Source organism: Tamandua tetradactyla, chromosome 2 (assembly GCF_023851605.1).
Source record: "Tamandua tetradactyla isolate mTamTet1 chromosome 2, mTamTet1.pri, whole genome shotgun sequence".
Lineage (NCBI taxonomy): Eukaryota > Metazoa > Chordata > Mammalia > Pilosa > Myrmecophagidae > Tamandua > Tamandua tetradactyla.
The window spans coordinates 43,300,565-43,444,743 of NC_135328.1; the positions used below are offsets into that span (position 1 = coordinate 43,300,565).

Here is a 144,179-nt window from a genome sequence, read left to right on the forward strand (position 1 = left end):
GCTGGGGGTTTCGGGTCTAGCAAAGGATCAGTGCACCTACTCGGTATGGCCACCAGGGGGAGCCCTCGGGGAGGGCCTTTGGGGGAATCACCTAAACCGTCCACCGGAAACTGTTGCATCCCCGGGGGCGCAGCAGCAGACGCTGGCGGGGCGGAAGGTTGCGTGGGCGAGACAGGGGGCCTCTCCCAATCGATTAACGGAGGCGCATCCGCACCTTCGGTCTCACCGCTATCTGACTCAGAATCAGAGGTGTCTGAACTGTTGTTTGGCTTGGACGGTTTATGAATTGACGGCTCACTTTTACAGGAGCCGTCTGCAGACGAGACCGACTGAGCTTCCTGAAGCGTGCGCCGTGCCTGCTGCAGGGCACGGGGCGGACCGAGGCCTGTAGCAACCTCTGCCTCAAGACAGGCGCGGACGGCCTCCCAGACAGGGACTAGGATCGGGTCCATGCACAAGCCTGTACGGCGCGCCCTGTCTATGTCTCTGCCAAGCTTTATCCAAGATGGCAAACTAAGACTCCCGGTCTGGGGGAACCAAGGGGCGAAAGTTGCCACATCATCAAGGAACCGCAGGAGGGAATTTTTCTTAATTGAGATACCCCGCTCCTTCAAGAGGGTCCTTAAAGGAGCTAACAGAGGTAAACTTTCAGACTGCCCCATGATTGCAGTCGGTACTGTCTTTTATTCACTCGGGGAGCTCTCCCGAGTCACCGGGGCTACCTGAAAGCCCGCGGCCCTTAACTCCCACTTAATAATAGGCACTCACCTCTCCGCGGTGATCAGGCACAGAAAGTCCACTGCGAACTCTGGAAGTTCGGAGAGAGAGGGTTCCCCGTACGGGCCACCACTTGTCCGTGACTTCTCACTCAGCTCAGGGTCTCCAGCCGGGAAGGGAGACAAAAAGAGAGAGAGATAGACGCAGACAAACTAACCTTGGTGATAGACGCGAGTCCGGAACACGCAGCGGTTGTGAGTACAGATCTTTACTGGGGTTAAGCGTGCTTTCTCAAATACAGGCTCCACGCGGGGGAAGACTCCCCACGGGGGAACAACCTCTATGCAGCCGTCAGGTACGGCTCCTTGTGGGTTATTCCCCCCACCTCATCCGGGTAACATCTTATATACATAATCGGGGTCCAATGGGCTGACGCCACGTATACAGTGGTGATAGGTGGGCACGGTTGGCGGATATGTACGTCATACACGGAAGCAGGATGTGAGCACCATCTTGGCTCACTCGATGGGCGGGGGGAACTCTGGAGCAGGCTGCAGCGCGTCCACTAGGCCTGACCCGGGTGGCGGCTCTCCACAGCCAGGGACATTGAGCATCTCTTCATGTGCCTCTTGGCCATCCGTATTTCTTCTTCTGGTAGGTGTCTGTTTAAGTCTTTTTCCCATTTTGTAATTGGGTTGGCTGTCTTTTTGTTGTTGAGTTGAACAATCTCTTTATAAATTCTGGATACTAGACCTTTATCTGATATGTCGTTTACAAATATTGTCTCCCATTGTGGAGGCTGTCTTTCTACTTTCTTGATGAAGTTCTTTGATGCACAAAAGTGTTTAATTTTGAGGAGCTCCCATTTATTTATTTCCTTCTTCAGTGTTCTTGCTTTAGGTTTAAGGTCCATAAAACCGCCTCCAGTTGTAAGATCCATAAGATATCTCCCAACATTTTCCTCTAACTGTTTTATGGTCTTAGACCTAATGTTTTGATCTTTGATCCATTTTGAGTTAACTTTTGTATAGGGTGTGAGAGATGGGTCTTCTTTCATTCTTTTGCATATGGATATCCAGTTCTCTAGGCACCATTTATTGAAGAGACTGTTCTGTCCCAGGTGAGTTGGCTTGACTGCCTTATCAAAGATCAAATGTCCATAGATGAGAGGGTCTATATCTGAGCATTTTATTCGATTCCATTGGTCGATATATCTATCTTTATGCCAATACCATGCTGTTTTGACCACTGTGGCTTCATAATATGCCTTAAAGTCAGGCAGCGCGAGACCTCCAGCTTCGTTTTTTTTCCTCAAGATGTTTTTAGCAATTCGGGGCACCCTGCCCTTCCAGATAAATTTGCTTATTGGTTTTTCTATTTCTGAAAAATAAGTTGTTGGGATTTTGATTGGTATTGCATTGAATCTGTAAATCAATTTAGGTAGGATTGACATCTTGACTATATTTAGTCTTCCAATCCATGAACACGGTATGCCCTTCCATCTATTTAGGTCTTCTGTGATTTCTTTTAACAGTTTTTTGTAGTTTTCTTTATATAGGTTTTTTGTCTCTTTGGTTAAATTTATTCCTAGGTATTTTATTCTTTTAGTTGCGATTGTAAATGGGATTCGTTTCTTGATTTCCGCCTCAGCTTGTTCATTACTAGTGTATAGAAAAGCTACAGATTTTTGAATGTTGATCTTGTAGCCTGCTACTTTGCTGTACTCATTTATTAACTCTAGTAATTTTGTTGTGGATTTTTCTGGGTTTTCTACATATAATATCATATCGTCTGCAAACAGTGATATTTTTACTTCTTCCTTTCCAATTTTGATGCCTTGTATTTCTTTTTCTTGCCTAATTGCTCTGGCTAGAACCTCCAACACAATGTTGAATGATAGTGGTGATAGTGGACATCCTTGTCTTGTTCCTGATCTTAGGGGGAAAGTTTTCAATTTTTCCCCATTGAGGATGATATTAGCTGTGGGTTTTTCATATATTCCCTCTATCATTTTAAGGAAGTTCCCTTGTATTCCTATCTTTTGAAGTGTTTTCAGCAGGAAAGGATGTTGAATCTTGTCAAATGCCTTCTCTGCATCAATTGAGATGATCATGTGATTTTTCTGCTTTGATTTGTTGATATGGTGTATTACATTAATTGATTTTCTTATGTTGAACCATCCTTGCATACCTGGGATGAATCCTACTTGGTCATGATGTATAATTCTTTTAATGTGTTGTTGGATACGATTTGCTAGAATTTTATTGAGAATTTTTGCATCTGTATTCATTAGCGAGATTGGTCTGTAGTTTTCTTTTTTTGTAATATCTTTGCCTGGTTTTGGTATGAGGGTGATGTTGGCTTCATAGAATGAATTAGGTAGTTTTCCCTCCACTTCGATTATGCTGAACAGTTTGCGGAGAGTTGGTACTAATTCTTTCTGGAATGTTTGATAGAATTCACATGTGAAGCCGTCTGGTCCTGGACTTTTCTTTTTAGCGAACTTTTGAATAACTAATTCAATCTCTTTACTTGTGATTGGTTTGTTGAGGTCGTCTATTTCTTCTTGAGTCAAAGTTGGTTGTTCATGTCTTTCCAGGAACCTGTCCATTTCTTCTAAATTGTTGTATTTATTAGCGTAAAGTTGTTCATAGTATCCTGTTATTACCTCCTTTATTTCTGTGAGGTCAGTAGTTATGTCTCCTCTTTCATGTCTAATCTTATTTATTTGCATCCTCTCTCTTCTTCTTTTTGTCAATCTTGCTAAGGGCCCATCAATCTTATTGATTTTCTCATAGAACCAACTTCTGGTCTTATTGATTTTCTCTATTGTTTCATGTTTTCAATTTCATTTATTTCTGCTCTGATCTTTGTTATTTCTTTCCTTTTGCTTGCTTTGGGATTAGTTTGCTGTTCTTTCTCCAGTTCTTCCAAGTGGACAGTTAATTCCTGCATTTTTGCCTTTTCTTCTTTTCTGATAAAGGCATTTAGGGCAATAAATTTCCCTCTTAGCACTGCCTTTGCTGTGTCCCATAAGTTTTGATATGTTGTGTCTTCATTTTCATTTGCCTCTAGGTATTTACTAATTTCTCTTGCAATTTCTTCTTTGACCCACTTGTTGTTTAAGAGTGTGTTGTTGAGCCTCCATGTATTTATGAATTTTCTGGCACTCCGCCTATTATTGATTTCCAACTTCATTCCTTTATGATCCGAGAAAGTGTTGTGTATGATTTCAATATTTTTAAATTTGTTAAGACTTGCTTTGTGACCCAACATATGGTCTATCTTTGAGAATGATCCATGAGCACTTGAAAAAAAGGTGTATCCTGCTGTTGTGGGATGTAATGTCCTATAAATGTCTGTTAAGTCAAGCTCATTTATAGTAATATTCAGGTTCTCTATTTCTTTATTGATCCTCTGTGTAGATGTTCTGTCCATTGATGAGAGTGGTGAATTGAAGTCTCCAACTATTATGGTATATGTGTCTATTTCCCTTTTCAGTGTTTGCAGTGTATTCCTCACGTATTTTGGGGCATTCTGGTTCGGTGCGTAAATATTTATGATTGTTATGTCTTCTTGCTTAATTGTTCCTTTTAATAGTATATAGTGTCCTTCTTTGTCTCTTTTAACTGTTTTACATTTGAAGTCTAACTTGTTGGATATTAGTATAGCCACTCCTGCTCTTTTCTGGTTGTTATTTGCATGAAATATCTTTTCCCAACCTTTCACTTTCAACCTATATTTATCTTTGGGTCTAAGATGTGTTTCCTGTAGACAGCATATAGAAGGATCCTGTTTTTTAATCCATTCTGCCAGTCTATGTCTTTTAATTGGGGAATTCAGTCCATTGACATTTAGAGTTATTACTGTTTGGATAATATTTTCCTCTACCATTTTGCCTTTTGTATTATATATATCATATCTGACTTTCCTTCTTTCTACACTCCTCTCCATACCTCTCTCTTCTGTCTTTTCGTATCTGACTCTAGTGCTTCCTTTATTATTTCTTGCAGAGCTGGTCTCTTGGTCACAAATTCTCTTAGTGACTTTTTGTCTGAGAATGTTTTAATTTGTCCCTCATTTTTGAAGGACAATTTTGCTGGATATAGGAGTCTTGGCTGGCAGTTTTTCTCTTTTAGTAACTTAAATATATCATCCCACTGTCTTCTAGCTTCCATGGTTTCTGCTGAGAAATCTACACATAATCTTATTGGGTTTCCCATGTATGTGATGGATTGTTTTTCTCTCGCTGCTTTCAAGATCCTCTCTTTCTCTTTGACCTCTGACATTCTAACTAGTAAGTGTCTTGGGGAATGCCTATTTGTGTCTAATCTCTTTGGGGTGTGCTGCACTTCTTGGATCTGTAATTTTAGGTCTTTCATAAGAGTTGGGAAATTTTCAGTGATAATTTCTTCCATTAGTTTTTCTCCTCCTTTTCCCTTCTCTTCTCCTTCTGGGATACCCACTACATGTATATTTGTACGGTTCACATTGTCCTTGAGTTCCCTGATACCTTGTTCAAATTTTTCCATTCTTTTCCGGATAGTTTCTGTTTCTTTTTGGAATTCAGATGTTTCATCCTCCAAATCACTAATTCTATCTTCTCTTTCTTTAAATCTGTCGTTGTAGGTATCCATTGTTTTTTCCATCTTTTCTACTTTATCTTTCACTTCCATAAGTTCTGTGATTTGTTTTTTCAGTTTTTCTATTTCTTCTTTATGTTCAGCCCATGTCTTCTTCATGTCCTCCCTCAATTTATCGATTTCATTTTTGAAGAGGTTTTCCATTTCTGTTCGTATATTCAGCATTAGTTGTTTCAGCTCCTGTATCTCATTTGAACTATTGGTTTCTTCGTTTGACTGGGCCATATGTTCAATTTTCTGAGCGTGATCCGTTATCTTCTGCTGGTGTCTGGGCATTTAGTCAGATTTTCCTGGGTGTTCGACCCCACAGGTTGAAAGATTTTTCTGTGCAATCTCTGGGTTCTGTTTTTCTTATCCTGCCCAGTAGGTGGCGCTCGTGGCACACGTTTGTCTACGGGTTCTACCAGTGAAAGTTGCTGAGGGTCCTTTAACTCTGGAAAATTCTCGCCGTAGGGGAGGTTCGGCAGCCGAAGCGCCTTGGAAGAATGCCAGCCGGCCTGGGGTTCCGAATGCGGGGACGGTCGCCGGCCGCCGCAGCACGGGAGAGCGTCCGGCCAGAATTAGCTAGTCGGCCCGGGGCACCAAGCGTGGCGGGAGGGCGCCAGCTGTCGCAGCCCGGGAGAGTGCACTATTCCCAGCCGACGGGGGAGTCACGTGTTTGGAAGGGATCCCCCGGTCACTGTTCTCCGCAGTCTGGGAATTTCCGACCCAACTATCTCAGTTGTTCCGGGGGGCCTCGTGTGGTGGGGGCACCAGCCGCCGCGGCCTAAGGGGACCGCCTGTCCAATTCTACCAGCTGGCCTGGGAAGGTGGAAGGGAGGGACTCCAGTCGCTTGCCGTCCCACCCAGGAAAGCCCGTGCCCCTTGGTGATCTCACCGGAGCTGGTTCTCCCAGATAGTCAGCCGTTCCAGGATGGGGTACGCCGTCCCTTTGCTCTCCCTCGTGGCTCCGGGAGCTGCTCTGTATTATCTCCACTCCCCCAGTAGCTGTTCTGGAGGAGGAAAGGTGAGGGTGGCAAGGCTGTAGAGGCTGGTGGTGAAGGAGCCAGTGAAGGCGGGGGAAGAGGGCACCGTGGTGGTTGGAGAGCGGCTGGAGGAGGAGGGGGAGGAGGGGGGAGAAGGAGGGCGGGCGGGTCGGCTGCTGCGGGGCATGGGCGCCGCGGCGGGCCCCAGCTCTGCTCTTATACAGCAAAGTCTCACATACTTCTCTGTCTCTCCCTCCTGACTGCCTCCAACTGGAACCCCATGAGTACAGGGATGGGTTGGGTTGCTGTTGATGCCTCGATGCTAGCACACAGCAGGAACTTCTTAAATATCTGACCCATGAGGGGACTGAGTCTGTCCTCCTCCCTCACTGTCCAGGGCCCTTATAGACCCTCAAATTTTACTTCATGCCCTGAGATGTTGCCTCCTGCTTGTGCCATGTGTGGGCCTCTTATTCCCACAGTCACTGTCCTCCCGAAGCGGAAGGGTGCAGCAGACCCCAAGCAGTCAGAAACTGGGCTAGGAGTGTAGATTTTGAAGAACATATCTGGTAGGTAGCTCACCAAATCCCCTAATCTGGGTCTGAAGCTGGGGTAGAGGAGAACACAGAGCTCAGATGAGGTCATGGTGGGGACTCATTCTCTATTGGGCTGGCTCTGAGCCCCCAGGGTCCCTTCTACATCCAGTGACCCAGCACCCCTGACAAAGCTGTTTTTTTCTCAAGCCCTCCAGCAGGGGAATGCTCTCTAGCCCTCTACTCCATTAGGCATGATAGGTGTGTGGGGCCCAGGGCTATGCCCAGCCGCTCATTGCCACATTGCCCACACTCCCTGAGCTGATCTGGGGAAAGAGATGGCCCTCTCCCTCACCCATTATCCATGGCATTTTGGCATGCTCCTGCATGCACCATGCAGGTCACAGTGAGAGAGGATAGGTCCCCATCTACAGGAGACCATGACAGAATTGCATCTCATTTATTGGGTGAACCACCCACTCAAAATGTCTACTGTTGCTATCGGATTCACTGACTACAATGGAAACCAAAGATGGAGAAGATCCATCTACTAGGTGACCTGAATAAGGGCTTAGGGAATAAGCCATTGGTACACTGTAGAGATTTTATATATGTTTGATGACTGAGCCCTGAGCTGAGTCTTCTTAGCTATGTGTGGTTTGGGGGCACCCTGCCCACCCCCAGCAATCCAGTCATTGCCTATACCCAGGAAGGAGTGCCCTAGTAGAATCTGAAACCTCTTTTATAAGTGGGAAAAGAGGTTTCCCAAAGGTCATGAGCTCAATGGCAGGTGAGGCAGAGCTTCTGCATGGGGGAGAGGAAAATCCTGCACATAGAACACACCCATCCCCCTGCCCACTCCTTAGCCAGACACCACTGATGCATCTTCCATAGCTTCTCCCACATACTCATACAATCACCTCCTATCACTCCACTTTTCAGAGGAGCAAACTGAAACTAGAAGCTGCAGTGAGCTTCCCCATACATGAGCTAGTGGTGGCAAAGTCTCACTATGCTATGGGGGGAAACAAGGGCTCACCTTTCAAAGAGCAGGGCCAGTACCCATCAGGTGGAGGTGCCCAGGATGATGATGATATTGGACAACGCTATTATGGAAGGCAGGCCCCTGACGCTCCTCAGGCCTCTTTCAAACACTTGCCTTGATGGGTTGTGCATTGCTGGTCACAGCCTTCCTCAGGGCCACTCAGATTCACACTGGGATGGGAGAAAGGAGGACATGCAGCCAGTGGGTGCACAGTCATGCCAGGGTTTCTCCCCAGGCCCACCAGTCCCCAGAGCTCCACCTCTCATGCGGGATCTGCCTCCTGGCTGTACCACACACTCAGATGTCAGCCTGTGGGGACTTCTCTGAGCAGTCGGGACCATGGCCGCACCTCTCCTGCACAGTGACCATGGGGAGCAGAGGAAGAAGAAATGCAGCAGCTCAGCATGGGGCTGGACAGACAGAGGTGCACAGAAAACTGGACCTGATGTGACACCTGTCATACACACGGCCCCCAGGAGCTCCTCACACACTGAAGGGGGAAAATCAAGTGGGAAACGTGGGAGACCTGCCAGAGCTCTGGGTACATGCCGGAGGGTTGCAGTCAGTAGAGGGTAAAGTTGTCCTGAACGGTGCTGGGTGGGGGACTGGAGCCAGCCCTATGCTTTCTGGCTTTTTAGGTCTTTGATAAAATCCAGATGGTAAAACATGAATAGAGAGGGCATCTGAGCCTCTTTCTGTTCCTGACTCCCAGATTAGAGTTTGAACCCTCCTGATTAAGATCAACAAAGACTCAGGCCCAAGGAAAGGCTCAGGCAGCAGGTGTCTCATATGAGCCAGGATCCTCAACTTCTAAGACAAACTCACGATTCTTCCCTTAGGTCATGAGAAAGAGCCAGCCCATCCCAACCACAGGTGAGATGTCACATCCTCAGCATTCCAGAACCTCCTGCTGGGCAGCATGGTCTTGCCTGGGGGTGACCTGTAACCCCTAACCCGAGGGCTGGACAGGAGCCCAAATGGGATGGGATGTCCAGTCGGGATGGTGGTGGGGCAATTCCAGCCCCTTGACACCATGGGCCACAGAGATGACTAGTGAATGGGTGACCCCAGGTACCGGAGTTGAGGGGAAAGGCTATACTGATTCTCCAAAGATTCTGATCCACTTCCGAGAAGACACACCAACCCTGCCCCTAAGCTCAGCTCCCTGCCTCTTCAGTATTCAAGAGAATAGCTCACATTGGGCAGAGACCCAGCCCCTCACGAGTGGCCCACCTGGTCTTCTCCACCTTCTAATGCCACCATCATGACCACATTCTGACTGTCAGGCACACAGGTCAGCACAGGGACCGTGCTTGGGAGAAGGAAGGGCTGCTGGTGGCTGAGGAGGATAGTGGTCTGGGCAATGGCCAGGTCTGGGGTGGAGACAGCAGGGTTCTCCAGAATCCCAGTGCTAAAGCAAATTCCACAGCAAGGTGGTGTTCTCTGGCCTAGGAAGCCCTAACCCCAACTTGCCCTCTGGTCTCTGCCCATTTCTGGACCTTGGGTCAATTCCTAATTATCCCTGGGTCTCAGTTTCTAGTTTTATATTGAGGGGCTACCCATGCAGCTGAGTAAGGGCTTGCCCAGAGAGAACTGGCTGCTCACCTTCTCCATAAGGATGCAGTGAGAGCTGGTGTCATGAAGTACCCCTACCACACTTTTTACTTCAACTTTTTAAAATTGTAAAATATAACATTTATACAAAGCAAAGAAGGAAGAATGCAATCATTTCAAACACTCTTCAACAGGTAGTTACAAGAGAGATCCCAGAGTTTGCCATAGGCTAACATGCCATCATCACAGATTTTTCCTTTTACTTCCTCCGGAACTTGGAGGCTACAAGGAATAAATATATTTTCATTATCACAATCAACCTTTTCTTTTTTGTGAAAAATAGCATATATACAAAAAAGCAATGCATTTCAAAGCACAGTGCAACAATTAATCATGCTATAGACATCAGGGTGTACTATAGGTCACAATTCCACAATTTTTGGTTGTCACTTCTAGCTGCTCCAAGATGCTGCAGAGTAAAAGAAATAACAATGTAATGATTCAGCAATCATATTCATTTGTTAAATCCTACCTTCTCTGTATAACTCCACAATCACCTTTGATCTTTCTCTTCCTCTCTTTAAGGGTACTTGGGCTCTGTCCACTCTAACTTTTACATATTGGAAGGTCCTGTCATTTTTATGGGGGTAATAAGATGAAACTAGCTCATGTTCTGGAGAGGATGGCCCTCTAGGTTTCAGGACTTATCTGGTCCAGGGACCCATCTGGAAGTTGTAGGTTTCTGGAAAGTTATCCTAGTGCATGGAACCACAATCCCTGAACCCCAGCCTCCATCTCAGATCCCCACAGATACTCCCAACCCCCAAACAGTGCAGCCCCCAACCTTGTCCCTCTCTGACAATCCAGTCTCCCACCACCATGGCATCGTAATCACTGACTCCCAAGCATCACACTCATGGACCACCACTGACCTCCCCAATCTCTTGACTGCCCACAAAGCCCCCATTCTTCCTTAACCCTGTCCTCTCAGTGACTGTCACAGACCTCCCAACATTGTCTCTGCAGAGCCCTCTAAATACTGATTTTCTAAACCTGGAGCACTCACCACCCCACAGATTAACCCTCCCCCCCCCACAATCTCACATAATCCTCAATCACTAAACTCAAAAACCCACAGCAGGGCTACACTGGCTCAGTAGGCAGAGTTCTTGCCTGCCATGCCAGAGACCCGGGTTCACTTCCCAGTGCCTGCCCATGTTAAAAAGAAAAAGGAAAAAAAACACACCAGGAGCAGATTGCTATGGCTTTCTGACTTCATCTTCCCATTGGCATGAGCTATGTAGCCACAGCAGTTAGAATGAAGCCCATTGGCATGATGGTGAAAAGGACAACAGAGATGGTTCTCTGCCACTCATTGCAGGAAGTGTCTCTGCAGGTGGAGAGCACAGGCACCTCACAGAGTCATCCACATGGTGGGGGACACAGAAGGGAAGCTGGAGGGTGATGGGGGATTGGACCAGTGATTCTACAAGGCCAGAGACCAGAGCATGAGTACAGGCTTCCCACAGAAAAGAGGGTGCATGATGACGATGCAGTATAGTGGCTGGCAGACAGCTACACAGCAGTCAGAGGCCATCACCACCAGCAAAACACCTTCTGTGTCACACAGACAGAGAAACACAGAGTTGGATAACACAGCCTTTGTAGATGTTGGTCTTCTGTGGCCACCACAAACCTGACAGCATCTGCAGCCTGGTGGTTGTGGTGAAACAGAGCTCCAAGAAGGAATGATCACTAAGGAAGAAGCACCTGGGAGCAGAGAGGTTCAGGTCTATGCAAGTAATATTCTGTAAACTGATTTTGTAGAAAGGATCTACCACAATTTGTTTAGAGAGGACAATATTATTTTCCAGGCACAGAACATGTGGGCATTTTCCCTTACATTAATCCAATGTGATATAATCTCCTTTTTGAAGGCTCTATGATTTACATCAAATAGACATTAGTAAGATACTAAGACTTGGATTCTATCTTAAAAATCTGTAATCACAACACACACAGTCACAGCCTCCTGATTACTTTAGGTCACTTGCATACTTTTCCTAGTTTGCTCTTTCAGTCACAAATCATACATCAATGTAAAATATGTATAAATAATGCTAAACTCAAGTTTCAATTTTCAAATATATAGTCCCCAGAGTAAAAGGGTATTATTTTGCAATTTTATTTGATGGTAATAGGAACATTGATGATGGAGATAATCTCACATGCAAGGCCTCCCGCTCTCAGTGGCTGATGACACAGCCTGAAGTCTGAAACCCTGCACTAATATCATTCATTGAGTGCCTGAAGAAGCACCCTGGCATAAGAGACATACTGACTTTTAAGGGATGCAATCCTGGGTTGGATCCTTGTTCTTTCTTCACACGACGTAAGTTAATTTAAATTGCTTTTTTCAATAACTTAAAAATTCTGAATTATTTTTCATCTGGAAAATGGTTATAATAATTCCCACTACTGTTAAGGCCATAACCATGTAATCAGGCCTACTACCTTTTATCACAGGACAGTAATCCCTACTGCAGCTAGTAGAACAGAAACATCATACTTCTTATTTAATTTGTGCCCTACAGATATCCATTATTGCTATCCTTGACAATCAATTGGGAATAATAAAAAATCAACCAATCACCATATTTTAAAATTTGAAATGAAAATGAAGTGTCAAAAACCTGAAATCTGTAATTATTTAAGCTTTTGCTTTATGAACAGGGACAAGATGTGACACGAAGGTGTTCGTTAAATATTTCATTGGGACATTGGTTTAAGGGAAAATTTTCATAGAATAGTAATTTTCTACCTTCAGGGATTGCCAAAAAGTTTAGAGAAAATAAGCAAAATGGTAGGCACAAATTATGCTGTAGGTAAAACAATTTAGATTCATAGAGTGTGAAAAATAAATTTGAAAGTACTAGAACAAGGCAAAATAGGAAGAACATTACTTGATAGTATCTCCAATCAATAGCAAATTCCTTCTTATTTATTCAGTGTCTTCTATAGGCCAAATGTTATGCTGTGATCTTGGCATTGACAGTCAACAAGAAAAATCAAATTTCTGCTAATATAGATCTCATGGGACCTAGAAGACAGAAAAAGTAATAAATAAATGAGCAAATAAAAAAGATGAGAATTCAACAATTTCAGATGAAAAGTTTTACAAAGGACAAAACCACAGGGTATTATAATTGAAGATAATACAGGATGCATGGACCAGAGGAGAATCATTTCATTTCTAATGAAGAGGAAGAAAAAAACATCTGTTGAAGTAAGCGTGTGTCAGTGATAACTTGCTGGTGTGACTGAGGAAAGCAAGTGCATCAGATAAATGTAGCTTCTTTGTTTGAACTTCCCAAGACTATGCTCCTGAAGTGATTTGATTATTTTCAATGCAAGGTATGCTGAATTAAGAAACAGTGTTTATTCTGACCCTGTCAGGCTATATCATGTGTTCCTTTTTCTCAGCTTCTACAGACACATTGACTTAATTCACTTACATAGCCTGTCTCATAATGCAATATTGGACTAAATTATAGAGTTTGGGCAAAAAGATTTAGGTTGTACAACTCTTTTTGTCTTAAAAGTACAATGTATTTTGGACACTACATATTAATAAAAGGAACAATTCAACAAGAAGACATAACAATCATAAATATTTGTGTACCAAGCCACAATGCTCCAAAATACATAAGGGAAACACTGGAAACACTGAGAAGAGAAATGCACACATCTACCATAATAAGAACATCTAGGCAGAGGATCAATAAAGAAACAGAGAATTTGAAAAATACAATAAATGAGCTAGACTTAATAGACATTTATAAAACATTACACCCCACAACAGCAGGATACATCATTTCCTCAGGTGCTCATGGATCATTCTCAAGGATAGACTATATGCTGGGTCACAAAGCAAGTCTCAATGAATTTAAAAAGATGGAAATCATACAAAACACTTTCTCAGATCATAGAGTAATGAAGTCGGAAATCAATAATAGGCAGATTGCCAGAAAATTCACAAATATGTGGAGGTTCAACAACACACTCTTCAACAACCAGTGGGTCATGAAAGAAATTACAACAGAAATCAAGTAAACATCTCAAGGAAAATTAAAATGAAAACACAATCTATCAAAACTTATGGGATGCAGCAAAGGCAATGCTAAGAGGGAAATTTATTGCCCTAAATGCCTATATCAAAAAACAAGAAAGGGCAAAAATCGAGGAATTCACTGTCCACTTGGAAGAAGTAGAGAAAGAACAGCAAACTAACCCCAAAGCAAGCAAAAGGAAACAACTAATGAAGATTAGAGCAGAAATAAATGAAATTGAGAATATGAAAACAGTTGAGAAAGTCAACAAAACCAGAAGCTGGTTCTATGAGAAAATCAATAAGATTGATGGACTCTTGGTAAGATTGACAAAAAGAAGAAGGGACAGGTTGCAAATAAATAAGATCAGAAATGGAAGAGGAGACATAACCACTGACCCCACAGAAATAAAGGAAGTCATGACAGGATACTAGGAACAACTTTATGCTTATAAACACAACAACTTTCTAGAAAGGCATGAACAACCAATTTTGACTCGAGAAGAAATAGACGAGCTCAACAAAACAATCCAAGTAAAGGCATAAAATCAGTCATTAAGAAGCTCTCCCCAAAGAAAAGTCCAGGAACAGATGGCTTCACAGATGAATTCCACCAAACATTCCAGAAGGAATTAGTACCAATCCTGGTCAAATGCTTCAAAAAAAAAAAAAAAAAAAATAGAAGAGGAGGGAAAGCTACCTAACTCGTTCTACAAAGCCAACATCACCCTCATACCAAAGCCAGACAAACATATTACAAAACAAGAAAACCACAGACCAATCTCGCTAATGAGTATGGATGTAAAAATCCTCAACAAAATTCCAGCAAATCGAATCCAGCAATACATTAAAAGAATTATACAACATGACCAAGTAGGATTCATCCCAGGTATGCAAGGATGGTTCAACATAAGAAAATCAATTCATGTAATACACCATATCAACAAATCAAAGCAGAAAAACCACATGATCATATCGATTGATGCAGAAAAGGCATTTAACAAAATTCAACATCCTTTCCTGTTGAAAACACTTCAAAGGATTGGAATACAAGGGAACTTCCATAAAATGATAAAGGGAATAGATGAAAAACAAACAGCTAACATCATCCTCAATGGGGAAAAACTGAAAACTTTCCCCCTAAGATCAGGAACAAGACAAGGATGTCCACTATCACCACTGTTATTCAACATTGTATTGGAAGTTCTAGCCAGAGCAATTAGAGAAGAAAAAGAAATGCAAGGCATCAAAATTGGAAAAGAAGTAAAACTCTCACTGTTTGCAGATGATAGGATACTATCTGTTGAAAACCCCAAAAAATCCACAGCACAACTACTAGAGCTAATAACTGAATACAGCAAAGTGGCAGGTTACAATATCAACACTCAAAAATCTGTAGTGTTTCTATACACTAGTAATGAACAATCTGAGGGGGAAATCAAGAAAAGAATTCCATTTACAATTGCAACCAAAAGAAGAAAATATTTAGGAATAAATTTATCTTAAGAGATGAAAGACCTATACAAGGAAAACTGCAAGAAATTGTTAAAAGAAATCTCAGAAGACCTAAATAGATGGAAGGGCATAACGTGTTCATGGATTGGTAGACTAAATATAGTTAAGATGTCAATTCTACCTAAACTGATTTACAGATTCAATGCAATACCCATTAAAATCCCAACAACTTACTTTTCAGAAATAGAAAAACCAATAATCAAATTTATCTGGAAGGGCAGAGTGTCCTGAATAGCTAAAAGTATCCTGAGAAAAGAAAATGAAGTTGGAGATATTACGCTACCTGACTTCAAGGCATATTATGAAGCTATGGTGGTCAAAACAGCATGGTATGGCATAAAGATAGATATACTGACAATGGAATAGAATAGAGTGCTCAGATATAGACCCTCTCATCTATGGACAACTGATCTTTTATAAGGCTGTCAAGCCAACTCACCTGGGACAGAACAGTCTCTTCAATGAATTGTGCCTACTCTGGGATCTATTCTGTAACTGCTTGTTGAAGTGTGCTTCAAAAATTACTGATTTTTTTCCTTTGCTTTGTACATATGTTACATTTTTAAATAAAAAACATTTTAAAAAATAAATTAATGTTGCCTAAAGAACTGGATATCCATATGCAAAAGAAAGAGGATCCATATCTCACACCTTATACAAAAATTAACTCAAAATGCATCAAAGACTTAAACATTAGATCTAAGACCACAAAACTGTTAGAAGAAAATGTAGGGAAATATCTTATAAATTGTATACTAGGAGGCAGTTTCTTTTTTTTTTTTATTAATTAAAAAAAATTAACTAACACAACATTAGAAATCAATCCATTCTACATATGCAATCAGTAATTCTTAATATCATCACATAGGTGTATGGTAATCATTTCTCAGTGCATATGCATCGATTTAGAGAAAGAAATAGCACGACAACAGAAAAAGAAATAAAGTGATAACACAGAGAAAACACAAATAAAAATAAAAAGTACAAAAATATATAAGAGAAAGAAAAAAAAACAAAAAAAAAACTATAGATCAGATGCAGCTTCATTCAGCGTTCCAACATAATTACATTACAGTTAGGCAGTATTGTGTTGACCATTTTTTTTTTAGACATCATACCATTCTACATATGCAATCAGTAATTCTTAACATCATCACATAGATGCATGATCATCGTTTCTTAGTACATTTGCATCGGTTTAGAAGAACTAGCAGTATAACAGAAAAAAATATAGAATGTTAATATAGAGAAAAAAAATAAAAGTAATAATAATAAGAACAAAACAAACAAAACAAAACAAAACAAGAACCTATCGCTCGGATGCAGCTTCGTTCAGTATTTTAACATGATTACTTTACAATTAGGTATTATTGTGCTGTCCATTTTTGAGTTTTTGTATCTAGTCCTATTGCACAGTCTGTATTCCATCAGCTCCAATTACCCATTGTCTTACCCTGTTTCTAACTCCTGCTGAACTCTGTTACCAATGACATATTCCAAGTTTATTCTCGAGTGTCGATTCACATCATTGGGACCATACAGTATTTGTCTTTTAGTTTTTGGCTAGACTCACTCAGCATAATGTTCTCTAGGTCCATCCATGTTATTACATGCTTCATAAGTTTATCCTGCCTTAAAGCTGCATAATATTCCATCATATGTATATACCACAGTTTGTTTAGCCACTCGTCTGTTGATGGACATTTTGGCTGTTTCCATCTCTTTGCAATTGTAAATAACGCTGCTATAAACACTGGTGTGCAAATGTCCGTTTGAGTTTTTGCCCTTAATTCCTTTGAGTAGATTCCCAGCAATGGTATTGCTGGGTCGTATGGCAATTCTATATTCAGCTTTTTGAGGAACCGCCAAACTGTTTTCCACAGCGGTTGCTCCATTTGGCATTCCCAACAACAGTGGATAAGTGTGCCTCTTTCACCGCATCCTCTCCAGCACTTGTCATTTTCTGTTTTGTTGATAATGGCCATTCTGGTGGGTGTGAGATGATATCTCATTGTGGTTTTGATTTGCATTTCTCTAATGGCCAGGGACATTGAGCATCTCTTCATGTGTCTTTTGGCCATTTGTATTTCCTCCTCTGAGAGGTGTCTATTCAAGTCTTTTTTCCATTTTGTAATTGGGTTGCTATCTTTTTGTTGTTGAGTTGAACAATCTCATTATAAATTCTGGATACTAGACCTTTATCTGATATGTCGTTTCCAAATATTGATTCCCATTGTGTAGGCTGTCTTTCTACTTTCTTGATGAAGTTCTTTGATGCACAAAAGTGTTTAATTTTGAGGAGTTCCCATTTATTTATTTCCTTTTTCAGTGCTCTTGCTTTAGGTGTAAGGTCCATAAAACCGCCTCCAATTGTAAGATTCATAAGATATCTCCCGACATTTTCCTCTAACTGTTCTATGGTCTTAGACCTAATGTTTAGATCTTTGATCCATTTTGAGTTAACTTTTGTGTAAGGTGTGAGATATGGGTCTTCTTTCATTCTTTTGCATATGGATATCCAGTTCTCTAGTCACCATTTATTGAAGAGACTGTTCTGTCCCAGGTGAGTTGGCTTGACTGCCTTATCAAAGATCAAATGTCCATAGATGAGAGGGTCTATATCTGAGCACTCTATTCGATTCCATTGGTCGATATATCTATCTTTATGCCAATACCATGCTGTTTTGACCACTGTGGCTTCATAATATGCCTTAAAGTCAGGCAGTGCAAGACCTCCAGCTTCGTTTTTTTTCCTCAAGATGTTTTTAGCAATTCGGGGCACCCTGTCCTTCCAGATAAATTTGCTTATCGGTTTTTCTATTTCTGAAAAATACGTTGTTGGGATTTTGATTGGTATTGCATTGAATCTGTAAATCAATTTAGGTAGGATTGACATCTTAACTATATTTAGTCTTCCAATCCATGAACACGGTATGCCCTTCCATCTGTTTAGGTCTTCTGTGATTTCTTTTAGCAGTTTTTTGTAGTTTTCTTTATATAGGTTTTTTGTCTCTTTAGTTAAATTTATTCCTAGGTATTTTATTCTTTTAGTTGCAATTGTAAATGGGATTCGTTTCTTGATTTCCCCCTCTGCTTGTTCATTGCTAGTGTATAGAAATGCTACAGATTTTTGAATGTTGATCTTGTAACTTTGCTGTACTCATTTATTAGCTCTAGCAGTTTTGTTGTGGATTTTTCCGGGTTTTCGACGTATAGTATCATATCATCTGCAAACAGTGATAGTTTTACTTCTTCCTTTCCAATTTTGATGCCTTGTATTTCTTTTTCTTGTCTAATTGCTCTGGCTAGAACCTCCAACACAATGTTGAATAATAGTGGTGATAGTGGACATCCTTGTCTTATTCCTGATCTTAGGGGGAACGTTTTCAATTTTTCCCCATTAAGGATGATATTAGCTGTGGGTTTTTCATATATTCCCTCTATCATTTTAAGGAAGTTCCCTTGTATTCCTATCCTTTGAAGTGTTTTCAACAGGAAAGGATGCTGAATCTTGTCAAATGCCTTCTCTGCATCAATTGAGATGATCATGTGATTTTTCTGCTTTGATTTGTTGATATGGTGTATTTCATTAATTGATTTTTTTATGTTGAACCATCCTTGCATACCTGGGATGAATCCTACTTGGTCATGATGAATAATTCTTTTAATGTGTTGTTGGATACGATTTGCTAGTATTTTATTGAGGATTTTTGCATCTATATTCATTAGAGAGATCGGCCTGTAGTTTTCTTTTCTTGTAATATCTTTGCCTGGTTTTGGTATGAGGGTAATGTTGGCGTCATAGAATGAATTAGGTAGTTTTCCCTCCACTTCGATTTTTTTGAAGAGTTTGAGGAGAGTTGGTACTAATTCTTTCTGGAATGTTTGATAGAATTCACATGTGAAGCCGTCTGGTCCTGGACTTTTCTTTTTAGGAAGCTTTTGAATGACTAATTCAATTTCTTTACTTGTGATTGGTTTGTTGAGGTCATCTATGTCTTCTTGAGTCAAAGTTGGTTGTTCATGTCTTTCCAGGAACCCGTCCATTTCCTCTAAATTGTTGTATTTATTAGCGTAAAGTTGTTCATAGTATCCTGTTATTACCTCCTTTATTTCTGTGAGGTCAGTAGTTATGTCTCCTCTTCCATTTCTGATCTTATTTATTTGCATCCTCTCTCTTCTTCTTTTTGTCAATCTTGCTAAGGGCCCATCAATCTTATTGATTTTCTCATAGAACCAACTTCTGGCCTTATTGATTTTCTCTATTGTTTTCATGTTTTCAATTTCATTTATTTGTGCTCTAATCTTTGTTATTTCTTTCCTTTTGCTTGCTTTGGGGTTAGCTTGCTGTTCTTTCTCCAGTTCTTCCAAATGGATAGTTAATTCCTGAATTTTTGCCTTTTCTTCTTTTCTGATATAGGCATTTAGAGCAATAAATTTCCCTCTTAGCACTGCCTTTGCTGCGTCCCATAAGTTTTGATATGTTGTGTTTTCATTTTCATTCGCCTCGAGGTATTTGCTAATTTCTCTAGCAATTTCTTCTTTGACCCAGTCGTTGTTTAGGAGTGTGTTGTTGAGCCTCCACGTATTTGTGAATTTTCTGGCACTCTGCCTATTATTGATTTCCAACATCATTCCTTTATGGTCCGAGAAAGAGTTGTGTAAGATTTCAATCTTTTAAAATTTGTTAAGACTTGCTTTGTGACCCAGCATATGATCTATCTTTGAGAATGATCCATGAGCACTTGAGAAAAAGGTGTATCCTGCTGTTGTGGGATGTAATGTCCTATAAATGTCTATTAAGTCTAGTTCATTTATAGTAATATTCAGATTCTCTATTTCTTTGTTGATCCTCTGTCTAGATGTTCTGTCCATTGATGAGAGTGGTGAGTTGAAGTCTCCAACTATTATGGTATATGAGTCTATTTCCCTTTTCAGTGTTTTCAGTATATTCCTCACGTATTTTGGGGCATTCTGATTCGGTGCGTAAATATTTATGATTGTTATGTCTTCTTGTTTAATTGTTCCTTTTATTAATATATAGTGTCCTTCTTTGTCTCTTTTAACTGTTTTACATTTGAAGTCTAATTTGTTGGATATTAGTATAGCCACTCCTGCTCTTTTCTAGTTGTTATTTGCATGCAATATCTTTTCCCAACCTTTCACTTTCAACCTATGTTTATCTTTGGGTCTAAGATGTGTTTCCTGTAGACAGCATATAGAAGGATCCTGTTTTTTAATCCATTCTGCCAATCTATGTCTTTTGATTGGGGAATTCAGTCCATTGACATTTAGTGTTATTACTGTTTGGATAATATTTTCCTCTAACATTTTGCCTTTTGTATTATATATATCATATCTGATTTTCCTTCTTTCTACACTCTTTTCCATATCTCTCTCCTCTGTCTTTTTGTATCTGACTCTAGTGCTCCTTTTAGTATTTCTTGCAGAGCTGGTCTCTTGGTCACAAATTCTTTCAGTGACTTTTTGTCTGAGAATGTTTTAATTTCTCCCTCATTTTTGAAGGATAATTTTGCTGGATATAGGAGTCTTGGTTGGCAGTTTTTCTCTTTTAGTATTTTAAATATATCATCCCACTGTCTTCTAGCTTCCATGGTTTCTGCTGAGAAATCTACACAAAGTCTTATTGGGTTTCCCTTGTATGTAATGGATTGTTTTTCTCTTGCTGCTTTCAAGATCTTCTCTTTCTCTTTGACCTCTGACATTCTAACTAGTAAGTGTCTTGGAGAACGCCTATTTGGGTCTAATCTCTTTGGGGTGCGCTGCACTTCTTGGATCTGTAATTTTAGGTCTTTCATAAGAGTTGGGAAATTTTCAGTGAAAATTTCTTCCATTAGTTTTTCTCCTCCTTTTCCCTTCTCTTCTCCTTCTGGGACACCCACAACACGTATATTTGTGCAGTTCATATTGTCCTTGAGTTCCCTGATACCCTGTTCAAATTTTTCCATTCTTTTCCCTATAGTTTCTGTTTCTTTTTGGAATTCAGATGTTCCATCCTCCAATTCACTAATTCTATCTTCTGTCTCTTTAAATCTATCATTGTAGCTATCCATTATTTTTTCTATGTTTGCTACTTTATCCTTCACTTCCATAAGTTCTGCGATTTGTTTTTTCAGTTTTTCTATTTCTTCTTTATGTTCAGCCCATGTCCTCTTCATGTCCTCCCTCAATTTATCGATTTCATTTTTGAAGAGGTTTTCCATTTCTGTTCGTATATTCAGCATTAGTTGTCTCAGCTCTTGTGTCTCATTTGAGCTATTGGTTTGTTCCTTTGACTGAGCCATATTCTCAATCTTTTGAGCGTGGACAGTTATCTTCTGCTGCTGGCGTCTGGGCATTTATTCAGATTTCTCTTGGTGTTGGACCCAGCAAGGTTGTAATATTTTTCTGTGAAATCTCTGGGATCTGTTTTTCTTATCTTGCTCAGTATGTGGCGCACGTGGCACACGTTTGTCTCAAGTGTTTGGAATGGGTCTCCCCCAGTCACCGATCTCCGTGGCCTGGGAATTTCGGATCCAATTCTCTCCGTTGGTTCAGTGGCCGCGCGTGGTGGGGGCGTCAGCAGCCGCGGCTTGAGGGGACCCTGTGGCTGGTTGCGGGCCACAGCGGGCCTGGGGGATTCCCCACCGGACCAGGAAGCCTCCCGTGGGGGGGGGGCTACCGCTGCTTGGATAGCCCTCCTATCCGAGACTCGTATCCGCGGACTCGAAGCAGAGACTCGAAGCCGCCCGCAAAAGAGGGGTGCCGCCTGCCTCGGCTTGGGAAACTTGCTTCTCCAATACTCTCAGCTGGCCCGGAAAGGAGGGAGGGAGTAGCTCGGACCACTGCAGCTGCCGCTGATCGGGAAATCACGCGCCGCTCGGGGGTCTCACCGCAGCCGAGTCTTGCAGTCAGTCTAGCCAGCCCAGACTTTGGATAGCCCTCTGATCTGAGATTCGTAGCCGCGGACTCAAAGCCGAGACTCGAAGCCGCCCGCAGAAGAAGGGCGCCGCCTGCCTCGGCTTGGGAAACTTGCTTCTCCGATACTCTCAGCCGGCCCAGGAAGGAGGGAGGGATTAGCTCGGACCGCCGCAGCTGCGGCTGCTCGGCAAATCACGCGCTGCTTGGGGGTCTCGCCGCAGCCAAAAGTCGCAGTCAGACTTGCCAGCCCAGACTTTGGATAGCCCTCTGATGTGAGACTCGTAGTCGCAGACTCGAAGCCGAGACTCGAAGCCGCCCGCAAAAGTGTGGCGCCGGCCGCCTTGGCTGGGAAGCTTGTCTCTCCGCGTCCCTCAGCCAGCCCGGGAAGGAGGGAGGGATTAGCTCGGACCGCCGCAGCTGCGGCTGCTAGGGAAATCGCCCGCCGCTCGGGGATCTCACTCACCGCAGCCGAGTTTTGCAGTCAGACTAACCAGCCCAGACTGGGTTACGCTGTGTGTCCATTCCCTGCTGTAGCCCCGGGAGCTGTTCTGTACTGTTTCTGTTCACCTATTAGTTGATTTGGAGTCGGAGGAACTAAGACGCATGTACCTTACTAAGACGCCATCTTGGACTCCTCAGGAGGCAGTTTCTTAGACCTTACACCCAAAGCAAGAGCATTGAAGAAAGAAAGAAAGAAATGGGAACTCCTTAAAATTAAACACTTTTGTGCATCGAAGAATTTTGTCAAGAAAGTAAAAAGACAGCCAGCACAATGGAAAACAATATTTGGAAACAGTTTATCAGATAAAGGCCTAGCATCCAGAATTTATAAAGAGATTGTTCAACTCAGCAACAAAAAGACAGACAACCCAATCACAAAATGGGCAAAAGAACTGAACAGACACTTCTCAGAAGAGGAAATACAAATGGCCAAAAGGCACATGAAGAGATGCTCAACTTCCCTGGCCATTAGGGAAATGCAAATCAAAACCACAATGAGATATCATCTCACATCCACCAGAATGGCCATTATCAGTAAAACAGAAAATGACAAATGCTGGAGAGGATGTGGAGAAAGAGGCACACTTATCCAATGTTAGTGGGAATGTCAAATGGTATAACCACTGTGAAAGGCAGTTTGGCAGTTCCTCAAAAAGCTAAATAGAGAATTGCCATATGACCCAGCAGTACCAGCGCTAGGTATCTACTCAGAGGACATGCAGGCAAGGACACAAACAGACATTTGCACACCAATATTTGTAGCAGCATTACTTACAATTGTGATGAGATGGAAACAGCCAAAATGTCCATCAACAGACGAATGGCTAAACAAACTGTGATATATACATATGATGGAACATTATGCAGCCATAAAACAGAATAAACTGAGGACATTATACTGAATGAAATTAGCCAGATACAAAAGGAGAAATACTGTATGGTCTCACTGATATGAACTGACATTAGTGAATAAACTTGGAGAATTTCATTGGTTACACAAGCCATCAGGAGGTAGAAATAGGGTAAGATATTGGTAATTGGGGCTGAATGGATACAGATTGTACAAAAGGACAGAATGTAAAAACTCAGAAATGGACAGCACAATACTACTTAACTGTAATACAATTATGTTAAAACAGTGAATGAAGCTGAATGTGAGAATGATAGAAGGAGGAGAGCTGGGGGCACAAATGAAATCAGAAAGAAAGATAGAAGATAAAGACTGAGATGTTATAATCTAGGAATGCCGAGAGTGTATAATGATAGTGACTAAATGTGTGAATTTAAAAAACGTTCTACATGAGGAAGAACAAAGGAATGTCATTATTGCAGGGTGCTGAAAATAGATGGTAATATTTTAAAATTTTACCTTATGTGTGAGACTAAAGCAAAAAATGTTTATGTGGTACAAAAAGAATAATAATAATAAAAAGTACAACGGGTTTTGGATATTTCTTATGTAAACAAAAATAAATTCAAGGCAGGGTAGCATGGTATTTTGGGGTTAAAATTAACCCTAACTTTGTTGAATTATGTTTCTAAAGATAGATCCTTTTCACTCCATAAATGCATTCTATGAGCACTGCAGATACCTTACGATATCTATGAAACAAAATTCAGAAACTAAAATCAACACACAATCCCATCATTGAATACATCTACTATGAATATTTAGTTTCTTACATTTCAATATATTTTGATTAATAAATAAGACATATTTCCATGTAGACATAGTATTTACTATACGGCATTTAAAACATCTAAGATTTACAATTTGAATCAGTCTGTACATGGCACAAAATTCACCGAAATATTATTAGTATGTATATGTTCTTACATGTTAAAATAGTTTGAGAAAGACATCTCTTCTGAATATACTTTCCTAACATTCCATCTTAAGAAAACATGTACAAATTTCCTTCCTAGTTTGTATTTAGGTTTCCAATCCTTTTGTGTTAATCTAAAGCAATATTGAAATGAACCGCACCTTGGAATATTTAGGGATGTATCTGTGAGGACATTTTTCATTAGAAGAGGTAGTAAACCTACTTGATTCATGCACTCAGCTGCTTTCCCTCAAGAGGCTACCACAAGCATATATCACAGACCTATGTACCTGGGAGCATCTTTTTTACTTTATTCACAACATCTCCAATGATCATTGATTTTTCTATACTTCAATTCAGTAAGTAAAATAATGTTATTTCATTTTGGCTTTCACTTGTAGTGGGATTGTTCATGCATTCTTTGGGATTTAGTGGTTAGGGCAAATTTTTCTTTATTGATAGGCTTCCTTCTGCCAAGTTTCTTTTTCTCATTGATATGTTCATCCTTTTCTGATAAATTTGTCAGAGACTGTTAGAAATGAGGAATGTTTAACCTTTGCATTTTAAAACAATGGGGCCCACAAAAACACCCCAATTAGAAAACACCTTCTAAACCCAAAAAGCCCACAGCAGGGACCCCACCAACCCCAAAGCACCACCCCCGGCCGACCACAGCCACCCCCAGCCCCTGAGCCCTGGGAGACCAGCTCTGACCCCCAAAACCACCCCTGGCCCGCTGTGGCCTCACCACGGCGCTGCCCCCAGGCTCCCGCCATGGCGCGGGGACCCCCGCCTCTCCGGTGCTTCCTGCCTCCTGCTCTGGTGCCTGGTCTCTGCTTTGTCAGGCCCCAGTGGGAGGTGCCCTTGGCAGCCGGAGGCCCCCTGGGCAGCCACAGGGAGCGCGGCCTCAGCGAGTCCCAAGGCTGAGATGGCAGCGCCTCTGCGGAGCCTCCTGGTCGCGCCCATCTTGACAATGGCACCGCTGTGCAAGGGAGAAGCGGGGGCTCTGGGGGCGCTGGGGAGGGGGCGGGTGGGAGGGGGAGCGAGCTGGGGTGGGCGCCCGGGATGTCCTGGGCTGGTGAGATGGCAGTTAACAGATGCGGGCTCAGTCAATCACTGCAGGAAGGCCCCGCGCCTGCACCCGGTCCCTGGTATCTGGAGCCAAGTGAGTTCCTGGTTCTTCCTGCAAGGTGCATGAGTATGGCAGCACCTCTTCTGCCAATCAAACCTCCTCTGTGATCAAAACTTTCCCTACCTTCTTGCCTAAATCTCCTTCAGACCTCACCTCCCTGGGGGTAGTATGTACGGTGTGTGTGTGTTGGTGTGTGGCTCAAAGGCCTCATATCTCTGAGGTTTCATAACCTGGATTTTTAAATTAAGGGTGAGGAGTAAATAGTGGGGAGTCACAATAATGAATGGAGGCTATTACCTGTAGGATGATTTGGTCAGGGCTGAAAGAAGAGCAAGGAGGTAGAAAGTCTAAAGAAAAAACTTCCCATCTCTTTTTAGATAAGGCATTAACTCCATGTCTCAGAATTTCGGGATTGGTGAGAAACCTTGGTGGTTTGTGAGACAGTCATTTAGTTTTGGAAAGAAGGAGGAGATACAAAGGAGAAGAACTGAGCTGGGCAGGGTTAGGTTTAGTTGAGTTGAATTATGTTGACTTGGGTTGAGTGCAATTGGTTTGGTTTGGGTGTAGTGGAGTTGCGTTGTGTCAGGATAGGCTGGATTGAATTAAGTTTGAATTTGGTTGAGTGGAAATGAGTTGAACTGGTTTGACTTGAATTGAATTTAGTATAGTTAAGCTGAGTTGAGTTGTGTTGAAGTGGGTTGAGTTTGATTGAGTTGGGTTAAATTGGATTTGGGTTGTGTTGAGTGGAAACAAGCACAATTGGGCTGACTTGCTTTGAATTTCTAAGAGAGTTGAGCTGGGTCAAATTGGGTTGAATTAGCCTGGATTATTCTGGATAAGAAAATTAAGTCTCCAACATTGTGAACATAATTAATGGCACTGGACTACATATTTGAATGTGGTTAAAAGGGGAAATTTTAGGTTGTATATATGTTACTAGAATAAAAATTAAAAAAAAATCATAGCACTGTACAGCACAATGAACCCTATTGTAAACCATGGACTATAGTTAATACTACAATTATAAAATGCTCTTTCATGAATTGTAACAAATGTACCACACTAATGCAAGGTCTTAATATTAGGGATGGTATATGGGAACTCCATATTTTTAGTATGATTTTTCTTTAAACATACAATTTACATAAGAAAAATCTCCAAGTAGATAATGAGGAGCCCAAATCTAGGAAAGCCATGTCTGAGGAAGACAGTGAAATTTCAGCAAGCAGTGGTCTGGTGAGGGGAGTTGCCCAATGCTGAGATTTAAGCAGATCCAGAGTCTGAGATTATGCATAAATGATCCATCTCAGCTCTTTTTCTCCTCCATGCTTCCACTGGTAACAGAGACTCACTACTGCTGTGATTTCCATCTTGGCTAGGTATTTCAGTTTTCTGGTTGCTAAAATACCATGCAATGGGCTGGCTTAAACAATGGGAATTTATTGGCTCAGTTTTGAAGCTATGAAAAGTCCAAATCCAGGGCACCATCAAGGTGATGCTTTCTTCCTGACGACTTGCATTCTGGGGCTGACGACTGGTGACCCTTGTTCCCTGGCTCCTCTGTCACATGGCAGTGCACATGGCAGCCTTTCCTGGCCTCTCCCTTTTCTTCCGGATGCCCTTCACTTTCAAATTCTTGCTTCCTATAGCTTTCTCTTTATCAGTATAAATTTCATTCTGCTTATAAAGCACTTCAGTGATAGGATTAAGACCCATCCTGATTGAGTTGGGCCTCACCTTAACCGAAGGAACCTCCTTTAGAGGTTAAAAGTCCTACTTAAAATGGGTTCATACCCATAGGAATGGATGAAGTCTAAGAACATGTTTTTCTGGGGTACATAGCTCCAAACCACCATGCCCAGGAGGAAGAGAATAGCAGAATCTCATTGTGTGTATGTGTGCATGTGTGTAATTTGAAAAATATATAAGAAATGATTCTCTAATATCATCCAAACTTGGGCATTCCCCCTTTGACAATCACTATCCTATAGAGCCTTCCCTTCTGCAGAAAAGGGGTTTCTGCTTGGGTTATTCCTGGCATGAATATTTTTAAATAAGAATGTGTGTGTGTGTGTGTGTGTGTGTCTGTGTGTGTATGTGTGTGTGTTGAGGTGGGGGTGGGGAGGGAGCAAAGGTCAGAAAGTCTTCTCATACAGTCTCTTAGCTCAAACCCTTGGGTGACAGCCTTTGAGGGAGAAGGAATATAGTATTTATTGAGCAACTACTATGTGCCAAGGATCTTCACATTCTTCATTCTTTTAAGCTGTCCCCAAATCCCTCTATTTTACAGTGGAGAAATTGTGGCCCAGGAAATTGAAGTAAACATGGCCAAGGTCACACAGCTAGTGTGATACAAACCCAGGAGAGTATTTCTTCAACATCCATGCTCTTTCCTTTATGCTAAGATAGTGATAAAAAACCTAAAGGGCTTGGATGGACAAAGGAGGTGAGAGGGAGTAAGAAGCTAGAACAGAATTCCAGAGAAATCCTGAGGAAGTGAGAGTGAGGTTGAGGGTGAGTGGAAATTGAGAGTTGGGAGTGGAGAGATGGGGAAGATTGAAGGGTTGGAGAGAAAGTAAGACTAGGCAGAGCACAGTGCTAATTGCTAATCAAGGCCTTATCATAGAAGGAATCTCCTCAGCTAAGCAGCAGGGCCAGGTCTTGGTTTACGGATCTTCCACACTTGGGAATTGGAATCTTTCTAAATATTGGGCAGGCGAAGCCTTGTGAGGAGGTTCTAAGCATCTCCTCCCCCTTCCTTCATCTTCTGTTCCTCTGAGGCTCACCTCTTTGTCTGGGACGTCTTGGGAACAGTGGTCTCCAGCAGCCCCTCTGGAGGTTGGCCAAGATGCCATCTCATGAGTGTCTGTAGAATGGGTGGAATGGAATTGGAAGGACTCACAAAGTAGTGAAATCACTCCTGTGTGCTGGGTGCTGTGCTCTAAAGAGACACCCAGTTCCTGTCCTGTGGGCAGCCTGGGGAAAGGTTCAGGTTTGGGGGCCCTGGGGTCCCCACAGAGCCAGCACACCTTTTGTTAAGAGTGAAGGCTATAGGCAGGCAGCTGACCACTTCTGCTCACCACTTAGTTCTCTCTTGTGATCCTGTGGTCTCGGCCAGATGGCTAGGCCTCCTCCCTCCCCAGTCCCCCCAGTGACTCACACACATGTGCCGCAGGGCCACTGAAAATGGGAGACTGACTCCTCCCCGCTGCGGGGTCCAGGGCAGCCTCTCCCTGTCCAGGTTTTCTAAGAGTTTGGGCTCTCTACAGTGCTTTCACTCATTCATTCATTCATTCACTCACTCTTTGCTTTAAAATGTGTATTTGCAAGGGATGGGAGGAGCAGAGAAGCTAGAGTCTGAACTTCTGGAGCTGCAGTTGAACAAACAGAAGACTCCAGTCAAATAACCTCACCTCTCTGAGCCTCTTTCCTCATCTGTAAAATGTGCATAATATTCCCTTAGAGGGTAATAGAGAGGATCAAATGAGACAGCAAATGTATTAGTTAGGGTTCTCTAGAGAAACAGAATCAACAGGGAACACTTGCAAATATAAAATTTATAAAAGTGTCTCACATGACCACAGGGACACAGAGTCCAAAATCCACAAGGCAGGCTGTGAAGTCGACGACTCTGATGGATGGTCTGGATGAACTCCACAAGAGAGGCTCACCAGCCAAAGCAGGAATGGGACCTGTCTCCTCTGAATCCTCCTTAAAAGGCTCCCGGTGATTAGATTTAGCATCACTAATTGTAGAAGACACTCCCCTTTGGCTGATTACAAATGGAATCAGCTGTGGATGCAGCTGACATGATCATGACCTAATCCTATGAAATGTCCTCATTGCAACAGACAGGCCAGCAGTTGCCCAATCAGATAAACAGGTACCACAACTTGGCCAAGTTGACACATGTCCCTAACTATGACAGCAAATATGAAAGTGTTTGTAAACTGCATGCTCCTGATTATATTTATACATATGTATATATATGAATATGCACATAGGTGTGTATGTATCATTTACATATATGTGATAGCCATTCATTCATTTGCTCATTTATTTAACAAACACTGATGCAGTGTTTTTTAAACATCTGGCAATGCTTAGGAAAGCATTTTACCAATGTCAACTAATTTAATCCTCATAACAATCCTATGAAGATGATACTGCTATCACCCCCACTTTGCAGATGGGGAAACTGAAGCACAGAGGTGTTAAGTAACTTGCTCAAGGTCATATAACTAGTAAATGGTAAAGCTGGGATTTTAACCTGGTCCTCTTTGATTCCAGAGTGTTTCATTCATCCATTCAAACATTTATTAAGTTCTTTCTTTATGTCAGGCCCTGGGGGGTAGGGGATGGGATTGGAAATGCAAGGGGACAGTTTTTGGTTGTTGTCATGACTGAATCCATTATTAGTCAACTAAATTTCCTGCCCTGTGTGGGGCAGTCTTACACAAAGTGTCAATAGCATCCCATGGAGAAATCATTCAAGGGAAGAGGGTTTGGAGTCATCCCAGATCTGGACTGAGTCTTGGCCCTGCTGTTCTTAGCTCATGTGACCTTGGACAAGCCACCTCACCCTCTACGCCCAGCTTCCCCCTCTGAAAAAAATGGCTGGAGAGATGATGAATGTGAAGTCCCAGCAGTGTCTGGCAGGCCTCGATGGCTCAAGAAACATGGGCATCATTTCTTGCCAAAGCAAATGACAGGAGATGCAAAGGGGAGGCAGTTTAGGCTTCCAGCAGCCCTCCAAGCCCTTTTCCCTGCAAACCCTCTCTCCCTCTCAGGGAGGTTTTGAGGAAAATTCCCTGGGAGGTTCTAATCAGGCTATACTCAAACATTGCTCTTCTCTCTTCTCTTCACCCAGGTCCAGGGCCAGAGACCAGAAAGGTTCCTTAACTTTCAGCTCTGAGGCTTCATGCAGCCACTTCCCATCTCTGAGCCCTGGCTTCCTCTTCTGTCAAATAGAAAAATGGAACTCTGGTAGATGCTGCTGCTTCTGCCAGCTCTCATCCCTTCCCTCTGCTTTAGATAACAGCACTTGGGTTTCTTTGGAGGAACATCCTCTGCCTCTCCTAGTTCATGTGAGCACGTGGCCTAGGACTGGCCAATCAGAACCAGGATATTCAATCTTCCTGGTCACGGAGGTTGGTTCAGGCCTGGGCACATGAGCTAAGGCAGAGAAGTCAGAAGTGTCCCAGGAACATGGATGCTCCAAGAAAGAGGCATTCCCTTTTTCCATAGTAGTGGGACGCTGGGACAGTGCGAGCCTGGAGCTGCCTGAGATCTTTGTAATGTCACTTAGGGAGAACATACCTAAGAATGGGGCCGAAAAGAGGAAGAGGGATCAGAGATTGAGATCAAGAGATTGAGATTGAGAGAGAAAGGAAGAGAGAAGGTGCAAGGGAAAGAGAGAGGAAGGGAGGGAGGGAGGGAGGGGGAAAGAGAGAAAGAGGGAGAGCTGGTGAGAGGAAAAGAAGGAGGGAGGGGGAGGAAGAGGGAGAGAAAGAATTAATCTGATGCCTGGATCCAGCCATACATGATCATGAATTTTCAGCTTAGGAACCAATACTTTTCCCTCGTTTTGCCAAAACCAGTTGTAATTGGATGTCTGACACTTGTAATGGAAAGAATCCTGACTTTTATTCTGGGGCTGAAAAAAACTGACATCAAGAAGTTGCTGTGTGGATCAGAGGAGAAGACAATGTAAGTGAAAATGTTTTTGTAAACTTATATGGCTGAATGACTGTGAGTTATTAGCAAGGTGTTAAAGCAGGAACACACATTCCATGTGAATGATGAGTCAGTCCAGTTCTCTTTGAAAGGCTCAGAAAAATGGACTTTGAAGGGCCCTTGCCTGAGAGCTGAAGAGTCATTTAGAAATGTGAATTCTTGCCCCCTTAATTTGTAGTTTGTCGCATGCAGATTTTCAAAGGCTGAAGTGCCCTTGCATTGAGGCACAACTGTTTCTTATGTGACTTTATTGCAAGGTTGGCTATTTTCCAAAAAGCCATGGGACACACAGAAAAGATCTTGGGCCTGAGCCTCAGAGTCTCCAGCTGCAGAACCTTGGGCAGCTCCTTGCCTTGCATTTAGTCTCAGATTCCATACCTGTCACCTGATGGGGGCCAGACTGGGCCATCTCTTGGTGAGCTCCTGGTTCTGATCCACTGTGGTCCTGTAATTCCCAGACTCTACCCAGGGACAGGAGTGTCTGCTCACTTTTGGAGTCTGCAGCACCTACTCATTTCTGGGTCCTCTGAGGCAGCTAAACCACAGTTCATACTAGAAAGACTCTATCTGGAGTCTGACAGATACTGGAGATGGATTGACCCACTCTCCATTTCAACTTCCAGTCCCTTGCCTGCCCATTCTGAAAACCAAAATTTCCAGCCTCCTTATAGCCAAGTGAGGTCACGTGATACAGGCGGGTGAAAGAAATGTAAGTCTGGTGTTGCCTCTTCACTTTCTTCTTTATTCCTGCCTGGGATGTGGGCACGAGGTGCTAAGCACAAGGATGCAACTCATTCTGAGGATGACTTAGCAGAAAGATGGAAAGAACCTGAGCTCCTGACGGCATTATGAAGCAGCTGCACCAGGCGTTCGCTGCTTACCTTTGGGCTTCTTGTTTCAGAAAAAGAATGTCCCTTCTCCCTCCGTTGTTTTGTTAAGCCTCTGTGTTTGGAGCTTTTTCTTAAATGCAGCCAAATGCATTCCTGATACACTAGACTAGTGCTTGCCTGTGCCTATTCTCCCTTAAAACTCTTTCCAGGTATCTTATACAAGAGGAATTTGCCAAAGGCCAATTCAGGTAAGTAATGTTGTCAGAAATTAAACCTTCTGGGTCCCCATTCCGGACCTCTTTCCATAACAACCCTCTGCTCAGCAAATGAAGGCCGTTGAAGGCTAGACAGCAGGCATATGAAGGGTTCTAAACAGAATTAGGAGGGAAATTCACACACAGAGAGGGGGAGGGGGGTGGACATTTAAGCCCTAGCGACGGCGTGAGTAACTATGGTTTTCCCCAGCTCCTCGGCCGCAGGCAGCTGTGCTCCCAGTCTCAGGAGCTCAGCAGATTATGCTGAAGGTGGGGAAGACCAGGAAGGAAGCCAGTGCTGTGATCGCCTGGCCGTCCTGTGCTGATCCGGTGGCGCCGGCTGCCTAGTGGAAAGCGTGTAGGCAGGGGACCCTGCAGTGGAAACTTCCGCGATGGGTTTGGAGACTCTCCACTTGCCAATGTCCTGCCTGTTTATCTGCCTTCTTGGTCCACTCCTGCCAGGATTTTGGTGTTTGTTTTAAAGATTCAGGATTTGGGACTCACATGAGTCAGGGATGGGATGTAGCAGGGAGTTTAAGCTTGTAGATGTTGAAATGAAACAGATTGGGGTTCAAATCTCAGCTCTGCCACCTACTAGCCTGTGACTTTTTTAGAAATCAGTCAGTTTTCCTGTTTGCAGAGATGGGGACAAGAAAAAAACATGTCTTGTGTGGCTGTTATAAGGTATAAAGGAGATGAATGCACCAAAAGCCCTTAGCATAATGCCTGCCACATGGTAAGTTCCCCAGAAGTGGTTATTGTTATTATTATTATTATTATCATCAGCACAACTACTACTTTCTGTATGATTAGGGAAATCTTTGAGCCTCAGTTTCCTCTTTTGCATAGTGGGAATGATGATACCTTCCTCTTGGAGCTATTGTAAGTATTTCACTGGGAAAGGGAAGTGAAAATATTTTGTGACTCAGTTTTTAGCTACTCAGCTGAATCAGATTGTATAAATTGGGCCCCCAGCTCCTCACAGTTGGCCACCAACCAACAGTGCATTTGTGTTCCCTCTTAACTCCAAACACCGGCTGGGCTGGGGCTTAGGTCTGTGGCCCCTGGCATTACTGAGCAAAGGTTGGGCCTCAAAACCTACCCCCTACTAGTTATGCAACTTTGGGCAAGTTACTTCAGCTTTCTGGGCCTCAGTTTCTTTCTCTGTGTGCTGGTTAGAAAGGAAGCATGCCCTAAGAAAAGCCATGCTTTAACATAAATTCCATTTCATAACAGTAGAATAATCTCTATTCAATACTGTATGTTTGAAACTAATGAGATCATCTCCCTGGATGATGTGATTTAGTCAAGAATGGTTGTTAAACTGGATTAGGGGATGACATGTCCTCACCCATTTGAGGTGGGTCTTGATTGGTTTATTGGAGTCCTATAAAAGAGGAAATATTTTGGAGAATGAGAGATTCAGAGAGAGCAGAACGATGTAGCCATTAGATGCAGAGAGTCCACGAGCCAGCAACCTTTGGAGATGAAGAAAGAAAACGCCTCCCAGGGAGCTTCATGAAACAGGAAGCCAGGAAACAAAGCTAGCAGATGATGCCATGTTTGCCATGTGCCCTTCCAGCCGAGAGAGAAGCCCTGACTGTGTTCACCATGTGCCTTCTCACTTGAGAGAGAAACCCTCAACTTCATCGACCTTCTTGAGCCAAGGTATCTTTCTCTGGATGCCTTTGATTGGACATTTCTATAGACTTGTTTTAATTGGGACATTTTCTCAGCCTTAGAACTGTAAACTAGCAACTCATTAAATACCCCTTGGTAAAAACCATTCCATTTCTGGTATATTGCATTCTGGCAGCTAGCAAACTAGAACATTCTGTAAATAGGAGGTGACAATACTGACTTCATAGGGTTGTGATAGTGCATGTAAAACAGCGCTCTGCCAGGCACATAGAAGGTATTTAAGAAATATTAGCAATTGTAAATATTACCTACAATGCCCAACACCAGCCTGGCACTGGGTAGGTAAAGAGGAGGGAAGCAGAATTTTGCATGAAACCTTGCTGCTTGAGTACGAGGTGGGAAGGAGGGCAGGTAAAGAAAACATTGAACTCCTACTAGATGTTGGGCATGCTTCCATAGACCATCTTATATCATTCTCAGAATAACTCTTGCAAGAATTTACCGATGGAGAAACTAAAAATTTTTCTTAGTAAATTGGGAAACTAAGGTCCAAGGAGAGCAGCTGGCTGCCTAAGTTCACAGTAAGACCTGGTAAGGGGACTGAGATCTGAAGAGATGTTGGGTTGATTCCAGAGTTTTCCTGTCAGGCCCTGAAGCTGCCCGAAAGGTGGGAATCATTCATGATTCAGGTGAGAGTTAGTTGTGGATTTCCAAAGAATGGGTGGGGTGAGTGAGATGTGTCAGCAGGGGTGAGATGTGTCCACAGGCATTAAAATCCAGGACTCGTCTGGGGCCTCAGAGAGAGTGGGCAGGAGGATATGCGATTGGTGTATGTAAAGTGGAGATTGGAGTGTGCAGAGAGAGACATCCCAGTCATGACATCAGTGGAGTATAGGGGAAGGGGGTCCTTGCCACATTATCTGGGAGAGGTTTGGGGCCTGGGATGGAGCTGGACCTGTTGGAGTATTGGGGGTGCTGGTCAATGGACCCAGTTGGAGGGCACTGACGTTCTTAGTGGTCGTCACAGCAGGTGGATGACTTGGCAGACACCTTGATGAGGTCGTCCCTGGACTGTCACTTCCTTACAGAAGGTTTAAGTTTTTTCCTCCATTGAATACTTCACATAGACCCATTCATTTCTTTATTCAACTGACTAACATTTGTTGAACATCTTCTATATTTCAAATCCTGTGCTCGGCCCTGGAGATACAAGACTGATCAAGATGCTCGCAGTACAATAAGGGAGAGAGAGCGACAACGCAACACAGTGTGCCACTTGCTATGAACTAGGTAGGGCACAGGGGTTTCCTTAGAGGAGGGAAGAATGGACAACATGTCACAGGAGACTTCCCAGGGGACATATGAGCTAGGCCTTGCCCCTTGAGTGGAATTCACCGTCCTGAGGATTAGCAAATCTCATAGACATTTAGACTGTAGACTTCAGAGAAGAGGGGCAGGGAAAAGTGACCTTTAGCTGTGTCCCTGTCCCAGGGATGGGGCAAAGCTAGCTTGGACCTCTCCCCTGCATACACAGTTGCATGTTGGACCCCTTCCCTGAGGTTGCCTGAACATGGCAAGTCCAAATCTGAACTCCACTAATCCACTTCTCTGATTACTAGGCAGCAACCTAGTGTCCTCTCAATATCTTTCTCTCACGGAAGCACAATCAGTGCCAATCAGTTGCCAAATACTGGTACTTCTACCAAGATTGATCTCATCTCTGCTTCCTCCCCCTCCCCTTACCCTGCCCTCTTGGGCCAAGCCCTGTCCCTTGGGGATTGTACTGGCATCCTTTCTGCTACCTTGACTTCTGGCCTCTCCTTCACTGCATCCATCTCAAGATCTCCAGTGCTGGTCACAGAGCCTGGCCACAGTGAGGGTCCAATCACTGCAGGCTGGAACGGACCTGTCCTCAAAGACCATCTGCCTTTAAGTTTTTATTGTTCCAATGGGGACACAGAGGCCCAGAGGAGTCGAGAGGTTTGTCTGAGGTCATACCATAGAACCTGAGATTTGAATTCAGTTCTCTTGACTCCCGGATTAAGGCTTCCTCCCTCTCTCGCTTCCCCCGACGTCAGCACTACACAGTGTTTTCTCTTCTGAGTATGGGTGTGTGGCCTGGTAGAAAGGAGCTGGTAGGAGGTACAGGCATGGTAACCGCTGGGCCCAGGGCCTGAAGGTAGGGAGAGCCTGGGAGTAGAACATGGAGCACAGTTCAAGCCCCTTTATATTTATGGCCTGAAAAACCCCTTTTCTCTGGGTGAATAGACCCCCAAATTCCCACCCTGACCCCATCTCTTTTGCTGATAACCCCAGACTCACGACTCTTTGTTCTATCAGGGTAGCTGCCAGAGGACTGTGGATCTGAGGTGGTGGGGAGGGCTGGACTCCATCTCAGCATCTCCAGGGCCCCAGGCCCTCTACCCACCCCACCCTTCCCCCGTTTCTGCCCTGGCTTGCTTCTGTCTCCTTGGGGAAGCTGACTTTTGCCCATTGGAGCATGAGGACAGCTCAGATGTGGAAGAAGGAGGGACCAGGTAGCAGGCCTCACTTTCCCCACGTGGGTTGGTTTCTGTCTCTTACCAGGGGATGCCTGGAGCTGCACAAGCACCTCTGAGCCTCCTGCCAGACCACAGGGTGGCTAGGTGTGGTGGGGCAACTGAGGGAGAGGGCCTCCGGGTGTGGGGACCAGGACAGTCTGTGTGACCTTGGGCCCATCCCTTCCTTGTTCTAGGCTCAATTTCCACAGTTTTAAAAGAGGAGCTAGATGCTGGGATTGTAAAAGTTGGCCTGCAAATGTGACTCCAGCTGGGTCACTGACACAACACCTGGAATCTTTGGGGGAAAAAAACCCTTCTGACCATTGAGTACTTTCTATGTGCGAGGTACTGCACCTAGAGTTTTGGGTGCATTATCCCATTGAATCTCACGACAACCCTTTGGGGTGGTTCTTATCATTATTCCCATTTGATAGATGACAATACTGAGGACAGGAGAGGGTGAGTACTTTGTCCAAGGTGACACAGCCAGAAAGTTGTGGAGTCTGGATCTGAATTCCTGTCTCCCTGACTTGGAGACCATGCTTTTAATTTCTGGCTGTAGAAGCTCACGAAGAGATCTGTGGCTTCAGAGGACCGGTCTAGCCCATGGAGGAAGTACGTTCTCCCTGTTGGAACTGTCTGTAGGAAACTACATACAGACCAGACTGGTCTGCCCCCTTTTCTAGCCCCTTTTCTTGGGACATAGGCAGAGGGGAGCAGCAAGGACTGTGGTTCAGACCAGCCAGTTCCGGCCTGGGGTACTCTCAGTTCTGACCCTAAGCCCTGGGAGACCTCAGCCTGTGCATCAATTCTCTGAGCTCAGTTTCCTATCTGCCAGATGGACACAATTACGGCCCCACCGGGCTTTTAAAAGATTAGGAGCCTCAAGGATTTCGGGAGAATAATCTCCTTAGCATTAATCAGGCAATAATTAATAAAATGTCTTGGCTGGGATGGGTACAAAGGAAGTGGGTGGTGGCCGAGGGGATAGCTGGAGGGAGGGATGGGGCTGGAGCATGCAGATGGGTGGAAAGGGGGCGGGCCGGCTGGGCCAAACATCCTAGGAAGTGCTAGAGACACAGCCCAGGAGTCTGCAGTCTGTGTGCACCACCCCAGCCGCCCCTGCACCACGAGCCTTGAGTCCGGCCCGGTGCCCTACAGCGCACCCAGGAATCCTTACCCCGCTTTGGCAGAGCCTTGAATGCCAGGCTCAGTCCCTCATCTTTTTTCCTTTGCAGGGCAGAGTCTCTAGCTCAGGTTCCCGCTGCTCCTGCTGCTGCCGCCACCAGTCCTGCTCGTGGCCCCGGGGGTGCCCATGCCAGGTAGGCGACCCCTCCCTGCCCTCAGGAAGCTCCTAACCCCATACCTCTTGGTTTCATTTTCCTTTCCCCACCAGCGAGCCCAGCCTCCCCTTTCTGCTGGAGACGCCTGGGGAGTGGAGTGTGGGGAGAAGGGGCTGAGTCTGTTGGAGGGATGGGGGTTCTCTGAAGACTGGAGGCGAGGCCTTGGGTAAGGTTCTACTGCGTTGCTTTTTGGGAGGGGGAAGGACAGATTAGGATCTCATGCCAGCTTGGAGAGAAGGCACAGCCCCTCTCCAGCCGTGTCACTTCTCCTGGGTGCCCAGCTGTCAAGCTGCCTCAGTCCCCAACACCTCCACTGTTTCCTTATGTGGACCTGAGAGGAAGTGGGAGGCGCAGGGGTAAAAGCTGTCTGAGTTCTCCTTCTCTGACCTCTCACTTTTTGTGGCCCCATTCTGATTCCCAGCTTCAGTGCAGGTCTTTGGTGAGTACCTCCAGTACAGCAGCCTTTCTGGGAAGAAGAGAGGTGGAAATACATTTAGAGCGCTAGACTGCTTCCCTGAAGTTTAATCCTTGCCCGTGAGTGCCCCATTGGGCAGATGAGGAAACTGAGGCTCAGATGAATAGGTGATGTCCATAAACCCACACAGTGCATGATAGGGGCAGGACTTGAATCAGGATCTATCTTACCCCGAACACTTTGCAAAATCTTTCCACTGGGAGCTCGGAGAGTTTGCTCCCTCCCCCCTCTATGGACCCTGGGCCCCTTTAGTTTTCATCATCTTCAGGATGATGGAGAAAGTCAGAATTGTGAAATCCCACCCATTCCCTCCCTGCCCATCCACATGTGTGAAATTCCAGGTGATGGGATTCAGCTCCTTGCTCAGTCTGCCTCCCTCCCCAGCTCGCTTCTGTGTGTGGGGTGGGATGGGGTGGGAGTGGTGGAGGGGGCAGTCTGGACAGAGCCTCTACCATCACCCAGCTGTGTGACCTGGGCCTCCATTTCCCATCTGTAAGATGAGGGTGAGGGTGCAGGAGTGGGGAGAGGGCATCTGAGCTTTCTGCTGTAATGTTCTAGGGGATTTGATGCTCTGGAGGAGAGAGGAAAGCTACCCATGTGAATTGCAAATCAAACCAGGCTTCCTGGAGGAGAGGGTTTGAACGGGTGGCAATTGGTGGAGGGAATAGAAGTTGTTCCAGGTATAGGTTTAGAAAGAAGATGAGGAAGACTTATACGGTCAGTATTTACCAGTTTTCAGAGCACAGCTATGGGCATCCACTTCTTTGGTACCCACCATATCCCTGCCAGGGAGATGTATTAGACCCATTCTGCAGAAGGTGTAGAGAGTTGAGCCCACTTGTCAAAGGCTCGACAGAGTGGGTGGCAGAGCTGGGGCTGTCCCAGTGATCCATCTTGTCAGCCTCCTGATCAGCCCAGCACTTCCTCTGAGGCTCCATCTGTCCCCATCCAGGCCCCAGGGTACAGAGGGCCCACCCGTCCGTGTTCCCATGACTGCTCACTAACAACCAATGAGCCACGATCTGTTCCATTTTGTTTGTTGCCTTTTCTACATGCTTGTGTATTGTAAATGTTTAAACAAAATTGTTTTCTCACTCCATAAACATTCCTGAGGGCTCGCTCGATGTCAGACTGACTGGACCCTGGAGATACGGAGTGGGGAGGAGCTCACAGTCTAATAGGGGGGAGAGAAATGCCACCAGAGTGTCATCCAAGGGGATCGGGACCATAGCTGAAGGAAGCAAGGGGGGTTGTGGCCTTCAGGGAAGGGAGCGACCACCTCTCTGTGTGAGGAGTGGGGGAGACTTTGCGGAGATGGGGATACAGGAACTGGATGCCGCAGGAGGTGGGGGCGCCGGGAGAAGGGTCTTTCTAGTAGAAGCAGTGGCATGAGCAGAGGCACAGAGTTCTGAACAACAGGAGGGAAACGAGCATAGAGAGCAGTAAGACCTGAGGCTGGTGCTGGGTAACAAGGGCCTTTGAATGCAGGGAGGGCTGCTTAGACACAGGCCTGAGAAGGGAAATTGTGAGCAGAAGTGTGGAGTTGGGTGGATGGCTTAGGGGGTGAGACTGAGGCCTGGAAACCAGTCATGAGGCTGCTGTAGGGGTCTAAGGAAGAGCAGATGGCAAGACAAATGGGGTACAGGGTCAAGATTTGGGTTTCTCTCTACTTCCAAGGCTATGAGTAAACTGGGGCCCAAGCTGCTTGGGTATCTGCCCCAGGAAGCCACAGCCTGTGTTTAGTCCCCAGCGGGGCAGTGAGGGGGGATCCCCAAGAGATGAGGGCGGCAGAGTCATCAGACTCTGCTTCTCTTGTTGGGGAGGAGATAGAGCCCAGCTTGGAGGGCAAGGCTGTGCAGGGGACTCTTGATGCCCAGGATCACCCCCTCCAGCCCTGGTAAATGGTTTAGCACCATCTCCTGGCTAGGGTAGAGCATGACCTGGAAATGACCTGGAGGCACACGGCTCCATGCCAAGTGGAGGGGCCCCAGGCCAGTTTACCCTGGCACATAGGGTGGGTGTAGAGAATTCAGCCTGTGCCAAGTCCTTTCTGCTCCTATCTCCAGCATCAGCTGGAACTGCAGGCTGGGAGGAGCCTTCCTTTTCAAGGGAGCTCTTTCAGCTGCTGGGCCTAGCTGTCCAGGCCTGGTGCGGCAGTGCCTGGCCTCTGGCTGCTGACCTGTAGGGGCTGGGGTCCCAGGCCTGGTTAGTTAGGGCCGTTTTTGTGCTTTCAAATGCCAGGCTCCTGGACTTTCTCTAAGTGTTATTCTTAGGGGATATCAGTCCAGCCTCTTTGATGCACCCGCTCACAGCCTGCCACCTCCGCATCCTGGAGGATTTGGTGTTCCCCCACTGCGCCCCACCCCTGGTCACGCTCAGCCCTGAGCGTGGAGCCATGATTCTTGGGCTGGGTGAGGGAGAAGTGGTCCAAATCCTTGGAAAGGGTTCTGGAGCCAGGCAGTCCAGGAGGGTCCTTGTCTGGGTGAACGTGGGCCAGCTGTTGGCCTCTGGGCCCATTCCCCTCATGTGGCCTGGGCATGCTGGTCACCCCCACCTCTGGGTTGTCAAGGGCTTAGTGAGAGAGAGTTGTACATTCTCTACTGATGTGGTGGGGGCAATCATATTGATGCGAATAGTGGAGAAGGATGGACTGGCTCCATCCTGAGTAGAGAACAAGTAGGGGGTACTTGTCAGAGCAGGGGGCCTCCTTAGAGTCCATCTGCTTTATTCACGGAGCCCTGGAGCCAGGAAGGGATTTGTCCAAGGACACACAGCCAGTCAGGAGCAGCGCTGATACATCTTTCCTGAGCACCTACTTAGTACTTAGCCCTGTGCTGGGTGCTGGGACTTAAGATGAATCGGACAATTCCTCTATCTCCCCAGTTCTCTCCCCTGGGGGTTTATTATACAGGGGTGTCCTCCATAGACCACAGAACTGGGCTGATGTGAAAGCATGCAGGATTTAGATTAGACTGAAGGAAGACCTCCCTGTGTGAATAGCTCACAGGGCTCTGGTTGTGGCAGGGGATGGGATCCCCCTGGAGTACTGACTTTATTCATTCAGGATTTTCAGGTTCACCTTTAAGGAAGGGTGATGGCGCTACCTCACCTTGGGTTGTTCCTAGCCTGTGAGCCAAGGCAACTTTCCCTTTCCTGAATCCAAGACAGGGTTTCAAAGAGAAGAGGCTCCAAATTTTGGCTCTGCAACTTTGAAGCAGTGGGGCTTGGGCAAGTCTCTTACCTTCTCTGAGCCACACAGTCTTCATCTGTGTGATGGGGATTCTAGCCCACTCACCCCTGCTTGGTGAGTGCTGGGAAGAGAAATGAGTGCTGGGTATGTGAGGTCATGGACTAGGCCAGTTAAAACCCTGGCTTCCTGGGTCCAGCTGTAGAATCCAGCCATGGTGGAGCTCATCCCACGGGAAGCGGACCTACTCTCCTCTCTGCCCACCTGGCACCCCTGGGGCCACAGTGGCAGCTGGCCTCTTGCTGGGGAGAACTCTTCCTGCCCTGGGGCAGCTGTTATTTATGGGAAAAATGTGAAGGAGGAAGGAGGGAAGGCTGGACAGCCAGTCTGGGAGGGAGGAGCATACATTACTCCTGCATACATTACTGTTTGTGGCAGGAGAAGGATGCGGGCAGGAGTTTCAGTGTCTGGACTGTCCACCTCTGCTCCTGCTAGGGCAGGACTCTAGACTTACAGCAGGAGGGCTTCAAGCTGGACTTCAGAGCAAGCTGCTGAGAGCTGAGAAGATGAGAGTCTCTTTAGCCAAGCTGGGATTGACCAGTTTCCTCACTTCATTTTATTAATTCAATATATTTGTTGACTTCTGGACACCACATCTGGAGCCCCTAGCAGCTGGATTTCTCCGGACCTGGGCTGAAACCCAGCTTTGTCAACAGCCCATGTTAGGGGGAGGAGAAGGATGGGGAAGGTGTGGCCCTTTGTCTCGGGAGTTGATGATGGAGAAGAGCAGGATGCTTTGGAACCCAGAGCCAGGGAGAGGAGGAGCGACAGGAGCAGGAGTGTGGATACTTAGGAGAGGTTTCCTGGTGGGGGCAAGGCATGGGTTCGATGGAGAGGGGCAGGTAGGTTTGGAGGAAATTGATTAGGGAGGTACAACAGCTGGGCAAAGGATGAAGCCCTTGCGGCTTTGGGACTAAGAGAGGGGGCTGCTATTGAATGCTTGAGCTGGAAGGACCTTTTGAGACCCCCTTCTGTGTAAGTTGTGAAACTGAGCCCAGAGAAAGGATGGGACCTTCGCCCCTGTGCCATTTGATTGGTGATAAAGGGCTTCATGTACCAAATTGGGAGCTCTAAGGTCTCCTGGGCAGGTGAATTAGGCAGGTGAGCAGAGTGCTGAGAGCAGGAGGAATCGAATGAGGAGAGCTTGGGCAGGGGTGAGGAATCACTCTGTTGAGGGACCAGATTCCTGCCGGCAGAGGGGTGGTGGGGGAATGACCCTGAGGCTCAGCGGGCATTTCTGGGCCTGTGGGAGAGTGAGCTTGGGGTCCTGCCAGGGCCCTTGCCTGCGTCCTGGCTGCCAGGTCCGCCTGTGTCAGCCTGATAAGGCCTCTATGTCCAGCTTTTTCCCGCTGACCCCTCCCTGTGTCGCCCCTGCCAGGGCCACAAACATGCCCATTGTGGGGCCATGGGGAGTCACCAGAGTTTAAGCAAAACTCTTTGCATTATTCGTGCTGTTTGTGTGCTGAGGTGTGGTGCTGGGGCCTTCTCTGAGGTGGGGGCCGGGGGCGCCCTTCTGCCCAGGCCGCGCCCAGACTGTAGCGTGAGGAGGCTGAGACCGGGGGTCAAGCCTTGCCTGAGCTCGTGTCCTCAGATCACAGGCCCCTGAGGTGGCGGAATGTTTTGCCCCTGCCTGCTGCCCCCTATCACTACCCTCTTGACTCCCATCAGCCGCACAGAGAGTAACATTCCCTGTAATATTGGCTCTGAGCCCAGGTAAGGAAATATGTGTGTTGGCAGAGGGGGCCTGGCGTTGGCTCTGTGCCAAGAGCCCGGTAGTCCTGGGGCTGCAGGGGCCTCTGCTCTGCTCCTCTGTTTCCCTAGCAGAGCAGTGTGCGAGGGCTCTGCCCTGGGAAGTGGACCTGAATGAGCTGTAAGAGTCTCTGACTTTAGTGTTGGGAGATTCACTGAAGCAGAGCAGATTTGAGCAAGATGGCTGTGGTCAGTGAGACCTGGGTTAGATGCAAAAAGGGACCTCCTGTTTGGAGGGGTATCTTCAGGAGGCAGGAGGGCTGATGCCAGAGCTTCCAGTACTCCTCTTTCCTTCATTCTTGACCTTCCTCAGGATCCAAGTCTGGGCCCCTTACGAGCTGAGGCAGTTCAGACTATGGAGCCACCCTACCCACCTCAAACCCGCACCTTGTCCTGAGGTTCTGGGAAACTTCTTTCCTTGGGCTTGATTGCTGAGTCTGTGGGGGTGGGGCGAAAGTGGAGAGACGGCACTTGCTGGGTGGCGTCTCTGGCTTTCCTCTTTTCTAGCCTTGGTGTCCCTCTCTGCATGGTGGGTGCATGGTGACGCCTACTGTTCTGTCCCTTTTGCAGAAGTGGGGGGATGGTGGGAAGCTTCCTTTCCCTGGTGTCGGGGTAGTCAGGGCTTGGGGGCTGGGCTGGGGGAACACCTTCTCGGCATCCTTGCCCCTTCTTGAACTGCCCAAACCCTGCCCTTGCTGCGGGTCCCTGACTTGGTAGGAAATGAATGATCTAGAAGCCTGTGGTTTCACTGTCTTATCAGCAGTTTCCCAGCCTTTGATGTCATAGCCTGGGGTCAGGACTGCTCCCCTGCCTGCTCTGGTGGCAGCAGGGAGGGAGGGGGACTTCCCCTGGGGGCCTCATCTGGGCAAAGCTGGAGATATAGAGCAGAGCCTGGAAACAGCAGGGTTTGGGGAATTTATGTTCATAGCAGGGGGAGCAGGGAGGGCCCTTGGGGCAACAGTGAAGTCCAAAGAGGGGATACTCAGTGATGAAGGACAGAGCTCAGACTTGAATCCACACCTCTGGTCCCCCATTTTCCTATCAGAGGTAGGATAGGGATCCGGGATCACCCAAGAGTGGTCTCTGATCCCCGTTTCTCACCCACCGTGAACCCCTGTTGTTACTACCCCTGCCAGCACCAGGGTATCTGTGTTCGCTACGGCCTTGACCGCTATCAGTGTGACTGCACCCGCCCAACTGCACCATCCGTGTCCTGGCCTCCAGCCCCCACTGCTCTCCTGGGCCCCTCCCACCCCCATGGGCTCCTCCTCTCAGACCCCCACTCCCTGTCCTTGTCTCTGGCCATGGCCCCATTGTCATTCCTTGCCTGATACTGACACTGTCAGACCTGGCTCCTCATGAGCCCTCCCTCCCAGGCACATCCTCTGTCCCTGGTCGTGGGCTGTGTGGCGAGTCTTCACTGCCCAGCCCTGATCTCATTTCTTGACCCTATTCCCTGTTCTCATTTTTGGTTCTGTCTGTGCTGTGTCATCCACCAGGACTCAGCCTTCTTCCCCATCCCATATGCATGACCCTGTTCCATTCTGACCCTCATCCCCAGTTCCCACCTTCCACTTTGGCTACCACTGGTCCTGTCTGCAGCACCCGACTGAGTGTCTGCCACTGCCCTTGCAGCTGAACTTTGGAACTGGCTCCAGATTTCACTGCAGCCCAGCCCCTCTTTCCTCCACTTCCTGCTGACGCATGGGCACTGGTTCTGGGAATTTGTCAATGCCACCTTCATCCGAGACATGCTTATGCACCTGGTACTGACAGGTGGGTGAGGAGCAGGGTCCCCCTAATCTGAGGAGCATCCGAACAAGATGGCCTGCCAGTGCTCAGGATTGTTGACATCTGATAAGGGTGGGAGGTGGGGAGACTCTGTGATGCCAAATAAGATAAGTCCCAACTCGAAGGGAGGGGGAAGGGGATGTAACTGGGGGAACTCTCTTGTTAACATTATTTTTACCCTCTTTAGCACGTTCCAACCTTATCCCCAGCCCTCCTACCTACAACTCTGCACATGACTACGTCAGCTGGGAGGCCTTCTCTAATGTGAGCTATTACACTCGTGTCCTGCCCTCTGTGCCCCAAGACTGCCCCACACCCATGGGAACCAAAGGTAATGGAGATGGGATGGGGCTGGGGGCTGGGCCTGGGGGTCACAAGAGAGTCACAGTTCTCCTTTCGGGGGGAAAAGCAGGTAGAAGAGCAATTATTGACCCAATTCACAGATGGAGGGGGGTGGGGCCAAGGCAAGGTATATGACATCTCCAGAACTAGATATATGACATAATCAGCATGAGGACAGGGAAGGGCAGAGAAGGTCTAGGGGCCATGGTCACCTAGAAAGTTAGTGGCAGAGTCAGATTAGCGCTTTCCTATTTCCAGGTGCTGCTTTGCCTGAACCTTGCCTTCTGAGTGGGTGGGACCCTGCTGGGGTGGGGTTGATTTGAAAGTTGAGAAGTGGGAAGAGAGGAAGAGCTTGCTATTTATTGGTGCTAACTCGGTGCCTATTTTTTTTTCTGACAAATGTGAATGGTTTCCCATGTTTCATCAGCATAGGGTGTAAATAAGGGCACATTTATATTTATGCCTATGTTTTCTTTAAGATGAAAAGTTTATTTTGCCTTTTGCCTAGAAGCAAAACTAGTGAAAATTAAAGTATAAAAATAAATACAGTTTACATTAATGGGCATTCCAAAGTAAAAATAAGAATAAAAATAATGTATATGAATTAAAATCCATCAAAAGCACAAAACAGTGTCTGACACTTTTACGAAATAAGATTGTGAACATTAAAAATGTGTAAAACACACAAACTTTTACCTTGAAATAGGAAAAACTCAAGTTTTCATCCTTAATCTAAAATTATTTGTAACTTTCTGTGGAGAGCCGCCTCCCGGGTCAGGCCTAGAGGACACGCTGCAGCCTGCTCTAGAGTTCCCCCCGCCCATCGAGTGAGCAAAGATGGCGCCCGCATCCTGTTTCCGCGTATGACGCACGCGCCCACCAACCCTATCTTCCAATCACCTCTGTATACGTGGCACTAACCTATTGGGTTTGGGCACAGTATATAAGAGGTTACCCGGACAGGGTGGGTGGAGACGACCCACAGGGAGCCGTACCTGACGGCCGCATAGAGGTTGTTCCCCCGCGGGGTATCTTGTCCCGCGTGGAACCTGTAACAGAGAATGCAAGCTTAACTCCAGTAAAGGTCTGTGCTTACAACTGCTGCGTGTCTTGGATCTGTGTTTCTCACCAGCGCGGATTTGTCTGCGTCTCTCTGTCTCTCCTCATTGTCTCACCCGCCGGCCGGGGGCTTGACGCTGAGCGAGAAGTCGCGGACAACTTTCTCCAAAACATACTGTCATTTTAGCTAATTTGTGTTGGTGTGCACAAAACTTTCGGTATCTATTTTTCTTACTGGAGAGATCCATAATGATATGAATAAGCTGTATCCTGGGTTTTCAGAATGATAAAGCATAGTTTATCACAGTAATAAGATAGTTTTATATACTTTGTCTATAAATGAAAATTGGTAATTCAGAACCTTTGACTGTCTTCTAATTTTCTTGTTTACCCATTTGATAAATGATACAGCTCAGTCAAGAAAATCAAGTTTATACCCAAAATAAATTATTATTTTCTGTCTATAGCTGAGTGCAAAAGTTACATTTTAAATGAACCAGAAACTTGGAAAACAGTCTTTATCTCCACATTCTTAATAGGATATTTAGACTATATATAGTCTACAGCTTCAAAATACCATTATCTGTTCAAAATTCAAGTTAGAAAAATAAAGTACACACAGTCCCAATTTTATGTGAAAAGCACAAAGCACTTTTTGGAAATGGTGTGATAAATTAACAGCATCATTCTCTTTCATAAAATCATGTTCCCTTGGTGTTCTAGTTTGCTAGCTGCCAGAATGCGATATACCAAAAATGGAATGGCTTTTTAAAAGGGAGAATTTATTAAGTTGCATGTTTATAGTTCTAAGGCCGTGAAAATGTCCCAATTAAAGCAAGTCTATAAAAATGTCCAAATTAAGGTACCAACAAGAGATACCTTCACTCAAGAAAGACCTATGAAGTTCAGGGTTTCTCTCTCAACTGGAAAGGCACATGGCAAACATGGTGACATCTGCTACCTTTCTCTCCAGGATTCTTGTTTCATGAAGTTTCTCCAGCGGTGTTTTCCTTCATCTGCAAAGGTCTCTGCATGGGTTCTGTGGTTCTCGTGGCTCTCTCATGGCTCTGCTGCTGTTTTCAAAAGATGTTTCTTCTCTTAAAAGATTCCAGTAAACTAATCAAAGCCGACCTGGAACGGGTGAAGTCACATCTGCCTCTAATCAAAGGTTAATATCCACAATCGGGTGAGTCACATCTCTGTGGAGATAAACTAATCAACTTTTGAACCTACTGTGCTGAATAGGAATTAAAAGAAGCCTCTACAAAATAGATCAGGGTTAAAACATGGCTTTTCTAGGGTACATAATCCTTTCAAACCGGCACACTTGGTAACATTTGTTGGTCAACATTTTTAATGAACACATTAGTGATGAAAAAAGTTAAACATCCCCACTTCTAAGTAGTGTAGACTTTCAACTCAGCATTATCGCTATCCCATTTGAAAATCTGCATTTATTATTATATTATATAGCCCTTTATTCTCTCCTAAATCAAGCATGCTAGAAAAAGCAGACTATGAAGAAACAAATATACAGACTAAATAGAAAATATAACTACATGCAACATGTCATTCTTATTTTACAAAAATGGATGTAACAATGCATTCAAGAAGATTGTGTTATCCCCCACAGAAGGAAATTTGTTATCCCCCACAGAAAGAAGGATCTAGTGGATATGCTTCTAAAAGTACTTTGGTGACATATTTGGAAATCAAACATTTCTGGAAGACAACTAGTCATTGACAGGAATATGTATTTCTAACCAAACCGGTGATCCACAGCTCCTTCTGTGGTTAATTTTAGGTGGGTCATAATCAGCAGGCAAGTGTTTTTATCCTATGTTGAGTATAGTGGGTTAAAAAATAGGCAGTTTGAGAGACTAACCAGTTTTTAAATTAAAACAAACAAATGAACAGGGGAAACCATTCTTCTGCAATAATTTCCCCTTGAATAGAAGAATATCTAATTTGTTTATCCAAATCAGCAATCAGAATGCAGATCAATGAAACTTATGTGTCAGAATTTATTTGTAATCTTTCACACCTTTTCAGTATTGCATAAAGATAAACCAAGGCACTTCCTGGAAGATGGCGGCTTAGTAAGATGCGCGGATCTTAGTTTCTTCTCCAGGACACCTACTAGGGGAGTAGAAACGATACAGAAAGCGCCCAAAGCCACAACAGAGATAAAAAAGACAGCGTACCCCATCCTGGAACGGCTGGCTGGCTGAGAGAAGCAGCTCGGGTGAGATCGCCGAGGCGCGCGGGCCTTACCGGGCGGGGTGGCAAGCGGCCAGAGTTACTCCCTTCCCCCTTCCCGGGCCGGCTGGGAGAATTGGAGAGGTGGTCCCCTGAAACCAAGGCGACTGGCGCCCACACCACGCGCAGCCCCCGGACCAACTGAGAGAATTGGATTGGAAACCCCCAGGCCGCGGAGAACGGCGACCCCGTGACTCCCGGGGAACGTGCACTCTCTCAGGCGGGCTGCTGCCGCTGGCGCCCTCCCGCCACGCTTGTTGCCCAGGGCCGACTAGGAAATTCGGACGGGCTCTTTCCCTGGCTGCGGCAACCAGCAACCCTCCCTGCGTTCGGACACCCTCCCTGCGTTCGGACCCCGGGCCGGCTCAAGCCGCTTCGGCTAGCGAACCCCCAGGACGGCGAGAGTTTTCCAAAGTTTAAGGTCCCACAGCACCTTTTACTGGTGGGACCCGCAGACAAACGTGTGCCACGAGCGCCACCTACTGGGCAGGATAAGAAAAACAGAACCCAGAGATTTCACAGAAAAATATTACAACCTTGCTGGGTCCAACACCAAGAGAAATCTGAATAAATGCCCAGACGCCAGCAGCAGAAGATAACTGTCCACGCTCAAAAGATTGAGAATATGGCTCAGTCAAAGGAACAAACCAATAGCTCAAATGAGACACAAGAGCTGAGACAACTAATGCTGAATATACGAACAGAAATGGAAAACCTCTTCAAAAATGAAATCGATAAATTGAGGGAGGACATGAAGAGGACATGGGCTGAACATAAAGAAGAAATAGAAAAACTGAAAAAACAAATCGCAGAACTTATGAAAGTGAAGGATAAAGTAGCAAACATAGAAAAAATAATGGATAGCTACAATGATAGATTTAAAGAGACAGAAGATAGAATTAGTGAATTGGAGGATGGAACATCTGAATTCCAAAAAGAAACAGAAACTATAGGGAAAAGAATGGAAAAATTTGAACAGGGTATCAGGGAACTCAAGGACAATATGAACCGCACAAATATACGTGTTGTGGGTGTCCCAGAAGGAGAAGAGAAGGGAAAAGGAGGAGAAAAACTAATGGAAGAAATTTTCACTGAAAATTTCCCAACTCTTATGAAAGACCTAAAATTACAGATCCAAGAAGTGCAGCGCACCCCAAAGAGATTAGACCCAAATAGGCGTTCTCCAAGACACTTACTAGTTAGAATGTCAGAGGTCAAAGAGAAAGAGAAGATCTTGAAAGCAGCAAGAGAAAAACAATCCATTACATACAAGGGAAACCCAATAAGACTTTGTGTAGATTTCTCAGCAGAAACCATGGAAGCTAGAAGACAGTGGGATGATATATTTAAAATACTAAAAGAGAAAAACTGCCAACCAAGACTCCTATATCCAGCAAAATTATCCTTCAAAAATGAGGGAGAAATTAAAACATTCTCAGACAAAAAGTCACTGAAAGAATTTGTGACCAAGAGACCAGCTCTGCAAGAAATACTAAAAGGAGCACTAGAGTCAGATACAAAAAGACAGAGGAGAGAGATATGGAAAAGAGTGTAGAAAGAAGGAAAATCAGATATGATATATATAATACAAAAGGCAAAATGTTAGAGGAAAATATTATCCAAACAGTAATAACACTAAATGTCAATGGACTGAATTCCCCAATCAAAAGACATAGATTGGCAGAATGGATTAAAAAACAGGATCCTTCTATATGCTGTCTACAGGAAACACATCTTAGACCCAAAGATAAACATAGGTTGAAAGTGAAAGGTTGGGAAAAGATATTGCATGCAAATAACAACTAGAAAAGAGCAGGAGTGGCTATACTAATATCCAACAAATTAGACTTCAAATGTAAAACAGTTAAAAGAGACAAAGAAGGACACTATATATTAATAAAAGGAACAATTAAACAAGAAGACATAACAATCATAAATATTTACGCACCGAATCAGAATGCCCCAAAATACGTGAGGAATATACTGCAAACACTGAAAAGGGAAATAGACTCATATACCATAATAGTTGGAGACTTCAACTCACCACTCTCATCAATGGACAGAACATCTAGACAGAGGATCAACAAAGAAATAGAGAATCTGAATATTACTATAAATGAACTAGACTTAATAGACATTTATAGGACATTACATCCCACAACAGCAGGATACACCTTTTTCTCAAGTGCTCATGGATCATTCTCAAAGATAGATCATATGCTGGGTCACAAAGCAAGTCTTAACAAATTTTAAAAGATTGAAATCTTACACAACACTTTCTCGGACCATAAAGGAATGATGTTGGAAATCAATAATAGGCAGAGTGCCAGAAAATTCACAAATACGTGGAGGCTCAACAACACACTCCTAAACAACGACTGGGTCAAAGAAGAAATTGCTAGAGAAATTAGCAAATACCTCGAGGCGAATGAAAATGAAAACACAACATATCAAAACTTATGGGACGCAGCAAAGGCAGTGCTAAGAGGGAAATTTATTGCTCTAAATGCCTATATCAGAAAAGAAGAAAAGGCAAAAATTCAGGAATTAACTATCCATTTGGAAGAACTGGAGAAAGAACAGCAAGCTAACCCCAAAGCAAGCAAAAGGAAAGAAATAACAAAGATTAGAGCACAAATAAATGAAATTGAAAACATGAAAACAATAGAGAAAATCAATAAGGCCAGAAGTTGGTTCTATGAGAAAATCAATAAGATTGATGGGCCCTTAGCAAGATTGACAAAAAGAAGAAGAGAGAGGATGCAAATAAATAAGATCAGAAATGGAAGAGGAGACATAACTACTGACCTCACAGAAATAAAGGAGGTAATAACAGGATACTATGAACAACTCTACGCTAATAAATACAACAATTTAGAGGAAATGGACGGGTTCCTGGAAAGACATGAACAACCAACTTTGACTCAAGAAGACATAGATGACCTCAACAAACCAATCACAAGTAAAGAAATTGAATTAGTCATTCAAAAGCTTCCTAAAAAGAAAAGTCCAGGACCAGATGGCTTCACATGTGAATTCTACCAAACGTTCCAGAAAGAATTAGTACCAATTCTCTTCAAACTCTTCAAAAAAATCGAAGTGGAGGGAAAACTACCTAATTCATTCTATGAAGCCAACATCACCCTCATACCAAAACCAGGCAAAGATATTACAAAAAAAGAAAACTACAGACCAATCTCTCTAATGAATACAGATGCAAAAATCCTCAACAAAATTCTAGCAAATCGTATCCAACAACACATTAAAAGAATTATACATCATGACCAAGTAGGATTCATCCCAGGTATGCAAGGATGGTTCAACATAAGAAAATCAATTAATGTAATACACCATATCAACAAATCAAAGCAGAAAAATCACATGATCATCTCAATTGATGCAGAGAAGGCATTCGACAAGATTCAACATCCTTTCCTGTTGAAAACACTTCAAAAGATAGGAATACAAGGGAACTTCCTTAAAATGATAGAGGGAATATATGAAAAACCCACAGCTAATATCATCCTCAATGGGGAAAAATTGAAAACTTTCCCCCTAAGATCAGGAACAAGACAAGGATGTCCACTATCACCACTATTATTCAACATTGTGTTGGAGGTTCTAGCCAGAGCAATTAGACAAGAAAAAGAAATACAAGGCATCAAAATTGGAAAGGAAGAAGTAAAACTATCACTGTTTGCAGACGATATGATACTATACGTCGAAAACCCGGAAAAATCCACAACAAAACTACTAGAGCTAATAAATGAGTACAGCAAAGTAGCAGGTTACAAGATCAACATTCAAAAATCTGTAGCATTTCTATACACTAGTAATGAACAAGCTGAGGGGGAAATCAAGAAACGAATCCCATTTACAATTGCAACTAAAAGAATAAAATACCTAGGAATAAATTTAACTAAAGAGACAAAAAACCTATATAAAGAAAACTACAAAAAACTGGTAAAAGAAATCACAGAAGACCTAAATAGATGGAAGGGCATACCGTGTTCATGGATTGGAAGACTAAATATAGTTAAGATGTCAATCCTACCTAAATTGATTTACAGATTCAATGCAATACCAATCAAAATCCCAACAACTTATTTTTCAGAAATAGAAAAACCAATAAGCAAATTTATCTGGAAGGGCAGGGTGCCCCGAATTGCTAAAAACATCTTGAGGAAAAAAAACGAAGCTGGAGGTCTCGCGCTGCCTGACTTTAAGGCATATTATGAAGCCACAGTGGTCAAAACAGCATGGTACTGGCATAAAGATAGATATATCGACCAATGGAATCGAATAGAGTGCTCAGATATAGACCCTCTCATCTATGGACATTTGATCTTTGATAAGGCAGTCAAGCCAACTCACCTGGGACAGAGCAGTCTCTTCAATAAATGGTGCCTAGAGAACTGGATATCCATATGCAAAAGAATGAAAGAAGACCCATCTCTCACACCCTATACAAAAGTTAACTCAAAATGGATCAAAGATCTAAACATTAGGTCTAAGACCATAAAACAGTTAGAGGAAAATGTTGGGAGATATCTTATGGATCTTACAACTGGAGGCGGTTTTATGGACCTTAAACCTAAAGCAAGAGCACTGAAGAAGGAAATAAATAAATGGGAACTCCTCAAAATTAAACACTTTTGTGCATCAAAGAACTTCATCAAGAAAGTAGAAAGACAGCCTTCACAATGGGAGACAATATTTGGAAATGATATATCAGATAAAGGTCTAGTATCCAGAATTTATAAAGAGATTGTTCATCTCAACAACAAAAAGACAGCCAACCCAATTACAAAATGGGAAAAAGACTTGAACAGACACCTCTCAGAAGAGGAAATACGGATGGCCAAGAGGCACATGAAGAGATGCTCAATGTCCCTGGCCATTAGAGAAATACAAATCAAAACCACAATGAGATATCATCTCACACCCACCAGAATGGCCATTATCAACAAAACAGAAAATGACAAGTGCTGGAGAGGATGCGGAGAAAGAGGCACACTTATCCACTGTTGGTGGGAATTTCAAAGGGTGCAACCACTGTGGAAGGCAGTTTGGCGGTTCCTCAAAAAGCTGAATATAGAATTGCCATACGACCCAGCAATACCATTGCTAGGTATCTACTCAAAGGACTTAAGGGCAAAGACACAAACGGACATTTGCTCACCAATGTTTATAGCAGCATTATTTACAATTGCAAAGAGATGGAAACAGCCAAAATCTCCATCAACAGAAGAGTGGCTAAACAAACTGTGGTATATACATACGATGGAATATTATGCAGCTTTAAGACAAGATAAACTTATGAACCATGTAATAACATGGATGGACCTAGAGAATATTATGCTGAGTGAATCCAGCCAAAAACTAAAGGACAAATACTGTATGGTCCCACTGATGTGAACGGACATTCGAGAATAAACTTGAAATATGTCATTGGTAACAGAGTTCAGCAGGAGTTAGAAACAGGGTAAGACAATGGGTAATTGAAGCTGAAGGGATACAGACTGTGCAACAGGACTAGATACAAAAACTCAAAAATGGACAGCACAATAATACCTAATTGTAAAGTAATCATGTTAAAACACTGAATGAAGCTGCATCTGAGCTATAGGTTTTTGTTTTGTTTTGTTTTGATTTTACTATTATTACTTTTATTTTTTTCTCTATATTAACATTCTATATCTTTTTCGGTTATGTTGCTAGTTCTTCTAAACCAATGCAAATGTACTAAGAAATGATGATCATGCATCTATGTGATGATGTTAAGAATTAATGATTGCATGTGTAGAATGGTATGATCTCTAAATGTTGGGTTAATTTCTTTTTTTCCGTTAATTAAAAAAAAAAAAAAAGAGAAGGGATAATTGGAGATGAAGGGATACAGACTGTACAACGGGACTTGATATAAAAACTCAGAAATGGACAGCACAATACTACCCAATTGTAATGCAATTATGTTAAAACACTGAATGAAGCTGCATGTGAGGTATAGGTTTTTTGTTTTTGTTTTTTTTTCTTTCTATTATTGTTTTAATTCTTATTCTGTTGTCTTTTTATTTCTTTTTCTGAATCGATGCAAATGTACTGAGAAATGATGAATATGCAACTATGTGATGTTATTAAGAATTAGTGATTGTACATGTAGATTGGAATGATTTCTAATTGTTTTGTTAATTCTTTTTTTAATTAATAAAAAAAAAAATCAAAAAAAAAAAAAAGATAAACCAAATGTCCTTTAAGTTTAAGTTTACAAAAACGGTTTTAGATATCTGGGCGTGTAAAACAAGTTATGTTTGTACAGGTTAAGCCAGGGATGAGGCAATTACTAAACATTATTTTGCCTTCACTTAAACCAAATATTAAAAGGAAAATGGGAGCCGGGACAGGAATTTGTCAGACTGGTCAAATATCCAGATAATTGCTCAGCCCTTTGACATCACTTGGCCTGTGTAATCTGAGTCCAGGGTTAAGTAAAGTATCTTGGGCAGGAAAGATAATGCAGATTATAATGCCCCACCCCTTGTTAATCCTAGTGAATGTTGTCTTAAATTTTCGCAACATTTGGCCACTTTCTTTGTTGGTTTTTTCCCCTGCATATACTCCCTTTGTCTACTAAGTAGCCTGCGAACAGGCGCATTCTGTCCTTGGTGTGGCTGAAGAACTCTTGTTTCAGAAGGATTTTATCTAAGGAGAATTTTCTTATTTGGCCTGCCCATTTTAGCTGCTTTCACCTACTTCTGTCTGTCAAGAGACTTCTGTGTTGCAGCTGAAAGAATCAATCGTGGGCTTTTCATTTTATCTCTCTGCCTGAGCATTTTCTCTTTGCGAACTTCTCAGTCATGATGCAGAATAGATATTCCTTCAGCTGCATCCATCACAAAGAATATGCCATGAATAACATATAGGGCAGCATGCAGCTGAGCTAACATAACTCTCTTCCCAGAAGAGAAGCATCTTGTGCTGAAACAAATCCTTGCTTTAATGGTGCTTCTGAGTGAAAACGTCTTATAAACTCTGTAGTGTCTTTTACAGTTTATCAAAGTTGTTTCAGTTTCTCTCTCTGCATAAGCTGATGATCTAGAAAGCCTTTTGCCACTACAGTTATTTTGTTAAATTTTGCTTGTACTTCTGGGCTGAAAACCTGAACCCTGTTTTGGCCCTTCCAGAGGCCTTGTTTCTGAGATTTTGGTCAGGCTACTAGTTGATTCAACCCAGAGGTAGAATGGTGCTTTGCAGGCGGAGCTGGAAAAGCCCGAGTTATTGAAGTATAGAGCGAGTCCATTTGAGACAGCATTGTTTCTAGTAAACCAGCGTCATTTATTTTTTCCCATACTAACTCTGCCACATTACAATGTCCAACTCAGAGTCTCCTGCTGTAATTGCCTTATTCTCTTAAGGCATTTTCTCCTGTTCTTCTATTTCCCTTTTGCAATCTTTCCTGTTCCGTTTCCTGCTCAGCTATGAGTAGTGACAACTGCTGGGCATGCTGTTCTTCTAGGCTTTTCCGCATTCCTTTAAAAGCTAACACCTTGCTTTTTAGTATCTTCTCGCCTTCTTTGGAGCTAATTTCTACGATTTTATTCTTGTTAATGAAGACAGGTGCCTTAGAGTATCTTTTGTTTTTTCTTTTTCTGGCAAATGCTGTCTTTCCTGTTTAGCTATTCCAGTTGTTTTGACATAAAGGGCAGCTTTCTTTTTGCAGACTATCAATATCTAAGTTAAGTCTCCATTTTACTTTCTTGAAACTATTTTCCAAAAACTGATCACTCTCACAGGACACCGTAGGTGTGCCCATCTGCTGTCTGTTATTCTGGTTCTGCATCATAAATAAAATACATAAAATCTTATTTTTACATCATAAGATTAATTTAGCTCCATCTGTAAATTGCAGGAGTTGTTCTCTAACACACTGACTGACTTGAGTACACCTACAGTTCCAAAGTTTTGGTTTGCTGTGCACTTACTGGTGACATATGGTTGATGCGCTGTGGTACAACCATTGCCATTTAGTGTGATCCTCTCCCATCAAATGTTAACTGACCTTGCATGATAGCAAGTCCTTGAATAACTTTGTATTCTAATTGATTTCCTAAAGATTGACATATTCAGTTTGATTTTCCTAAAACCATTTCCTCTGTGGCATCTGTTGCATTTTTACTGTCATAAACCTTGCATGAACAAACTCCTGCTAAATCAATTGGCAGTTTTGGCACAATTTCGAGTACATTTGTTTTTTTTTATCAGTTTCTATAACAGCTAAGTCCACTAGCTGTTCTTTTCCTTTAGGGCTTAATTCAGAGGCACTTATTGAGTTATTTATAAGTATATGACAAGCTGATGATGGTCTAGAACATTTTCAATGCATTTTAGGATTCTTGCTTGGCTCCAGACTAGGTAATTTGGCATGTGAACCAGTAAGACTTTTGATAACATTATTACCAGAAACAAAAATGGATATGCCTTTAAGGTCAGAATCAAAATCTAAAATGGTGGGATGGCCAGTTCGTATAGGTAAGTCCACTTTGGAAAAGCTAGCTAAAACTGATGTATTCATGATGCTTACTTGAATAGAAGCACCTTGGAGAATAGTCGAGTGTGTCAGGAATAACTGAGCCACAGTGTTTGCCTATCAACTGGGCCGTCTCCTTTTACACCATCAATCATCTGAACAGCATCATTTTCTCTGTCTGAATGACTCTCATTAACACTCCTTCTTGCTCTATTTCTCAGACTGCATCTAGATTTTTTCTCTTTCTGTAGGAAAAGTCCTTTGACTTTTTCATCAGGTTCTGAAGACTCATTGTGTAGGGGTCCAGGGTAAAAAAAGAAAAAGTAAAGCTTTCTTCCTACTAGCCTGCTTTCTTGGTTCTACATCAAGTGCTTTCTGCTTTTCTTGGTGCATTTCCTTTCTTCTCTCAATATTATCAGTGGAGAAATTATGGCCACTCTCTGGAAGTGAATAAGTAAGATACTTTCAGACTGCCTACCTCCCAGGACCAGCATCCTATATATTTTTTTAGTTTCTCAGAATCCCACATCTTCTCATTGGCAGGGATCTTCTCCTAGGTCTTTCTTCCTCCTCCATCCTTAACTGTCTAATAATCGGGTGATTTACTCAGTTCAGTCATCAGTTCAGCTTCAGTACAGAGAAGACAAGAGAGGCATATCAGCCCCCAGTTGCTGTAGTTTTAGTTGCTGCCACATGGTGTCACTACTGAATACTGGTCCGTGTAGTGCCGCAGATGTATGCTTTTGTAGATTCACAACACACTTGCATATGCATTGATGTCCATCCTTAGGCCACAAGGGTACCATTCTGATGGTTTGCATTCACATGTTTAGTTACTATTTCCAAAGCATGATCATTGTGTCAGGTCTAGCAGAGTTTCTGGACTCTGCCAACACTTTGCTGGAATCAGTCCTTACCCAAAGTCAACCTGAATGATGATTCAGTTGTGGAGACCAGCTATCTCCCCCAAATTCCCTTTCAGTGAGTTTTTTTTGGAGTGCTTAATACCTGTTTCTGCCAGTGAAATCCAATTTGCCACCCTAATCCAAGGAGATTCTATTAATCTTGAACCTTTAACATTGGTTATCACAAGAGGTATCGTGAGGAGATGGCTTTGCCAGAACACAAAAATTTATATTAATTCTTTTGGCTAGGGTATTGGGTGTGAACTCATCTGACATTTACATATTTAAGAAAGGCCTATCATGTGCTTATTCTCTTGGAGATACCTGCTTCCAGATGACTTCTTGTCTTTACCCCAGACATAGACTGGCATCATTTACAATGAGTCAGAAAACTACAGCCTACATGCCAAATCCAGCCTATCCTGTTTTTGTAAATAAAATTTTATTGGGAGACAGCCACACTTATTTGTTTACATCTTGCTGGTTGCTACTTTTGTGTTACAACAGCAAAGCTAAGCTGATGGGATAGAGACTGTATGATCAGCAAAGCCTAAAATATTTACTATCTGGCCTTTTACAGAAAAAGTTTGCAGACTCTTGATTTACAATAGTCTTCTGCACAATACCCTGCCATGCTTAATTATCACGTCATCCTCAAATCCACTGTGTAAAATAGGTATCGTTTGACCTCTTTTACAGATGAGAAGTTTAGGCTCCGAGAGACTAAATGACTTACCTGTGTTAACACAGATGGTAAATGGCACAGCTAGGTTCAAACACAGACCACCTTGCCTCAGAGGCAAGTATAATGAATACCAAGTAACTGTCTCCCAGCTTCCACACACGTCCTCAAGTTGCCAATCTTATTTCATCGATTGCCTTCTCACCTGATTTGTTATGGAGTATTTTAAAGCAAATTCCAGATCTCATGTCATTTCACCCATCCATACTTCTAGGGTCATTTGGTAAGGAAGAAGGCACAGGGGGCCACCAGGTGTTGAGGGTGGTCCTGCAAAGGTGCTCTTGGCTTCCTGCTTGGGTTAGTTGGCCCCCTGATGGGAGCATCCAGATGGAAGGCACCTCCTGCCCTTTCCTACCTCCTCCTCCCAGGGAAGAAGCAATTGCCAGATGCTCAGCTCCTGGTCCGTAGCTTCCTGCTCAGGAGGAAGTTCATACCCGACCCCCAGGGCACCAACATTATGTTTGCGTTCTTTGCACAACACTTCACCCATCAGTTCTTCAAAACTTCCGGCAAGATGGGTCCCAGCTTCCCCAAGGCCTTGGGCCATGGGGTGAGTATGTAGGAGTCCAGGACTTCTTTGGGACCTAACTTGGTGCAACACGACATTGCTTGTGGGCAAGACTGGGTAATCTGTGTGGTCCATCTCTCTGTCCTCAGGTAGACCTTGGCCATATTTATGGAGACAATTTGGAACGTCAGTATCAGCTGCGGCTCTTTAAGGATGGGAAACTCAAGTACCAGGTAGTACTGGGCCTGGGGGTGGGACAGTGGGAAGGACCTCCCAGGATCTTCCCTGGCAAAGGTTGCTAGGGTTCCTGGGTGGTGTCCTGAGGGGGCCAGCTGCAGGAGCTGGTGTGTGCTAGGAGGAGGAGGGACAGAGTTTGGGGCAACAGGAGACCTCTGGGAGAAGATGCCAGGCAAGAGAAGCAGACAGGAGCAGACATGGCTTCTCATGTCCTCTTGGGAGGTGGGTTTTGGGGCTCAATAGAAGATGGATGTTCCCAGGCTGCATTTATTCGTTTGATTATTCCACGAATATTAATTGGGCACTGTGATGTGCCTGGCATAGGTGACAGAACAATGAACATCACAGTTATGGGCCCTGCCCACAAGGAACTCACAGGCGCTACAAACTCAAATGCTAAATTCATGAGGGCTTTTTGTCTCAACCAGAGTTGTCCAATAGAAATACAATGTGAGCCACATGTCCAGTGGAAAGTTTTCTAATGGCCACCTTAAGAAAGTAAAAAAAGAAACAGGTGAAATTCATTTTAATATACATATTGTATTTAACCCAATATATCTAAAATATTACCATTTCAATACATAATCATGTGAAAATTATGACATTTCATATTCTTTTATATTCTAGTTATAGTTTACTTTTAAAATAGTGACAGAAAATCAAAAAACTGAATTTGCCCAACAATCTCAGTTTTTCAGCCACTTTTTTCCTTATATTGTTGGAAAGCTTTACTCAGCTCTTCAGCATTATATAGTGCTTCATTCCTTTGTTGTTCGGCTCTTCAGTCAAGAAAGCCCGATGGGTCAGGCACACCTCTGTCATCTGGGTAGTCACATGGCAGGCATCTGCTGGTCCTTTGCTCCTGGGCTCTGTTGATTTCAGCCTCTGTTCCTGTGGGGTTCCTCACTTTGCTTCTCCAGGGCTGGTTTTCATCTCTTGGCTTCCCTTGGCTCCTTCCAAGTTCTGGCTTGCTTAGCATCTTATGGCAATGTCTGCTGGGCTCCAAGCAAAACATCCGTGTCTCTGCTCTCCATCTGTCCACATCTGCATCAGTTCTGCTGTGAAGTTTCCATTGGCTCTGAGGCTTCTGTTGTTTCTCTAGGCTCTGTCATTTCTTCACATTTGTTTTAATGCTAAATCTTTGAAATCTTGTAAATATTTTATACTTATAGTATATCTCATTTTGCTGCTAAATTATCATTGGAAATGCCTGAACTGTATTTAAATTTCATGAAATTTAGAGTTGAAAAAGTAGATTCACCTACCCAATTGTTCTACACATAAAAGTTTTCCAGTAACTGAAGTATTCATTTTTAAATTCAAATTTAGTTGAGTTAAAATACAAAAAAAAATTCAGTTCTTCATTCAGAGTGACATGGCCACTTTGCAAGTGCTAGTACATGTTGCTAGTGGGTACCACACTAGACAGTACAGACCTAAACAAACACAAGTAAGAACAAACAATTCACTGTTGACTCCTTAGGGCTAAGCAAAGTTCTTGACATATAATAGGTACTCAGTGTGTATTTATCGATTGAATGAAGGAACTGCTGAATAATTAATTGCATAGGTGATAACTGTCGTCAAGGAGAATCTTTGGGGCCACAGAGTGTTTAGAGAATCAGGAAGCCTTCCCTAGGAAGTTCTGAGTAAACTGACACTTGCATGAAGAATGAGCAGTAAGTAGCCAGGCAAAGAGGGAGAAGGGATTTTCTAGGCAAAGGCATAGAATATGCAAAGGTTTGGAGTTGGAAACAGCCTGGGTGACTTAGGGGGGGTGAAGGAAGAAGAGTTCCTGCACCTGCCCATGGCTGACACACTCCACTCCTACTTACAGCTCCTAAGTCACTGTAGGACAGCTACTGTGTCATCTTCAACCATGACTTCTTGGCTGTTCCTCCTAAATCTCTTTTAAAATGGAACTCCCTTTCTCCATTCCCCACTACCACAAACTTTGTGCAAGCCACCCTCATCTCCCACCCTGAACCCCCTCTGTAAGTGGGCCCCCTACATCCACTCATGCCCCATGACAGTCCATCTCTGCACTGCAGCCAGAGAATCCGTTTAAAACACACACGCACACATAAATCTAGCGTCATGCCCTGGCTTAAAAACATTCGAGATCCTCCCTCTGCTCTTGGCAGAAATTCCAAATTCCTTAAACATGCTCCCACAGACGTCCCCACCCTTACCTGGATCGTTCTTATCCTCAATCACTCGGTTCAACAACACTCTTCTCCCTCTCAGCATTGCAGAGACTTCGACCAGAGAGGGAAAATCTATAACCAGTGGCTGCCCAGCACACTGAGTGACCAAAAGGCAGGACACCTAGAGCATTGTACATCCAGGTCTTCACCTAGCTCTCCCCAAGAACCCTATCAACCAGATATGAATATCTTTGTGGAAATTAAGATTCAGAGAAGTTTAGTGACTTCTCCAAGGCCCCTCAGCAGAGGGAGATTTGAACCCAGGTCTCAATAGATTGGTGTAACATCAGCAATTTATTAGCTCAGGGGTTCAGAGGTGAGAAGCCAAAAATGAAGGTGTTGGCAAGACCATGCCTTCTCCCTGCAGACTAGCATTCTGGCACTGGTTTGCGGTGGTCCTGGGGCTCCTCGGCTTGCATCACGGAGTTCCGTCCCATGGCAGCTCTTTCTTTACATTTGCTCTTCTTGTTTCCTCTGACTTCTGGGTGTTCCCCGTGGCCTTCTCCAACTACTGGCTTCTGGTTTCTTCTCTTTATAAAGCCTCCAGTAATGTGGATTAAGATCCACCCTCAATCCGTTGGGCCACACCATAAGGAAAAATAACATTTTCAAGGGTCCTATTTACAATGGGTTCACACCCACAGGAAAGCAGATTAAGACGGAGAATGTGTCTAAATTGGGGTACCTAATTTATTCTACCACAAGGGGTTGGGTTGAAAGCTTCTGATCTTTTGTGATGTGTACGTATGCAGAGGGTATGCATTCTTCCTTCACATTTACACTTACTACTCCTACTTCTAGCAGATGTATGTTGACATCTGCTATGTGCCAAACCCTCTGTCAAGCACATTAGATGCATTTGCTGTGGATTCTTCACAACTATTACTATGCTACTATTATTTATACCATTTTACACATGAGGAAGGTGAGGTTCAGAGACATTAAGTAACATGGTAATCTGTTAACAGTGGAGCCAGGATTTGGACTCCAGTTTGCTGAGTCCTAAACCATTGGCTCCAAATCACTTTGCAAAAATCCAGTGTGTGTGATGGTCAATTGGCCAAATATTAGTTTCTTTAATATCTAGTTGACCAGTTTTCATTGTGTTGTGGATTGTTCTATTTGCTTCTTTCCTAGCACTTTGCTGTTATAGATGGTTAATGAGAGGGCAGAGAAAGAAATCTACTTAAAATAATTCTTACATAGAAGAACATATAAGAAATATATTTTTCAAATATATTGGGGACTAGATTCTCCTTATGCTGTCAGTGTCTGCTTCAGCAGGTTACAGAGTGGTCACTTCAAAGCCCCCTCATACACGAAGAGGTTAGCATGCTGCAAGCCCTCAGTAAGCAAAGCTTCTACCTACCCATCTTATGTGGCCTCTCTAACTTCTTTTCATGGCTGGTGGAAGGCGGTCACCGTAACCAGTCCTCAGATAATCTTCTTTGCATATCCTGCTTGGCTGGGCTTTGAAAGCCTCCTTTAGAAATGTGGAAGTGAGACTTCCTGGAAGATGGCGGCTTAGTAAGACGCGCGGATCTTAGTTTCTTCTCCAGGACACCTACTAGGGGAGTAGAAACGATACAGAAAGCGCCCAAAGCCACAACAGAGATAAAAAAGACAGCGTACCCCATCCTGGAATGCCTGGCTGGCTGAGAGAAGCAGCTCGGGTGAGATCGCCGAGGCGCGCGGGCCTTACCGGGCGGGGTGGCAAGCGGCCGGAGTTACTCCCTTCCCCCTTCCCGGGCCGGCTGGGAGAATTGGAGAGGCGGTCCCCTGAAACAAAGACGGCTGGCGCCCACACCACGCGCAGCCCCCGGACCAACTGAGAGAATTGGATCGGAAACCCCCAGGCCGCAGAGAACGGTGACGGGTGGGGGAGGCCCCTTCCAAACCCGTGACTCCCGGGGAACGTGCACTCTCTCGGGCGGGCCGCTGCCGCTGGCGCCCTCCTGCCACGCTTGTTGCCCAGGGCCGACTAGGAAATTCGGATGGGCTCTTTCCCTGGCTGCGGCGACCAGCAACCCTCCCTGCGTTCGGACCCCGGCCGGCTCAAGCCGTTTCGGCTAGCGAACCCCCAGGACGGCGAGAGTTTTCCAAAGTTTAAGGTCCCACAGCACCTTTTACTGGTGGGACCCGCAGACAAACGGGTGCCACGAGCGCCACCTACTGGGCAGGATAAGAAAAACAGAACCCAGAGATTTCACAGAAAAATATTACAACCTTGCTGGGTCCAACACCAAGAGAAATCTGAATAAATGCCCAGACGTCAGCAGCAGAAGATAACTGTCCACGCTCAAAAGATTGAGAATATGGCTCAGTCAAAGGAACAAACCAATAGCTCAAATGAGACACAAGAGCTGAGACAACTAATGCTGAATATACGAACAGAAATGGAAAACCTCTTCAAAAATGAAATCGATAAATTGAGGGAGGACATGAAGAGGACATGGGCTGAACATAAAGAAGAAATAGAAAAACTGAAAAAACAAATCGCAGAACTTATGGAAGTGAAGGATAAAGTAGCAAACATAGAAAAAATAATGGATAGCTACAATGATAGATTTAAAGAGACAGAAGATAGAATTAGTGATTTGGAGGATGGAACATCTGAATTCCAAAAAGAAACAGAAACTATAGGGAAAAGAATGGAAAAATTTGAACAGGGTATCAGGGAACTCAAGGACAATATGAACCGCACAAATATACGCGTTGTGGGTGTCCCAGAAGGAGAAGAGAAGGGAAAAGGAGGAGAAAAACTAATGGAAGAAATTATCACTGAAAATTTCCCAACTCTTATGAAAGACCTAAAATTACAGATCCAAGAAGTGCAGCGCACCCCAAAGAGATTAGACCCAAATAGGCGTTCTCCAAGACACTTACTAGTTAGAATGTCAGAGGTCAAAGAGAAAGAGAAGATCTTGAAAGCAGCAAGAGAAAAACAATCCATTACATACAAGGGAAACCCAATAAGATTTTGTGTAGATTTCTCAGCAGAAACCATGGAAGCTAGAAGACAGTGGGATGATATATTTAAAATACTAAAAGAGAAAAACTGCCAACCAAGACTCCTATATCCAGCAAAATTATCCTTCAAAAATGAGGGAGAAATTAAAACATTCTCAGACAAAAAGTCACTGAAAGAATTTGTGACCAAGAGACCAGCTCTGCAAGAAATACTAAAGGGAGCACTAGAGTCAGATACAAAAAGACAGAAGAGAGAGATATGGAAAAGAGTGTAGAAAGAAGGAAAATCAGATATGATATATATAATACAAAAGGCAAAATGTTAGAGGAAAATATTATCCAAACAGTAATAACACTAAATGTCAATGGACTGAATTCCCCAATCAAAAGACATAGATTGGCAGAATGGATTAAAAAACAGGATCCTTCTATATGCTGTCTACAGGAAACACATCTTAGACCCAAAGATAAACATAGGTTGAAAGTGAAAGGTTGGGAAAAGATATTTCATGCAAATAACAACCAGAAAAGAGCAGGAGTGGCTATACTAATATCCAACAAATTAGACTTCAAATGTAAAACAGTTAAAAGAGACAAAGAAGGACACTATATACTAATAAAAGGAACAATTAAACAAGAAGACATAACAATCATAAATATTTATGCACCGAACTGGAATACCCCAAAATACGTGAGGAATATACTGCAAACATTGAAAAGGGAAATAGACTCATATACCATAATAGTTGGAGACTTCAACTCACCACTCTCATCAAGGGACAGAACATCTAGACAGAGGATCAACAAAGAAATAGAGAATCTGAATATTACTATAAATGAACTAGACTTAATAGACATTTATAGGACATTACATCCCACAACAGCAGGATACACCTTTTTCTCAAGTGCTCATGGATCATTCTCAAAGATAGACCATATGCTGGGTCACAAAGCAAGTCTTAACAAATTTAAAAAGATTGAAATCTTACACAACACTTTCTCGGACCATAAAGGAATGATGTTGGAAATCAATAATAGGCAGAGTGCCAGAAAATTCACAAATACGTGGAGGCTCAACAACACACTCCTAAACAACGACTGGGTCAAAGAAGAAATTGCAAGGGAAATTAGCAAATACCTCGAGGCGAATGAAAATGAAAACACAACATATCAAAACTTATGGGACGCAGCAAAGGCAGTGCTAAGAGGGAAATTTATTGCTCTAAATGCCTATATCAGAAAAGAAGAAAAGGCAAAAATTCAGGAATTAACTATCCATTTGGAAGAACTGGAGAAAGAACAGCAAGCTAACCCCAAAGCAAGCAAAAGGAAAGAAATAACAAAGATTAGAGCACAAATAAATGAAATTGAAAACATGAAAACAATAGAGAATATCAATAAGGCCAGAAGTTGGTTCTATGAGAAAATCAATAAGATTGATGGGCCCTTAGCAAGATTGACAAAAAGAAGAAGAGAGAGGATGCAAATAAATAAGATCAGAAATGGAAGAGGAGACATAACTACTGACCTCACAGAAATAAAGGAGGTAATAACAGGATACTATGAACAACTTTACGCTAATAAATACAACAATTTAGAGGAAATGGATGGGTTCCTGGAAAGACATGAACAACCAACTTTGACTCAAGAAGACATAGATGACCTCAACAAACCAATCACAAGTAAAGAAATTGAATTAGTCATTCAAAAGCTTCCTAAAAAGAAAAGTCCAGGACCAGATGGCTTCACATGTGAATTCTACCAAACGTTCCAGAAAGAATTAGTACCAATTCTCTTCAAACTCTTCAAAAAAATCGAAGTGGAGGGAAAACTACCTAATTCATTCTATGAAGCCAACATCACCCTCATACCAAAACCAGGCAAAGATATTACAAAAAAAGAAAACTACAGACCAATCTCTCTAATGAATATAGATGCAAAAATCCTCAATAAAATTCTAGCAAATCGTATCCAACAACACATTAAAAGAATTATACATCATGACCAAGTAGGATTCATCCCAGGTATGCAAGGATGGTTCAACATAAGAAAATCAATTAATGTAATACACCATATCAACAAATCAAAGCAGAAAAATCACATGATCATCTCAATTGATGCAGAGAAGGCATTCGACAAGATTCAACATCCTTTCCTGTTGAAAACACTTCAAAAGATAGGAATACAAGGGAACTTCCTTAAAATGATAGAGGGAATATATGAAAAACCCACAGCTAATATCATCCTCAATGGGGAAAAATTGAAAACTTTCCCCCTAAGATCAGGAACAAGACAAGGATGTCCACTATCACCACTATTATTCAACATTGTGTTGGAGGTTCTAGCCAGAGCAATTAGACAAGAAAAAGAAATACAAGGCATCAAAATTGGAAAGGAAGAAGTAAAACTATCACTGTTTGCAGACGATATGATACTATACGTCGAAAACCAGGAAAAATCCACAACAAAACTACTAGAGCTAATAAATGAGTACAGCAAAGTAGCAGGTTACAAGATCAACATTCAAAAATCTGTAGCATTTCTATACACTAGTAATGAACAAGCTGAGGGGGAAATCAAGAAACGAATCCCATTTACAATTGCAACTAAAAGAATAAAATACCTAGGAATAAATTTAACTAAAGAGACAAAAAACCTATATAAAGAAAACTACAAAAAACTGCTAAAAGAAATCACAGAAGACCTAAATAGATGGAAGGGCATACCGTGTTCATGGATTGGAAGACTAAATATAGTTAAGATGTCAATCCTACCTAAATTGATTTACAGATTCAATGCAATACCAATCAAAATCCCAACAACTTATTTTTCAGAAATAGAAAAACCAATAAGCAAATTTATCTGGAAGGGCAGGGTGCCCCGAATTGCTAAAAACATCTTGAGGAAAAAAAACGAAGCTGGAGGTCTCGCGCTGCCTGACTTTAAGGCATATTATGAAGCCACAGTGGTCAAAACAGCATGGTATTGGCATAAAGATAGATATATCGACCAATGGAATCGAATAGAGTGCTCAGATATAGACCCTCTCATCTATGGACATTTGATCTTTGATAAGGCAGTCAAGCCAACTCACCTGGGACAGAGCAGTCTCTTCAATAAATGGTGCCTAGAGAACTGGATATCCATATGCAAAAGAATGAAAGAAGACCCATCTCTCACACCCTATACAAAAGTTAACTCAAAATGGATCAAAGATCTAAACATTAGGTCTAAGACCATAAAACAGTTAGAGGAAAATGTTGGGAGATATCTTATGGATCTTACAACTGGAGGCGGTTTTATGGACCTTAAACCTAAAGCAAGAGCACTGAAGAAGGAAATAAATAAATGGGAACTCCTCAAAATTAAACACTTTTGTGCATCAAAGAACTTCATCAAGAAAGTAGAAAGACAGCCTTCACAATGGGAGACAATATTTGGAAATGATATATCAGATAAAGGTCTAGTATCCAGAATTTATAAAGAGATTGTTCATCTCAACAACAAAAAGACAGCCAACCCAATTACAAAATGGGAAAAAGACTTGAACAGACACCTATCAGAAGAGGAAATACAAATGGCCAAGAGGCACATGAAGAGATGCTCAATGTCCCTGGCCATTAGAGAAATGCAAATCAAAACCACAATGAGATATCATCTCACACCCACCAGAATGGCCATTATCAACAAAACAGAAAATGACAAGTGCTGGAGAGGATGCAGAGAAAGAGGCACACTTATCCACTGTTGGTGGGAATGTCAAAGGGTGCAACCACTGTGGAAGGCAGTTTGGCGGTTCCTCAAAAAGCTGAATATAGAATTGCCATACGACCCAGCAATACCATTGCTAGGTATCTACTCAAAGGACTTAAGGGCAAAGACACAAACGGACATTTGCACACCAATGTTTATAGCAGCATTATTTACAATTGCAAAGAGATGGAAACAGCCAAAATCTCCATCAACAGAAGAGTGGCTAAACAAACTGTGGTATATACATATGATGGAATATTATGCAGCTTTAAGACAAGATAAACTTATGAACCATGTAATAACATGGATGGACCTAGAGAATATTATGCTGAGTGAATCCAGCCAAAAACTAAAGGACAAATACTGTATGGTCCCACTGATGTGAACGGACATTCGAGAATAAACTTGAAATATGTCATTGGTAACAGAGTTCAGCAGGAGTTAGAAACAGGGTAAGACAATGGGTAATTGAAGCTGAAGGGATACAGACTGTGCAACAGGACTAGATACAAAAACTCAAAAATGGACAGCACAATAATACCTAATTGTAAAGTAATCATGTTAAAACACTGAATGAAGCTGCATCTGAGCTATAGGTTTTTGTTTTGTTTTGTGTTGTTTTGTTTTGATTTTACTATTATTACTTTTATTTTTTTCTCTATATTAACATTCTATATCTTTTTCGGTTATGTTGCTAGTTCTTCTAAACCAATGCAAATGTACTAAGAAATGATGATCATGCATCTATGTGAGGATGTTAAGAATTAATGATTGCATGTGTAGAATGGTATGATCTCTAAATGTTGGGTTAATTTCTTTTTTTCCGTTAATTAAAAAAAAAAAAAAAAGAGAAGGGATAATTGGAGATGAAGGGATACAGACTGTACAACGGGACTGGATATAAAAACTCAGAAATGGACAGCACAATACTACCCAATTGTAATGCAATTATGTTAAAACACTGAATGAAGCTGCATGTGAGGTATAGGTTTTTTGTTTTTGTTTTTTTTGTTTTTTTTCTTTCTATTATTGTTTTAATTCTTATTCTTTTGTCTTTTTATTTCTTTTTCTAAATCGATGCAAATGTACTAAGAAATGATGAATATGCAACTATGTGATGTTATTAAGAATTAGTGATTGTACATGTAGATTGGAATGATTTCTAATTGTTTTGTTAATTCTTTTTTTAATTAATAAAAAAAAAAAAAAAGAAATGTGGAAGTGGCTGGTGCCTCTCATCTTAGGACCTCGTTCGAAACAGAAAGTTCCATTTTGACATTTCATTGCAAAAAAACAAAGTTAAAAGTGGTCAACTGAAATTTAAAATAATAATAACAAGAAGAAAGAAGTGAAAAACAAGCGCTTTTTTTCATGAATTGGGGCCTACTTCCAAGCTTCTGTGCTCTGGTGACCATCTTCCATCCTCCCTTGCACAGGGGATACCATCAAGATTGTCATTGAGATTGAATCTGCACCATGCTTGATGATTTGTGAATTCCGGTCGGGCAGTCGGACAATGCTTTTCCTTTGGGTTCAACTTGAATCTTAACTGTTTCAGAACTCTAGGAGATCAAGAAGACAGCGTACCCCATTCTGGAACGGCTGACTGGCTGGGAGAACCCTCTCCGGTGAGATCGCCGAGGGGCGCAGGCTTCCCCAGGCCGGGGCGGCAAGAGGCCGGAGTCCCGCCCTTCCTCCTTCCTGGGCCAGCTGGGAGAATTGGACAGGCGGTCCCCTCAAGCCGCGGCGGCTGGTGCCAACCCCACGCGTGGCCCCCCAGACCAACTGGGAGAATTGGATCGGAGATCCCCATGCCACGGAGAACGGTGACCGGGGTCCCTTCCAAACACGTGGCTTCCCGGTCCAGTTGGGAACGGTGCATTCTCCCGGGCCGTGGCGGCTGGTGCCCTCCCGCCACACTTGGCGCCCCGGGCCAGCTAGGAGATTCGGACAGGTGCTCTCCCGGGCTGCGGCGGCCGGCGACACTCCCCGCGTTCAGATCCCCGGGCCGGCTGGCACCCTTCCAAGCCGCTTCAGCTGGCGAACCTCCCCCATGGCGAGAGTTTTCCAAAGTTAAAGGACCCACAGCAACTTTTACTGGTGGGACCCGCAGACAAACGAGTGTCACGAGCGCCACCTACTGGGCAGGATAAGAAAAACAGAACCCAGAGATTTCACAGAAAAATCTTTCAACCTGTTGGGTCCAACACCCAGGGAAATCTGACTAAATGCCCAGACGCCAGCAGAAGATAACGGATCATGATCAGAAACTTGAAAATATGGCCCAGTCAAAGGAACAAACCAATAGTTCAAATGAGATACAGGAGCTGAGACAACCAATGCTGAATATACGAACAGAAATGGAAAACCTCTTCAAAAACGAAATCGATAAATTGAGGGAGGACATGAAGAAGACATGGGCTGAGCAAAAAGAAGAAATAGAAAAACTGAAAAAACAAATCACAGAACTTATGGAACTGAAGGATAAAGTAGAAAAGATGGAAAAAACAATGGATACCTACAATGATAGATTTAAAGAGACAAGATAGAATTAGTGATTTGGAGGATGGAACATCTGAATTCCAAAAAGAAACAGAAACTATAGGGAAAAGAATGGAAAAATTCGAACAGGGGATCAGGGAACTGAAGGACAATATGAAGCGCACAAATATACGTGTTGTGGGTGTCCCAGAAGGAGAAGAGAAGGGAAAAGGAGGAGAAAAACTAATGGAAGAAATTATCACTGAAAATTTCCCAACTCTTATGAAAGACCTAAAATTACAAATCCAAGAAGTGCAGTGCACCCCAAAGAGAATAGACCCAAATAGGCGTTCTCTAAGACACTTACTAGTTAGAATGTCAGAGGTCAAAGAGAAAGAGAGGATTTTGAAAGCAGCAAGAGAAAAACAATCCATCACATACAAGGGAAACCCAATAAGACTATGTGTAGATTTCTCAGCAGAAACCATGGAAGCTAGAAGACAGTGGGATGATATATTTAAATTACTAAAAGAGAAAAACTGCCAACCAAGACTTCTATATCCAGCAAAATTTTCCTTCAAAAATGAGGGAGAAATTAAAACATTCTCAGACAAAAAATCACTGAGAGAATTTGTGACCAAGAGACCAGCTCTGCAAGAAATACTAAAGGGAGCACTAGAGTCAGATACGAAAACACAGAAGAGAGAGGTATGGAGAAGGGTGTAGAAAGAAGGAAAATCAGATATGATATATATAATACAAAAGGCAAAATGGTAGAGGAAAATATTATCCAAACAGTAATAACACTAAATGTTAATGGGCTGAATTCCCCAATCAAAAGACATAGATTGGCAGAATGGATTAAAAAACAGGATCCTTCTATATGCTGTCTACAGGAAACACATCTTAGACCCAAAGATAAACATAGGTTGAAAGTGAAATGTTGGGAAAAGATATTTCATGCAAATAACAACCAGAAAAGAGCAGGAGTAGCTGTACTAATATCCAACAAATTAGACTTCAAATTTAAAACAGTTAAAAGAGACAAAGAAGGACACTATCTACTAATAAAAGGAACAATTAAACAAGAAGACATAACAATCATAAATATTTATGCACCGAACTGGAATACCCCAAAATACGTGAGGAATACACTGCAAACACACATTACATCCCACAACAGCAGGATACACCTTTTTCTCAAGTGCTCATGGATCATTCTCAAAGATAGACCATATGCTGGGTCACAAAGCAAGTCTTAACAAATTTAAAAACATTGAAATCATACACAACACTTTCTCGGATCATAAAGGAATGAAGTTGGAAATCAATAATATGCGGAGTGCCAGAAAATTCATAAATACATGGAGGCTCAACAACACACTCTTAAACAACAAGTGGGTCAAAGAAGAAATTGCAAGAGAAATTAGTAAATACCTCGAGGTGAATGAAAACGAAAACACAACATATCAAAACTTATGGGACACAGCAAAGGCAGTGCTAAGAGGGAAATTTATTGCCCTAAATGCCTATATCAGAAAAGAAGAAAAGGCAAAAATGCAGGAGTTAACTGTCCACTTGGAAGAACTGGAGAAAGAACAGCAAACTAATCCCAAAGCAAGCAAAAGAAAAGAAATAACAAAGATTAGAGCAGAAATACATGAAATTGAAAACGTGAAAACAATAGAGAAAATCAGTAAGACCATAAGTTGGTTCTATGAGAAAATCAATAAGACTGATGGGCTCTTAGCAAGATTGACAAAAAGAAGAAGAGAGAGCATGCAAATAAATAAGATCAGAAAGGGAAGAGGAGACATAACTACTGACCTCACAGAAATAAAGGAGGTAATAACAGGATACTATGAACAACTTTACGCTAATAAATACAACAATTTAGATGAAATGGATGGGTTCCTGGAAAGGCATGAACAACCAACTTTGACTCAAGAAGACATAGATGACCTCAACAAACCAATCACAAGTAAAGAAATTGAAGCAGTCATTCAAAAGCTTCCTAAAAAGAAAAGTCCACGGCCAGACAGCTTCACATGTGAATTCTATCAAACATTCCAGAAAGAATTAGTACCAACTCTCCTCAAACTCTTCAAAAAAATTGAAGTGGAGGGAAAACTACCTAATTCATTCTATGAAGCCAACATCACCCTCATACCAAAACCAGGCAAAGATATTACAAAAAAAGAAAACTACAGACCAATCTCTCTAATGAATATAGATGCAAAAATCCTCAATAAAATTCTAACAAATTGTATCCAACAACACATTAAAAGAATTATACATCATGACCAAGTAGGATTCATCCCAGGTGTGCAAGGATGGTTCAACATAAGAAAATCAATTAATGTAATACACCATATCAACAAATCAAAGCAGAAAAATCACATGATCATCTCAATTGATGCAGAGAAGGCATTTGACAAGATTCAACATCCTTTCCTGTTGAAAACACTTCAAAAGATAGGAATACAAGGGAACTTCCTTAAAATGATAGAGGGAATATATGAAAAACCCACAGCTAATATCATCCTCAATGGGGAAAAATTGAAAACTTTCCCCCTAAGATCAGGAACAAGACAAGGATGTCCACTATCACCACTATTATTCAACATTGTGTTGGAGGTTCTAGCCAGAGCAATTAGACAAGAAAAAGAAATACAAGGCATCAAAATAGGAAAGGAAGAAGTAAAACTATCACTGTTTGCAGACGATATGATACTATACGTCGAAAACCCGGAAAAATCCACAACAAAACTACTAGAGCTAATAAATGAGTACAGCAAAGTAGCAGGTTACAAGATCAACATTCAAAAATCTGTAGCATTTCTATACACTAGTAATGAACAAGCTGAGGGGGAAATCAAGAAAGGAATTCCATTTATAATTGCAACTAAAAGAATAAAATACCTAGGAATAAATTTAACTAAAGAGACAAAAAACCTATATATATAAAGAAAATTACAAAAAACTGTTAAAAGAAATCACAGAAGACCTAAATAGATGGAAGGGCATACCATGTTCATGGATTGGAAGACTAAATACAGTTAAGATGTCAATCCTACCTAAATTGATTTACAGATTCAATGCAATACCAATCAAAATCCCAACAACTTATTTTTCAGAAATAGAAATACCAATAAGCAAATTTATCTGGAAGGGCAGGGTGCCCCAAATTGCTAAAAACATCTTGAGGAAAAAAAACGAGGCTGGAGGTTTCGCGATGCCGAACTTTAAGGCATATTATGAAGCCACAGTGGTCAAAACAGCATGGTATTGGCATAAAGATAGATATATCGACCAATGGAATCGAATAGAGTGCTCAGATATAGACCCTCTCATCTATGGACATTTGATCTTTGATAAGGCAGTCAAGCCAACTCACCTGGGACAGAACAGTCTCTTCAATAAATGGTGCCTAGAGAACTGAATATCCATATGCAAAAGAATGAAAGAAGACCCATATCTCACACCCTATACAAAAGTTAACTCAAAATGGATCAAAGATCTAAACATTAGGTCTAAGAATCTTATGTTACTTACAATTGGAGGCGGTTTTATGGACCTTAAACCTAAAGCAAGAGCCCTGAAGAAGGAAATAAATAAATGGGAGCTCCTCAAAATTAAACACTTTTGTGCATCAAAGAACTTCATCAAGAAAGTAGAAAGACAGCCTACACAATGGGAGACAATATTTGGAAATGACATATCAGATAAAGGTCTAGTATCCAGAATTTATAAAGAGATTGTCCAACTCAACAACAAAAAGACAGCCAACCCAATTAGAAAATGGGAAAAAGACTTGAACAGACACCTATCAGAAGAGGAAATACAAATGGCCAAAAGGCACATGAAGAGATGCTCAATGTCCCTGGCCATTAGAAAAATGCAAATCAAAACCACAATGAGATATCTCACACCCACCAGAATGGCCATTATCAACAAAACAGAAAATGACAAGTGCTGGAGAGGATGCGGAGAAAGAGGCACACTTATCCACTCTTGGTGGGAATGCCTTCCACTGTGGAAGGCAGTTTGGCGGTTCCTCAAAAAGCTGAATATAGAATTGCCATATGGCCCAGCAGTACTGTTGCTAGGTATCTACTCAAAGGACTTAAGGGCAAAGACACAAACGGACATTTGCACACCAATGTTTATAGCAGCATTATTTACAATTGCAAAGAGATGGAAACAACCAAAATGTCCATCAACAGGCGAGTGGCTAAACAAACTGTGGTATATACATACGATGGAATATTATGCAGCTTTAGGACAGAATAAACTTATGAAGCATGTAATAACATGGATGGACCTAGAGAACATTATGCTGAGTGAGTCTAGCCAAAAACTAAAAGACAAATACTGTATGGTCCCACTGATGTGAACCGACATTCGAGAATAAACTTGGAATATGTCATTGGTAACAGAGTCCAGCAGGAGTTAGAAACAGGGTAAGATAATGGGTAATTGGAGCTGAAGGTATACAGACTGTGCAACAGGACTAGATACAAAAACTCAAAAATGGACAGCACAATACCTAATTGTAAAGTAATCATGTTAAAACACTGAATGAAGCTGCATCTGAGCTATAGGTTTTTTTTTTTGTCTGTCTGTTTGTTTGTTTGTCTTTTTTTTCTTTTTCCTTTTTTTTACTATTGTTATTATTTTTATTTTTTTCTCTATATTAACATTCTATATCTTTTTCTGTTGTTTTGCTAGTTCTTTTCCTAAATCGATGCAAATGTACTAAGAAATGATGATCATGCATCTATGTGATGATGTTAAGGATTGCTGATTGCATATGTAGAATGGAATGATTTCTAAATGTTGGGTTAATTTCTTTTTTTTTCTTTAATTAATTAAAAAAAATTGTCATTGAGGAGTATGTGCAGCAACTGAGTGGCTACTTCCTGCAACTCACATTTGACCCAGAGCTGCTGTTTGGTTCCCAGTTCCAATACTGCAATCAAATTGCCGTGGAGTTTAACCAGCTGTACCACTGGCACCCACTCATGCCCAACTCCTTCCAGGTGGGCCCCCAAGAATACCACTATGAACAGTTCTTGTTCAACACCTCCTTGCTGCTGGACTATGGGGTCGAGGCCCTGGTGGATGCCTTCTCTCGCCAGAGCGCTGGCCAGGTAAGCCTCAGAGGCAGCATTGATTAGGGCATGTGGGCTCTGGGCTCCATCAGACCTGGGTCTGAAGTTCTTATTCTGAAACTGAATAAGAGACCAGTTTCCTCTTATTTAGGATAGGGATGGTGATTGTGAACATTCCTTAGTTAATTCTTTGGTTCTTTTGACCATTCACCAATATGCCGCGTACTGGGGTCATGTGGTAAACAAGATCCTTGTTTTCTTGGAGCTTATGCCCTAGGAATGGATTATAGTCATACTATGGTTCACATCATTTGTGCACTTACTGTGTGTTAGGCATGGTGTGAAATGCTCTTCTGATATTATCAGAACTGTAAGAGTATGATAAGAACAGCAATACCAAAACCCATGCTACTGTGGGAACTCAGAGTGGTGCTTCTGACCCATACTTGGTCAGATCTGCCTGAACGGAGGTCTGGAGGCTGAGTAAAGATTTGTCAGGAAAAGAGGTGTCTGGGAATAGGTGGCATTGTGGCAAGGGATGATTGTGTTCCGGGGACAGCATGGGTACAAAGGCTTGGAAGTCACAGGACATGGCAGTTTGAAGAACAGGAGGATATTCAGTGTAAGGTAATATGTGTGGAAGTGTCTGGTGCATAGTAGGTATTTATTAAATAATAATAATAATAATATTAAATAATCCCTGGATTCCTAACCCAGGGAAAGTCTCTGCTTCCCCTGAGTTGGAAGCTCCCAACTCCTTCATCCCAGTTCTCTAACTCCTTCATTTCTATCCCCAATCTCATACTTCTCTTAAATCCTCGTTCCTGAGCTCTATGGTGAATTTGTGGTACCATATGGATCTTGATTTCCTCCTGTAATTTGAATGCAATTAGCATATGCAGTCACCCATGGGCAGCTGGTGGCTGGTTTTATGGTTTCTGTTCTTTGTGGGGACACAGAAATGAGCAGAGACAATAGCTTTTGTTTGGTTCTGTGTGGTTTCCAAAGCATTTTCAAGGAATGACCGGGATGATATGTGTGAAATGCCCCATGATGATACTTAGATCAAGGCAGAAGGGTGACAGGAGTGTGTTGCTCTAAGGATATTGAAGAATGTGAGAAGTAATAAAGCAGAGCTTCCCCAGATAGTCATCACTCATGGCTAACATCTTGGGGGTTACTCTGTAACCAACTCTAATAACTGCTTTGCATGCTTTATCTCATTTATTTTACTACAACCCTAGGAGATAGATGCTCTTGCCTTCTCTTTTTTTCCACATGAGGAAGCTAAGACTTAGCTCTGGTAACTTGCCCAAGGCTTCACAACTTGTAAATGGTTGAACCTGGATTGGAACCAGCCTCTGCTTTATTTGCTTCAAGGTTCTTGTTTGCATGCAACCATGTTCTTCCTCTCTCCCTCCCAATTGCACATTCTCTATCTTAAACAGGACTCTTTCTTAGGCATTAACATTGTAAATTACAATGCAGCTATCTTTGGACCAATGCTCCTTAACTATTGTGAATCAGAATCTTTTTTCTGGAGCCTCTGTATATCATCAGGTTGCCTGGGGTTTGAACCCTATTTTCCTCCCCTTCATAGGATTTAAACTCTTAGTTAAACTAAACCTGTTTAGATACTATGGTTTTCTGGGAAAATTTTAACTCCCTCTCTGCTAGCTAATGACCTTTCCCCTCCAGGCAGCTTGGCGGAGGAAGGAGAAAGAGTATAAGTATTCTCCTGTGTTCCTGTGATTGTCTTTATCTGCTTTGAATGGAGTGACTTGAAAGTTTGTATTCCTGAATTCTAGCACTGAGTTTCTTCTACCTATTAGTAGATGGTAACTAGGAGCTCATGTTTTATTTAATATTAGATGCTTAGTAAATTTTGTTGACTCTCAATACTATGATACAGAGAGTGAAAAGCAGGATCCCTTAATAGTTGATCTCTGTTCTGTTAAAAAAAAAAACTGATTTGATGAGTGACAAACACACATAAGCTCTGCCAGAAAATAATTTAAAAGATATTTCCAGAAACCCATTGGGTGGAGTTCTTATCTTATCCCTCCGATACTTGGATCACCAAACTAGTACTCCTCTATTCTAATGTTCTTGTCTCCTGTTGGTTCAGATGACTTTCTGCGCCTCCAACTTTCAGCTCCAGAGCTTGGGTGCCCTCCCCCTCTGCTTGAACTCTTGGCTATGGCAGTGCTGGCCTCTTCTGCAGAGTCCTAGTTGCTGAACTTAATAGTTCCAGAACCTTCCCTAGCAGGTCCTGGAAGTTTCCCACATACAGATTCAAAGGGTTGGGGAAGAACGTGAGCTGGTGAGCCATGGGAAAGGTTCTCCTGGCCCACTCCATACTTTAAAGATGAGGAAGCTGAGACTCAGAGGGGGTCCCTGAGAGCATGGCAGTGGCAGATCTGGGGTCATCTGAAGCTCTTCCGGTTTGCTTCAGCTACTGAAATGTAAAATACCAGAAATGGACTGGCTTTTAACAAAGGGGATTTATTTGTTTACAGATTTACAGTTCTAAGGACATGAAAATGTCCCAATTAAGGCATTGAGAGGAGGATACCTTCTCTGAAAAAAGGTTGTTGGCATCTGGGGTCCCTCTGTCACTTGGGAAGGCACATGGCTGGTGTCTGCTGGTCCTCCATTCCTGGGTTTCTTTGCTTTTTGGTTCTGGTTTCACTGTTTTTTTCAGCTTCTGTGGGTTGTTCCTTGCTTCTCCGGAGACATCTCTCTTAACTCTCTCTAAAATTCCCTGCATTTTATCTTCTTATTAAGGTCCAGGAAAGGGTTAAGACCCACCTTGAATGTGCTGGGTCACATCCCAACAATCTAATCAAATCAACCACAATAGGTCTGTACCTACTACAAGAATGGATTAAAAGAACATGGCTCTTTATGGGTTACATAACAGCTCCAAGCTACTACAGATGCCCAACAGTGTGGCTGCTAAGTTGAAACACACTCTCTGTCCTAGTTCAGGGAGGACTCTTGACTATAATCCTTTTCCTAGGGTCTAACACAAGCTCTGGGACAGTGTGACCTGGTGCTCAGACTACAGCTGTGCTTATCTCTTTGCAGATCGGTGGGGGGATCTGCATCCTGCATGTGGCTGCAGAGGTTATCAAGGAGTCTTGAGAGTTGCGGCTACAGTCTTTTAATGAGTACCGCAAAAAGTTTGCCATGAAACCCTACACCTCTTTTCAGGAGCTCACAGGTGAGTACCTGTGTTCTGGTCACACTCTCTGCCCTAAAGGGACTTATGTAAAGAGAGACATAAAGCAAACAGAATTTGACAATGTATTTTGGCCAATACTGTGATTGTGAGTATGATAGGGGTGTGGGAGCACTGTGCCAGAGGTGGAGAGGGATGGTAGAGTAAATAACCCAGCTCATGGAGAGAAGGTGACTTTTCAGCTGGGTTTGAAGAATAAATGAAATTTGCCAGAGAGAGAATAGAGGGAATGTCAATTAAGGTAGAGGAACCAAAAGTACAAAGGCACAGAGTTACAAAGTATCCACTTACTTGGAAGGAAAGTGAGTAGTAGGTGTGACTGGAATGAAGGGCTTGTGTGGATCATTGGTGATGGGAGGTTGAGGCCAAATTGGATAGAATATTGGATACCATGCTAAAGATTTTGTGTTTTATTCTGTCTAATGGCTCCTAAATGCCATGTATGGTTCATCTGCATAAGAAGCACTTGGAAAACTGATTAAAAATACCAGATTCCAGATGTCTCTCCCAGAGATTATAGTTCATTAGTCCAGGGTAGTGTCCAAGAATCTGCACCTATGAATTTTTTTATTCACGATCCCCAGCTGTTGGATAGTCACATTTGGGATACCTTGACACAGAGAATGGGAGTCATGGAAGGGTTTTGAGCAGGACATGTCCTGATCCAAAACTGTAAGACTCCATGGAGGATGGACTTGAAGAAATACATAGGAAAGCTCAATTTCTGCCTTCCCTTTATCACTCTCTGTGAAAATGTGAGTCTCACAGAGTTGTGCAGTTCCTGGGACCAATGGATAAGTTCCCCATAATCCTGGAATAGCCATCTTTGGGTTTGCCAAAGAGTGCTCGCTCTTTAATTTCTTATGAAAACAGTCCAGAGTGGCAGAAAGAACACTGCCACCAAATCTCTGTGTGAGCCTGGAAAAGTTACATTACATCTCTGAGTTCCAGTAGAATGAAGGTCCTTAGACTAGCATAAATCCTTAAAAACCTACCTCTGAAGAAAGTAAAACGGGTAGCATTCTCTTGTTGTTAGATCAGGTCGTAAGGGGCCAGAGAAGTGAGGTGAGTTGCTCATGGTCACAGATTATTTGGTGACAGATCCAGGTCCCTTGACTTTTTCTTCAGTAGCACATTTCTTCCTTAGACCATACCCTAGAAGAAGGTCAGTACTTTCCTTTCCAGTCCTTTGTCCTAATCTCAGCTAGGCTAGCTTTCATGCATGTGCTCATTTGCTCAACTTTGCTCTTCTGGAGTTCCTTATTTTCCCCAGGTAAAGGTGGATGGGAAATGTTACCTCCCCAGATTAACTTATTGGCATTGTGGCTCTGACCTAGCTTCTCTCTTGTAGGAGAGAAAGAGATGGCAGTGGAATTGGAGGAGATATATGGAGAAGTCAATGCCCTGGAGTTCTACCCAGGGCTTCTTCTTGAGAAGTGCCATCCATACTCCATCTTTGGGGAGAGTAGGATAGAAATTGGGGCTCCTTTTACCCTCAAGGGCCTCCTAGGGAATCCCATCTGTTCTTCTGAGTACTGGAAGCCCAGCATGTTTGGTGGTGAGATAGGCTTCAACATTGTCAAGACAGCCATCCTGAAGAAGTTGGTTTGCCTCAACACCAAGACATGTCCCTACGTTTCCTTCCGTTTGCCCAGCCCTAGCCAGGACCACTGGCCTGGAGTGGAGTGGCTATCCAGAGAACTCTGAGGGACAGGGCAGCTGCATTCTAGAGGATGGAGCTTTGTGCTTGTTAGTCAAAAATGTTGAGGCCAGGGTTTATAGTCTTAAATGTTTGGGTTTCTGGTTTGATATTGAGAGTTTTGGACTTGACATTTAAAACTTTGGGTCCCTCACTGATTATCTAGAATGTTGTATTTTTGTTTGTCACTCTAGAATGCTGAATTCCTGTTTAATGATCAGGAATATTAGGAGCAGTTCCCATTTGGCATGCCAGAACACTGAGTCCCTAGTTGAGAAACTAGAATTTTTATATTTCTGGTTGACTTGGAACATAGGCATTCTAGAATGTGGAACTCCTCAAATTATCTAGAAAGTTAGGAAGTTCTTATTTTGCATTCTAGAATTCTGGGTGATTCTCCATAATGCTGATTTTCTGGTTGGTGAAACAGAATGTTGTGTTCCTGGTTGATGAATGATCCAAAACAGTAGGTAGTATGCCAGATCACTGCTAATGTGAATGTCTAGAATGTTGGTTTAATTAATTTTCCTGTTCAGTGAAATATCCATAGAGCAGGAGAATCAAATGTACAACAAGAATGCATTGCCTGAATCTGTGAGGATGCAAGGAGATGGGGTGTCCTGTCCGCGACTTCTCGCTCAGCGTCAAGCCCCCGACCGGCGGGTGAGACAATGAGGAGAGACAGAGAGACGCAGACAAATCCGCGCTGGTGAGAAACACAGATCCAAGACACGTAGCAGTTGTAAGCACAGACCTTTACTGGAGTTAAGCTTGCATTCTCTGTTACAGGTTCCGCGTGGGACAGAATACCCCGCGGGGGAACAACCTCTATGCGGCCGTCAGGTACGGCTCCCTGTGGGTCGTCTCCACCCACCCTGTCCGGGTAACCTCTTATATACTGTGCCCAAACCCAATAGGTTAGTGCCACGTATACAGAGGTGATTGGAAGATAGGGTTGGTGGGCGCGTGTGTCATAAGCGGAAACAGGATGCGGGTGCCATCTTGACTCACTCGATGGGCGGGGGGAACTCTAGAGCAGGCCGCAGCGTGTCCACTAGGCCAGACCCGGGAGGCGGCTCTCCACATCTCCCCCTTTTTTATTATTTTTGGTCCGTAGACCCTTTCTTAGACCCAGTGTCTCCATTGATGAGTGAGCTCCCGTGAGCTTGATTAGCCCACTACTTGTTTTGGTGCTTTGGGGAGTCTGGACTAGGCTTGCTAGGCACCAACCAGAATGCCTCCTCATATAGAGACCGGAGAGCCCGTGAACTGGAAACAACGTGACTCTCCCTGCAGTGCTTCGCCTCGCAACTGGGCTAAGCGGGGCTCAGGAGAGCGGCAACCAGAGTCGAGGGTGTCACTAGATGTCTCTGTGCAATGGCCGGAGTCTAGTCTGGCCAGGACCGTGACTCTGCCTTAGAGATCATCCTAAGACCAAAATTATGACATCTGGTGCCGCCTTTTATACCCGGGACACAGCCATGGGCCTTGCAGCTGACCTTGCTTTCGAGCGTCCCGCCCTGAGTGGCCGGGATGGGTCATACGGTGAAATGGGGGACTGGGCAGCAGGGCGGTCGTTGTCAGGAGCACCAGGGGCGAGTGACATAGCCAACATGGTAGTAACACGCAATTGCTGCTGTGTCTGGAACAAGCGTTCTAACAAGCATTTAACAGTGACTAATCCCACTAATAGTCCCACCGCTACGAGAATCCAAGTAGTCAAATTGGGCCAAGAGAACCAAGAGGTGACTCGGTTCCACAGACTTTGTACAGTCTCGCCCAGTTTGGAAAGGTCGAAGGCAACGGGGGTTAACTTGATCTTCCCAAGCACTTTAAGGTCTGATTCCACCTGTTGGGAGAGCGGGGGGTATTAAAACTGGTCCCCCCTTCTAAACAGTCGGAGGGTGACTGGCGTTTTCGTTGCCATCTCGTCAGTCGCCACCGTCATCAGCAGAGTTGGAGGCCTGATCTGATGGTTCAGGTTGAAGGCTTGTTGGTTTTTTGGGCAACAGCTCCGTGGCCTCCTCGGGCGATGTCACGGTTCTCACCAGTCTTTCCGGAACCCACACTGGTTGACGTCCTGGCTCCTGGGGAAAAACACAAACAGAGCCTCTGGCCCAGCTGAGCACTGGGTCAGGGCCTTGCCACTGTCCCGACAGGACATCCTTCCATCGGACTAGACCTCTATGTGGAGGACTTGGAGTGGTGTGCTGAAGAGCAGGTGTCATTCCTAGTGAATTTTCATTTAAAAAATTATATGTAAATAAGGCTACAGACAGTTGAGCCTTCGGGGACAGGCCGTGGCCTATTCCCCCTTTCTGTTTTTTTTAGTAAGTCTTTGATGTCTAAGATGAAAATAGACCAATGCTCTGGCAGAGCTGAGAGAAGGGGCAACCCCATCTGAACAGGTCCTAAGGACTCCATGCAATTATTAACGGCTCTTAAATCATGTAACAATCTCCATCTGCCTGATTTTTTCTTTATGACAAATACGGGTGTGTTCCAAGGCGATGTGGAGGGAATGATATGGCTCTCTTTTAGCTGTATAGACACTAGAGTATGCAATGCTGACAGCTTTTCTTTTGGTAAGGGCCACTGAGGCACCCACACCGGGGTACTGGTCTTCTACTTTAGTTTTATAGGTGTGGGTGGGAGTCTCCCCTCAGTGGCCCCTAGGAAAAACCCAGGCCTCGTCTGTCAGAATTGGAGACAGCTTGTATAGGCCTTGCGCGCCCGTGCAATGAGGCTCCTAAGCCTTTGCCGGGGACATATCCCATTCCTTTTAACAAGCGCTTAGAAGTTGGAGAGCAGCCACTGTAATTACCTGATTCGGCCACCAGAGGGAGCCCGTGGTGAGGGTTTTTGGCGAGATCACCAAAACCATTCACCGGAAGCCGCCGCGCCCCTGCAGCAGGCGCTGGCGGGGCGGAAGGCTGCGTGGGTGAGACAGGGGGCCTCCCCCAATCGATCAGCGGAGGCGCGTCTGCACCCTCGGTCTCATCACCATCTGACTCTGAGTCAGAGCTGTCTGAACTATCGCTTGACTCTGGCGGCTTGCCTTTACGGGAGCCGTCCGCAGACGAAACTGACTGAGTTTCTTGGAGCGCGTGCCGTGCCTCTAGCAGGGCAGGGAACGGACTAAGGCCCGTAGCAGCTTCTGCCTCAAGACAAGCACGGACGGTCTCCCAGATAGGGACCAGGATCGGATCCATACAAAGGCCCGTCCGGCGCGCCCGTTCTATATCATTACCAAGTTTTAACCAAGAGGGCAGACTGAGGCTCCCGGAGTGGACGAACCAGGGGGCAAAAGCAGCAATATCATCAAGGAACCGCAGGAGGGAACTCTCCTTAACCGAGATACCCCACTGCTTCAAAAGGGTCTTTAAGGGAGCTAACAAAGGTGAACTTCCTGACTGCCCCATGCTTGCAGTCGGCACTGTACCTTAACCACTCGGGGAGCTCTCCCGAGTCACCGGGGCTACCTGAAAGCCCGCGGCCCTTAACTCTCACGTAATAGGAAGTACTCACCTTCTCGCGGTGATCAGGCGCGGGAAGTCCGCTGCGAGCTCAGGATGCACGTCCTTCTCAGTTCAAGAAGAGACAGTACGGCTCTCCTTGCAGAAGAGGTGTCGAGAGAGGAGGAGTCCCCGTACGGGCCACCACTTGTCCGCGACTTCTCGCTCAGCGTCAAGCCCCCGGCCGGCGGGTGAGACAATGAGGAGAGACAGAGAGACGCAGACAAATCCGCGCTGGTGAGAAACACAGATCCAAGACACGTAGCAGTTGTAAGCACAGACCTTTACTGGAGTTAAGCTTGCATTCTCTGTTACAGGTTCCGCGTGGGACAGAATACCCCGCGGGGGAACAACCTCTATGCGGCCGTCAGGTACGGCTCCCTGTGGGTCGTCTCCACCCACCCTGTCCGGGTAACCTCTTATATACTGTGCCCAAACCCAATAGGTTAGTGCCACGTATACAGAGGTGATTGGAAGATAGGGTTGGTGGGCGCGTGTGTCATAAGCGGAAACAGGATGCGGGTGCCATCTTGACTCACTCGATGGGCGGGGGGAGCTCTAGAGCAGGCCGCAGCGTGTCCACTAGGCCAGACCCGGGAGGCGGCTCTCCACAGTGTCCTTGGAACCCCCACTTAGACTATGGTTTGAGGATGTAGAGAGAATGATTGAGTATTTTTCATGCCATTGGTTGGAAACCACCAAGCTCAGTCCCCATCCAGATCTTGAATCATGGCAGCTGTTTCTCTTGAGGCTAAATAAAGTTTTCTTTCGAAAGTTTCTTGCTATCTATCTCTGTTAGTCCCATCCTCAGGAGCAGAGATAACAATGAAATGGCCTTTCCCTTAGCCACAAGCTAACAAGCTTGGTGTGATAGAGGCTGTGGCATGAGACTCTCCACTGGGATCCATGGGGCCTTCCATGGTGTAGATGTTCCACCATTGATGCTTCATTTCTCTCTATGGATTAGGAATTACCTTTTCCAGGCTGCTCTCTGAAAGTACACAATTCCTGACCTCCAGGAGATGTTACATTCCACTTCCACAATGTGATTAAAACAACTTCTTCCCTAACAGAAGATATAATAGATATGAAAGCCATGTGGGGAGGAGAGCACTTACTGTGTGTCAGTTTTACACTATTAATTCTCATTTATCTTCACATCAACAGTACAAGGTAGGTTTTACAACTGAGAAAACTGACATCAGTGGTTAAGTAATATGTTCCACAGGTGCCAAGCAGATTTGAACCCAGGTCAGTCTGATTGTAGAGCTTATACAGTCCAGCTTTCCCTGGCTTCCTGGTTTGACTCAATGCCAGTCCTGATCTTGCCTGTCTGACTCAGGGTCAAATAGAGAAGAATGGGATGGAACTGTGTAGCCTCTACTTTACATGCAATTGTAGCTGGACTTCAATTGAATGTTTAGTATCTAGCATTTCAAATTAAAGGTAATATTCAGTCAATGGTTACAGGACAACCAATTCATTTCGATTTTTAGTCGAAAACTATACACACATATGTATGCACATATGTACACACATGCACACAACAATAAAAGCACAAGTATCTGTTGATCAAATTTATTAGTCATAAATATTTATTTTTCTAAGTGCTTACTACATGCCAGTTACTATAATCATCTTAGGGACAGCAATGAGTGATCAGGACAGACAAAGTGTCTGCCCTTATGGACCTCACATTTTCGTGGGGATAGAACAGACAGTAAGCTAGAAAACAATTAAAAAAGAGGTACAAGGTGAGTGTAGAATCCCTTCTAAGTCACTCCACTCTGTCCTCTCCTGCTTCATTCTGGAGACTTGAGATGGAACACCAGTAATTTTAGGACATAATCCCCTTTATCCCTCCAGCCCTAGTACCAAGACCATTTCCCCAGCCACATCAATCCTCATGGCCAGCAGACAGAGGAGAAAATAAAGGGATAAAGCAAGTGTCTAGGGGAAAAGGGAAGATGCTTTTATGGAGCATTATTAGATATGCTATAATGAAACACTTTTCTCACCATCTAATCTGTTGCATGTGTTTAATTTTAATTTGTATTTCTCACTGCCTTGGTCAAAATGCTTCTTTTGCCCTCAATATTTATACTTTTAGTCTGATGGGCTTTTGAGACATTTGTACAACTTCACGCTTGGTATTTTGTGCTTCAGGACAATATGGCAGTATATCTCTCTTCCTCCTTAGGAGTATAATGTGCATACAATAAGGAGCATTGATCTTAAGTGCACATTTCAATTAATTTTTACATATGTATAATAAGCCCAAGTAACCACCAAATGAAGATCTATCTCAGGATATTTTTAGCTATTTGGGGCACCCTGCCTCTCCAGATAAATTTGGTTACTGGTTTTTCTATTTCTGAAAAGTAAGTTTTTGGGATTTTAATTGGTATTGCATTGAATTTGTAAATCAATTTAGGTAGATTTGACATCTTAATTATATTTAGTCTTCCAATCCATGAACATGGTGTGCCCTTCCATTTATTTAGGTCTTCTATGATTTCTTTTGACAATTTCTTATAGTTTTCTTTGTATAGGTCCTTTATATCTTTAGTTAAGCTTATTCCTAAATATTTTATTCTTTTGGTTGCAATTGCAAATGGAATTTTCTTCTTGATTTCCCCCTCAGATTGTTCATTACTAGTGTATAGAAACACTATAGTGTTGATCTTGTAACCTGCCACTTCGCTGTACTCATTTAGTAGCTCTAGTAGTTTTGCTGTGGATTTTTCAGGGTTTTCAACATAGAGTATCATATCATTTGCAAACAGTGAGAGTTTTACTTCTTCCCTTCCAATTTCTATGCCTTTTATTTCTTTTTCTTGTCTGATTGCTCTGGCTAGAACTTCCAATACAATGTTGAATAATAATGGTGATAGTGGACATCCTTGTCTTGTTTCTGATCTTAGGGAGAAAGTTCTCAGTTTTTCCCTGTTGAGGATGACGTTAGCTGCAGGTTTTTCATATATTCCCGTCATCATTTTAAGGAAGTTCCCTTCTATTCCTATCCTTCGAAGTATTTTCAACAAGAAAGGATGTTGGATTTTATCAAATGCCTTTTCTGCATCAACCTAGATGATCATATGGTTTTTCTGCTTTGATTTTTTGATATGGTGTATTACATTAATTGATTTTCTTATGTTGAACCATCTTTGCATACCTGGGATGACTCCTACTTGGTCATGGTGAATAGCTCTTTTTAATGTGCTGCTGGATTCGATTTGCAAGAATTTTGTTGAGGATTTTTGTGTCTATATTCATCAGAGAGATTGGTCTGTAGTTTTCTTTTCTTGTAATATGTTTGTCTGGCTTTGGTATGAGGGTGATGGCTTCATAGAATGAGTTAGGTAGCTTTCCCTCCTCTTCAATTTTTTTTTAAGAGTTTGAGCAGGATTGGTACTAATTCTTTCTTGAATGTTTGGTAGAATTCACCTGTGAAGCCAGCTGGTCCTGGGCTTTTCTTTTTGGGGAGCTTCTTAATGACTGATTCAATTTCTTTACTTGTGATTGGTTTGTTGAGGTTGTCTATTTCTTCTCGAGTCAATGTTGGTTGTTCACCAAATGAAGATCCAGAATACTTCCAGTTCTCTAGAAGGCTCTCCTTGTACCCATCCAAGTCAACACCACCCCCACAGATGATCACCATTTTGATTTCCAATACCATTAATTCATTTTGCCTGTTTATGAAATTCATACAACTGGAGGTGAACAGTATGTATTTTTTTGTGTGTCTGGTTTCTTTTATTCAATAATGTCTGTTGACATCTGTGTTGTTGTATGCATTGATAGTTTGATCTGTTTTATTGCTGTGTAAGTATTTCATTGTATAAATAAACCTTGATTGATTTATCCAGTCTATTGTCAATGACTATATATATGAATGGATTGTTACCATTTTCTGGCTATTGTGAATAAAGCTGTCTCTATGGCACATTTCGACTCCCATAAAAAGGTTCTATTTCAAAATCATCTTTTATACATATTTATTATGGAAATGGGTTTCTGTTCTCTATTCAAAATCTCCTGCTGTGTCTTCTTTTGCTTTGTGGACTGATAGAAAGTGAAAATAGATTCATGAGTGTGGTATGCACTATGAGAGAAGAGGGAAGGAAATGAATGTTTATTAAGAGCCTACTCTGTATCTGTGTATCTTGTTAAATCTTAATAGCCCCGTGAGTAGGTTTCCTTTTTCACTAGAGATGGACTTGAGATGCCAAGAAGTTAGGTGACTTGTCCAGAGTCTAACAACTATGAAGTGATGGGAGGCAGCATTGAAATTCTCTTTCCACCATGTAGCCCCACCTAAGTTCTCCAGAACCAAATCACAGTAGGGCAGGGGAGTGTAGGGTGCCATGATGTAGTGAGCATTGGTGATATTATATACCTCCAGATTGTTATTTTAATAAACTTCAGATGGAGACCTCTGAACCATATCTTGCTGACTCTTGGCCATCATTTTCTTTTCTGGGCAAAAGACATTTTCTTCCCTCTCGCCATGATTCACTTTTTTCTAGGCTTACTGTTTCCTTTCTGATGTGTGATTTGCATTATGCATACCATGTTGATGCTCACTGAATGTAACTTGTTCTCTGAAGTCTGAAAAGAGCATGAGCCCACCCCTACCTCCCTACAAATGGGCACAAACAACTTTGTCCATTTATCTCCCCATCTGTTGGTTCTCTTACTCATCCCTCCCTCCCTTTTAGCCAAGCTCAGTGATGCTCCAGCCCTAGAGCTCTCCTTCTTCCCCCTCCCCCTCCATTCCCTCCCATGTGATACTCATGTTCCTGTTCTTGTCTTGATTCTTGTCTCCATGGGAGGATCTCGGGACAGAGCCTAGTTTCTTCATCCATCTCATTAATTCCAAGGGGTAGAGAATGGGGTCTGATGTTTTTGAGGATCTACTACAATGCTAAGCATTATATTAATCTCATTATATAATACCTTAAAAGTTCTCACAAAAGTAGCTCTTTGAAATTTGGTTTCTTTTCCACTTCATAGATAAGAGGATCAAGGTTCATAAAAAAGAGATTTCAGTGATGTCACAAAACTGTGAATGGCAGATCCTGGACTAGCCCTCCCAGCCCAGGGCTGTTTCCAAGGTCTAAGGCCCTCTCCTATGATAAGAAAACACAGGTCTGAGTGACTTCTAAGTCCATATTCTTCCCACTCTTAGGGTCATTGGTAGCAAAAGATGCAGTCAGCACATACTCCAATGACTTATGCTCTAAGAAGTTTCCAGGATCTGGGATGCTGGATTAAGAAAAGTAGCTTGATGGCCTTACAATGTGACTCAGGAACCCAGAAATTAACAAAAAAATTTGCAATCTCCTATCCACAAAAAGAAAGAGGATTTTATAGGGCATAAAAGAAAAGTTGCAAGATGACATGCAATCAAGGCAATATTTTCTGGGCCTTTGCGCTGCTCAGTTAAATCTTTTTTGGATGCCCCATCCTAACATTATCTGAAACATATTAAAATGCATCATATACTACAGCTAATATAATTTACATATATATATTGAGGTGAGTTTTAGTTGACTAGTTAACATATAATTTGTAGACAATCAAATTAAACATTTATAACTTCAGTTTTGTCATTTCATGTTAGTATTTGGAATGATTCATTCTTTCCTTCAAATCTCACAAATGTTCATAAGCCTTTGAAAAGCTCAGTGACTGACCATCAGTGCTGCCACCAGTTTATTGACTAACCTCTTTGGGGATCTCTTTGGCTGATCCTGCACCATCATTGTTGGGTAGCATTCTGTTGGTCTGAATCTGACCATCCTTATCATGAAATCAGACAATATTTCAGAGGTGAGTTCTCAGCTGATTTTGAAATATATGGTCATAAGTTCCCCAACTAAGTGTCTCTTGCTTTACAAATACAGCTGAAATGGAAGCTGCCATTCAATTTGAAAATAATTCTCATGGATTATGGGCCTATGTTCATGAAAGATAATGGTCTGTAGATTTTTTTTTTTGAATCAGGGTAATGTGTTCTTACAAAAATTGGTCAGTCATTTTCTGAAGGAGTTTATATAATATTAGTATTATTTATTCTTTAAATGTTTGGTAGAATTTTATCAGTGAAGCCATCTGGGCCTGGAGTTATCTCTCTGGGAAGGTTTTTGCTTATGAATTTAATTTTTAAAATAGATAAAGATTCAGATTTATAATTTTTTTCTTGAGTCATTCTGATTATTTGTGTTTTTCAAATAATTTGCCCTAGTTTGTTGAATTTATTGGCATAAATTTGTTCATAATCTCCATTTATTATATTTTAAATATCTGTAGGATATCTAATTATGTCCCCTCTATCATTCTGGAAATTGATATTCTGGTGCATTGCTTGAGCTTTAGCCACTCCGCTTTGAGTGACCTGGAGTATACCCTTAGGGGAAAAGTTAACCTAGAGTGGTTCTCTTTTTTGCAAAGTTCAAATCCCCTCCATTTTCTGCCTACTTTTGTTTATTAGTCTCCAGTGCCTTAAAACAAATATTTTTTTTCCAGAGTTTATAATTATCAATATGTAGGTAGGTCAGTTTGAGATAAGCCAGTTTGCCATTACTGGAATCAGCACTATGTTCTTCTCCCTAAAGAACAACCTTTAGTGCCTCTTTTCTGGTGACTTATTATTATATCAAGATTGTACTCTCTTCACTGATTATTCAGTCCTCTCTCTATATGCTGGACTACCGTGTACCTAACACCCCACTGATATGTCTAAGGGGAAGGGTGTCTTGTGGCTATGCTTACAGCTTTTCTCCCTTTGTTTTTGCCTTTCCACCCCCTTTTCACCCCAGTATCTCTACTTTTTTGCTTTCCTTTTCTCAGATGAAAGTCACTATTAGTCTCCTTTGTGACCTGTCCTCTCAGCCCATCCACCAAGAGCTCTCTAGAAGCACCCCAATTACCCAGATCATTATAGGACAGTGTAATAACTGCAATTGATAAGTCAATGTTCAAATCACTGTGGGAATACAGAAGGGACAGTTATTACTCCCACTAGAAGAATGCTGTAGAGAAATCAGGTGTTGAAGGATGCCAACCTGGCATTGACTAAGAGAAGCAAGGATATTACAATAAAGGAAATGGAAGTGCGAAGAAGTGTTGAGTGTTTGGGGAATGCAGCATGGTTTAGGATTTGTTTTAGGGCAGAGATGGTGAATATAGCTTATATGCTGCAATCTCCCCCATCCCATGTCCATGGTAGACGTTGTTAATCTCACAGATAATTATTTCTTACTGAGATTGAACAGAACCTTTGAAACATGTTCAAAATAGCACCCTAGGCAGTTTCTCTTAATTAAATAGTGGTGGCAAAAGAAAGAAAACTTCTTTGTTATCCTGGGAATAAGGAGAATGAGAGATCATGAAGAAAAATGAGGCTGGGGAGTTAGGGAAAGTCTGGGGTATAAAGAGGCTTCTGTTAATGAGGCTTGGGAGAAACTCCATTTGAAGATCTCCTGGCTCCTCTGCTTTGGCACTAATTAGCCACTGAGGGAAGTTCTTTGTGGTTTAATTAAGTGGCATCTGTGATTAAAAGTTTGGCTGTGATTAGGAACTAAGCATGGCAATATCTCAGTGGAGCAATTTCTTCATTGGAAACACAGCACTTCAATGTCTTCAATTTGAAATAGTGGAGGGATACAGCCTCTTTCCTCAGTCCCATCTGCCCCACTTTCCACAGATAAGCAGGACCTACCTGGGTCTGGTCTGAAATTCCACCTAGAATTGAGGCACCAAGTTGAGGGTGGGTCTTGCATGCCACAGTGGTCCCTACTAATTTCATCTGTATTAAAAGAGGCTTAAAAGTATAAAATGGGATTGGCAAAATCCCTGAGGCAGGAGTGTGCCTAAGAATAAGAAGAGGGCTCCACTGGACTGAATGTACCAGGAGAGACAGGAGATGAGATCAGAAAGGTCACTGGAGGCCTGTTCATGTAGTGCCTTATAGATCATTGTAAGGATTTTCGCTTTAATTCTGATACAAATTTAGGAATATTTTGTTGTCAATGTGTTTTGATCTTATTTAATAAATCTTTCCCTAGCCCAAGGTCTAAAATATAAACATCTTTATTTTCTACTTGAGTTTTGTTTTTTTAGAATCAGGTTTCCTCTCAGTCAGCAGAGAATTTATAGCAGAAAATTTTGCCTGTAAGGTATGTGGGAAAGTCTTTAGCTATAAATCAAACCTCACTGAGCATGAACATTTTCATACTAGAAAGAAACCTTTTGAATGTAGTAAATGTGGAAAAACCTTCAGCCAAAAGTCGTATGTCATTAAACATCAAAACACTCTTATTAGAGAGAAACTTTTTGAATGCAATGAATGTGGAAAATCTTTCACCCAGAAGGAAAACCTCCTTACCCATCAGAAGATTCACATTGGTGAGAAACCAGGTGAGTATAAAGACTATGGAAAAGCTTTCATACAGAAGTCAGACCTCATCAGACACTAGAGAACCCATGGCAGAGAAGTCCCTTGTATATAATGAATGTGGGAAAACCTTCAGTAGCAAAACAAACCTTTACTGAGCATGAGAAAATTTCTATTGGAGAGAAACCCTTTAAATGTAATGAATATGGCACAGCTTTTGGCCAGAAGATGTGCATTATAAAACATAAAAACATTCACCCTGGAGAGAAACCCTTTTAATGTAATGAATGTGGAAAAGCTTTCTGTGCATGTGAGAAGCCATACAGGTGAGAAATCCTATGGTTGTAATGAATGTGGGAAAGCCTTCTCTCAGTTTTCAACTCTTACTCTACATTTGAGAATACACACAGGTAAGCAGCCTTTTCAGTGTAGTGAATGTGGGAAAGCTTTCAGTCAGAAGTCACACCGCATTAGACACTAGAAAATTCATACTCATTAAAAACCATAAGAATACTTTGAAGATTTGAAATTTTTCATCAGGAATTTACATCTCATAGCACATCAGAAGTAATTGCTCTAAAGCAGAGCACCATGGATGAAGGAAACAAAAACAGAAAACTTATGGGATACCAGAGGTTACATAGTGACAAGAAGGACATCCATATGATATAAAGCCTGTGAAATAACAAAAGCCTACTCCAAACAGTGAAGGTAATGCTCCAACATTCCCACTAAAATTGGGGACAAGATCATCATTGCTATCAGCATCGATCTGGAGATCTTAACCAATATTTATATATATATAAAGTTGTACAAAAGTACAAAAATGAGAAACAAAAGACAATAATAGATATCATATGCAAATAATATAAAACTCTTGTGGTGTTGATGCAGCAGAAGTGAGCCCAGAAACAAACTCATGCACTTAATAGAATTTGGAATATGATAGAAATGGCATCAAGAAGTGATGAAGTAATGGGACTATTTAAAAAATAGTTTGAAGGTAATTTGTTGTCCAAGGAGGAGACAAACTATATTCAAAGATAAAATGCAAAGGGGTTAAAAACAGGAATGTGAAAAAGCTATATTCTTAAATCATCTTGAGAGTAAAACAGCATTTCTTAAAACAAATTTTAAAAATACCTAGCAAATCTTCTGTGTATGTATACTCAGGAAATTTGTACCAGGAAGATATTTACTGTGGCATGATTTGTCATAGTCAAAAATTTAAGACAATTTAAATGCCCTTCAGGAACAAAATGGAAAATTCTTATGGTGGAATACTATATCTGCAAAGTGCAACGTAGGGGACATGCATTAGCAGAGAAAGATCTAAAAAAATCATGTTAGAAGGAAGAATCAGGTTGCACAGTGATGCACATAGTACAATGAAATTTTTGTAAATTTGAATAAAGACTTCCCTCATAAAATTCAGTAGTATATATTTGCAATGGACGTATATTATATGTAAATATTTCTGAAATTGATGGGAAGGATCCAGATCAAACTCTTGATAGTGATTTCCTGTGAAGAGTGGGGGAGAGAAGGGAATGAAGGTGGGAGGTGGGGTGGGGACTGGTAAAAGGAGATTGAAGTTTTATATATAAATAACCATTTCTCTTAAAAAAAAGACTGCAAGTACATATGACAAGATACTGGTTAATTCTAGATTGTGGTATATGGAAATCTTGTCTTATTTTTTGTACTTTATTTTTTAAATTTCTCAATAATAGGGATAGGGATGGGAAAGCTGTACTTTCAGAAACAGTATCATAATGGATTCATTACAATTAAATACTTAACTTTTTATAGAAAATATTTCTAAAGTCTTATCAATGGCAAGTGGATGGATTCGTTCTCTGTGTAATGAAATTATCTATTTTATTAAAATTAAAATGACAACATAAAAAATCAGGTTTCTTGAAGCATAAATTATATATGATAAAATTCATTCTTTTTAACTATTCTGTTTGTTGAATTTTGACAATTGTGTGCTGTTATGTGACAATCAAAATCAAGATATATTTCCATCAACCCCCGCCCTCCACCAGTCCCTCTTCCCTTTCTGTAGTCATTCCCCGCCCCCTACACCAGCCTTAGGCAAACACCCATCTGATTTCCTGTTTCCTTTTCCTGGATGCCATGTCAAGGGACTCATACAGCAGTATCCTATTTTGTCTAGTTTGTTTCATTTAGCATTCTGCTTTTGGGAGTTATTCATGTTTCTGCATATAGGCAGTGGTTCATTCTTTTTATTGCTGAATAATATTTCATATATGGATGAATATAATTTGTATACCCATACATCAGCTGATGGACTGTTTTGGGTACTGTGAATAAAACTGCTACAAATGTAACTGTACAATGCTTTACATGAATATGTGTTTTCATTTCTCTTGGGTAAATAACTTAAGAGTGGGACTTCTCGATCATGTGGTAGGTATATATTAAACTCTTTTAACAAACTACCAAACTATTTTCCAAAATGGCTGTTCTATTTTGCAGTGCCTAAGATTTCCAGATGCTTTCCTCATCGCCTCTTGGTATTGTCAGTCTTTTTAATTTTAGCCACAGTAGTGGATGTTTAGTGGTATTTCATTATGATTTAAATTAAAATTTCTCTAATGATTAATGATGCTGAACATCTTGTTATATGCTTAGTTACCATCTTTATATTGTCTTTGCTCAGTTCTGTTAAAATATTTACCCATTATTTAATTGGGTTATTTGTCTTCTTATTATTGGTTTTGAGAGTTTTAAAAAAATCTATTATGCATAAAAGCTCTTTATCAGATATACTCTTTGCAAACATTTTCTTCATGCCTGAGACTTGTCTTTACTTTATCTCTTATTTTTCTTTTTATGAATGTGCATTAGATCTTTAATTAATACAACAAAACTTTTATATAATATTGTTTTTAACAATTGTTGAATCATACACACCTGTATGATTTAGGTACAAAGTAAACCCTAAAATTTCAGAGTATAGGTGGTTGTCCCAAAGTAATGCAGGGAGGAAGTTATCAAGACAAAACTAATCCAATATTGTCTGACTTCTATCAAGTCTCTTTAGGCCATAGTGAGCAGCAGAAGCCTTGTTAGTTGTCTGAAAATGTAGAATGAGCCTAGATCACTACTGGAAAATGCAAATTGTGAAATGTAAACATACAACTAGAAATTTCAATTCATTGGTATCTATTTATTTTTTGTCAGTCTCTAACATTTTTCTTTGCTTTACTTTTTTATTTTTAATTTTTTAAAGTTTTCTTTGAATTGTGAAATATAACATATACAAAAAAGCAAAAAGTTGTCAAGTACAATTTAACAAGTAGCTATAGAGTAGATTTTAAAGTTTGGTATGGATTACAGTTCCACAATTTTCACATTTTCTTCTAGGTGCTCCAAGACACTGGAAACTACAAGAATTATTAATATAATGATTCAGAAGTCATACTCAATTTGTTAAATCCTATCTTCTCTGTTATAGATCTCCTTCTCTTTGCTTTCTCTTAACAGTACCTTTCAAATAGCAAATATTTTTAATTCTGAAGAAGTTGAATTAAAAAATTTTAATTCTGGTTTGTGCTTCTTGTTTCTTATTTAAGAAATCTCTTCCTAACCCAACGTTACAGAGCTTTTATCTTATTTTTTTTCTAGAAGTGTAATAGTTTTGGTTCTAACATTTAAATCTATGATTCATTTGAGTTAATGTTTTGCATATGGTGTGTATTAGCCAGGGTTCTCTAGAGGAACAGAATCAACAGGAGATATCTGTAGATATGAGATTTATAAAGGTCTCATGCAACTGTGGGAAAGGAAGAGTCCAAAATCTGCAGGGCAGGCTGTGAAGCTGTGAGCTCTGATGAAGGTTCTTGATGAGCTCCACAGAAGAGGCTTGTTGACTGAAGAAGCAACTAAAAGTCTCTCTTCTTTCTTTGGAAGCCCTCAGCTGATTGGATTATCTCATTGGTGGGAGACACACCTTAGTTGAACTCAGATATAATCAGCCACAGATGCAATCAACTGACTGATGACTTAATACACCAACCTTCCTGTTTATCAACCAGCCACAAAATATCCTTGCAGCAATGGTCAGGCCAGTGCTTGCCTGACCAGACAATTGAACATCATTACTTGGCCAAGTTGACACCAAAATTTAACCATCATAGTCCACCCCTTGTCAACTTGACAGCTATACACATCACCTTGAAACATGCTTAATTTCTGAATAGAACACAATAACAGACATATGTTTTGCCTAACAATATCCAACTGTCCTGCTTGCAACCAGAAATGCACTACATCTCTCCAGAATAGGGTGCAAGTTCTTAGGTAACATTCACTCCAAAACTATGTCCTATGACTTAAATACTGTAACATGAACAATATAACTTATGTCATACAATAAAAGGAAAATAAGATATTTGCTTATGTGCAGATGTAAACATACTGATAACAAAACAGGGAGGAAGTATTCATACAATCACAGTCCTTATTTCTGTAATTGGTTATGTAGTCATAGTTCATATTTATGATTACCTTCTGTATTAGTTAGGGTTCTCTAGAGAAACAGAACCAACAGGGAACACTTGCAAATATAAAATTTATGAAAGTGTCTCACGTGACCGTAGGAACGCAGAGTCCAAAATCCACAGGGCAGGCTGCGAAGCCGATGACTCCAATGGATGGCCTGGACGAACTCCACAGGAGAGGCTCACCAGCCAAAGCAGGAATGCAACCTGTCTCCTCTGAGTCCTCCTTAAAAGGCTTCCCATGATTGGATTTAGCATCACTAATTGCAGAAGACACTCCCCTTTGGCTGATTACAAATGGAATCAGCTGTGGATGTAGCTGACGTGATCATGACCTAATCCTATGAAATGTCCTCATTGCAACAGACAGGCCAGTGCTTGCCCAATCAGATGAACAGGTACCACAACTTGGCCAAGTTGACACCTGTCCCTAACCATGACAGTCCACCCCTTGTCAACTTGGCACATATATATATATATATATATCACCTTAGACCATACTTAATTTCCAAATGAAAACAGATAAGCACACATTTTTTCTTTTACCTGACAATACTCAACTGTCCTGCATATAACTGGAAACACATTAAATCTCTCCAGAATAGCGTGCAAATCCTTGGGCAACATTCATTCTTAAACTTGATATCTTACAATTTAAATAGTATAACACAAACAAAACAGCATTACAGTCCTCGTTTCTGTAACTGATCACGTGGTCGAAGTTCATATTTATCACTACCTTCTTCCACTACCCATTCCATGTTCCCTTTCCCCTCAGCAAGCACTTCAGCTGGCCGTGGTTCTTTGCCTGGTGGGGTGACCCAAACCTTCATTCCTGAAGTCTCAGAGCCGTTAGTGGTCCTGCCTGGATTGTGTTGTTGCAGTTTTCCATTGATTTTAATCACAGGGCATGGTAGTACTAATAGACGCCCCAGGGGATCTCCTATATTCCAAGAAAACTCTTCTTTACTTCCATTATGTAGTTGCAGTCCTACTTCCTTCTGATAGTCAGGGTCAATTACCCCAGACAATAATGTAATCCCCTTCTTGGTGTGTTGATCCAGAGGCATAAGTTGCCCAAAGTGGCCAGGTGGCAATCTTAACTTCCAGTTCAGTGGTATCACTGTTGTTTCTCCTGGAGAAAGCACACCCCGTTTTGGAACTAAAACCTGTAGACCAGCAGAACTCAGGGTAGCAGGGACAGGAAGCAAAAATTTTCCTAGTGGATCACTAGGAGTAATAGTGAGTGGCACCACACCCATTTCCACCCCTTGGTTCCTGGACCCATGGATCCTGGCTATGGGAGAAACAGCACCATACAGTGGACGCTGATTCAGAGCATACACAGCTTCCTGGAGAACATTACCCCAGCCTTTCAAGTTTTTGCCACCTAGTTGGCACCGTAATTGAGTTTTCAAAAGGCCATTCCACCGTTCTATCAATCCAGCAGCTTCTGGATGATGGGGAACATGGTAAGACCAGAGAATTCCATGAGCATGTGCCCATTCCCGCACTTCATTTGCTGTGAAGTGTGTTCCTTGATCCGAAGCAATGCTATGTGGAATACCATGACGATGGATAAGGCATTCTGTAAGCCCACGAATAGTAGTTTTGGCAGAAGCATTGCGTGCAGGGAAAGCAAACCCATATCCAGAGTATGTGTCTATTCCAGTTAGAACAAATCGCTGCCCCTTCCATGAAGGGAGTGGTCCAATGTAATCAACCTGCCACCATGTAGCTGGCTGGTCACCTTGGGGAATGGTGCCATATCGTGAGCTGAGTGTGGGTCTCTGCTGCTGGCAGATTGGGCACTCAGCAGTGGCTGTAGCCAGGTCAGCCTTGGTGAGTGGAAGTCCATGTTGCTGAGCCCATGCATAACCTCCATCCCTACCACCATGACCACTTTGTTCATGAGCCCATTGGGCAATAACAGGAGTTGATGGGGAAAGAGGCTGACTGGTATCCATAGAACGGGTCATCTTATCCACTTGATTATTAAAATCTTCCTCTGCTGAAGTCACCCTCTGGTGTGCATTCACATGGGACACAAATATCTTCATGTTTTTAGCCCACTCAGAAAGGTCTATCCACATACTTCTTCCCTAGACCTCTTTGTCTCCAATTTTCCAATTATGGTCTTTCCAAGTCCCTGACCATCCAGCCAAACCATTAGCAACAGCCCATGAGTCAGTATACAAATGCACCTCTGGCCAGTTTTCCTTCCAAGCAAAATGAACAACCAGGTGCACTGCTCGAAGTTCTGCCCACTGGGAGGATTTCCCCTCACCACTGTCCTTCAAGGACACCCCAGAAAGGGGTAGTAATGCTGCAGCTGTCCACTTTCGGGTGGTACCTGCATATCGTGCTGAACCATCTGTAAACCAGGTCCGAGTTTTCTCTTCCTCAGTCAATTCACTGTAAGGAACTCCCCAAGAGGCCATAGCTCTGGTCTGGGAAAGAGAAGGTAATGTGGCAGCAGGAGTGGAAACCATGGGCATTTGTGCCACTTCTTCATGTAACTTACTTGTGCCTTCAGGACCTGCTCTGGCTCTATCTCGTATATACCATTTCCACTTTACAATAGAGTGCTGTTGTGCACGCCCAACTTTATGGCTTGGTGGGTCAGACAACACCCAACTCATGATAGGCAACTCAGGTCTCATGGTAACTTGGTGGCCCATGGTTAAGCGTTCAGTCTCTACTAAGGCCCAGTAGCAGGCCAAAAGCTGTTTCTCAAAAGGAGAGTAGTTATCTGCAGCAGATGGTAAGGCTTTGCTCCAAAATCCTAAGGGTCTGCGTTGTGATTCTCCTATAGGGGCCTGCCAAAGGCTCCAGACAGCATCTCTATTTGCCACTGACACTTCCAGCACCATTGGATCTGCTGGATCATATGGCCCAAGTGGCAGAGCAGCTTGCACAGCAGCCTGGACCTGTCGCAGAGCCTCCTCTTGTTCAGGTCCCCACTCAAAATTAGCAGCTTTTCTGGTCACTCGATAAATGGGCCGGAGTAGTACACCCAAATGAGGAATATGTTGTCGCCAAAATCCAAAAAGACCCACTAGGCATTGTGCCTCTTTTTTGGTTGTGGGAGGGGCCAGATGCAGCAATTTATCCTTCACCTTAGAAGGGATATCTCGACATGCCCCACACCACTGGACACCTAGAAATTTTACTGAGGTGGAAGGCCCCTGTATTTTTGTTGGATTTATCTCCCATCCTCTGACACGCAAATGCCTTGCCAGTAAATCTAGAGTAGTTGCTACTTCTTGCTCACTAGGTCCAATCAACATGATATCATCAATATAATGGACCAGTGTGATGTCTTGTGGGAGGGAGAAACGATCAAGGTCTCTGCGAACAAGATTATGACATAGGGCTGGAGAGTTGATATACCCCTGAGGTAGGACAGTGAAAGTATATTGCTGACCTTGCCAGCTGAAAGCAAACTGTTTCTGGTGGTCCTTACTAATAGCTATTGAGAAAAAAGCATTTGCCAGATCAATAGCTGCATACCAGGTACCAGGGGATGTATTGATTTGCTCAAGCAATGATACTACATCTGGAACAGCAGCTGCAATTGGAGTTACCACCTGGTTGAGTTTACAATAATCCACTGTCATCCTCCAAGACCCATCTGTTTTCTGCACAGGCCAAATAGGAGAGTTGAATGGGGATGTGGTGGGAATCACCACCCCTGCATCTTTCAAGTCCTTAAGAGTGGCAGTAATCTCTGCAATCCCTCCAGGAATACGGTATTGCTTTTGATTTACTATTTTACTTGGTAGGGGCAGTTCTAGTGGCCTCCACTTGGCCTTTCCCACCATAATAGCCCTCACTGCATGAGTTAGAGAACCAACGTGGGGATTCTGCCAGCTGCTCAGTATGTCTATGCCAATTATACATTCTGGAACTGGGGAAATAACTACAGGATGGGTCCGGGGGCCCACTGGACCCACTGTGAGACGGACCTGAGCTAAAACTCCATTGATCACCTGGCCTCCATAAGCCCCCACTCTGACTGGTGGCCCAGAGTGACGTTTTGGGTCCCCTGGAATTAATGTCACTTCTGAACCAGTGTCTAATAATCCCCGAAATATCTGATCATTTCCTTTTCCCCAATGCACAGTTACCCTGGTAAAAGGCCGTCGGTCTCCTTGGGGAAGACTTAGAGGAAGGTCAATGGTATAAATTTGTGGCAGTGTAACAGGTTTCTTCCCCATAGGGACCTGGCCTCCCCTTCATTCAAGGGGCTCAGGGTCTGTAAACTGTTTCAAGTCTGGAAATTGATTAAGGGGCCGTGACTCTGTGTTTTTGTAATTCAGGTTAGACTTCTGTTCCCTTGACCTAGAACTCTTTTGTTTATACAGCTCCAACAAGAATTTAGTAGGCTGCCCTTCTATTGTATTTCTAGGCACCCCATGATTTACTAGCCAATGCCACAAATCTCTGCGTGTCATATAATTTTGATGCCTCCTTTGAGTTTGTTGTCTATTATAATACCCACATCTACCCTGTCTTTGGTGATTAAGTGCTGCCACCTGGCTTCTGCCAACTCGGGATCCTGTCATCCCCATTGTGTTTAAGGATTCCAGCTCAGTGACAGCAGTTCCTACAGTAATATCTGACCTACAGAGAAGTGCAACCACAGAGCTCTTTAGGGATGATGGTGCTAGTCTCACAAATTTATTTCTCACTGTTCTGGTAAAAGGTGCATCCTCTGGACATTCCTGGGGTGTAAGAGCATGCTTTGCATGATAAATCCACTCTAACATCCCAATCTCTCTAAGCCTCTGGATCCCCTCATCTACATTATACCAGGGCAGTTCTGGCATTTCAACCTCAGGTAATGTTGGCCACCTTTTGATCCATGTTTCAACCAACCACCCAAACAAGCTGTTAACACCTTTTCTAACTGCTCGAGCTATAACATTGAATGCAGAATCTCTGCTTAGTGGGCCCATATCAATAAATTCAGCCTGATCCAGCCTTATATTTCTCCCACCATTATCCCACACTCTTAAAATCCATTGCCACACATATTCCCCTGATTTCTGTCTATATAAATTGGAAAACTCACACCGTTCTTTTGGAGTATAACGTACCTCCTCATGTGTGATACTTTGTACCTCACCTTTAGGGGCCTGTTGGGACTTTAGTCTAGTTATAGGTCTAGAAGAAATGAGGGGTGGTGGGGGTGGGTCATGAAAAGAATTAGAAATATCTTCCAAGCCATTTGCTTCAGGGCTTTCATTTGCAGTTTCATCTGGTGAAACAGGATTAATCACTCTAGGGCTAATCCCTTCAGGAGGAGGTTGGGTGGCCAATTCCTCAAGGCAAGCTGGAGGTGGGGCGGCTATGTCCTCAGGGCAGACTATTACAGGGTTATCTAAAGAAGGCTCAGCATGGTCTAGGGTTTCAACCTCACCCCCAACATCATTATCAATCCATATGTCACCATCCCATTTTTCAGGGTCCCACTCCTTTCCAATCAATGCCCTCACTTTAACGGCAGACACCATGCAAGACTGAGATTTCAGTTTACGTTGTAAAGTTGCTACTCTAACAATAAGATTCTGAGTCTGATTTTCAGAGATCTCAAGTCTACAGCTACAGGAAATAAAATTTTCCTTCAGGATACTCATAGAAACCTCTACATCTTTCAGACGGCACTTAAGCTTCTTGTTTGAAGCCTTAAGCCCATCCCTTTCACCCTTTAATGTAGACAGTGTATCTAACAACAACCAACCAACATCTCTATAACTCTTATTTCTACAAAACTCTGTAAAGGTGTCAAAAACACTATCCCCCAGAGTCTGGCTTCGTACAAGCGAAGCATTAGGAGAATCAAATGATGATATTTTGACTATCTCCTTTGCCAACTCAGTCCATGGATTGGGAGTGTCATTCTGATTACGGGAATCAGAGTCCTTAGTGTCTCTGAGCCCAGTCAGAGTAGAAAACCATTCATAAAAACCCATTTTTAAGATTCTGTTCCTTAAGAACCACTCCCGGTACCAAGATGTATTAGTTAGGGTTCTCTAGAGAAACAGAATCAACAGGGAACACTTGCAAATATAAAATTTATGAAAGTGTCTCACGTGACCGTAGGAATGCAGAGTCCAAAATCCACAGGGCAGGCTGCGAAGCCGATGACTCCAATGGATGGCCTGGATGAACTCCACAGGAGAGGCTCACCAGCCAAAGCAGGAATGCAACCTGTCTCCTCTGAGTCCTCCTTAAAAGGCTTCCCATGATTGGATTTAGCATCACTAATTGCAGAAGACACTCCCCTTTGGCTGATTACAAATGGAATCAGCTGTGGATGTAGCTGACGTGATCATGACCTAATCCTATGAAATGTCCTCATTGCAACAGACAGGCCAGTGCTTGCCCAATCAGATGAACAGGTACCACAACTTGGCCAAGTTGACACCTGTCCCTAACCATGACACCTTCTTTTACTACCCATCCCACGTTCCCTTTACCATCAGCAAGCACTTCATCTGGTCCTGGTTTTTTGCCAGGTGTGGTGACCAAAGCTTAATTCTTGAAGTTTTTCTGGGCCATTGGTAGTTCTGCCTGGATTGGGTTCTTACAGTTTTCTATTACTTCAATCACAGGTCATGTAGTACTAAGAGATGCCCTAGGGGAGCTCTTATAATCCAGTAAAACTCTCCTTTGCATTCATTGTGTAACTGTGGTCCCTTTTCATCTTAATAGTCAGGATCAATCACCCCACACAGAACAGTAATCCCCTTTTGTTCCTATTGATTCAGTGGCATAAGAAGCCCAAAGAGGCCAGGTGGCAGTCTTAACTTCCAGCTCAATGGAATTATTGTTGTGTCTCCTGGTAGGAGCACTCCTCTTTTTGGAACTAAGACCTGTAGAGCAGCAGAGCTTAAGCCTTCAAGGACAGGAAGCAAAAATTTTCCTAGTGAATTATTAGGGTTGATTGTGAGTGGTGCCACTCCCATTTCCACCCCTTGATTCCTGGACCCATGAATCCTGCATATGGGAGAAACAGCAGCATACAGTAGACACTGATTCAGGTTCCAGCCCTGCAAGGTATTGCTGCCTAGTTGGCACCATAATTGAGTCTGCAAAAGGCCATTCCACTGATCTATCAATCCAGCTGCCTTTTGATGATGGGGAACATGGCAAGACCAGAGAATTCCATGAGCATGTGTCCATTCCCACACTACATTTGGCGTGTACTGGGTTCCCTGATCAGAAGCAATGCTGTGTGGAATACCATGATGGTGGATAAGGCATTCCATAAGTCCATGTATGGTTGCTTTTGGCGGAAGCATTGCATGCAAGGAAGGCAAACCCACATCCAGAGTACATGTCTATTATAGTTAGAACAAATCACTGCCCCTTCCATGATGGAAGTGGTCCAATGTAATCAACCAGTCACCAGGTAGCAGGCTGATTACCTTGGGGAATGGTGTCATATCAGGGACTGAGTGTGGGTCTCTGTTGCTTGCAGATTGGGCACTCAGCAGTGGCTGTAGCCAGATCAGCCTTGGTGAGAAGAAGTCATGTTGCTGAGCCCATGAGTAACTTCCACCCCTACCACCATGCCCACATCTTTCATGAGCCCATTGGGCAGTGGTGAGAGAGGTTGAGGAAAGAGGATGACTTGTATCTACAGGGTGGGTCATCTTTTCCACTTGATTATTAAAGCCTTCTTCTGCTGAAATCATCCTCTGGTGAGCATTCACATGGAACACAAATGTCTTCATGTTCTTTGCCCACTCAGAAAGGTCTATCCACATACCTCTTCCCCAGACCTCTTTGTTACCAATTTTCTGAACATGCTCTTTCCAAGTCCCTGACCATCCAGTCAAACCATTACCGACAGCCCATGAGTCAGTATATAAATGCACCTCTGGCCAGTCCTTCCAAGCAGAATGAAAAACCAGGTGCACTGCTCAAAGTTCTGCCCACTGGGAGGATTTCCCCTCATCACTGTCCTTCAAGGATACCCCAGAAAGGGGTTGTAGTGCTGCAGCTGTCCACTTTAAAGTGGTTCCTGCATATCATGCAGAACCATCTGTAAACCATCTGAGCTTTTTGTTCCTCAGCCAACTGACTAAAAGGAACTCTGCAAAGGGCCATAGCTCTGGTCTGGGAAAGAGAGGGTAATATGACAAGAGTGGGGGCCATGGGCATTTGGGCCACTTCCTCATGTAACTTATTTGTGCCTTCAAGATGTACTTGAGCCCTGTCTCTTATATGCCATTTCCATTTTATGATGGGGTGCTGCTGTTGCCATCTAACTTTATGGCTTGGTGAGTCAGGCATCACCCAGCTCATGGTGACCACTCAGGTCTCATGGTAACCTAGTGGCCCGTGGTTAAGTGTTCAGTCTATACTAAGGCCCAGTACCAGGTTAAAAGCTATTTCTCAAAAGGAGAATAGTTATCTGCAGCAGATGGTAAGGCTCTAAAATCCTAAGGGTCTGCGTTATGATTCTCCTATAGGGGCTGCCAAAGGTGCCAGACAGCATCCCTATTTGCCACTGACATTTCCAGCCCCATTGTATCTGTTGGATCATATGGCCCAAGTGGCAGATCAGTTTGACGCGGCAGCCTGGATCTGTCACAGAGCCTCCTCTTGTTCCAGTCCCCACTATAAACTACCAGTTTCTCTGGTCACTTGGTAAGTGGGCTGGGATAACACACTCAAATTAGGAACATGTTGTCTTCAAAATCCAAAGAGGTCAACTAGGAATTGTGCCTCATTTTTGGTCATAGGAGGGGCCAGATGCAGCAGCTTATCCTTCACCTTAGGAGGGATATCTAGACATGACCTACACTACTGGACATCTATAAATTTTACTGAGATGGAAGGTCCCTGTATTTGTTGGATTTATCTCCTATCCCCTGTCATGCCTTACCAATAAATCTAGAGTAGTTGCTAGGTTTTGCTCACTAGGTCCAATCAACATGATATCATCAATATAATGGACCAGTGTGATTTCTTTGGGGGAGGGAGAAACGATCAAGTTCCTTGTAGACAAGACTGAGACATAAGGCTGAAGAGTTGATATACCCCTGAGGCAAGACAGTGAATGCATACTGCAGGCCTTTCCAGGTGAATGCAAACTGTTTCAGGTGGTTCTTACAGATGGCTATTGAGAAAAAAGCACTTGCCAGATCACTAGCTGCATATCAGGTGCCAGGAAATGTGCTGACTTGCTCAAGCAATGATACCACATCTGGAGCAGCAGTTGCAATTGGAGTCACCACCTGGTTAAGTTTACAATAATCCACTGCCATCCTCCAAGTTCTATTTATTTTCTGTACAGGCCAAATAAGAGAGTTGAATGGGATGTAGTGGGAATAGCCACCCATGCATCCTTCAAGTCCTTAAGAGTGGCACTAATCTCTGCAGTCCCTCCAGGAATAAGCTATTGCTTCTGATTCACTATTTGGCTTGGTAAGGAGTGGTTCTAGTAGCTTTCACTTGGCCTTTCCTACCATAATAGCCCTCACTCCACAAGTCGGAGAACCAATGTGGGCAATCTACCAGTTGCTGAGTATGTCGATTCCAGTTATGCATTGTGGAACTGGGAAATGATCACAGAATGGGTCCAAGGACACACTGTATCCACTGTGAGATGGACCTGAGATAAAACTCTATTGATCACCTGTCCTCCATAAGCCCCTACTCTGGTGGACCAAAGTGATGCTTTGAGTCTCCTGGAATTAGTATCACTTCTGAGGCAGTGTCCAGTAATCTCCAAAATATTTGATCATTTCCTTTCCCCCAGGACACAGTCATCCTGGTGAAAGGCTGTAGGTCTCCTGGGGTAAGACTGAGATGAAGGTCAATAGTGTAAATTTTGGGCAGTGTTAAAGGGCCCTTCCCCAAGGGTAACCAGTCTTCCCTTCATTCAAGGGGCTCTGGGTCAGTAAACTGTCTCAAGTCTGGGAATTTATTAAGGGGTAATTCAAGTAATTAGATTCTGTTCACTTGACCAGAATCCTTCTGCTTATACATCTCAAACAAAAATTTAGTAGACTGCCATCTGTTTTACTTCTAGGTACTGTATGATCTTCTAGCCAATGCCACAAGTCTCTGTGAGTCAGATTATTTTGACTGCCACTTTGAGTCTGCTGTCCACTGTGGTGGACATGCCCACTTAGGATCTGGTCATCCCTATTGTGTTTAAGGATTCAGCTCAGAGACAGCAGTTCCAAAGTAATACCTGACCTAAAGAGAAGAGTGACTTCAGAGATCTTCAGGGATGATGGAACTAGTCTCATGAAATTATTTCTCAAGGTTCTGGTGAAAGATGTGTCCTCTGGACATTCCTGGGATGTGTAAGCATGTCTTCCACGATAGATCCCCTCTAACATTCCAATCCCTCTAAGCCTTTGAATCCCCTCATCTACATTATACCAGGGCAGTTCTGCCATTTTGACCCCAGGTAATGTTGGCCACCCTTTGATCCATGTTTCAGCCAACCATTGAAACAAGCTGTTAATGCCCTTTCTAATCCCTTGAACTACAACATTGAATGCATTATCTTCTTAATGGGTCTGTCAATATATTCAGTTTGATCCAATTTTATATTCCTTCCACCATTAATTATTCCACACCCTTAATAATATTCCCACACATATTCCCCTGATTTCTGTCTATATAGATTGGAAAACTCATGCAGTTCCACTTGAGTATAGCATACCTCCTCATGAGTCACACTTTCTTCACCTTTCGTGGTTTGTTGGGATTTTATTCTAGCTATAGGTCTTGAAGTAAAGAAGGGCAGTGGTGGTGGGCCATAAAAAGAAGTAGAAGTGGCTTTTAAGCCAATTACCTCAGGGCGTTCTTGCAGTGTCATCCGGTGAAACAGGATTAGTTGCTCCAAACAGAGGAGTGAGGGCTGTTTCCCCAGGGGAGGTAGTTACAGGGTTAGCAGGCACTGAAGGGTTAATCTTGTTAGGTGGAATTTGTATGGTAGACCCCTGTGGGGAGACTGGAGGCCAGGAAGCCTCTTCTTCAAGGCAGATGGAAGGTCGGGAAGCTCTTTCCTTAGGACAGTCCATTACAGGTCTATCTAGCAAAGGCTCAGCAGATTCCAAGGATCCTGCCTCCCCATCACCATCAATATCAAGCCATGTATCACCATCCTATGTTTCAGGATCACATTCTTTTACAATCAAAGTCCTCACTTTTATAGCAGACACCCTGCAAGGTTGAGATTTTAGTTTATGTTGTAAATACTTGCACAATGAATCTTTGTGTCTTGTTTTCAGAGATCACAGATCTGCTACCTCAGGAAATAAGGTTTTCTTTCAGGGCACATATGGAAACTTTTACATCCTTAATACAGTGCTTAAGGTGCAAATTTGAAGTCTTCAGCTCATCCTTTTCCCTCATCACTGTATCCAGCATATTTAACAATGACCAGCCAACATCATTTTACCTCTTACTTCCACAAAAACTCTGTAAAGGTATAAAAATCAGTCTCACCCAGAGCATTGCTTTGGATAAGCATACAATTAGCAGAATCTAATGGAGGATATTTTGGTATCTCTTTTGCTAACTCACCCCATGGTCTGTCAGTGCCATCTTGATTATTGGAAACAAAGTCATTAGTGCCTCTGCATCTAGTCAGAGTAGAAAACCAATGGTAAAAACCCATTTTTAAGGTTATGTTTCTCAAGAACCACTGCTGGTACCAAGCTGTGTAAGTCAGGGTTCTCTAGAGAAACAGAACCAACAAGAGAGATCTGTAAATATGAGATTTATAGTGCACTGCTGTAGGAATGGAAGAGTCCAAAATCCATAGGGCAATCTTGTGCACCTTGCAGTTCCATTGAAGGGTCTGGATGAACTCCACAAGAAAGGCTCACTGGCTGAAGAAGCAGTGAAAGGGTCTCTCTTCTTCCTTAAAAAGCAAACAAACAAACCAAAAACCAAAACTTCACCTGATTGGATTTTTTCTGTGGGAGATACACCTTAGTTGATGGCAGATGTAAGCAGCCACAGATGCAATCAAATGACTGTTCTAGTTTGCTAGCTGCTGGAATGCAATACATCAGAAACAGAATGTTAAAAAGGGAAATTTAATAAGTTGGTAATTTATAGTTCTAAGGCTGAGAAAATGTCCCAGTTAAAGCAAGTCTATAGAAATGTCCAATCTAAGGCATCCAGGGAAAGATACCTTGGTTCAAGAAGGCCGATGAAGTTCAGGGTTTCTTTCTCAAGTGGAAGGGCACATGGTGAACACAGTCAGGGTTCCTCTCTCATCTGGAAGGGCACATGGTGAACACAGCATCACCTGCTAGCTTATTCTCCTGGCTTCCTGTTTCATAAGCTCCCCAGGAGGCATATTCCTTCTTCATCTTCAAAGGCACTAGTTGGTGGACTCTGCTTCTCGTGGCTATGTCGTTCTGCTCTCTCTGACTCTCTCTCATTCTCCAAAATGTTTCCTCTTTTATAGGGCTCCAGAAACTTATCAAGACCCACCCAAATTGGTGGAGACATGTCATCACCTAATCCAGTTTAACAACCACTCTTGATTAAATCACATCTCCATGGAGATGGTCTGATTACAGTTTCAAACATACAGTATTGAATAAAGATTATTCTACCTTTATGAAATGGGATTTAGATTAAAACATGGCTTTTCTAGGGTACAAGCATCCTTTCAACCAGCACACTGATGAATTAATGCAGCAGCCTTCTGGTTTATCAATCAGCCATAAAATATCTTTGCAACAATGGTCAGAATAGTGCTTGCCTGATTAGACAACTAGGTATCATCACTTGGCCAAGTTGACACAAGAACCTAACCATCACTGGGCGGGCCGCGGTGGCTCAGCGGGCAAAGTGCTTGCCTGCTATGCCGGAGGACCTCGGTTCGATTCCCGGCCCCAGCCCATGTAACGAAAACGGAGAAACAAAATACAATAAAACAAGAAAATGTTTAAAAGATGTTTCCCTTTCTTCCTCTCTTCCTTCCTTCTATCCTTCCTTCCTTCTCTCTGTCTTTCCTTTAAAAAAAAAAAAAAAAAAAAAAAAAAAAAAAAAAAAAAAAAAGAACCTAACCATCACATATCCCATTTTCAACACTTTTCCCTGTTGACATTCACTTGTTCTCCCTCATGTAAAAACATTTTTATATTTGTATATTTAGTCACCATGATTGTCCACTCCAGGTTTTGATAAGTTAAACAGTCCCATTTTATCCTCTATCTTTCCTTCTGCTGTTATACATGCCCCTATCCTTCCACTTTTTACTAATCTCACAGTCAGCTTTTTGCATTGTACTTACAATATTGTGCTACCATCAGACAGTGCTGTGCTATCCATTTCTGAATTTTTACGCTTAATCAGGTTGTCCATTCTGTACTCCTTCAGAACCAAATGCCCCATCTCTACACTCCTTCTATCTCCTGATAAATGTGTTCTCAACTTTAACTCTCAAAATTTGCTCATTACTCTTAGTTCCTATTAGTGTTATCATACAGCATTTGTTATTTTGTTTCTTTTTTTTAAGTGATACTGACAGAATTTGTTTTATAAAAGCAGCTTAATTTCTTGTCTCTAGGTGCATGTATATAAAAATTATGGGAAACACAGCCCAGAGCTTAATGGTATACTTTGATTTTTCAAAAGGATTACTTTTTATCAACTCAGCAGATGTTTGAAAACCTACTATGTTAGAATACAAATACAATAAAGCACTTTTCTTCTTAAGGAACTCATAGCTGAGAGGAAGCATGTTGACAGTGGCAGCAAGTGGTTAAAGGGCAAACAACTTTGGGGGCATAAAGGAGGTGGCTATTATTGGGTGAGGAGGGATAAGAGAGAGATCAGCGAAGCCTTCTCAAGGTGGCTCAAGATGCTTGAGTTCATGCCAGAAGAATTAAGTAGCAGTTCACCTGATAGAAGACAGAGAAGATTGTAGAGAAACTTAGGAAGATGACAGGTCAGGACTTGGTGATTTATTAGACTTGGTAGCCTATAGTTGAGGGGAAGGCCCATTTTCAGTTTGGCCTTATGTCTGGGATTGGCTTACTGACTCTTTACAAGATAGAAAATACAGGAGGAGATCGTTTAGGGAGAAAGATCTGTTTAGTTTTTTTTTTATATAACTTTTTTTATTGTATAGTGTAACATATATACAAAGCAAATAAATAAATAAATAAAAAAACAATAGTTTTCAAAGCACTCTTCAAAAAGTGGTTACAGGATAGATTCCAGAGTTTGTCATGGGCTACCATACGATCCTCTCATATTCTTCCTTCTAGCTGCTCCAGAATATAGGAGACTAGAAGGCTTAAGTACTTTTTTATCATCACAGTTGACTTTTTTCCTTCTTTTTTTTGTGAACAATAACATATATACAAAAAAGCTATAAATTTCCAAGCGCAGCACCACAATTAGTTGTAGAACATATTTCAGACTTTGACATGGATTAGAATTTCACAATTTTAGGTTTTTACTTCTAGCTGCTCTAAAATACTGGAGACTAAAGGAGATACCAATTTAATGATTCAGCATTCATATTCATTTGGTAAGTATAATTCCACCATTACCTTTGATGTTTCCATACCTCTCATTAGGGTTGTTTGGGCTATGGCAATTCTAAATTTTTGCTATTGGAAGGGTCTGTCACTAATATGGGGTAGGGAGATGGAACTATCTGATGTTCTGGAGAGGCTGGGCTAGGTTTCAAGACTTATCTGGACCAGGGATACATTTGGAAGTTGTAGGTTCCTGGGAAGTTACTCTAGTGCCTGGAAGTCTTGTGGAATCTTATAAATTATCATACGTGTTTCTTGGGGTTGGCTGGAATGGTCCTGGTTTGGTTTGGAAGGTTATGATAGGTAGCAAGGTCTACCTGAAGCTTGTGAAAGAGTAATCTCCAGAGTAACCTCTCAACTCTATTTGAACTCTCATTGCCACTGATACTTTATTAATTACACTTCTTTCCCCCTATTTGGTCATGATGGAATTGTTGATCCCACAGTGACAGGTCTGGGCTCATCCCTGGGACTCCTCTCCCATGTCACCAGGGAAACTTTCACCCCTGGATGTCATGTCTCATGTAGTGGGGAAGGCAATGATTTCACTTGCACATTTGGGCTTACAGAAACTGAGGCCACATCTGAGCAACAACAAATATCATCCAAAAGTAACCCTTAGGCATGCTGTTCTAGTTTTCTAGCTGCTGGAACGCAATATTCCAGAAACAGAATGGCTTCTAAAAGGGAAATTTAATAAGTTGGTAGTTTACAGTTCTAAGGCTGAGAAAATGTCCCCATTAAAGCAAGTCTATAGAAATGTCCAATCCAAGTCATCCAGGGAAAGATACCTTGGTTCAAGAAGGTCAGTTGAAGTTCAGGATTTCTCTCTCAAGTGGAAGGGCACATGGTGAACATAGAGTTTCTCTCTTAGCTGGAAGGGCACATGGTGAGCACAAGCATCATTTGCTAGCTTTCTCTTGGCTTCCTGTTTCATGAAGCTCCCCGGGAGGAATTTTCCTTCTTCATCTCCAAAGGTCGCTGGCTTGTAGGCTCTTTGCTTCTCATGGCTATGCCATCCTTCTCTACTCTCTCTGAATCTCTATCATTCTCCAAAATGTTCCCTCTTTTATAGGACTTCAGAAAATAATCAAGACCCACCCAAATGGGTGGAGACATGTCATTACCTAATCAAGTTTAACAACCACTCTTGATTAAATCACATCTCTGGGGAGATGATCTAATTACAGTTTCAGGCATACGATACTGAATAGGGATTAGAAGAAATGGCTGCCTTTACAAAGTGGGATTAGGATTAAAACATGGTTTTTCTATCAATTCTATTCTGAATTAGATTATGCACTACAGAAAATTTCAGTTTCAGATCAAATAAACTTTTCTTCCACTGGTCTAAAAGAGTATGTGTGGTTCTAAAATATTGAAGATAGAAATGACATACATCATTTCAAACCAACACACATGACTATAGGTAGTCTAAACTTCTCCTCTATCTATATAAGCTTCACAAGAGTAAGCCTCGTGATCAAGGGCATGGCCTATTGATTTGGGTGTCCCTAAAGTTTGACACAGTAACAGGGGATGCCCTGATGGTAAGGTTTAATAGTTCCATAATCTTTTTCCCTTCCCTCAGAGGACTTTGCTAATACTTTTGGATTATCTGCTTAATATACTCTAGGATGTACCCAAGGCATTACAATAATCTGTACAGGATTAAAGGACCTCTTTCTTATTCCATGCTCCCTGTGTTTCAGTTGTTCAAATGAGCTATACAAATAGGTTGAATTAGGTTATGCACTACAGAAAATTTCAGTTCCAGATCAAATAAACTTTTCTTCCATTGGTCTCAAAGAGTATGTGTGGTTCTAAAATATAGACACTGTCTTCCTTACCCCTATGTTCCGAATTAATTTAACTCCAATCTGTTTGGCTGTGTTCTTATCTCTAAATATCAGGTCATATATATATATATATATATATATATATATATTAGCCTTTCAAGATCCAGAAATAATGATCACCACTCTGGACTTAATGTGTATGTTCTAAAAGCTTACAACCTAGACCCCTGTTTTCTTAAAAGCATTTTCTAAAGGTGACCATACCATTGTTGTTTTTTTTGTTTCTGGTTTATTTTGTCTCGTCAAATATCCTGCATGTTCATTCACATCGTTGCATGCCTCATGACAATGTTCCTTATTGTAGCAGCACAGCCTTCGTTCATAAGTGTACACCATCATTCACCATTCTACTTCTCTGTCCATTCATCCTTCAGCCACCTGCATTCATTGGGCATCATGTAGAGGGCCCAAAGTCCACAGTCCATCAACATTTTAGATAATTTCATTGTTCCCAAGTGACAGAAAACCAATAAACACACCCTTGCCAAATAGGAAGTCTAAACCTCCTCTTAACTCTTGTCCCTCCCTCTGTTATTTGCCTTTGCTCTTAGGGATGATGGTTTACTTTTGACATGGCTCATAGCATGCAATAGCAGTTTTTCCCCTTACCCTGTACTTAAATACTTTTTATACAAGAATCATATCTTTGAAGTGAGAACTAATTCATATTTCTAGTGTTAATCATTGGAACATGTAGGTCTGTACAACCCCTTTCAATCTTGTTCATTTTCAATATGGTAATATTACTTATAGACACACTAGAGGACTACCTTCACTCCTATCTACTCCCTTACATTGGAGTTCAACCTCATTAGCTAATAATTCATCCATCTCTAGCTTCTATGTATCTCTAAGTCCCCTATATTCTGTAATGTAAGCCTCTGATTATACCTTTATGTTGGTCATATAATCATATATGAAATTGTGATTATATGATCTATCCTTTTGTGTCTGGCTAATTTCACTCAGCATTATGTCCTCAAGGCTCATCCATCTTGTCGTGTGCTTTAGTACATCATTTTATCTTACTGCTGCATAATATTCCATCGTGTGTATATACCACATTTTATTGATCCACTCATCTGTTGATGGACATTTGGTTTGTTTCCATCTTTTGGTGATTGTAAATAATGCTATGAACATCGGTGTGCAAATGTCTGTTTGTGTCATTGCTTTAGGCTCTTCTGGGTAAATACCAAGTAGTGCTATTGCTGGGTTGTAGGAAAACTCAATATTTAGTTTCCTAAGGAACCGCCAAACAGTCTTCCATAGTGGCTGCACCATTATACATTCCCACCAGCAGTACATAAATGTCCTAGTTTCTCCACATCCTCTCCAATATTTATAGTTTCCTGTTTGTTTAACAGCAGCCATTCTTATAGGTGTGAGGTGGTATCTCATTGTACTCTTGATCTGCATTTCCATTATAACCAATGAAAATGAGCATCTCTTCATGTGCTTTTGAGCCATCGGTATAATGCCTATTCAAATTTTTAGCCCATTTTATAATTGGGTTGTTTGTTCTTTTGTTGTTGGATTGTATGATTTCTTTGTATATATAGGAAATCAAACCTTTGTCTGATATGTGATTTCCAAATATTTTCTCCCATTGAGTTGGCTGCCTCGTCACCTTTTTGACAAAGTCTTTTGAGGGGCAGAAGCATTTGATTTTGAGGAGTTCCCATTTATCTATTTTTCTTTTGTTGCTCGTACTTTGGGTGTAAAGTTTAGGAAGCTACTTCCTATCACTAGGTCTTGAAGATGTTTCCCCACATTTTCTTCTAGAAGCTTTATGGTGCTAGTTATTATATTTAGGTGTTTGATCCACTTTGAGTTAATTTTTGTGTAGGGTGTAAGATAGGGGTCCTCTTGCATTCTCTTGTCTATTGATTTCCAGTTCTTCCATGCCCAATTATTGAAAAGACTATTTTGTCCCAGTTCAGAGGATTTGGGGCCTTGTCAAAAATCAGTTGACCACAGATTTGGTTGTCTGTTTCTGCACTGTCAATTCGATTCCATTGGTCAATGTTTCTATCTTTGTGCCAGTACCATGCTGTTTTGACCACTGTGGCTTTATAAAAGGTTTTTTTTTTTTAAAAAAAAAAAGGAAATTTAATAAGTTGCAAGTTTACCATTCTAAGCCTATGGAAATATCTAAACTATGACATCTAGAGAAAGATACCTTAATTCAAGAAAGGTCAATGCATCTGGAACAACTCTGTTACTGGGAAGGCATGCTGGTCCCTTGCTCCTAGGCTTCGTTGCATTCTCTCTTTCTGTGGGGATTCCTCATTTTGCTTCTCCAGGGTTGGTTTTCATCTCTTGGTTTCCCTTGGCTCTCTCAAGGTTCTGGCTTGCTTAACATCTCATGGTGACATCTTCTTGCTCCAAGCATCTCCAAACATCAGCATCTGTGTCAGCTCTACGCCTAAGTTTTTGTTGGGTCTCTCTCTCTGTTGGCTCTGAGTTTTCTCCAAAATGTTTACCCCTTTATAGACTCTAATAATCTAATCAAAACCCACCTAGATTTGGCGAAGTCATATCTCCAACTAATCAAATGTTTACAATAGGCACGACCCATCTCTGTGGAGATAATCTAATCAAAGTTTCCAAGGTACAGTATTGAATCAGGATTAACAGTGACATCTGCTTCCACAAGATTGGATCAGGATTAAAATATGGCACTTCTGGGGTACATAATACTTTCAAACTGGCAGGGAAGGAAAAAATACGTGAAACTATTGAACTTTCCCATCTGGGAAGTCCTGGGTACCCTCTCAACCACGGGGACTCCCAGGAAAATGTGCCTGTCCCTTGATTTTTTAAAAAATTTTGTACCAAATGAATATTTTTTGCCTTTTTCTCACACATAAGTTAAAATTTTTAGATATTAATTACCATCTATTTTCAGTACCCTGCAGTATTGACAGTTTTTTCTTCTTCCTCATGCAAAAACATTTTTAAATTTGTACATTTAGTCACTATCATTATACACTCTTGGCATTCCTAGATTATACCATGTCAGTCTTTATTGTCTATCTTTCTTTCTGATTTCTTTTGGGCCCCCAGCCCTCCTCCATCATTCTCACATTCAGCTTCACTCAGTGTTCTAACATAATTGTATTACAGTTATGTAGTATTGTGCTATCCATTTCTGAATTTTTACAATCAGTCCTGTTGCACAAACTGCATCCCTTCAGCTTCAATTACCCAATATCTTACCATATTTCTATCTCTTGATAGTTTCTGTTAACAACTGAAATTCTCCAAGTTTATTCACTAATGTCAGTGCATATCAGTGAGACCATACAGTACTTGTCCTTTTGTTTCTGGCTAATCTCACTCAGCACAATGTCTTTAAGGTCCGTCCATGTTGTTACATGCCTCATAACTTTATTCTGTCTTACAGCTGCATAATATTCTATCATATGTATATACCATAGCTGGTTTAGCCCCTCATCTGTTGATGGACATTTTGGCTGTTTCCCTCTCTTGGCAATTGTAGATAATGCTGCTATAAACATTGGTGTACAAATGTCCGTTTGTGTCCTTACCCTCATGTCCTCTGAATAGATACCTAGTAATGGTACTGCTGGGTCATATGGTGTCATGGTTAGGGACAGGTGTCAACTTGGCCAAGTTGTGGTACCTGTTCATCTGATTGGGCAAGTGCTGGCCTGTCTGTTGCAATGAGGACATTTCATAGGATTAGGTCATGATCACGTCAGCTACATCCACAGCTGATTCCATTTGTAATCAGCCAAAGGGGAGTGTCTTCTGCAATTAGTGATGCTAAATCCAATCATGGGAAGCCTTTTAAGGAGGACTCAGAAGAGACAGATTCCATTCCTGCTTTGGCTGGTGAGCCTCTCCTGTGGAGTTCATCCAGGCCATCCATTGGAGTCATCAGCTTCACAGCCTGCCCTGTGGATTTTGGACTCTGCATTCCTACGGTCACGTGAGACACTTTCATAAATTTTATATTTGCAAGTGTTCCCTGTTGATTCTGTTTCTCTAGAGAACCCTAACTAATACATATGGCAAATCTATACTTAGCTTCCTGAGAACTCTCCAAACTGCCTTCCACAGTGGTTGTACCATTTGACATTCCCACCAACAGTTGCTAAGTTTGCTTCTTTCTCCACATCTCATTCATTGTCGTTTTATGTTTTATTGATAATGGCCATTCTGGTAGGGGGTGAGATGATACGTCATTGTGGTTTTGATTTGCATTTCCCTTATAGCCAGGGAAGGTGAACATATTTTCATGTGCCTTTTGGCCATTTGTTTTTCCTCTTCTGAGAAGTGTCTGTTCAAGTCTTTTGCCCATTTTGTAATTGGGTTCTTTGTCTTTTTGTTGTTAAGTTGAACAATCTCATTATATATTCTGGATACTATATCTTTATCTGGTATATCATTTCCAAATATTGTCTCCCATTGTGTAGACTGTCTTTTTACTTTCTTGATGAAGTTCTTTGATGCTCAAAAGTGTTTAATTTTGAGGAGTTCCTATTTATTTATTTATTTATTTATTTATTTATTTATTTATTTATTCATTCCATGCCCATGCTTTGGGTGTAAGGTCTAGGAAACTGCCTCCTAAGGTTTAGGAAACCACCTCTTATTATAAGATTGATAAGATATTTACCTACATTTTCTTCTAACAGCTTTATTGTCTTAGATCTAATGTTTAGGTCTTTGATCCATTTGGAGTTAATTTTTGTATAAGGTGTGAGATGTGGATCCTCTTTCATTATTTTGCATATGGATATCCAGTTCTCTAGGCACCATTTATTGAAGAGACTGTTCTGTCCCAAGTGAGTTGGTTTGACTGCCTTATCAAAGATCAATTGTCCATAGATGAGAGGGTCTATTACTGAAAACTCTATTCAATTACATTGGTCAGTATATCTATCTTTATGCCAGTTTTGACCACTGTAGCTTCATAATATGCCTTAAAGTCAGGTAGCATGAGACCTCTGACTTCATTTTTCTTTCTGAGGATACTTTTAGCTATTCGGGGCACCCTGCCCTTCCAGATAAATTTGGTTATTGGTTTTTCTATTTCTGAAAAATAAGTTTTGGGGATTTTAATTGGTATTGTATTGAATCTGTAAATCAATTTAGGTAGAATTGACATCTTAACTATATTTAGTCTTCCAATCCATGAACATGGTATGCCCTTCCATTTATTTAGGTCTTCTTTGATTTCTTTTAAGAATTTCTTGTACTTTTCTTTGTATAGGTCTTTTGTCTCTTTAGATAAGTTTATTCCTAAATATTTTATTCTTATGGTTGCAATTGTAAATGGGATTCGTTTCTTGATTTCCCCCTCAGCTTGTTCATTGTTAGTGTATAGAAACACTACAGACTTTTGGGTGTTGATATTGTAACCTGCCACTTTGCTGTACTCATTTATTAGCTCCAGTAGTTTTGCTGTGGATTTTTGACATATGTTATCATATCATCTGCAAACAGTGACAGTTTACTTCTTCCTTTCCTATTTTGATGCCTTGTATTTCTTTTTCTTGTCTAATTGCTCCAGCTAGAGCTTCCAACATAAAGATGAATAGCAGTAGTGATAGTGGACATGCTTGTCTTGTTCCTGATTTTAGGGGGAAAGTTTTCAGTTTTTCCCCATTGAGGATGATATTAGCTGTGGGTTTTTCATATATTCCCTTTATCATGCTGAGGAAGTTCCCTTCTATTCCTATCCTTTGAAGTGTTTTCAACAGGAGCAGATGTTGAATTTTGTCAAATGCTTTTTCTGCATCATCATCGAGATGATCATGTGGTTATTCTGTGTTGATTTGTTGATATGGTGTATTGCATTAATATTTTTTCTTATGTTGAACCATCCTTGCATACCTGGGATGAATCCTACCTGGTCACGGTGTATAATTCTTTTAATGTGCTCCTGGATTTGATTTGCTAGAATTTTGTTGAGGATTTTTGCATGTATACTCCTTACAGAGATTGATCTGTAGTTTTCTTTTTTTGTAATATCTTGGTCTGACTTTGGTATGAGGGTGATGTTGGCTTCGTAGAATGTGTTAGGTAGCTTTCCCTCCTCTTCAATTTTTTTGAAGAGTTTGAGCAGGATTGGTACTAATTCTTTCTGGAGTGTTTGGTAGAATTCACCTGTGAAGCCATCTAGTCCTGGACTTTTCTTTTTGGGGAGCTTCTTAAAGTCTGATTTAATTTCTTTACTTGTGATTGTTTTGTTGAGGTTGTCTATTTCTTCTCAAGTCAGAGTTGGTTGTTCATGCCTTTCTGGAAAATTGTCCACTTCATCTACATTATCATGTTTATTAGCATGAAGTTGTTCATAGTATCCTTTCATGACTTCCTTTATTTCTGTGGGGTCAGTGGTTATGTCTCCTCTTCCATTTCTGATTTTATTTATTTGCATCCTCTCTCTTCTTCTTTTGTCAACCTTGCTAAGGGTCCATCAATCTTATTGATTTTCTCGTAGAACCAACTTCTGGTTTTGTTGATTTTCTCAATTGTTTTCATGTTCTTAATTTCATTTTTTCTGCTCTAATCTTCATTATTTCTTTCCTTTTTCTTGCTTTGGGATTAGTTTGCTGTTCTTTCTTTAGTCCTTACAAGTGGACAGTTAATTCCTAGATTTTTGCCCTTTCTTCTTATTTGATATAGGCATTTAGGGCAATAAATTTCCCTCTTAGCACTGCCTTTGCTGCATCCCATAAGTTTTGGTATGTTGTGTTTTCATTTTCATTTGCCTTGAGATATTTACTGATTTCTCTTGTAATTTCTTCCTTGACCCACTGGTTGTTTAAGAGTGTGTTGTTGAGCCTCCACATATTTGTGAATTTTCTGACACTTTGCCTATTATTGATTTCCAACTTCATTTGTTTTTGATCTGAGAAAGTGTTTTGTATGATTTCAGTCTTTTTAAATTTATTGAGACTTGCTATCTGACCCAGCATGTGGTCTATCCTTGAGAATGATCCATAAGCACTTGAGAAAAAGGTGTATCCTGCTGTTGTGGGGTGTAATGTTCTATATACGTCTGTTAAGTCTAGCTCTTTCATTGTATTATTCAACTTCTCTGTTTCTTTACTGATCCTCTGTCTAGATGTTCTGTCCATTGATGAGAGTGGGGAATTGAAATCTCCAGCTATTATGGTAGATGTGTCTATTTCTCTTTTCAGTGTTTGCCTCATGTATTTTGGAGCATTCCGGCTTGGTGCATAAATATTTATGATTGCTATGTCTTATTGCTGAACTGTTCCTTTTATTAATACATCATGCCCTTCTTTATCTCTTTTAACTGTTTTACATTTGAAGTCTAATTTGTTGTATATTAGAATAGCAACTCCTGCTCTTTCTTGATTGTTATTTGCACGAAATATCTTAGATTCAAGGATAAACATAGGTTGAAAGTGAAAGATTGGGAAAAGATGTGTTTCCTGTAAACAGCATATAGATGGGTCCTGTTTCAATCCATTCTGCCAGTCGATGTTTTTTGATTGGGGAGTTCAATCCATTAACATTTAGTGTTATTACTGGATGGGTAGTACTTTCTTCTACCATTTTGCCTTTTTGATTTTTATATGTCATATCTAATTTTTCTTCTTTTTACCTTTACTTATAGTCTTCATTTCTACGTTTTTCTCCACACCTGTCTTTTTTTTTTTTTTTTTTTGTATCTGCCTCTAGTGCTCCCTTTAGTATTACTTGCAGAGCTGGTCTATTGGTCACACATTTTCTCAGTGATTTTTTGTCTGAAAATGTTTTAATTTCTCCCTTATTTTTGAAGGACAATTGTACTGGATATAGAATTCTTGGTTGGCAGTTTTTCTCTTTTAGTAATTTAAATATATCATCCCGCTGTCTTCTTGCTTCCATAGTTTCTGCTGAGAAATCTATGCATAGTCTTATTGGGCTTCCCTTGTATGTGATGGATGGTTTTTCTCTGGCTGCTTTCAAGATTCTCTCTTTCTCTTTGCTCTCTGACACTCTGATTAGTAAGTGTCTTGGAGTACATCTATTTGGATCTGTTCTGTTTGGGTACACTGTACTTCTTGGATCTGTAATTTTAAGTCTTTCATAAGAGTTGGGAAATTTTCAGTGATAATTTCCTCCATTAATTTTTCTCCTCCTTTCCCTTCTCTTCTCCTTTTGGGACACCCACAACTACATGTATTCATGCACTTCATGTTGTCATTCAGTTCCCTGAGTCCCTGCTTATATTTTTCCAATATTTTCTTTTGATTGACAGATTTCAGATGTTCCTTCCTCCAGTTCACAACCTTATCTTCTGCCTCTTGAAATCTGACATTGTAGGTTTCCTTTTTTTTTTTGTTATCTCTTCTACTGTGCCTTTAATTCCCATAAGTTCTGTGATTTGTTTTCTTCAGACTTTTGATTTCTTCTTTTTGTTCATTTCTTGCCTTCTTTATATCCTCCCTCAATTCATTGATTTGATTTTTGATGAGATTTTCTATGTCTGTTTGAACATTCTGAAATAATTGTTTCAACTCTTGTATCTCATTTGAATTGTTGGTTTCTTCCTTTGACTGGGCCATATCTTCAGTTTTCCTACCTAAGTAGGAGGGTCTACTTAGGTTATAGACCCCAGCCACATTTTCTCAGACCAAACTGGCCTCCCGTCAGGAGGAAAGAGTCACATGCATCAGTTTTTCCTGAGGATGAGACCCAGCAGGTTGAGAGACTTTCCTGCGAAGACTTTGGACTCTGTTTTTCCTATCCTGCCCAGTATGTGCCACTTTTCTGCTTGCATGTCCCACCAACATAAGGTGATGTGGTACCTTTAATCTCAGCAGACTCTCCCTGCTGGGGGCATGGTAGAGACAGATGTTGTAGGCTGGCTTTCTACTTGCTTCAATTTTCAAACCCTGGGATCTGAATTCCTTGAGGGAGGGAAACCACCTGAGCTGGGCCACATCCCTCTCCTGGGGAAGGGAGATGGATTTATATGATGTTCTCTCCCATTGAGTTGGTGCCTCTTCACCTTTTTGACAAAGTCTTTTGAGGTGCAGAAGCATTTTATTTTATTTTATTTTTTTGCATGGGAAAGCACTGGGACTTGAACCCGGGTTTCCAGCATGACAGAGCATTTGATTTTGAGGTGTTCACATTTATCTAGATTTTTCCTTTGTTGTTTGTGCTTTGGGTGTAAAGTTTAGGAAGTTACCTCCTATTGCTAAGTCTTGAAGATGTTTCCCTACATTTTATTCTGGAACTTTTATGATACTAGGTGTTTGATCCTAAAATATATTTAGGAGTTTGATCCTAAAATCACTTTGAGTTACTTTTTGTGTAGGGTGTCAGATAGGGGTCCTCTTTCATTCCCTTGCTGTTGATATCCAGTTCTTCCATGCCCAATTATTGAAAAGACTATTTTGTCCCAGTTCAGAGGATTTGGGAGACTTGTCAAAAATCAGTTGACTGTAGATTTGGTGGTCCTTTTCTGCATTCTCAATTCAATTCCATTTGTCCATGTGTGTGTCTTTGTACCAGTACCATGCTGTTTTGACCACTGTGGCTTTATAATAGGTTTTAAAGTCAGGCAGTGTTAATCCTCCTACATCACTCTTTTTTTTGGATGCTTTTAGCTATTTGGAGTCTCTTTCCTCTCCAGATGAATTTGGGAGTTAGCTTTTTCAAATCTTCAAAGTAGGTTGTTGGAATTTTTATTGGCACTGTGTTGAATGTATAGATCAGTTTGGGGAGAATTGGCATCTTAACTATATTTAGCCTTCCTTTCCATGAGCAGGGAATGTCTTTCCACCTATTTAGATCTCCTTTGATTTCTTTTAGCAAGATTATTTAGTTTTCTGTGTACAAGTCCTTTACATCCCTAGTAAAGCTAATTCCTAAGTATTTGATTCTTTTAGTTGCATTTTGAATGGAATTTTTCCTTAACTGACTCTTCAGCTAGCTCATTGCTTGTGTATAGAAATGTTACTGAGTTTTTCACATTAATTTTATATCCCACCATCTTGCTGAATTTGTTTATTAGCTCAAGTAAATTTGTTGTATATTTCTTAGCATCTTCCAAATATAGTATCATATCATCTGCAAATAATAAGAATTTTACTTCTTCCTTTCCAATTTGGATGCCTTTTATTTCTTTGTCCTGCCTGATTGCTCTAGCTAGAACTTCTAGCACAATGTTGAATAATATTGGTGACAGTGGGCATCCTCTCTTGTACCTGTTCTTGGGGGGAAGGCTTTCAATCTCTTTCCATTGAATACGATGCTGGCTATCGGTTTTTCATATTTTCCTTTTATCATATTGAGGTAGTTACCTTTGATTTCTATATTTTGGAGTGTTTTTATAAGAAAAGGATGATGAATTTTGTCAAATGTGTTTTTCAGCATCGATTGAGATGATCATGTGATTTTTCCCTTTCGATTTGTTAATGTGCTGTATTACATTAATTGATTTTCTTGTGTTGAATCATCCTTGCATCCCTGGTATAAACCCCACTTGGTCATGGTGTATAATTCTTTTAGTGTGTTGTTGAATTCAATGTTCTAATATTTTATTGAGAATTTTTGCATCTTTGTTCATTAGGGAGACTGGCCTGTAGTTTTCCTTTCTTATAGCATCTTTATTCAGTTTTAGTATTAAAATGATATTAGCTTCATAAAACGAGTTAGGTAGAATTGCTTTTTCCCCAGTTTTTCAGAAAAGTTTGAGCAGGATTGGTGTTAGTACTTTATGGAATGTTTGATGAAATTCCCCTGTGAAGCAATCTGACCATGGGCTTTTCTTTGTAGGAAGATTTTTGATGACTGATTTAATCCCTTTACTTGTGATTGGTTTGCTGAGATCTTCTATTTCTTCCTGAGTCAGTTTAGCTTGTTTGTGTTTCTCCAGGAATTTGTCCATTTCATCTAAGTTGTCTAGTTTGTTGTCATGTAGTTGTTCATAGTATTCTCTTATGATTTCTTTTATTTCTTCAGGGTCTGTGGTAACATACCCCTTCTCATTTCTGATTTTTGTTTATTTGCATCCTCTCTTTATCTTTGTCTGTCTTGCTAGTGTTTTTTTGTTTTCCCATTAATTTAACTCTGCTTTAGTCTGTTATTTCTCTTCTTCCATTTGCTTTGGGGTCAGTTTGCTGATTTTTCTCAAGTTCCTCCAGGTGAGCAGTTAAGTCCTCAATTTTTGCTCTTTCTTGTTTTTAAATATAGGCATTCAGGGCAATAAATTTCCCTCTCAGCACAGTCTTTGCCACATCCCATACGTTCTTGTTCTAGTTTACTAGCTGCCAGAATACAATATACCAGAAATGGAATGGCTTTTAGAAAGGGGAATTTAATGAGTTGCTAATTTACAGTTCTAAGCCCGAGAAAATGTCCCAATTAAAACAAGTCTAATTAAAAAAAAAAAAAAGGGCGGGCCATGGTGGCTCAGCAGGCAAGAATGCTTGCCCGCCATGCCAGAGGACCCGGGTTCAATTCCCAGTGCCTGCCCATGTATAAAAAAAAAAAGCAAAAAAACAAAAAACAAGTCTATAAAAATGTCCAATCAAAGATATCCAGAAAAAGATACCTTGGTTCAAGTAGGCCGATGAAGTTCAGGGTTTCTCTCTCATCCAAGAAGGCACATGGTGAACACAGTCATGGCTTCTCCCTCAGCTGAAAGGGCACACAGTGAGCACAGCGTTATCTGCTAGCTGTCTCTCCTGGCTTCCTATTTCATGAAGCTCCCCAGGAGGCATCTTCCTTCTTAATCTCCAAAGTGCTGGCTGATGGCCTCTCTGCTTCATGGTGCTGAAACATTCTCTGCTCTCTCTGAATCTCCTTCATTCTCCAAAATGTTTCCTCTTTTATAGGACTCCAGAAACTGATCAAGACCCACCCAAACAGATGGAGACATGCCTCCCCTAACCCAGCTTAACAACCATTCTTGAATAGGTTACATCTCCAGGAAGATGATCTAATTACAGATTCAAATATACAGTTTGAATAGGGATTATTCTGCCATTATGAAATGCAATTTTGATTAAAACATGGTTTTTCTAAAGTTCATACATCCTTTCAAACCAGCACAGTTCTGATGTTGTATTTTCATTTTCATTTGTCTCCAGATATCTACTGATTTCCCTAGCAATTTCTTCTTTGGTTGTTTAAGAGTGTGCTATTTAATCTCCATATATTTGTGAAAGTTCTCATTCTTTGGTGGTTATTGATATCCAGCTTCATTCCATTGTTATCAGAGAAGGTGCTTTGAATAATTTCAATGTTTCAAAATTTAGAAAGACCTGTTTTGTGCTCCAGCATATGATTTATGCTGGAGAACATTCCATGAGAGCTAGAGAAGAATGTATATACTAGTGTTTTGGGGTGTAATGACCTGTATATGTCTGTTAGGTCTAGTTAATTTATCAAGTTGTTTGATTTCTCTATTTCCTTGTTGTTCTTCTGTCTGGTTGTTCTATTTATAGAGGTGAGTGGTGTATTAAAGTCTACAATACAATAAAGCTATTATTGTTGAAACATTTATCATTCCCTTTAGTTTTGCCAATGTCTGTCTCATGTACTTTGGAGATCCTTGATTGTGAACATAAACATTTATGATTGTTATTTCTTCTTGGTGGGTTGTCTCTTTTATTAATATATGGTGTCCTTCTTTGTCTCTTATGATGTCTTTACATTTAAAGTCTGTTTTGTCCAATATTAGTATAACTACTCCTGCTTTCTTTTGTTTACAGCATGTGTGGAACACCTTTTCCCATTCTTTCACTTTCAAATTATTTGTATCCTTGTGTCTAAGCTGAGTCTCTTGTGAGCAGCATCTAGCTGGATTATATTTCTTAATCCATTCTGCCAATATGCATCTGTTAATTGGTAAGTTTAGTCTGTTAACATTCAGGTTTATTATTGAAAAGGCATTTCTTGAGTCTACCATTTTATCTTTTGGATTTTGTTTGTCAGATCTATATTTTCTTTTCCCTCTTTCTCTTTTTATCCTTTAAGTTTCCCTTGCTGGTACTCTTCAATTCTGTGGCCCCCTTTAGACTTCTCTTTCCTGTCTTTTTATTTTTCAACTGGAATAACTCCCTTGAGTATTTCTTGTAAGACTGGTCACTTCCTGACAAAATCTTTCAGGATTTGTTTGTCTGTGACATTTTAAATCTCTTCCTCAGTTTTAAAGGACAGTTGGCTGGGTATAGAATTCTTGGCCAGAAGTCTTTCTCTTTTAGGATTTTAAATATATCATACCACTGCTTTCTCATCTCTACAGTGTCAGCTGAATAGTCTTGAACTCAGTCTTATGTGGTTACCCTTGTATGTGGTAGATTGTTTTTCTCTTGCCACTTTCAGGATTTTCTGTTTCTCTTCAACATTTGACAGACTGGTTAGTATGTGTCTAGGGGAAGGTCTATTTGGATTTATTATATTTGGAGTTCACTGAGCTTCTTTGACTTGCATATTTATGTCCTTTATAACGGTTGGGAAGTTTTCCCCCAGTATATCCTCAACCAATCTTCCTAGCCCTTTACTTTTCTCATCTCCTTCTAGGAAACCAGTGATCCTTATATTTGTGCATTTTGTTTTGTCCATCATTTTCCTGAGATCCAATTCAAAAATTTCCATCTTTTTTGCCATTTTGAGTGTTTGAAACTAGTTGTCCTATCCTCTAGTTCACATATTCTTTTTTTTGCCTCTTCAATCTGCTGTTGTATGTCTCTAGTATGTTTTTTGTTTGGTCTGCAGCATTTTAACCTTTGTGATAACTGCTATTTTTCTATTTATTCTTTCAAGTTCCTCTTTATGATTTTCTAGTGTCTTCTTGACCTCTTTATGTCATTAATCACCCCATTTATTTTCTTTAGTAGAGTTATATGAACATCTTTGATTAGTTGTTCCAATGTATGTGTCTCCTTTGGTGCTTTAATTTGGTCATCAGTCTGGGCTATACCTGTCTGCATCATGATATACTTAGTGGTCTTCTGCTGTCTTTGCAGTGTGTAAATATTATGATTGATTTACTCTGGAAGTTCATTTCCTTTAGTAGTCTAAAGCTTTGTATTTGTAGGATGGATATGGACCAACCAGGATGTGGGTGCTGGGTGGGGCACAGCAGTGCAGTGATGCATTGCAGCACACATGTAGGCACAGGTTGGGGATGCTATGCTGGTGCCTGTGAGTATGGGCCACCAGCAGCAGTGAGAATGTGGCCGTGTGGGTGAATAGGTCTGGGAGGCCCTGATGTGCACTGGTCTGTATAGCAGGGCCCTTTTCGTGCATGCATAGAGCTCAGGGCAGCAGGTTGGCATTGCACAAGCATGGGCTGTGGGCTCAGGGGGGTAGGGCTGTATGGGCTGGGGGCAGGTGTGGCCTGGGTATGGTGGTAAGCACCCACAGCCTTTATGCATTGGTGATAGCCTGAAGGGTCAGGGAGGGGGAGGTAGGGCTTGGAAGAGGTGGGGCTAGACTGCACTTGTGCAGGAGAGGTTGGTGGAGCTGAGACAGGTGTGTGCATGCTTGGGGTGGGGGTGTGGGGTAGTTACATGCGCAGGGGGTGTGTAGGGGAGGTTGGCGGGGGTGCTTGGAGTGTGGGGAGAGGCGATGGATGATGGGGTTTAGGTGCTTGGGGTGTGGGGTGAGTTGTAGGTCACAGGGCTGCACTGGTAAGTGTAGTGTGTTGAAGGAATGCAGCTTGGCTTATTTCCTAGTCCCTGTCTCCCCATCCATCCACCACTGAGGGTTCCAGGCTTCCATGTCAGGTTGTTTGCACTAGCTAAGTGGTCTCCAGTTCTCTGCTTCTCAGTTCCTCAGCTTCTGCAACCAAGGCCTCCCTAGTGGTGCAGAAGGCCCCCTCAGGTCACTTAACCCTGGAACCATTGTTTCAGTCACCCTCCTATCCCCACTCTAGCTGTTCTTGAAGCAAGGGTGAATGTGACTTATCTTATTCTCCTATCTTTCTGGAACTCCTGTAGCTGATATTTGAAATGTGTAAGGTGCTGGGGCTTAGAATTACTGAACAAGGACAAATTGATTAAGAAAAATTAATGAAAAATATTAGTTCTTAGCATTTAGAAGGAGTGAATAGGAAAAGATAGTGGAAGAGGGATAAGAGATGGGTATAGAAACACTTTACCAGTATGGCGACCCCAATAAGGAGGCCTTGATTGATGGGTCCAAATACACAAGATTTGGCACAATGTTCCAGTCTTGTCCTATCTATGCCATTGCCCATGAAGTACTTGGATGTAGTATATTAACCTCCAGTAGCTTGATATATATCCTAGGAATAAGAAGAAATGAAGGCTGTCAGGAACAGAGTCAGTCCTAGGCATGTCCATGGAGGTGCTGCTTAGTACTTCTTGTCCAGCAGGTCCATCAGACCCCACTTCATGTCTTTGTTCCTCAGGCTGTAGATAAATCTTAAATGGGTTTAGTATGGAGAACAAAGCTGTGTAAGTGACTGTTGCCACCCAGTCCTTGACAGTATAGCTGGACAGGGGTCAGAAATAAACATAAATGACACTTCCATAAAAGAGGGTTCCCATGGTGAGGTATGAATCACAGGTGGAGAACGTTTTATGCTTCCCAGAAGCTGAGGGGGTCCTAAGAACAGCAATGAGGTTCTGAAGGTAAGAGATGATAATGCAAATAAAGGGAGTCACCAAATATATCCATTCTTCTGTGTTAATTACAATTTCATTGACAAATGTGAAGGAGCAGGATGATTTCAGCAGAGGGTTGATATCAGGAAGTGATGGATAACAGTCGAGTCAGAAGTTGAGATGACTTATCAGAAGAATGGCCATGAAAGAATGGAGGCAAGAGATGGAGCAGGAGAAGGCCAGCAACAGGACACATCAGCAGTGTCTCCTGGTGGTGACATAGTAGAAGAGGTTGTAGATGACTACATAGTGGTTAATGGCCATGGCTGCCAGGAGGTAACTTTCTGTGCTGGCAAAAGCCAAGGAGAAATACATCTGGGTCATACACTCAGCATAGGAGATAGACTTTTTCTTTAACAGAAAGTTCACCAACATCTGGAAACAATAATTGTAATGTATCAAGTATCAGTGAAGGACAGGATACTGACATAGGTGTCTGGAGTTGGGCATCAGAGTGAATGGCCAGAATGATGAGCAAGTTTTCCACCATGGTGACCTTGTACATAATGAGGAACACGACAAAGAGTGGTTTCTGGTCCTCATTTTGGGTGGAGAGTCCCAGGAGGATTAACTCAGAGACACTGTTAGTTTGATTGTCCCTTCCCATGATCCTGCATACACCACAGAACACAAAAAATCCTAGAAGTTTCAATTCAGCGATTCTTAATTTATTCATATTTTCCTTTCTCTCCTAGAATATCTATAAACGATCCATGGTTCTGCCTTTTCTTCCATAGTTCTTGAAAATAAGTTGAATAATTAAAATACCTGGGTTAAAATCCATGACCCTAGAGATTGGATTTCCCTTCAGGAAAATCCAGTTCAGGTGATTTCCTTTCAGGAAAATCCAATTCAGGTGATTTCAGTGATGTATATTTCTCTAGTTAGCCATCTTGTCAGGTGGAGGCTCACCTCTCTACTGCCCTTGAAAACAAAACAAAACAAGCACAAATCCAAACAACTAAATTAACCAAGTGAATAATATGAATGCTGACATAGCCACCAGCCAACAGTCACCCATTCTGAACCAACATTTTCATTCAAACTGTGCAAAAAAAAATCTATATTATAGATAAATCTATTTATTAAAACATTCTTTATCACTGGTGACTTAGCGATTGCATTCATAATTATTCAACACCGTTTTATTAAATCCCCACTGGGAAACCAACACTGGAATTACAAAGAAGAGTAATTCCTACTTTCTATTTTTAATGTTACAGTCTAGTGGGGGTGACAAACTTTTAAACAAATAAATGTAATGACATAGTACATATGTAGTGATAGATGTACTAGAAAGCAATATAGCATAGTGTAATGTCTTTGCTAAGAGCATCATTTTGAAATCAGCTCCTTGATTTTCTAGTTTTGGGCTGTTAACTAACATCTTTGATCCTCGATTTCCTTATCTGCAATCTGGGTATAGTAATACCTTCATAAGATTATTATCATGAAGATTAAATGGTATATTCTTTAAAAGCTGAATTTACTATGTGCTTGAAGATGGTGTTCTGGTTTGCTAGCTGTCAGAATGCAATATACCAGAGATGGAATGGCTTTTAAAAAGGAGAATTTAATAAGTCACTAGTTTACAGTTCTAAGACTGAGAAAATGTCCTAATTAAAGCAAGGCTTTAGAATTGTCCAATCTAAAGCATCCAGGGCAAGGTACCTTGGTTCCAGAAAGCCAATGACATTTAAGGTTTCTCTTTCAACTGAAAAGGCACATGGCAAACATGGCAATGCCCTATAGCTTCCTCTCCATGCTCCTTGCTTCATGAAGCTCCCCCAGGGGCATTCTCCTTCATCTCCAAAAGTCACTGGCTGGCGGACTCTGTAGTTCTCATGAGGCTGCTCTTGTCATTCTCATGACTCTGCTCAGTTGCTCTCCCGTGGTTCTGAAGCTTTCTCCAAAAATGCCTCTTCTTTTAAAGGATTCTAGTAAACTAATCAAGGCCCAACTGGAATGGCTGGAGTAGGTGGAGTAACATTGGGTGTATCATATCTCCATGGAGGTAATCTAATCAAAAGATTCCAACCTACCTTATTGAACAGGGATTAAAGAAACAGCTGCTCCCACAAGACTAAATCATGATTAAAACATGGCTTTTCTAGGGTACAAAAATCCTTTCAAACCAGCACAGATGATAAGTATTCAAGAAATTAGTCTTGCATTTTCCTCTTCTTTCTCCTTCTCTTCCTATTCCACCATCTCCACTTTTTGTTTTTACTTACTTTTTTTTTTTTTTTTACCAAAATCCTCTTCTCTCTCAGGTGTCCTTGGATGCTCTTGAAAGTAAGTATCCTGTATTTCTTTAAAAAATCTTGTTGCCTCTAGATTTTTCATTTTTTGAGCATCTTTCACCTGAATTTGTGAGACTTTGTAGGAGAAATATTTATTTGTACTTTGTATAATTTGAAAATGAATATGCAATTATGGGGAATGATAGCTATGGCTAAGACATATTAAGCACTCATTTGGTGGCAGGCACTGAACCAAATGCTTTATGTATATTACTCAAAACAACCCTCAAACGAGGCATCAATAGTATTACCTGTGAACATATAGGGAAACCAAAGTTAAAGGGCTAAGTGCTTTTTTTCAAGACCATGAAGGCTTAAAGGGCCAGAACCTGGATCTCAAATTAGGATGATCATACAGAGTGACATAGCCTCATATTTACTGTAAAGCTTCACAAGTTTATGACAAAAACAAATGTGCAGGTGCACTATTTTTAACTATGGAAATTTTATACCTTAATATATTTATTCCAGGAACTGGTGAGCTTTCAAAATTAATGTGGTGTGCAATCACTTATTGTTAACTGCTAGAAACAGGACCTCTCAAGCCTCATGGTAACTGGGAGCTGCATTTTTGAAGAACTTCAGCAGGGCAGAAGAATGTGGTTTGAATTCTGACTCCACCATCTACTGAAAACGTCTTTTGCAAAATCTCTTCATTGCTTTGAGTTTCATTTTCTTCACAAAGAAGATTGGGCTAACAGAACCTGCTTGTAGTATTCTTAAAAGTGAGGAATGTGCACATGGAAGTAATCTGTAAGCCACAAACTAGTATTCAATGTATGTAAAGGGATGACTGAGAAATGTCTAATAAAGAAGAAGCTAGCAGCAGTGGAAGGAGAGGCTGAAGGGCTAATGGCAGAGGAAACTGAAAAGGACTTTTGGCTGTGAGAATCAAGGAGCCTAGAGCTAGAAGCATGCAGAGGGCAGGTACTGCTTGAATCAAAATGCTTTTTCCATTTCCCCCCAATATACCTAGTACCCATCAGTAAGGGCTTTGTTTCTTCAAGGATCTCCATGATAACTAATTCTGGGAAGCCCAAAATGTCAGTCAGAGTAGCGGGTTATGGAGATCAGGTGATCCATGGAGTTTTAGCTCAGGTCCATCTCAGTGGGTCAGTGGTCCCCCAGACCCATTCTGTGGTCATTTCCTTAGTTACAGAATGCATAATTGGAATAAACATACTCAGCAACTGGCAAAATCCTCACAATGGTTCTCTGAGTCATGGAGTGAAGGTTATTATGGTAGGAAAGGCCAAATGGAAGCCACTAAAACTGCCCCTACCTAGAAAAATAGTGAATCAGAAGCAATACTGCATTCCTGGAGAGATTGCAGAGATTAGTGCAACTCTTAAGAACTTGAAAGATGCAAGGGTGGTGATTCCCACCATATCCTCATTCAACTTTCCTATTTGGCCTGTGCAGAAAACAGATGGGTCCTGGATTATGACAGCAGATTGCCATAAACTTAACCAGGTGGTGACTCCAATTACAGCTGCTGTTCCAGATGTGGTATCATTGCTTGAGCAAATAAACACATTGCCTGGTACCTGGTATGCAGTTATTAATCTGGCAAATGCTTTTTTCTTAATAGTTGTCAGTAAGGAGCACAAAAAACATTTTGCATTCGTCTGGCAAGGCCAGCAGTATACATTCACTGTCCTGCCTCAGGGGTATATCAACTCTCTAGCCCTATGTGAAAATCTTATCTGCATGGACCTTAATCATTTCTCCCTCCCACAAGACATCACACTGGTCCATTATATTGATGATATCATGCTGACTGGGCCTAGTGAGCAAGAAGTAGCAACTACTCTAGATTTATCGATAAGGCATTTGCATGTCAAGGGATGGGGGATAAATCCAACTAAAATACAGGGACTTTCAACCTTAATGAAATTTCTAGGTGTCCAGTGGTGTGGGGCATGTTGAGATATCCCTTCTAAGGTTAAGGATAAACTTTTGCACCTGGTCCTCCTACAACCAAGAAAGAAGCACAATGCCTAGTTGGCTTGTTTGGATTTTGGAGACAACATATTTCTCTCTTGGGTGTACTACTCTGACCAGAAAGGCTGCTGGTTTTGAATGGGGACTGGAGCAAGAGGAGGCTCTGCAACAGGCCCAGGCTGTTGTGTAAGCTGTTCTGTCACTTGGGTCATATGATTCAGTAGATCCAATGGTACCAGAAGTGTCAGTGGCAAATAGGGATGCTGTCTGAAGCCTTTGGCAAACCCCTATGGGAGGACAACTAGGTACATCACTCAATGTTCCACCCGCTGGAATTTCCCCTCACCACTGTCCTTTAAGAACACCCCTGAGAAGTGTTGTACTACTGCAGATGTCCACTTCCATGTGGTCCCTGAATATTATGCACAACCATCTGTAAACCAGGCCTGAGTTTTCTCTTACACAGTCAACTGACTGTAAGGAACTTCCCAAGAGGCCACAGCTGTGATCTGGGAAAGTTTTAGTAGAAGAAGGTAGTGATAAATATGAACTACCACCACATGACGAGTTACAGAAGCAAGGGCTATGATTGCATGAATATTTTCTCCCTGTCTTTTTTTTTTTTTGCATGGGCAGGCACTGGAAATCAAACCCGGGTCTCTGGCATGGCAGGCAAGAACTCTGCCTGCTGAGCCACTGTGGCCTGCCCTTCCTCCCTGTTTTGTTATGAGTACATTTGCCTTTGTACATAAGCAAATATTTTGTTTTCCTCTCACCCTATGACATAAGTTGTATTGCTCACCTTATAGTATTTAAGTCATAAAAAAGGATGTGAAGTTTTGGAGTGAGTATTATCTAAGGACTTGCACCTTATTCTGGAGAGATGTAGTGCATTTCTGGTTTAAGCAGGATGGTTGAATATTGTTAGGGGAAACATTTGTCTGTTATTGTATTCTATTTGGAAATTAAGCTTGTTTCTAGGTGCTGTATATAACTGTCAAGTTGACAAAGGGTGGACTATGATGGTTAGGTTTTGGAGTCAACTTGGCCTAGTGATGATACCCAGTTGTCTGGTCAGGCAAGCACTGGCCTGACCACTGCTGTGAAGATATTTCATGACTGGTTGATAAACCAGAAGGTTTGTGTATTAAATCATCTGGGGCAGATTCCATCTGTGATCAACTGGGCCAAGTCTCCCACAATGAGATATTCCAATCAGTTGAAGCCTTTTAAGGAAGAAGAGAGACTCCTTCACTGTTTCTTAAGCCAACATGCCTGCATGTTGAAAAGGGGTGTTAGAATTGGATAAGGGTGTGAAATTACTTTATATTCATGGAGAGGCTGGCCCTTCTGGGTTTCAGAACTTGTCTGACCTAGGAGTCTTCTGGAGGTTATAGGTTTCAGGAAAGTAAACTTAGTCCATGAAACTTTTGTAGATTCTCAGTTAGAGCCCTGGATGTCCTTTAGGGTTAAAAGGAATGATGTTAGTTGTGGTATGGCAAACCATGACAACTAGGGATATCTAGCTGAAACTTGCATAAAAGTAGCCTCCAGAATAGCCTCTTGACTCCATTTGAACTATCTTAGCCACTGATACCTTATTTTGCTACATCTCTTTTCCCCTTTTTAGTCCAGAAGATGTTGTCAATCCCATGGTGCCAGGGCCAGGCTCATCCCTGTGAATCATGTCTCCTGTTGTCAGGGAGATTTCACCCCTAAATGCCATGCCTCACATAAAGGAGAGGGCTTTAATTTTCCTTGCCAAGTTGGGCTTAGAGAGAGAGAGGCCACATCTGGGCAACCAAAGATGTTTCCTGGAAGAAAGTCTTAGGCATAATTATAGGTGATCTTAGCTTCCCCCTCAGAAATAAGTGTTGTAAAGGCAAGCTTCAAAATCAAGGGCTTCACCTTAATGTTTGAGAAAGTACCAGGGGTTTCCTGGGGTGGGGGGATTTAATATTTACACATTTTTCTCAAGTTCCTCAAGGGACTCTACCAATACTTTTTAATTAGCAGACCATCACAGTCTGGGATGTCTCCAGGTATTACATTAAGCTGTACAGAATTACAAGGCCTTGTTCCTGTTCTGGACTCCATGTGTTTGGGTTGTTTGAATGAATTACCCAGACAGGTTGATTTAGACTATGTGTTACAGAAAATGTAGGTTCTAGACATGATCAACCTCTCTGTCTTTGGTCTCAAACAGTAGGTGAATCTCTAGAGTACATACACTATCATCTTTTGCACTATATTCTGATGTACCATAGTCCCAACCACATTGGCTTCATTTTTATCTCTAGCTTAAGGCTGATCTCTTTTTTGGTCACTTTATCTGTTATTGTATGTAGCAATGCTGACTTTCAGACCCACAGAACTCCAGTTCAGAATCTTAGGTGTCACAGAGGTACTCAAAGTTCCAGGAAATGCCAGTTTATACACATGTAGCTGAGTGCCTCAAAATCTAGTAGTATACTTACAACTTTGGACTTAAGAATGTCTGCTCTAAGAGTTTACCATCTAGGCTCCAAATTTTCTTTTAAGTATTTTGTGAACAAGACCATTACATATTTATTTTTTGCTTCTGGCTTATTTTATACAACATGTTGTCCCCAAGATTCATTTGGTTTGTTGCATGCCTCACAAAGGTCAGTCCTTTTTGTCGCTGCACAGTGTTCCATCATATGCATACATACTGTCATTTACTTTTCGGCTTCTCAGTCATTGTACCCTTCAGCCCCCTCCATCCACTGGATATCATGGATATAATGATCTTTTAAAAATAAAAATGTGATCATCTAACTTCCTAGACTAAAGTGTCTCTATTTAATTAATATTTATCTAGTCTCTACTATGTTTCATATGTTCCAAAATCCTTCAATGACTTCCCCCACTTCAGCATAAAGACTTATTATTTCCTCTCCAGTCTCTTCTCACATCACTTTTCCCAGGGGATTCATCCAGTTCCTCAAATGTATCAGGATATTTCTTATGTTGGACTCATCCTGGTCCTTGTCCTGGGTTACTCCTCCTTTTTGTCTGTTCATTCTTTGGATATAAACTCAGGCATTGCTTTTCTGGATCAGGTTGCCCTATTATATATTCACGGATCTCTGTTACCTTTCTTTATAGCACTTTATATGAATTATCTTTGTCTTCTTGACATTACACGCAGGAATCTTTTTTACCTGGAAAATTGTGGGAGGTCAGTAAATATCTGTTGAAAAAATTAAGCCACACCTGGAATGGAAGCAGGAGGCAGCTAAAAGTAAAAGCCAGAATTGGGTGTTGAGTTGAAGGCGGTGTCTGCAGTGTATCTGTAATCTGTCTGTCTGTACAGAACGTGGCTTGAGATTCCTAGTTGACTAGACCTTGCTCTGGTTACTTGTTTACCTGAGCTACAAACATGGACATGGTCCTTTATTCTTCATTATCTTTCATTTTCCACACCCACCCAGTCATCTCAGCCTGGAGATTCTCCCTCCATAAAGTCTCGGTTATGTTGACTTCTTTCTTTGCTATAGATGTCTTCATGGAGACCTTTGTCATCTTCTACCTGCAAACTGGTCTCTTGCAACCAGCCTTGTCCCCTTTCAATCCATCCTCTAGACTGTGGGCAGATCAATTTTTTTTATTAATTAAAAAAATTAACTAACACAACATTTAGAAATCATTCCATTCTATATATACAATCAGTAATTCTTAATATCATCACATAGATGCATATTCATCATTTCTTAGTACATTTGCATCGATTTAGAAAAAGAAATAGAAACACAACAGAAAAAGGAATGAAATGATAATAAAGAGAAAAATTTTTTTAAAAAATAAAAAATAATAATAATAAAAAAACTATACCTCAGATGCAGCTTCATTTGATGTTTTAACATAATTACAGTACAATTAGGTAGTATTGTGTTGTCCATTTCTGAGTTTTTGTATCCAATCTTGTTGCACAGTCTGTATCGCTTCAGCTACAATTACTCATTATCTTACCCTACTTCTATCTCCTGATGGTTTCTGTTACCAATGACATATTCCAAGTTTATTCTCTGATGTCGGTTCACATCAGTGGGACCATACAGTATTTGTCCTTTAGTTTTTGGCTAGTTTCATTCAGCATAATGTTCTCTAGGTCCATCCATGTTATTACATGCTTCATAAGTTTATTCTGTCTTAAAGCTGCATAATATTCCATCGTATGTATATACCACAGTTTGTTTAGCCACTCGTCTGTTGATGGACATTTTGTTTCCATCTCTTTGCAAATGTAAATAATGCTGCTATAAACATTGGTGTGCAAATGTCCGTTTGTGTCTTTGCCCTTGAGTCCTCTGAGTAGATAACTAGCAATGGTATTGCTGGGTAATATGGCAATTCTATATTCAGCTTTTTGAGGAACCGCCAAACTGCCTTCCACAGTGGTTGCACCATTTGACATTCCCACCAACAGTGGATAAGTGTGCCTCTTTCTCCACATCCTCTCCAGCACTTGTCATTTTCTGTTTTGTAGATAATGGCTATTCTGGTGGGTAAGAGATGATATCTCATTGTGGTTTGGATTTGCATTTCTCTAATGGCCAGGGACATTGAGCATCTCTTCATGTGCCTTTTGGCCATTTCTATTTCCTCTTCTGAGAGGTGTCTGTTTAAGTCTTTTTCCCATTTTGGAATTGGGTTGGCTGTCTTTTTGTTGTTGAGTTGAACCATCTCTTTATAAATTCTGGATACTAGACCTTTATCTGATATGTCGTTTCCAAATATTGTCTCCCATTGTGGAGGCTGTCTTTCTACTTTCTTGATGAAGTTCTTTGATGCACAAAAATGTTTAATTTTGAGGAGCTCCCATTTATTTATTTATTTTTTCAGTGCTCTTGCTTTAGGTTTAAGGTCCATAAAACTGCCTCCAATTGTAAGATTCATAAGATACCTCCCTACATTTTCCTCTAACTGTTTTATGTTCTTAGACCTAATGTTTTGATCTTTGATCCATTTTGAGTTAACTTTTGTATAGGGTGTGAGATACAGGTCCTCTTTCATTCTTTTGCATATGGATATCCAGTTCTCTAGGCACCATTTATTGAAGAGACTGTTCTGTCCCAGGTGAGTTGGCTTGACTGCCTTATCAAAGATCAAATGTCCATAGATAGGAGGGTCTATATCTGAGCACTCTATTCAATTCCATTTGTTGATATATCTATCTTTATGCCAGTACCATGCTGTTTTGACGACTGTGGCTTCATAATATGCCTTAAAGTCCGGCAGCGCAAGTCCTCCAGCTTTGTTTTTTTTCCTCAAGATACTTTTAGCAATTTGGGGCACCCTGCCCTTCCAGATAAATTTGCTTATTGGTTTTTCTATTTCTGAAAAATAAGTTGTTGGGATTTTGATTGGTATTGCATTGAATCTGTAAATCAATTTAGGTAGAATTGACATCTTAACTATATTTAGTCTTCCAATCCATGAAAACGGTATGCTCTTCCATCTGTTTAGGTCTTCTGTGATTTCTTTTAACAGTTTCTTGCAGTTTTCTTTGTATAGGTCTTTTGTCTCTTTAGTCAAATTTATTCCTAAGTATTTTATTCTTTTAGTTACAATTGTAAATGGGATTTGTTTCTTGATTTCCCCCTCAGCTTGTTCATTGTTAGTGTATAGAAACACCACAGATTTTTGAATGTTGATCTTGTAACCTGATACTTTGCTGTACTCATTTATTAGCTCTAGTAGTTTTGCTGTGGATTTTTCAGGGTTTTCGACGTATAGTATCATATCGTCTGCAAACAGTGATAGTTTTACTTCTTCCTTTCCAATTTTGATGCCTTGTATTTCTTTCTCTTGTCTAATTGCTCTGGCTAGAACCTCCAACACGATGTTGTAAAACAGTGGTGATAGTGGACATCCTTGTCTTGTTCCTGATCTTAGGGGGAAAGTTTTCAATTTTTCCCCATTGAGGATGATATTAGCTGTGGGTTTTTCATATATTCCCTTTATCATTTTAAGGAGGTTCCCTTGTATTCTATCCTTTGAAGTGTTTTCAAAAGGAAAGGATGTTGAATCTTGTCAAATGCCTTCTCTGCATCAATTGAGATGATCATGTGATTTTTCTGCTTTGATTTGTTGATATGGCGTATTACATTAATTGATTTTCTTATGTTGAACCATCCTTGCATACCTGGGATGAATCCTACTTGGTCATGATGTATAATTCTTTTAATGTGTTGTTGGATACGATTTGCTAGAATTTTATTGAGGATTTTTGCATCTATATTCATTAGAGAGATTGGTCTGTAGTTTTCTTTTTTTGTAATATCTTTGCCTGGTTTTGGTATGAGGGTGATGTTGGCTTCATAGAATGAATTAGGTAGTTTTCCCTCCACTTCGATTTTTTTGAAGAGTTTGAGGAGAGTTGATACTAATTCTTTCTGGAGTGTTTGATAGAATTCACATGTGAAGCTGTCTGGTCCTGGACTTTTGTTTTTGGAAAGTTTTTGAATGACTAATTCAATTTCTTTACTTGTGATTGGTTTGTTGAGGTCATCTATGTCTTCTTGAGTCAAAGTTGGTTGCTCATGTCTTTCCAGGAACCCGTCCATTTCATCTAAATTGTTGTATTTATTAGTGTAAAGTTGTTCATAGTATCCTGTTATTACCTCCTTTATTTCTGTGAGATCAGTAGTTATGTCTCCTCTTCCATTTCTGATCTTATTTATTTGCAGCCTCTCTTCTTCTTCTTTGTCAATCTTGCTAAGGGCCCATCAATCTTATTGATTTTCTCATAGAACCAACTTCTGGTCTTATTGATTTTCTCTATTGTTTTCATGTTTTCAATTTCATTTATTTCTGCTCTAATCTTTGTTATTGCTTTCCTTTTGCTTGGTTTGGGATTCGTTTGCTGTTCTTTCTCCAGTTCTTCCAAGTGGACAGTTAACTCCTGCATTTTTGCCTTTTCTTCTGTTCTGATATAGGCATTTAGGGCAATAAATTTCCCTCTTAGCACTGCCTTTGCTGTGTCCCATAAGTTTTGATATGTTGTGTTTTCATTTTCATTCACCTCCAGGTATTTACTAATTTCTCTTGCAATTTCTTCTTTGACCCACTCGTTGTTTAAGAGTGTGTTGTTGAGCCTCCACATATTTATGAATTTTCTGGAACTCCACCTATTATTGATTTCCAACTTCATTCCTTTATGATCCGAGAAAGTGTTGTTTATGATTTCAATCTTTTTAAATTTGTTAAGACTTCCTTTGTGACCCAGCATATGGTCTATCTTTGAGAATAATCCATGAGCACTTGAGAAAAAGGTGTATCCTGCTGTTGTGGGATGTAATGTCCTATAAATGTCTGTTAAGTCTAGCTCATTTATAGTAATATTCAGATTCTCTATTTCTTTATTGATCCTCTGTCTAGATATTCTGTCCATTGATGAGAGTGGTGAATTGAAGTCTCCAACTATTATGGTATACGTGTCTATTTCCCTTTTCAGTGTTTGCAGTGTATTCCTCACGTATTTTGGGGCATTCTGGTTCGGTGCATAAATATTTATGATTGTTATGTCTTCTTGTTTAATTGTTCCTTTTATTAGTAGATAGTGTCCTTCTTTGTCTCTTTTAACTGTTTTACATTTGAAGTCTAATTTGTTGGATATTAGTATAGCCACTTCTGCTCTTTTCTGGTTGCTATTTGCATGAAATATCTTTTCCCAACCTTTCACTTTCAACCTATGTTTATCTTTGGGTCTAAGATGTGTTTCCGGTAGACAGCATATAGAAGGATCCTGTTTTTTAATCCATTCTGCCAATCTATGTCTTTTGATTTGGGAATTCGGTCCATTAACATTTAGTGTTATTACTGTTTGGATAATATTTTCCTCTAACATTTTGCCTTTTGTATTATATATATCATATCTGATTTTCCTTCTTTCTACACTCTTCTCCATACCTCTCTCTTCTGTCTTTTCGTATCTGGCTCTAGTGCTCCCTTTATTATTTCTTGCAGAGCTGGTCTCTTGGTCACAAATTCTCTCAATGACTTTTTGTCTGAGAATGTTTTCATTTCTCCCTCATTTTTGAAGGACAATTTTGCTGGATATAGGAGTCTTGGTTGGCAGTTTTTCTCTTTTAGTAATTTAAATATATCATCCCACTGTCTTCTAGCTTCCATGGTTTCTGCTGAGAAATCTACACATAGTCTTATTGGGTTTCCCTTGTATGTGATGGATTGTTTTTCTCTTGCTGCTTTCAAGATCCTCTCTTTCTCTTTGACCTCTGACATTCTAACTAGTAAGTGTCTTGAAGAACGCCTATTTGGGTGTAATCTCTTTGGGGTGTGCTGCACTTCTTGGATCTGTAATTTTAGGTCTTTCATAAGAGTTGGGAAATTTTCAGTGATAATTTCTTCCATTAGTTTTTCTCCTCCTTTCCCTTCTCTTCTCCTTCTGGGACACACACAACACGTATATTTGTGCGCTTCATATTGTCCTTGAGTTCCCTGATACCCTGTTCAAATTTTTCCATTCTTTTCCCGATAGTTTCTGTTTCTTTTTGGAATTCAGATGTTCCATCCTCCAAATCACTAATTCTATCTTGTCTCTTTAAATCTATCATTGTAGGTATCCATTGTTTTTTCCATCTTTCCTACTTTATCCTTCACTTCCATAAGTTCTGTGATTTTTTTTTCAGTTTTTCTATTTCTTCTTTTTGTTCAGCCCGTGTCTTCTTCATGTCCTCCCTCAATTTATCGATTTCATTTTTGAAGAGGTTTTCCATTTCTGTTCGTATATTCAGCATTGGTTGTCTCAGCTCCTGTATCTCATTTGAACTATTGGTTTCTTCCTTTGACTGGGCCATATTTTCAATTTTCTGAGCGAGATCCATTATCTTCTGCTGGCATCTGGTCATTTAGTCAGATTTCCCTGGGTGTTGGACCCAAAAGGTTGAAAGATTTTTCTGTGAAATCTCTGGGTTCTGTTTTTCTTATCCTGCCCAGGAGGTCGCGTTCGTGGCACACGTTTGTCTGCGGGTCCCACCAGTAAAAGTTGCTGTGGGTCCTTTAACTTTGGAAAACTCTCACCGTGGGGGAGGTTCACCAGCCCAAGCGGCTTGGAAGAGTGCCAGCCGGGCTGGGGATCCGAACACGGGCAGGGTCGCTGGCCGCCGCAGCCCGGGAGAGCACCCGTCCGAATCTCCTAGTCGGCCCGGGGCGCCAAATGTGGTGGGAGGGCCCCAGCCGCCGCGGCCCAGGAGAGTGCACCATTCCCAGCCGGACTGGGAAGTCACATGTTTGGAAGGGACCCCGGTCACCATTCTCTGCAGCCTGGGGATCTCTGATCCAATTCTCCCAGTTGGTCCGGGGGACCACATGTGGTGGGAGTGCCAGCTGCCACGGCTTGAGGGGATCGCCTGTCCAATTCTCCCAGCTGGCCCGGGAAGGAGGAAGGGAGGGACTCTGGCCGCTTACCGCCCTGGCCTGGGGAAGCCCACGCCCCTCGGCGATCTCACAGGAGCGGGTTCTCCCAGCCAGTCAGCCATTCCAGGATGGGGTATGCTGTCTTTTTTATCTCTGTCGTGGCTCCAGGAGCTGTTCTGTATCATTTCTACTCCTCTAGTAGCTGTTCTGGAGGAGGAACTAAGATCCGCGCGTCTTACTAAGCCGCCGTCTTCTCCAGAAGTCTGATAATTTTTTGAGTAAACTTTTTAACCCTCTTGAATGACAAGCTTTCTTCTCCCATGTCAGAAATTGATCCTTGCTGTTGTAAGCAAAGTGACCTATCTTTCTGTTGTACAGATGCAGGTTTTAGAAAATTTGAATATCTATGATTGACAAGCAACCATCAGGTGGAAAAAAAAATCACAGTACATGGCTGGGGTGTGTCTGGTGTATGGAGTTTGGTGAGGCACTGGATAGTGTCTTAGACTTAAGACTGAGGATGGGTGTTTGTTTTCTGTTACCTCCTCTCAGCAGGTGAGATACCATGTCTGAGAAGCAGTTTGTCAAACACAGATCAGTACTCAAAAATAAGTCATTCATGAAAGGGCTGCCTGGGGAATGTGGAATACAAAAAATGAGCATGGATTTGTGCTCATTTAGTGAGAACAGGTGCTCCTGGTTGGAGATGCAAGGATTACCCATGTACATAGCTAGGGTAAAGGTAGGAGATTTTGGACATTGGTATCAGCAACAATTATTCTAAAAGCACAGGGGTAAGTGTATGAGTCTGGGAATGGAATATTTTATTTTCTGCTGATGGGGATTTGCTTCCTCTAAAAACATGCTGTGAGCATCAATTTATGGTGTAGAGGTCAAGCTGGATGGACCTAACCCCAACGTTGAGT

At 41.8% G+C, this 144,179-nt stretch overlaps 1 protein-coding gene and 3 pseudogenes across 1 annotated transcript; 2 read left to right on the forward strand and 2 right to left on the reverse strand.

Annotated features, from left to right (window-relative positions):
- Positions 1–37,761: 37,761 nt before the first annotated feature.
- LOC143656034 (prostaglandin G/H synthase 1-like) lies at positions 37,762–81,121 on the forward strand. Its single transcript, XM_077127719.1, is given in 10 exon segments — positions 37,762–37,780; positions 44,380–44,463; positions 44,466–44,483; positions 44,911–45,051; positions 45,254–45,397; positions 59,269–59,450; positions 59,558–59,659; positions 75,937–76,209; positions 79,261–79,396; positions 80,766–81,121. Coding segments are annotated over 10 exon segments (1,440 nt in total). The 5' UTR covers positions 37,762–37,776.
- LOC143671844 (centriolar coiled-coil protein of 110 kDa pseudogene) lies at positions 45,604–57,566 on the reverse strand (annotated as a pseudogene).
- Positions 81,122–92,021: 10,900 nt separating the features above from the next.
- Positions 92,022–93,528, forward strand: LOC143656038 (uncharacterized; annotated as a pseudogene).
- A 35,763-nt stretch (positions 93,529–129,291) lies between these two features.
- LOC143656041 (olfactory receptor 1L3-like) lies at positions 129,292–130,211 on the reverse strand (annotated as a pseudogene).
- Positions 130,212–144,179: the final 13,968 nt, after the last annotated feature.